This window comes from Rhamphochromis sp. 'chilingali' (assembly GCF_963969265.1).
Source record: "Rhamphochromis sp. 'chilingali' genome assembly, chromosome: 1".
Taxonomy (NCBI): Eukaryota; Metazoa; Chordata; class Actinopteri; order Cichliformes; family Cichlidae; genus Rhamphochromis; species Rhamphochromis sp. 'chilingali'.
The window spans coordinates 41,902,741-42,027,635 of NC_137929.1; the positions used below are offsets into that span (position 1 = coordinate 41,902,741).

At 42.4% G+C, this 124,895-nt stretch overlaps 6 protein-coding genes across 8 annotated transcripts; all 6 read right to left on the reverse strand.

Annotated features, from left to right (window-relative positions):
• Positions 1-1,667: 1,667 nt before the first annotated feature.
• Positions 1,668-6,378, reverse strand: nop10 (NOP10 ribonucleoprotein homolog (yeast)). Its single transcript, XM_080894460.1, has 2 exons — positions 6,168-6,378; positions 1,668-1,983 (listed from the first exon to the last, which is right to left on the reverse strand). The coding sequence occupies exons 1-2, from the start codon at positions 6,219-6,221 to the stop codon at positions 1,843-1,845; spliced, it is 195 nt and encodes a 64-aa protein (XP_080750586.1). The 5' UTR covers positions 6,222-6,378; the 3' UTR covers positions 1,668-1,842.
• A 3,946-nt stretch (positions 6,379-10,324) lies between these two features.
• On the reverse strand, positions 10,325-37,968 carry lpcat4 (lysophosphatidylcholine acyltransferase 4). The gene is made up of 26 exons (XM_080900415.1): positions 37,570-37,968; positions 36,338-36,701; positions 34,656-34,768; positions 33,771-33,831; positions 33,535-33,593; positions 32,856-32,890; positions 30,852-30,906; positions 30,460-30,542; positions 29,467-29,592; positions 29,211-29,367; positions 28,374-28,466; positions 27,948-28,083; positions 27,674-27,819; positions 20,080-20,175; positions 18,317-18,680; positions 17,842-17,954; positions 17,663-17,723; positions 17,272-17,330; positions 15,937-15,971; positions 15,399-15,453; positions 15,005-15,087; positions 14,110-14,235; positions 13,846-13,999; positions 13,582-13,674; positions 13,362-13,500; positions 10,325-11,844 (listed from the first exon to the last, which is right to left on the reverse strand). Exons 1-26 carry the CDS (start codon positions 37,660-37,662, stop codon positions 11,687-11,689), a joined length of 3,057 nt encoding a protein of 1,018 aa, XP_080756541.1. The 5' UTR covers positions 37,663-37,968; the 3' UTR covers positions 10,325-11,686.
• A 2,869-nt stretch (positions 37,969-40,837) lies between these two features.
• Positions 40,838-47,428, reverse strand: emc4 (ER membrane protein complex subunit 4). 2 transcript variants are annotated; one of them, XM_080870465.1, is made up of 6 exons: positions 47,296-47,428; positions 45,539-45,683; positions 44,693-44,807; positions 43,925-44,078; positions 43,688-43,848; positions 40,838-41,530 (listed from the first exon to the last, which is right to left on the reverse strand). In XM_080870465.1, the coding sequence occupies exons 2-6, from the start codon at positions 45,640-45,642 to the stop codon at positions 41,495-41,497; spliced, it is 570 nt and encodes a 189-aa protein (XP_080726591.1). In that variant the 5' UTR covers positions 45,643-45,683; positions 47,296-47,428; the 3' UTR covers positions 40,838-41,494. The 2 variants fall into 2 exon arrangements, with proteins under 2 accessions (XP_080726591.1, XP_080726592.1); XM_080870466.1 differs by having other exon boundaries at positions 47,301-47,419.
• Positions 47,429-48,160: 732 nt separating this feature from the next.
• Positions 48,161-62,665, reverse strand: cyld3 (cylindromatosis (turban tumor syndrome) 3). 2 transcript variants are annotated; one of them, XM_080894421.1, is made up of 17 exons: positions 62,575-62,665; positions 62,114-62,336; positions 61,511-61,628; positions 61,016-61,173; positions 57,796-58,296; positions 57,511-57,616; positions 55,776-56,236; positions 54,182-54,341; positions 53,887-54,028; positions 52,670-52,792; positions 52,164-52,255; positions 52,006-52,069; positions 50,462-50,660; positions 50,265-50,373; positions 50,061-50,179; positions 49,439-49,646; positions 48,161-49,355 (listed from the first exon to the last, which is right to left on the reverse strand). In XM_080894421.1, exons 2-17 carry the CDS (start codon positions 62,279-62,281, stop codon positions 49,171-49,173), a joined length of 2,913 nt encoding a protein of 970 aa, XP_080750547.1. In that variant the 5' UTR covers positions 62,282-62,336; positions 62,575-62,665; the 3' UTR covers positions 48,161-49,170. The 2 variants fall into 2 exon arrangements, with proteins under 2 accessions (XP_080750547.1, XP_080750546.1); XM_080894420.1 differs by having other exon boundaries at positions 54,182-54,347.
• A 199-nt stretch (positions 62,666-62,864) lies between these two features.
• Positions 62,865-93,963, reverse strand: LOC308404315 (adenylate cyclase type 2). The gene is made up of 26 exons (XM_080894335.1): positions 93,692-93,963; positions 90,901-92,151; positions 88,055-88,252; positions 87,694-87,855; positions 85,544-85,693; positions 84,667-84,821; positions 83,199-83,310; positions 82,954-83,081; positions 79,662-79,820; positions 79,421-79,580; positions 76,236-76,373; positions 76,062-76,087; positions 75,872-75,916; positions 74,982-75,045; positions 74,775-74,872; positions 74,590-74,674; positions 73,888-74,025; positions 72,785-72,862; positions 72,283-72,458; positions 70,252-70,336; positions 69,984-70,142; positions 68,592-68,738; positions 68,368-68,475; positions 66,516-66,630; positions 66,159-66,283; positions 62,865-64,247 (listed from the first exon to the last, which is right to left on the reverse strand). Exons 2-26 carry the CDS (start codon positions 91,795-91,797, stop codon positions 64,113-64,115), a joined length of 3,843 nt encoding a protein of 1,280 aa, XP_080750461.1. The 5' UTR covers positions 91,798-92,151; positions 93,692-93,963; the 3' UTR covers positions 62,865-64,112.
• Positions 93,964-103,034: 9,071 nt separating this feature from the next.
• On the reverse strand, positions 103,035-120,442 carry khnyn (KH and NYN domain containing). The gene is made up of 9 exons (XM_080897329.1): positions 119,855-120,442; positions 117,628-117,886; positions 114,375-114,509; positions 110,609-112,425; positions 108,906-109,036; positions 106,865-106,961; positions 106,619-106,726; positions 106,294-106,395; positions 103,035-106,207 (listed from the first exon to the last, which is right to left on the reverse strand). Exons 2-9 carry the CDS (start codon positions 117,847-117,849, stop codon positions 105,814-105,816), a joined length of 3,006 nt encoding a protein of 1,001 aa, XP_080753455.1. The 5' UTR covers positions 117,850-117,886; positions 119,855-120,442; the 3' UTR covers positions 103,035-105,813.
• Positions 120,443-124,895: the final 4,453 nt, after the last annotated feature.

Sequence of the window (124,895 nt, forward strand, 5' to 3'; positions counted from 1 at the left end):
AAGCTTGATCATTTCAGTGTAAAACGGTTCAACTTCAGGCATGTTAAGCTGTCTTTATAAGAGTCAGCCTGAAAATAGGTCAAAAATGTGCTGGGGTTAAATCCTCAGACCTTATGCTGATGCAGTAAACCCAGGGTTCATCTCATGTGGGAAAACATCAGGCCTCTTGTGATCAGAGTGTGCAGGCAGATTCTGGACGTGACTGTCCCTCACACACCCCAGACCGGAGCCCAGACCTTTCATCATGTCAGAAATGCTGTGCAGGAGCCCACAGATATCTTGATCTAGGACTGGGAGAAGATCCAGCAGGACACCATTCATCATCTCATCATGCAAGGTGATCCCTCAGGCTAACAGGAGTGACAACGGCAGTCAGGAGGGATAAGGAAAGAGCAATAGTCTGAGAAACCATTCCTCTTATTGGCTTTCTACAAATGATTTATGTTTCCAAACCGTACACTCTGATCTCCCTGAAGTTTAACTGACTTTGGGTTAATTTGTGATGACTGAGTGGTCCCTTAATTTAAATTAGATTTTTTTTAGCAGTATTCAATGAGCATAAGGAGGTGAATTTTAGTACTTTTCTCCTTTTGGTCTGAATAACTGCCGTTTGTTTCCCACAAAAATATGGGTGTCAGTCCAAATGCACTTTTTTGAATTACAACTTTTTTCCTTTCTAAACTTTGTCACATTTTAAGAAAGCCGACAAATTCTTAAAAAAAAAGGACAAAAACAAACAAACAAACAAACTATATTTACCAAGTTATAGTTCTCTAATCCATCTAAGTTAGAAAAAGGTAGCACATTATTCAGCTGACATAAAGGTGACTTCCCTCACAATGTCCATTCATTATTTAACAATTGGAGGTCAGCTTTGTACCAGTTCTTTGTATTGGCTTCTTTTAAATAAGCAGTAATCAACATTTAGCATAAATACTGTTTGAGTTTGTTTTTTTAATAATATCCTCTTGTTTACTCCAAGGTACAACACCATGACATCTACACTTCCTTTCTATTAGTTTGCATCATGTTGTGCACACATCTTGTGATGTTGGAGTCACTTGCAGTTCCACCTTTAACATGTTGTCAGCAGCAAAACACAAGTGAAGTGTTAACCTGCTGGAGACCTCTGATCACAGCCACTCAGTACCAGTCAGGACTTAAAGTGTCTTTAACAGCACTGAATTTCAAAATGGAGCCAATCAGAATGTGGGACAGGTGGACAAAAGATATATAAAAAAAACAAAACAACACAAAACAAACAAAAAAAAAAACCCTGTGCAGTCACACACAAAGAGTCACCTGGCTGTCGTATATCTACAAATCGATCCAGTGTTTGGCTGCAAAAGTAAAAGAATGATTTTTTAAAAAAGAAAGCTTTGAGAGGAAGTTATGGCTGTCTTGGGAAACAAATGGAGAAAATCTGCAGGCTCAGCTAAAGTGCTTCCTCAAATCTATCATCAGCTGTGTTTTCATAATGCCACAAATTACGTGATCGTGTTATTTTGGATATAGGGAAATCCTGTAGGACAACCTTCATACTACAGCGCCCCCTGGCTGGTAGGTTGGTGGCACATTAAAGACTATCTGCATTTAAATGCTTCATTTGTCCAACAAGCTGTCAGCCAGTCTGGATTTTAGACACACACAGGCAACACGTGAGGAGCTATGACGCAAAGATTTATTTAGCATGAACAAATTAAAAACCGCCACCCTTAAAAAAATATGAACAAATTCCATCATCGCATCAATAGAGGGTACGAGCAGTCCTTTAAATCCGGCTCAGGTGTTTTCTCGCTCTTCTCCTTGTAGCTCCATCCTGATATGTCTTTCTCCTCCTCCTCACATGACAGGCTTGGGCTGCTGGGTCAGCAGTATGTTGAAGCGTTTCTTCAATATCACCCGGTGCCGGGAAAACTTGTCATCTGGGGAGAATCGAGCCGGGTGGGCCGAGCTGGTGGGCTCCCCATCTGGAGTCACCTTCTGTGGAAAGAGAAAAGAGTGTGCTTGTGCTTTTTAAGGGTTTCAAATCATGAAAATAGATTTTCAGTATGTTTTCAGATTTCTCCATGACAGCTGGCGGCGTTGCAGAGCTAACACAGGGAGAGAGAGACAACCATTCAGACCCAGGACCAGTTTAGAACTGCAGCAGTCAGAAGTCATGGTCCTCATAGCCCAGTTTTGGACCCTGAGACACAGACAGCAAAAGCTGTAGATGACGCTGAGGAGAACCACATCCAGCACCTGGAAAAATCAGCTGTGGTGGCCTCAAGAGTTGTGTCCTCTCCCTCTACACAAACAACTGCATCACTAAAGACCTGTAGGTCAAAATCATGAAATGTGCAGATGACATGACTGATGACTCTCCATACAGATGTGGGGTTGAACAGCTGTCCCTGTGGTGTAATCAGAACAATCTTGAGCTGAATATGCTCAGAAATGTGGAGACTTCAGTTGGAGCTGTTCAGCACACCCCCACCCCTCCCCCTAAGGTGCCGGTACACCCTCCGCAACGGTTACAGACAATTCCACTTACACTCACTGTTGAGGCACTGCAGTATTCTCCTCAACAGTAGGAGTCGCCACTCAGAAAATACTGCCAATTACAGAGCTGATATCAGAGGAGAAGTCAAAACTAGATGCAAAGACATTGCTGAACTTTTCTGGGGGGGGGGTTTCCATAAAGTCTCATATTTTCAAACTGTTGAAACATATTCCTCTAGGTAACTGAATCTCTGAGCATCTGCAATGGAACATCATTAAAATGGCGTTAAAAACTTAAATGATCTTACACTCATGTCTTCAAGCCATCTGCACAATGTTTCAGGTTACAAAAATCTAGAGGTGCATGTCTGGTTCAAGTGACACGACGCGTCCCAGTGTTAAAGACGTAATGTTTGCCACAGGGGCAGGAATTACTTACTCAGCATCATTGTGTGTGCTGTGGAAACCTTCAGGTTTCTGGGATCCAGAACATCCCAGGATCCAGAACCTCCCAGGATCCAACACAGACAAAATCATCAAGAAGACACAGCAGAGGATGAACAGCCTGAGCTTTTGCAAGAAGTTCATTCTCTGCACTCTGAAAAACATTACTGTATGGTTTGGATTTAACAGGACGAGACCAGACTATAACAGACACTAGGGTCTGCAGGTAAAACAAACAAACGTTGGTGCCGACCCATCCTCCATGCAGGATTCGTACAAATCCAGAGTCAGGAAACAAGCAGGTGAAATTACTGCAGACCTATCACAACCTGAGAACCTTCACAGACATACCGCAAACAACCTGTTCCAACTCCTCCCCACTGGTAAATGCTACAGAGCACTTCATGCCAAAACAAGCAGACACCTGGATCGTCTCTTCCCACAGGCCGTCACCCTGTAACACCAACACTCTCATAGTGTTTGTACTTAAAACATCCATTATTACTGCTGCTGAACCAAATCGAGCTGTATACACCGTTTTGTTGTCTATATACCATTTACACAACACTGTCAAGTTCCCATTTATTTACTGTATGTATCGTAACCAGGTATCCCTTATTTATTCATTTAGTTCAACACCTTCACACTCATCTTGTTGCAATTGTCGGAGTCATGGTATTATTGTCTGAATTCACTGTTTGTCCAGTCTGAGCCCTATATTCCTCAATAAAGCTCCCAATTCAGACCAATTTGATCTTAAGTGGGCTGGAGGAATAAAACCATTCTCCAGTAACCTATATCTGAAAGAACAGCTCTAACAGTTCCCTTTTCTTTGAGTGTACAAACTATTTCCATGTTCACATTCAATCACTGAGATTTCCTGTGTCTGCAGACTGCTTCTGCCTCAGGCTGTGTGTTTACTGGCCCCAGGCAACTAGACCACCTCCCAACTTTACAAGCCAGCACAAGAGTTTCTTCACTTGTGACCTAACTAATAGGTAACCAACAGTTGTTGAGCTAAAACTTGCCCATAATTTCTCATTTCCTTTAAGGTGATTGGAAAGTCACAGGATGCAAGACGCCCTTGCTGTCGAAAGGGCTTTCCAACAGAGGCAGATTTAATAAACAACATGGTTAAAATGAAAAGCAACTCAAGATGTACATTTATTTATTAGGAAGAAAGATAAAACTACACGACAGCTACAGGGAAGTCACGCAAGAAAATGCTCACAGTGAATGTGACAAAAAAAGCATGAGGTACCTCAAAGTCGACTAAAAGCATTTAAGTAAAAACTGCCAAGTGTTGGACATGTCCTTACGGTGGACGAAACGCATCGAGGGCAACTCCAAACATTCGTTTCTGGTTATTCTGTAATCGCAGCTAATTTCAAAACACCCCGATGAATACCACCAAACACAGAAACTGCGTCTGTGCAGTCCTAACCCAGGATCTGTCTGCTTAAAAGTTAATGTGTGATAACCTCACACTCAAGAGATGGAGGAAGATGGAAGCAAGAGCGGACCGCAGGGGAAGCAGGAGTTACGCTCTAAGGTAAGGACCGCTTAGCTGTGTGGGAATTCCAAGCTGAACGCCAACATCACCTCAAATTTCTACAGGTGTGCAATCGAGAGCTTGCTGACGAGCTGCATTACAGTTTGGTACGGAAGCTGCTCTGCCAGCAGAGCACATCACTGGCATGAGGCTTCCTGCCATTCAGGACATTTATCTTCAGCGATGCCTCTGTAAAGCACACAGCATCATCAAGGACCACAGCCACCCAGCACATCAGCTCTTCTCCTTGTTACCATCTGGCAGACGTTACAGGAGCCTGTCTGCTCGGACTACAAGACTTAAAAACAGTTTCCACCATCAAGCCATACGACACCTCAACCACAACACTTAAACACACACACACTCTCCACAGGATGCACTCAGAAGCTACCCTGCAGCTTCACAAGTACTCTGTATAATCTGCACTGGTCACTCCCCTTTATTGGTATTTATATTTTTAAAAAGTGCAATACTGTAACAACTGCCACAAAAAACAAAAACTTTTGTACTGTTTAGTTTGTACTGCTGCTCATTCCTGTACAATATCCCATCTGCCCCCCACATTCCTATTTAAGATTTTCTTTATTTAATCACTAGTGTGTACATATATTTATATATACACACACATACACATATATATAGTCAGTTAACTGAAAATCTCCTTTTTCTTTTACTACATGTTATTAATATTTTGCTCTTACTATTTTTCTATTTATTTTTATTATATTTTATTTCTACTGTACCAGTCTGCTGAGTGACTGTCTTCTGCTCGTCAAATCCATTTCTTTGCGATGTTGACCCTGTGCTAACTTGCATATGACAAATAAAACTGAAAGCTTAACGTCCCAAATTATCTCATGATTCCTGAAAATCAGACACTGAATCTGTGCATGCGTTGCTCGCTGAGGTTACCTGGTTGGTTTGCATTACTGAGGCACACTCCAGAGCAGTGCTGGACTACGGTGAAGAGGTGCAGTCCTCGTTGTTGGATTAGATTAACGGTGGTCTCACATTTATACAAAATTTACAGGGGCGACAATTATAATGAGCTCTTCTAATACAGCTGCTTATAGAGCTGGCTCTGCTGTGACCAGTCAAGCTCTAGACGGGCTGTCAGCAGAGAGCAGCCTGTCCACTACAGATATTAAAGAAAACTGTTGTTCCAACTTTCTGCAAAGTCACACTGCCCCACCACACCTGAGCTACATGCCAAAGCCTACTTTAACTTCTGCCCAATAAACTCTGTTAACTGTCGTGTTTTACTACTTTCAGCCACCTACTTTTATGTTTCACTTGCTCAATTTGACATATTTCACTATATTACACTGACCTACTACCTAATAGATTTAATTAAACGCATACGTCTTGTATTTTGTCGTGTTTATTTTGATTTCAAAGCAGTTTTACCTCAAGCTATGACAATTATCGAGTGATACTCCACTCGGGTTTTTAAACGTATGCGACTGTACAAACTGTGCGTATGGTGGCTTCGTGACGATAAAATCCCCGAAACGTTTTGCTGTAATGTTTACTGTATACAAACATACATATAAAAAAAAACAGACCATATTTTAAAGTTGGGCATTTTCCCAGGTGTTTCAGCTCTTTACATCTACGTTAACGTTAGCAGCGGAGACGCGTTTACAAAGAATAAAGGGAAACATGTCGGAGATAAACACAACTTTACCTTCAGAGTGTAGACTCTGTCCCCGTTTTCATTCAGGTAATACTGCAGAAACATCCCGACCGAGCTGGTTTTTTTTTACACTTCAGGGGTTCAAAATATGTATACGAAGCTGTTTATATCGAAAACAACGCAAAAATTGCTGTAATGCGCTCTTTTCTCTTGGATTTCCACGTGCAGCGGACGTTGGTTCGCTATGGGACGGAAGAGCGGATATCCGGTTCAGCACTTAGAGCATTCTGGGAAACGAAGTCTCACTAGCTTTTTCTACCCTTTGCATTCCGTTTGAATCTCAAACGATACCCTGGAGACAAGATCCGAACTCTGTTGCCATTAACGCGATCGCTTATTATTGTCACGTGACCCAGTTTTAAAAAATAAAATAAGATAAGATAAGATAAGATAAAAAGATTAAACCTGAAGTTTCTTGCATAATTTGCTTTTTCCGTTAATGATTATGTTGTACTCCTTCATAAAACATTACAGCTCTTTGTATCTGCAATCAAAAAGAGACAAATAAATAAATAAACAAAACAATGAGCCCACATGTCATAAAAAGTTGCAATGGATAAAAGCTGTACTATAATTAAAGTAATTTGTGTGTGTATGTGTGTGTATGTGTGGGGTGAGGGAGGGGGGGGGCAGAATTCTTGTGCATCACGGTGGGTGAAATATGGAATGTTTACATACAAAAATTTGCCTTCATTTGGTTTCTTTTGAATTTTGGTCTGAGCAGAGTGTGCACCTACTACAGCATCTAAGAGAAGATTAGTTTATCTTCACTAACAAAGGTAAGGCAACCGAGAAATGCTATTAACTACAGTGTGCACTGTTTCTGTCGTGTGCATGTAACGCTGAAAGGCTGTCTTGTGTTTGCAAACACCACTGTGTGGATATCTTTCACTGAGCACTGATTGTTTTCATAAAGGTTGTCATAACTGCTCATGTTAAAATTAAACGGCATGTGTTGAAATTAGAGGTGACTCTGTACCACCAGTTCAGCTAACCCAGTCTTAAGCATCTAAACTCCCTCACCTAAACACTAAGTTAATAATAAAAACTTATCTGCATGCACTGAGCCCGGCTAAGTAATGTTGTTGTCTAACAGTCACACAGTTAGAGTATACTCTGCTAGAGCACACAGCCCACAGCATCACTGTTTTTATTCTTACTACGGTCTTTTCAAAGGCAGATCGCTCTTCTAAGCTTCTCAGGCTCGGCTTGTTTGTCGTTTCTGACATATGTCCACGTAGGTGACACGGTCACATCTCGTTGTGTTATTAATGACACATTTGTCTTTACACCACATTAAGCATTTACATGTTAGTTAATGTGGAGCTGTCCATACGTGGAGTTCCAAAGCACCTGTTTGCAAGAGTGAAAGCTGGCTTTAAGATAAGACACGAGCCTTTGGGCATCAGAAGAGGAAACGTTTTTATAATCTTCAGTTGTCTAATTTTGGGAATTGTGTATAAATTGGAGCCTCAGTTTCCTGTCCTTGGCTGCCAGCAGTGACACCAGATGTGGTCTTCTGCTTCTGTGCATTCAGATATGCTTTTCTGCTTACCTTGTGTGCACCTACAAGTGTTTATTTGAGTTACTGATGCCTTCTTATCAGCTCCAACCAGTCCGCCCATCATGCTTTCACCTCTGACATCTAAAAGAGTGTAACACAGAATGGTCTTTCTTGATCCTCATCGATCCTTTAACTGTTAAAATCACCAATATGAATCGCCCTATTATCTCTGACAGTAAAGAAGCAAACGCACAGAACCAGGATGGATCCAGCTCAGTTGTTTCCATTCTCCCTGCAACATCCCAACCCCCACCAACACCTTCAGCAGCAACACTGGCAGCACCTTCAGCAACAGCAGCTCTATCCTGTGAGCTCAGCTGCAAGGGTAATTCCATTTGTCCCCCAAACAAGAGCTGCAGAAAGGCAAAGAAATAGAGTAGACTGGCATCCAGGAAAGGAGCAGCATGCTGTGCAGCATCTCCCAGCCCAGGTGGACTCCTTCCAAATCCTCCTGCCAGCTGTCTACCCGCCTCCGCTCCACCTCCAGCCTTTATCGCCTGGCGAGCCCCTGTATAGGCCCTACTCTTCTCAACAGTCCTACTGGCTGCCCATGCCCAGCTACAGTTACAAGGCCCAGCCCTACATACAGCTGCCCTTCAGCTCCAGGCCCGGGCACCTCCCACCAATTCTGTGTCCGCAGATCGTGCTGCTCCCTCAGACTCACTGTGCAAACCAGTAAGGGCTCTATTACTGCACATGTTACAATAACTAATACTGGATATGTCTTGATTGTGTCTGACCCCACCATTTGTGCCACAGGGTCTACATAAGTTCGCCCGCAGAGGTGACAACAGCATCAAGACAGAGGACAGAGGTGGATGCAGGGTCAGGAGGTCAGGGGTCAAAGAGCTGTGCAAAAGGTACCTGAACAGCTAAGCTGACCACCAGCTGAAAAAAAATCAAATATGATTGAAATTTAATTAGACTTTTAGCAAAGTAGTGAGAAATAAAAGCTAATAGTTATTGTCCCGTTTTTACTATGTCTGTCTTCACTAACAGAGGACCAGAAGAACAATCCACACAAAGGCAACCCAGGCAATGAAGCCGAACCAGGCAATGAAAGCAAGACTCCCAAAGAAAACATCCCAGCCAGTCTTACAGAGGACTGTTGTTTTCCCGGACCTACAGCCTCTTTAGATGAGGAAGCAGTGAACAAACATTCCATTGACGAATGTTTTAGTCTCCTAGGGTCCTTCTTTGACCAGGTGAGCAGTTGTATTGAAACTGTAAACAGCCTTTTTCAACCAAGTCATCCACAAGTAGAAAAAATACATTTTGTAAGCTGTGTTTGTGTATAGATATTTTACCCTTCGTCTGTTCCAGCTGCTTCCCACTCAGGCTGAAGACCCCAGGGAGGAGGAGCATGGAGAGGCTGGGTACCTGAACATGGAAAACAGTTCCTTCCTGGAGTATATGGATGAGCTGTGCAGAGACGAGGAGTTTGTCAGTAAGGTAAACTGTCCATGTATAACCCTTTCATTATATTTAGAGCAGGAAGACAGCATCACACCAATAAATTATGTGAAGTGTTATATATTTGTTGCCGTTAGCAACTGTTAAGAAAAAGCTGATGGGGACCTGTGATTTGAATTACTTGTAATAGCCAGCAGGGGGCGATGCCTCTGTTTGTAAACATTAAATCTGAATGCAATAGTCTGGAAAACAACCTGCTCCTTACTTGATCGGCAGGCTCAATAACCACCGTCATGATGAGTTCATGGCTCAGTCAATAATTTGAGGATTTACTGCATAAAACACAAAGCTATGTTTTGTATGTTTTGGGGCCCATTGTAGAGAAAAAGAATGATTAAGCAGGTGAGGCTTTAGTGTGAGTGGACAGTTTCCCTCAGATTGTCCACCATCCTCCAGCTGTTCAGGAAAATGTGTAACCTCCCTGTGGTCGGTTAGTGGTTGCTGGAGGTAGCTGGGTGTAGCTAGGAGAATGTGGTCCTAAGAAGGGTCTGGCATGTCTGCAAATACTTGTGGACTAATTGCCGAGTCATAGTGAAGCTTGTAAAAGTGCAGCTGACGAGTGTTTGCAGGCAAGCTGGCGTCTTCCATAAAAAACTACTGACGGAGGAGGTTTGCAACTGGTTAGCTACCACTTGCCAACTAGTTGGTGAATACAGATTTTTACTTAGAGTCCAGTTTTTTTCCTGGATGACCCTGAAGGCCCTTTCACATTGGACGCAGCTTACGCTGCGCTCACTGCTAGCTAAAGCAAAGGACACAAAATTTGTGTCCCGCTGACCACTACGCTCTGCTGGTACTAGATGTGCATGATCCTCGTAATTTCAAAAAATTGTATTTCTCTAACTTTGTATCCCCTACAAGAGTTTGTTTTGTATTATGTTCACATGTTTAATAAAAACATGTTTCACTCATAAAAAAGCTTTGCAACTATACTTGCAGCACATTTTGCTCACAGCACTTCCTGAGTATTAGCCCTTTTTATGATGTTTTGTTGTTCAAACTGTTGCCTTTGCTCTTTGTGCCAGGTGGAGTCCACGGTGAATATTGAAGCCCTCATGCCTCTCCTCTCTGCCAGCCAGGACCTTTTTGAAGAAGAGCAAGAGGTAGCATCCTTTAAATACTGATACAGTACAGTAACAATAATTAAAAAACAAAAACATAAGCATTTATTGAAAATGAATGTTTAGGGGATATTTTGTTTGTTCTCTTGCTCTACAGATGATCTTGCAGGAGGAGCTGCCTCCATGTCCTGCAAACAGCGATCATTTCTACGGAGAAACACCTTCGGTATCTTCACAGTCACTCTCTTTGGACGCTCCAGGCTCCCTCTTTGCAAGTAGCCCCAATAGAAACGGACAAAATTCATCCCAGAATGAAGTTGGGATCAGCTGCTCCCCCCTCCTGCTTTCAAACCTTTTAGAAGAACCGCCTTCACCCAAAACTCTCGAACAGGAGGTTCAGGCGAGCGAGGAGAACCAGACCAAACCCAAGACCAACATTCTCGAAGCGCTTGCTGCGGTCCTTAAAAGAACACGTGGAACAGAGAAAGACAAGGAGAAGAAAAAACTGCAGAAAAAACAAGGAACCCAGTCATTTAAGAGAAAGCGGAGCCGGGAAACAAAACTAATGAGCACTGCAGAGCAGTTTCTGGAGCCGGCAAAGAAGAAACAGCTCAAGAGTCCCAACGTTGAAGGGATTTTTCGCGACACAATGCCCCAAGTTTAAAAATCACCCGCGTCAAACAACCAAGCCGGCGGGAAGAGGGGACGCTCGGGAGAAAACGCAGGGACGGCAATGGAGCAACTGGAGTAGAGTCCCACAAAAAAAGCAGGAAAGCCAAAAGAAGCTAGGAGCAACAGTTTGAAAGAAAAATAAATGAGTAAGAGAAAAATGATGTTTATTTGTGACAAACACCTCAGGACTCTTAACGTCCATTTCCTGCTGCAGTTTGATCTGTTACAGGCGCTTAAGGCGGGAAAACAAACAAGGTTTTGTAAATGAATTCACAGTTTATTGTTAAATGTAAACATGGTTCATTCACACAGAATAAATCTTCCAGAGTATACTTTGTTTTTGCACATGCAATTATCATCATTACTATCATCATCATCATCGTTATCCCTTTAACAACACAAAATTCACTAAAACACATATGAGTGGAAAGGTTATAAATACAAATGACAGTGACTGTACACGATGAGGATGAAAAAAAAACAGGAGCTGTCCTCACACCTCAGAGCACCACAGCAGCATCACTCAGACTAACTTTAAACCTCAGAGGTTCTTTTTTTGGCTTTTCTGTGTCGGTGCAGACTAATAGGATATGTAACACTTTTTGAAACATAACAGCTGGAAAAAAAGACTTAAAAGCTGAAAATACAATCTTTAGCTGTTTCTGTTCTGTTTCTATCTGGCCCCGCCATCGTGCACTCTGGGGAAACACAAAGAAGGTCCAATTACAGAGAGGAGATCATCATTCGGACTTCTTGTCCTCATTAACGGAGCTGTTCAGGAGGCTTCTATTGTTGTTCACAGACGTCCCGTTGGCGGATGGCAGTCTCTTGGACTGCAGGATCTCCTTTGTCACTTTCTGATATATCGGGTGGGTTGTCAACACGAGCAGCAAGCTCTCTATGGAAATGTGAAGACATTTTAGCTCCTCCCATCCCCCTCAGTTTAGTTTAACACAGCACAAGGCACCACAGCTCAGTGAAGACCAAGCTCAGGTTAAACACATGTATCCTCTAGGTTTGATAATTATTTTTTCTGATAGAAATTTGTAGTATAAAATATAAAGTTACTAATAAACTAGACAAAACTGGCTTTTCAGTCGGCTGATGCAGAGGCCCAGATCCCCAGGCTCGGGGAGCAAAGAGGTTATTTTAATCACTGTCAACAGTAAATAAGTACAAAAAACCTGAGCTGAGTAAAAGAGCTGTCACATTAAACTGAGGACTTCATCAAAGAAGCCCACAAACATGGTCCTGCAGGCTAGCTATGTGTTTATGCTCCTGTGTTAATGCAGCTAGTTTATTATTTACAGACGTAACTCTCTGCTGGTGGATGTGATGGCCCTCGTGGGTTCTTAATCCTTTGAGTTATCTTCCTTCCAGCCTTGTGTTTCATGTAGTGTTGCACATCAAATGTCGACATGCATTATTCCCATTGGAAACACGAAATTCAGTTGGAAATTCAGCCTCAATATTCCAGTTTGTGGTTTCAAAGTTTTTGTTATCCCGTGTTTTTCTGACACGATTAGTTGTTAGTGAGTCCAAACTCTTGTTTGGCTCCTAAGCTCAAACACTGCAGCATCACCTAGAGTTCAAAGCGTTCTTACTGAGGGATTTCTAATAAGCTAAAACGTGCAGCTCTGCTGTTACTTCACACATAAATGACAACAGGAAATAAACAGCAGCTATATTTGTGGGATTATTGAAGTTGGGCTAGCTGGGATATAACAGTGCACTGCCTGGTGGCTAGCTACAGGCTATGGTTAGGGTAATATAAACACATTAGCACAGTGAAGCTGGAGCATGAGCGTTTTCCCCTCAATAAAAATCAATGTGAAGGTCCCTGATGGGCAGAGACAAATGAAATCATATGGCAAACAGTCAGGAGAACAGCTGAGAGGATCGATCCACAACACAAGGTTAGTAATTAATATGCTGCTGTGTGGTTTGTATTACTGGCTATCAAAACGTCCTGATCCTCTGCTTCATGTAGCCACTGAAATCTTAGGCAGACTCAGAGTGATTCTTTTATGGGGCACTCACTTCTGTGTCTGGTGACCCGTGAACCTTGTAAGCCTTTAAACACTGAGCTTAAAGATGTGCTGCACATAAACGGTGCTAATAAACAGCCAGAGAAGCCCACAGTGACCACTGATTATTTTTAGGGGCTTGTTTAAATAAAATAAAACACAATACACTACAACACGTTAAAGCAGATATTAGCCTCAACCAAGCAAGGTCGATGCTTCATCACTTGACAAGCGGCTAAAACTTCCTGTGTCTGCACCTTTTTCGCTAATCCTCACACTCACCACGAGTTTGTAGTTTGTATGCAACAACGCTAACACGCAGCTCTATAATCTCCAGCGGCTGCACAGCGATGTGCCGTCAGCAGCTGCTTCGCCGTTTGACTCTCACCTTCAGTGAGCTGCTCCTGGTCCTCGGTGGCAGTGTCGTAGAGCTCCTCGGTGCTCTGCTGAGGAACACCCAGCAGTGCTCCCATGAGCTCGGTCAGCTCCTCTTTAGTCAGACTGCCTCTGCCCTCTCTGTCGAACGCCTGCAACACAAGACGGCTGTGTCATCACCGACAAAAACAAGAGGTCTGCTCGAAATATGAATCTAAGAGAGCAGAACTTACAGCGAAAGCAGAGTGAAACAGAGAGATCTCGTCCACATGTCCGATAAGGGCTGCCATATTGAAGTAGATGTGTCTGAGGTCCACAGTGTCATCCTGAAACAAAACAAGCACACAAAAACACGTTCTCTGTCACCTGAGCTTTTATTTTGGTGGCCTTTCTTCTGCTCTGCTTCCTTCAGCAAACTCATATGCTACTGAATAAACTGACAATCTGGAACATCTGTGGCTGAGGAAGAGCTTGGCTGGCTCTAACAATAAGAGTACCTTAGAGTAGAGGCTGCAGATGTGGATGGCTGTCTTTTTGTTAAGCCCGAGAATGGAGGCGAGCTCCTCTGCGTTGGCCTTTGTGCCCTCGGCTCCTGAGCGACACCTGTCAATCATCCTGTCCAACGCTGCCTCTACATCACGTGGGCCCAGACTGATAGGAGAGGAGGACAAAGACCACAGTGTGAGGAGAGGATGAGGAGGAGTTTCTCACGTGATAAATAAACCAGATTTAGTAAAAGGTAAATCCAAACGGGCTCTCACCCTTTTCTGTATAGAAGTGTCATTGCTTCTTTCCCAGGAGACTCAAGCGGGACAGAGAGGTCATTCAGCTTACTGACTGGAATCCGGCCTGCCATCACGTAGTCTGAGGCAGGGACTCCCAGAGCGCTAACATACAGAAGAAAAAAGCAAACAGATTACAACAACTGACACAAAGTCAAACAAAGATTTCCCTTTAATCTGCCTGAAGAGTCCTTTCAGGTCTGGAGTGATTCTATTTGAATTACTGGATGATTCTGTTATTATTCTAACATTTTCTTCTTTCTAAATGGAAACACTGGCTGTGAGCTCTGTTAGGATCAATGTGACTCCAAAGTGCAGTTTACACATACACCAACAAAAACAACTAATGTAGATATTTATTCTTCCTACTCCGAAGTCATTATACAAATATTTGGTCCCTGAGATACCAGAAAAACCAACAGCAGGTGCCTTTCAGCAAGCCTTTTTTATTTAAAACAGCTAAAGCTAGTTTGAGTTTCATTTCAGAATGATAATGAGACATCTTTAACGACAGTACACTTATAAAAACACAACATCCAAAACTCTTATGAGGCGATCAATGAGCCTTAACTGGCTGTAATCAGGTGGATTCATCTTATGTAAAGCACAATACTGCTAAAACAGCTGAGTGTGACATGTCAGGGTCTCAGATGAAGGCCCAGCTAAGCCGCACAGTCCTGCAGGACACTGGATGCAGAAAATAGGCAGTTTTTGTCATGTGTTCAGTGGTGTCTGTGATTCCTTTTAGTTTGGAGGGACACACGTTTTAGTTCGGCATGGCTGATAGCAGACGGCAGTTTCCAGAAGCAAGTACTGATACACTCAGGCGAACGAGTGAGTCATAATAAAAGCAGCTGTGTGACGTGGGTCTCACCTCGCCATGACTTTCTGAACGTTGCCTGCAAACAGTCTGGAGTCCTTCTTCTCCTCCTCGGACGGAGTGTAAACCGGCAGGAACTGCAGCACAATAAACAGGCAAACATTGATTTGTGTGTTTACAGCGTCTAGACAACAGTAACAGCTCAATAGAGAGGCAGGCACACGAATCAACACAAACGCACGCAGAGGATCTCGTCTGCAGACACGTGCGCTGTCAAAGCAGCTCTAAAAACTGAAGACGTAATCTCTGCCACACCTCCGCTCACACCCTCCACTGCTGATATCACCTGCGCCAAACGCACATTGTGTACACCTTTACATCATCAGATGTGCTGATAACGTCTAATGATTGATAACAAGCGTGGTGGTTAACCTCGGTGAGCTCTTACCTCAATAGTGATGTTGGTGTACGGCTGTGAAAGCGTGTGAAACAGCACCTGAAACCTAACGAGACAAAAACAGGAAGATATTGGTTATTTTTTCCAAAATACACACATCCATCTATTTTCTTCCACTTATACAACTTTCAGCCCTAAGAAGTAATTCATTGTAATATATGTGACTCATTATTACATATTTTTCTTAAATAAACTGATTGCTGATGCTAAAAAAGGGACCTGTGCTTACATTCAGTCTCAGATTTAACTGTCTGAACTGTCTGTTAAATTCATTCTTTTTTAAGTAGCCCTCTGTATAACTAACCATTCAGGATTTATAACACTGATGCAAAGCTAACAAGCTAATACTCACTTTCTGTGTATTAGTTAAAACTCATGAGCAGCATTTCTCAGGCCCATGAGCAAATTCAGAAAGTAAAAGAGTTAAAAAAAAAAAGGTCCAAAGTCCAGGAGGCTTCCAGCTGATTCCTTGTGCTGCCTCAAAATGTCAAACACACAGATTCTGAGCTGGAGAAGTGAGCAGACTCACCAGTTGCTTCCTTTGTATGTCCAGCGAATAGTATCCTGAGGGAGAGTCAGAGAAAAGCTTGCATTAAACTGTTTAGCATCAGTCTGAGTGACGCATTTTCTCACAGCATGTATGACTTTAACAGTATTTCATTTCCCCCGTTTGCACACGCTGACAGGACCCAGCGTGTGCAAACGCCACAGTGTGTTTAAATGGTGCCTGGCACCACAAACAGTTTCCTTTTAGAAGGCCTCACAAGTACTTGTCAGTCAGTGACTATATCAAAGGCTCCCACATGACATTAATAATGCTGATTTGGCTCTCTCAGTCTAAGATTAACTCTCCTTCAGTATTAAGATTATCACTACGATTGTCTTCATTCTGTTTTGTTGTTTTGTTTTATCATGTAACTTTACTGTCCTCCTCTGTGTAAGGACCTCTGGTCAGCCTGTACTCTGATGTGTCTGCAGAGCAGTTTAGTTTCATCGCTCTGACAAAGAAACTCTCTTGGATACTTGGAGGTCAGGAGGTAGAGCCAGAGAAAGCCCTGCTCTGTGACTCTTTCGCTGTGCTAGCTGAACAGCTGCAGATAGATGTAACCTTTTGACTGCAGCCATCTCGGCTAATATAGCTCACAAACCCTGCCTGGTACTGGGAGGAAAAATTACATTTCTGGTCTTCGCCTCCTGTCAAACTAGACTCGTATGTACGTCGCTGCAGAGGATGCTGTTATGGAACGAGATGCATGTAGTTGGCGGCGCTATCGCAGCGTGAATGTGATCAACTAACCTTCAGGCTTAAGTTACAACCTTTCATTTTGACTAATTTCTTAAAATGTTGTTATTACCATATAATCTGCCTTTCCATTAAACTGCTGCTCGTCACTCATCAGTGTCACGGCTGAGCAAACATCCTGATCTCTTACAGAACTATGCATCTCTTTAAGCAGAGACCAAGACCAGGAAATATTCACCGACAGATAAGCATTACTTAATGGAGTCCAGTATGATGTTATTAATATGCCAAATCATGACAGCCTAAGGTGCGAGGCTTAAGCAGCTGCAGATAAATGTCTTTATTTGCAGCAGGTTTAACTGCATTCATTCAGATTAACTACAGGCAGCAAAACAAGTGAAAGCTTGCCTGAAAAACCCACCCCCAAATCAACACATAACTCTACTGGCAGGAAACTAAATGTTGCCTCTGCATTGTTGTACAATTACAATTTATTACATTTCATGTCATGGAGGTTTTGTCCTCGTCGTAATTGACAAAAAAGTTTGGTTTCATTCACAAAAAGCTGCTGTGTTGCTGATAACTAGCAGATCAAGCTGCTGCTTTAATGATTTTACTCACCAGCTCGTTGGGGTAATGCAACACGACGGGCTGGACGGGGACGCCGGGAACGAAAGCACCTGATGTGACAGAGACGCAGAAATAAGACAGAACTCCTCACTCACTTCTCAATCTTTGATTCCTCCTATTACGTCGAGTGCTCAGCGCCTGAGACACGGAGTGAGAGGAGTCGAAGCTCAAAGCATGTAACACGATTAGATATGCTTTTAACCTCCATGTATTTGTTCTTTTACAACCCAAATCTGCTGCTTAAGATCTCAGAAACAGTGTTTTTAACTTTTTTTAATCATTATTATTATTAGGTTTCGTTTTTAATGAAACATGGCATCACGTGAGATTTTATTTATGTTTTAGGGGGTTTTCTTTGTCTCTGTGTGTAGATTTAACTCACCAGTCTTGAATCTGAGCAGACAGCGGCCATTAGTTGTGGTTCCTTCAGGAAACATCAGTATCTATGCAGGTATGAAGAAAGGGCAGTTTCAGTCTTTATACTTGAATATATTAATGATCCCTTTTAGCAGAAAGACGACATGACCCACAAGAGTATCGAGTGACACAAAAACATCTCACCTGAGGCCAGGATCCATCGGAGGTGACCCTCTTGTTTAGCTCTGAGACGGCTTCTTTCCTGGACTCAGGATCCCTCCTGCTCACAAGAACAGACTGATTGCACTCCAGCAGAGCTGAAACATTTAAAAAAAATCCCAGAAATCTAATCAGGAACTATTAGAGCAGATAGAGCAGATTAGAAGCTAGAGGAGTGAAGCTCCTGATCTTGTCACTGGATCATCTTCATTTTTTACTTTAGATATTACTACACAGTACGTGGGCATCCTGTCTATACTGCAAACGCAAGCTAGACCTCAATAAATGACTAAAGTGACAGCTCAGCCTGTAAAATGTGAACTGTGTCTCAGTCAGCAAAACAAAGAAACACCAACAGCTCCCATCAGGATACTTTAAAAAGAAACTCTTTAGCGATCCAACAGGTGCTTCCAGGTGTATAAACAATGGCAAAGTAAACAAATTCCATCTCTCTCTTCACCTCCTATGACCGGCAGGTTTATGTTTTCCGACCGCGACACAACTGACGGCACCCCGGCTGGAAACATGATCACCATGTCCAAGAAGCTGCTGTGGGGCGCCACTACCAGGATCGGCGCCTCCTTCACATCCGCCTTACGACCTTTCACCTTAACCCAATGGAAGCCCACGCAGAAGAACACTGCACGACCCAGCAGCCACAGGATCGGGTGGAACAACCAGCGGCGCCAGCCTGATAAGGGTTTGGAGCGTTCCTCCTGAGACAGGCCAGCCAATCTCGGCACAGCGACGATCCAAGCAGCGATTAACAAGATCCACGCCAGGAAGACCCGTATGGGGAGCAGGGTGCAGCCCACGATTATGCCCTGCAGGATCAGAGGGCTAAAATTAGAGTTGTTTAAACATAATGCAGGGGTCCCATCAAGTGAAACACATCATCATGGCTTTCATTCATTTTTAAGAAAAATAATTCTTAAAAAACACACAATTGATGAAAAAAACGCTTTAGTTCTCGTTTGTATGCGTAATAGTATGTTAGCATCATTAGAAGACCAAAATATAGATGATCTGGGTACAAGCAACTACAGTGAACTCCTCCGTGTCAAGGTTCAAACGAACTTTTCAAAGAAGATCCAAACAAACATCTGGTTTACAGATGTGTAATATTTATATACTCTGTACAGAAACACTATGATTTGGATTTATAATCTCTATAGCAAAACAGAGATGCCTCATTACGGAAGAACTGAGTTTTAAAAAAGTAGATGTGAGTTTGTATGTTAGCAGGTTAATGTGACTCGGTGTATAACCCATTATAAAAGGTCTATAAGGCTCGATAAGTGGCATGGGTAGATCTGACCATGAAAAACCTGACAAAAGATTTAACGTCTGACCTTCACTACATCATTTGCCTTAAGAAAAGTCACCAACATACAGTCTGAGAACAGACCTAAAAGTTAAATAGTTTCACCCCATCCCTGAATCAAAGCATTTACCTCTAATATAACCTTTAAATTCACTGCTGCTCCTAGAGACACACTTCTCTAAAATCACTAATGGAGCATTTTCCTCAGCCTTATTTAATCTGTTCAGTTTGTTTGGTTTTTAATCTATTTACAGCAAAAATATGTAAAAATTGGTTGATGATTTAGGTTATATCAAGTTATACATTCAGAGAAAAAGGTCAGAATAGAAGTTTTTAGATATTTTTCCCAATTTTAGGTAATTACTATTGGGTCCTTATACTTATTAAGTAATTAACTAATTTTATTTGCTAAATTTGATTACTAATTACAGTAAAAGCGTGGGAAAATCAGGTTACATTAATTGAGAAATTCATACCAAAATTTACAGAGGAAATAACAAAAAAGGACCAGAAAAGGAGATTTTTACATACTTTTTCTAATAATAGTAGATAATTTTCCTCAATAAATAAATATCCATCTAACATTCCCGTTTCATTTACTCACTTTGATTATTTAATTGGATTTTGATTATTTTAATTCTGATTATGTTTTAAGTTAATTTTAAGCAGAAATATGTGGGAAACTGAGCTTTTAAAACAAAATAAAACAGGCGATCACATCTGGTAGCATAAATTAGCATTTTGCGGATTACCTTTATAACCTCCAAAAACCGGAGACAAACCCAGAGTTAGCAAGGGTCCCTGGTTAAGCAGAAGATTAACTGTTTAAAGCAGGGCAGTAGGTCTGCCTGACATCCTGCCCTACTTCCAAGCATAAAATCAATACATGTAATGAGTACCTTGATCCACTGCGCCTTGGTCAGCTTCAGCTCATGAATGAAAGGGTTGGGGTACTCCTGTGTAGCAGCCCTGCTGCTCTTCCTCTCCATGGCGAACTAGCAAAAAAAAAACAAGTTTTACTAACTATAAAAAGTTCAAAATGTGATTCAGGCTCCTTTGCTGCTGAAAGTTTATCTAAAAATGCCAGAGGAAAGAAAAAAAGAAAGGGAAAAACTGGTCAGGGTGCGCTCATTGCTCAGCACCTCTCTTTTTTCGGAAAAGTGTCCTTGGCAGTTTGGAGTTTGAAAACCTGAGTGTTAGCTGATGCTAGCTCGGACACCCTTAGAAACAAAGATAAGCTAGCAGAAACCACGAATTTTTCAGTTTCTACTGTCCTCATGGCCAAACCGCACACATACTAAAGAATTTATACCCTCTGTTTGTTACTTCATCACCTGTCCCGCCCCTTTACAAGTCGCTCAGCCCACGCCACTGAGCCCTGAAGTCAAAGTGCTGGGTGAGAGGTAAACTTTACCTAGGTGAAGGTACAGAAGCTCACTTACACCAGGGAACAGTTACAAATTACACTTTAAAATGTCATTTTAATTTCATAGAAGTCCCAAATACCCATTATATGCATCTCAGCCTGTCAAATATCATATTAGCTCTGTATATAACATACGGACCATACAGGTTTTGGCTGCAATTTAGTTTGGAGCCACCAGGAGGTGCTAGAGAGATAGTTACTTACTCTGAATGAGGTGGCTGAGTTAAATTAAAATATAATTTAATTTATAATTAAACTGAAATATTCATTCAAATGAGTTTCTATATTTAAAAAATAGAACACATTTTATTTTAGTTTTAACACAGCATTGACAGTGTGTTCAAATGCTTGAGTTAAACTTTTATGCTGACTGGTTTTATAAACCCACCTTCCATTGGCTATATGTTATTAAGGCACAGTTTTCTCCATTTCTATTTGGGATTGTACTTTTTCAAGTTTTACTACCGTCAGGCTAGTAGTTAGTGGGTAAAAAAATTAAAAACTGGTAATCTAACAGCAACCAAAGCTATACTCTTATTTGCAACCAATCAGCAACCTCCACTAACCACTTTTATCCAGTTTTTCCATATACATTTTTCCCTAGAAACTGGTGGTTGTATCATACCCAATATGAAAGACAACTCTCAAATATGATGTGACGCATTAACAAAAGATTTTTGTAGCCACAATAAGGCATCCACTGGTCTTGGACTCAGTTTGACGCCTCAGTGTTAGCATGTTAGCTGCCGTACTGTCGATTTTTGCAGCCAGAAGTTACTATATTTGAGTGTCATCAGTCATCAACACTAACAAACTACATTCATAAATGTGCTCAGAAGGGAAACCAGATGTCACCAAACTAAATGTGAGGCAAACACTGTGTATGTGGTGCAATTCTGAGAGTTAGCCTGAATATTATTTCAGTTATTTTGGCTGCACCTCTGCTCTTCTTTGGGTTTCAGTTTGGAAGCGTAGATAAATTGGCAAACCTTTTTTGAGCCATATCAGAAAATTTTTAGTAATTTTATGCAGTTTTGGGACACACATATAAGGCTAGCACGTATCTGTAACCGGAAGGTCGCCGGTTCGATCCCCCCGGGCTCTCTGTCGTTGTGTCCTTGGGCAAGACACTTTACCCTACCGCCTACTGGTGTTGGCCAGAGGGGCCGATGGCGCGATATGGCAGCCTCGCTCCTGTCAGTCTGCCCCAGGGCAGCTGTGGCTACAACTGTAGCTTGCCTCCACCAGTGTGTGAATGAATAGTGGAATTGTAAAGCGCTTTGAGGGTCTCGAAAAGCGCTATATAAATGCAATCCATTATTATCATTAATTTTAGTCCAGTCCTTGTACTTGACCATTGACAAAAGGTAGATTTTTTTGTTTGTTAAGCCACTTGGTACTCTCCTATGACCATTCAAGCATAAAAAGTCACCTAACTGGGCTCTTTGTTTCTAGCAGTTTGTCACAAAAACAAAACATAATCAGCTCAGATTTCTTTACTCGAATCTGTGAAAAATGTCAAAGATAACGCAGCTTGACATGAATAATTTAATAAGCTTTAAAAATGTGTTATTTGCAGAATTCCAACTTTTCTGCTACTACAAGTCAAACAAATATCCAACAATTGCATTTTACAATTAATACAATGTCATATGAGCCGAACTTCGCCAAAGCTTTGGAAGCTAACTGAAAATTAGCACCTGCCCTCATTTTCCCTCCAAATTGATGTTGTCTAAAAGAACCTCAGTCATTATGGGCATCACATCAGAAAACATATCATGAAAACGAGACAATCAGTTTCAGGACCCAAAATTAATGGAGGTGTTGGGGCGATCGTGGCTCAAGAGTTGGGAGTTTGCCTTGTAATCGGAAGGTTGCCGGTTCGAGCCCCGGCTCGGACAGTCTCGGTCGTTGTGTCCTTGGGCAAGACACTTCAACCGTTGCCTACTGGTGGTGGTCAGAGGGCCCGGTGGCGCCAGTGTCCGGCAGCCTCGTGTAGCCCAGATGAAAAATATCATACTTATTCTCTTTATATTAACTGTCCACATCAACAAGCGTCGTATTTCCTATGACCATTGAATGCACCTCTCAGTTCACCCCACGTGAGGGCACCTAGCTCAGCAACCAATCAGAGCCTACCCAGGCCGCATTGACCCTGTCAGCCAGGAAGTGAGGTGGAGGTGCATGGTGTCCCGGGTTTTTCTTATCTCAGCAAGAGGAGTGGAGGCATCTGCTACTCAAACCGAGAAATCCACGGACAAAAGAGAGGAAAACTCAGGATTGAGAGGAAGGAAAGCCAGCCTACTTACCTGCTGGAAGTCCGGAGTCGAGTGGCTGGATGAAGGAGAGAGGCAACGTCGGCTAACCACTCACCTTTCATCCGGAGAGCTGCTGCAATTCCAACGCCAGTGTGTGTTGGGCTTTTGTGAAACAGAGCAACGGTCAGGTTTTTTGGAGAGGACGGAAAAGTCCAAGGACCAGGACGATATTCTGGTTGTGATAGATGGCGAGCCAACCACTTTGAGGACGATCTACCCCAAAGAAGATACACACCACACACTCATACATTCCAGTTACATTCACAAGGACCTTTGAAGTTGGCTATCGCCAGCTTAACTCTAAATTCTTAAAGGGCCCCAACGAGTACTTTTATTTTGTTGAGTGTGCACACTATTTATTTTATTTTATACTTTATCTGTACAAATTGGACAAATACCTGTTATACTTTGTAACAATACAAGAGTGGCTACTCAAAAGTTAACATTGTGTCCAGGTCATTATTGCTGCTCAATACTTTGGCTCCATACGAATTTGGTGTCTTCTGATTCTGGCCAGGGTCTTATTACGAGCCCAAGTAATTATTGCGCTGTAATTCACCTTTATACCTTTAAGTTGGTTACACTCGCCTCTGTCAGTGCGCCCCAGGGTGGCTTCGGCTACAATGTAGCTGCCATCACCAGTGTGTGAATGTGTGTGTGAATGGGTGGATGACTGGATATGTAAAGCGCTTTGGGGTCCTTAGGGACTAGTAAAGCGCTATATAAATACAGGCCATTTACCATTTACTAGTATCAGAGACAGCTACAGTAGTTCCAGTGTCTGGTTGATGGTATACCTGCTCACTTACAGTTATATATACAAACTCTCTCTTCTATTTTAATTCAGTTGCCAAAAACAGACAAAAAATACAGCTTAGCGCTATTTTTTATTCAGTTTTTATCTTCTGTACCAGACATCCAATCATATAATTAAATGATTTTAATCATGTGAAGAAAATCTGATATGGTGACAGCCCTAAATAACTCAGTGGTTTACTGTAAGTGGTCGGGGATGAAGTTAAAGTCCACCTCTGACTAAAGAAAACACATTTTCAAATCATAAAAACTGCAAATCCACCAAACTGATTTAAAACGAAACTAAAACCTAAACTAGTTATCACAGTTACAGCTAACACCAAGGTGTTTTCCAACCTTCCCACCTTCTACAACCTTTTCTCACTTCAGTCCGTATTTCTTCTGGCTCCTAACTCTACTTCTTTTGTCCTACTTTTCTATTTGCATAAACCCACTGGGGGTTATTTATTAATAGCATGCTGAGGTTTCTCCCCTGTCTCTCTCTGGATTACTGTCCCTGCGTTAAAGGCCCTCCTTTCACCCTCATTTCATGAATCTACGACTCGTTTGCTTCTGCCTCATCACTCAACAAAATATTCTCCTAAACTCTTGGAGATCATCAGGATGTTATTTGGTAACTATGAGACAAGCATTTGTGTTCTTCTTGGTCAGCAGTGGGTTTCCTCCTTGGACTCTCCCATTTCTTTCCAGTCTCTTTTTTATTAATCAATCGTGAACTCTGACCTTAACTCAGGTTTTTACATGTTGTTCTGGGGTCTTTTGTGACGTCCCGAATAAGTCGTCGACGTGATCTTGGAGAAGTTTTAGTAGCTCGGTCACTTCTTAGTGTTCTCCATTTGTGGATGACTGTGAAGTCCCAAAACCTTCGAAGTGGCTTTATAACCTTTTCCAGACTGACAGATGTCAGTGACTTTGTTTGTTAGCTGTTTAGGATCTTTTAGCCAGCCTTACTTTGTCACACAGCTCCTAATAATGGCTGGGCGTGCCTACTGGGCAGCTTTAAAAACAACTTTTTACTTGGTTTATCTTTGTCTAATATTAAAATCTGTCTGAAATTTGTCTAAAAATTTGTGAAAAATGTAGGTGTGACAAATGTGCAAAAAAAAACCCCCAAACCCTCAGAAATTAGAAAGTGGGCAAATAAGTTTTCACAGCTCTGTCTTTTGTTGCACACGTACACTCTTTATAGAGGCAATTTGCTATCAGCTGTTGATAGCAATGAGTTGATAAATCTGCACTCGACTGTGTCATCCAGATAAGGTGACTTCTGGCTCCAAAACCACCAAATGGCAGATGCCAAGACACCAAAGTTGAGGCTTCAAAATGAAGAGATTAGATCCAAAAATCAAGTCACAGCAGCTATGTCCATGTTTTATGCCCTCTGTGGAATACAGAGGGCACTGGATCACGGTAACAGCTAATTTAGAGCTCTGCAGTGAGTCTTGGTAGATCCTACAAACCAACTTATGTATTGATCCAGCTTGTGTTAATTACCGCATGGTTGTGTCCCAATGTGTTACACGTGGTACCCGACAGTAGAAACAAATACAATGCTGCAACTTTCTTGTTGATGTGCATCTCTATGGAGATATAACTGCACAGAGAACACAATCACATGGTAAATAACACAAAACGCAGCACACACGACCATAAATGTGGCCAATAAAGCGTTTTCAGAGGGGTTGCATTGCAGCCCCGACACTGACTGGGATAAACAAACACAACTCCTGATCATCACTGCCTGATCAGTGCTGCAAAGCAGACATAGATCATAAAAAATGTGACATGTTCCTGATTCTCTTCCTGAAACGAGACCCGGTGTGCTCCCCAAAGCCTTCCCTAGAACAGATACTAGTTTGGTTTTTCACAGAAACAGGATCAAAGACTGTCCCGATTCTCTCCCTGTTCCACTGAGTCATTGATTTTAGAACGAGCTTTAATGTTTTTTTCGTCTCACTCTGTCCTGTTTCCCTTTGTTCCTTTACAGCCTCACGCCACCATTCCTCTCCTCGTGTCTCACAGTCAAACTCTTTAGACACTTTCCTCATGTCCTACTTTCCAGCTTTTTGAACTTTGCCTTTTGCGTGCCCTCTGCACTAATTGTTCACTACGCTGGCTGATCATTTGTCTGAGGCCTTTAGCCTTCGGCGCAGAGACGTATTTATACAAGATTTGCCAGTTACGACTTGTAGGTTAAAAGTCGGTTAACGTTTAGCTTTCTCACTTTTCACCTTCAACCTTTGAACATGAATAATTAGGCGCTAAGAACCAGAGAGAGCAAGATCAAAGTATGCTCCAAATTAACCTGCGGATATATAAAATTGAAGAAATTGAAGTATAAAACAGGTCAAATGTTCTAAAACATTGATTCTGTTCATACAGTTGTTTAATGTTTTCTATTTTTTTTTTCATGATGTACAATTTTGGAAACTTTTGTCAACTTTTTCCCAACAAGCCGGATATTTCAAAGGGTGAGAGGACTCTTTGTATAGAGCTGAATTACTGCTGAACTTATCCAAACGCAAGGCTGGAACAAAGCGTGTAACATACTGTGTTTGTGGGCGACAGTCCATCTCCTCTTTAGGGATGAGGTTTCTCTGATTTCGAGTTTTTCGACCTGTCTCAGAGTTTAGAGCGCTGCAGCATGGTTCTGGATCTTCTTTATTATCTATATGTTTTTTTTCTTTCCTTGCATGATGGAGTTTTAACTCGCCCTTATAAACACAGCGATGCTGGTTTTGTTTGCGTTTGAGACGGCGTGCCCTCGAGGGGTAAAAGGTCACATACATTCACCCAGATCCAGTGCGTGTTTCAGAGATAAATTTTAACCCAGACTCTTTGCGGCTTTATTTTTTTCTTTAAATGTTCAGCTACTTTGCTCATGCTCTCTGGGAATCCTCGGTTTACAGCAGGCAGTGTTACTGATTAACGTGAGCAGTTGTGAGATATTCCACCAGATGTTTTAAGAGGTTTTGCACTACTTTTGCAGCCTTTTATCTATTTCATTGTGCTCTTCAGTTTTTAAATATCATTATCTTGCCCATTATTACTCAGCTTCTTTCACAACCCTGTGGAGCAACAGCGTGAGCACAAAGAAGTTAACCAGCTCACCTCCTGCAACCACTATATGCGCTTCTTTTGCAGTTTGGACTCCTGACATTTCTTTGGAGGTGGAGGAACACCAAAGTAATTGCTTAAAGGAGCTTACTTCTTCGACATCTTTAAGAGTTCTGAACAAATGTCTGTCCTCTTATGAAAATCTTATGTACGCAAACACGCGTTGCAACTTCTTATCTGGTCTTTTATTTTGACAGCACATGCGCACCTGTGTACCACTTATGTGCACCCCGGTTATAGTCAACTTTTTTAAAACTTATATTAGCTTTGTCATGTCTTTTATTGAGCTACACATTCAGATGGCACGTTATTGGGCATACGTGTACAACTGTTTTTGAGTGAGTGCATATACTTCTCAAAACGATTAAAGGAACACTTCAAGATTTGACTATGTGAATGAAAGAGAATCGAGTCAGAATTCAGGAATGATGGAGGACATGACAGCAGCTCATTTACTTGACACTTTATTTGTCACGTGTAAACAAAAATACACAAATTCATGTAGAAAAATAAACCTTTGGACTCCTATAAAAACCCCACCTCAGCAAACATTCAAAGAAACTTTATAAATAACACGTTCAAGACCTTTGGACTTTAACAGCATCTGAAGCAAAGATTTATTCAGAGTAACACACACACACACACACACACACACACACGCACACACACACACGCACGCACACGCACGCACACCTGAGAGAGGAACTGTATAAATACTTCAATGAACACATCACGCCTCACATGTCTACAATCTTCTGTCCAGTATTCCGGTTCAATCTGCCCCCCCTAAAATAATCCACTGCGAGGTCCTCATTCAGACTTCTTGCTGTTGTTGTAAACTGATCCGTTATTGTTCACAGACCTCCCGTTGGATACAGTACCTGCAGCCTCCTCGGGCCTCAGGTACTCTTTCGTCACTTTCTGAAAGGTTGGGTGGGCAGTCAGCACCCGCAGCAGACTCTCTGTGGAAACAAAGCCACAGCAGGGATGGTTTTTACTACTGTCTAGTAACAGGCATTCACTGACCCCCTGGTTCTTGAGGGAAATTTGTTCTTTTGCAGCTCATCTACACTGTTCAGCTGATTCTCACCTTCAGTGAGCCGGTTCTGATCGGAGGCGGCGGCGTAGAGCTCGGCAATTCTGTGCTGAGGGATGCCCACCAGCGCCTCCATCAGGTCCGACAGCTCCCTTTCACTCAAGCTGCCTCCGCCCTCTCTGTTAAACAACTGAAAAACAAACAGTGAACAATCAAGAAAACAGCAGGAGGTACAAAAAGGCTCCTTATGGAGGTGAAGACTGTTTTTGTGCAAGCCGATCGAGCCTAAGTTCCACAGTTTGAACTCAGGGAAAAGTCACAAATCCCACTGGGGGAGTCAGTCTTAAAAACTAAAACATGCAGGGCTCTTTAATTCTGTAATTTCTTACTGCGGAGTTAAAATTATATCTGACTATGTGTCATATTTCTAAAGGCACACAGGGGAAAGTGGAGAAAGGTGAGGCGATCAGCAGGACTTACAGTGAAAGCAGAGTGAAGCAGTGTCTTCAGGTCAACACATCCAGTCAGGGGTGCGACACTAAAATAGATGTGCCTCAGGTCCACAGAGTCATCCTAAAACACACAGATTACATCAGCACCTTCTCCCTCTCAGCTTTTTAAATGTTGCATAATCTGAAAAAGCACAGATGAGTTATTATAACGCCTCATTTATAAATCAAAACACCAAAATCACAATGCACTCGTCTTTATGATATGCCCCAAGATCTGTTTGCTCTCGGTAAACACAGCAGGGCTTTTTAAATCCAGGATCCTGTGGTTAGAAGAAGCAGCTGCGAGTTTGTGACTTATCGGTTAACATTCATCAGGGTTTAGTTTGTCCTTGCTCCTCTGAATAGATCTGCTCTTTCTGTGGATTGTGAGAATCATCTGTACCGTTCTCACTCGAGCGTCGCACAAACTCTTTAACAAGAAGCTGGCCGACGAGCTTTTAAAATGCTCTGCTCAACCTGCTGCCAGTAAGTACGAGTTACAGATGGATGGAAGGGTTTGTGTTTCACCTCGTCACTAATTGCTACACAAACATCTGCAGTTTCTAACGGCAACAGAGAAACGCGCTGAACCTTTGTCGTGCCCTCCCTCCTTGAAGAATCAGTTCATCGAAAGCGGCTGAAGCATTTCATTTTGAATCTTGTCGGCTTATCGACTTCTCAGATCTGAGTATAGTTGACTCAGCTGTCGCGAGTTCTTGTGAAAAACAAATATTTGGTGCACACAGTGTGCACTCAGGTGCAGTTTATAGCCATAAAACCTAAGAGGACGGTCTGACTCGGCTGCAGCGCGTACACCCGACCGTACCTTGGAGTAGAGGCCGCAGATGTGGACAGCTGTCTGCTGGTGGCTCAGCCCGAGCATGGAGGCGAGCTCCTCTGCGCTGACCTTTGCACCCTGAGCTCCTGAGCGACACCTGTCAATCATCCTGTCCAGAGCAGTCTGTACTTCATGTGCTCCCAGACTGACGGAGAGGAGGATAAAGGAGGTGAAGTAAGCTGATGTGTGATGGAGATGAAAGGTTTTAAAGTTTAGTAAAACATGAGCAGGAGTAATCTCTCACCCGTTTTTGTGCAGCAGCGTCAGCGTTTCTCTGGCTGGAGACTCCAGCGGGAGGGACAGACCACCGACTTTGCTGACGGGAACCCCACCCTCCATCACGTGGTCTGTAGCGGGGACTCCAAGGGCCCTAACACACAGGAGAAACAGCTACGTCACAACAACCAGCAGACACAAATCCCTCACCAAGAGAAAGCTTTTACTTTTCTCCTCTATCTGCCTCGTACATAAGATCCAACCTAAAACTACATGAAATATAATTTCCCGTGACTGCTCACACGTAACTACACATCATAAAAATGTGCATTGCAGAGATAACACATAAAATCACCAAACAGAGCCAGAAAGTATTTAAAAACTCAGAAATTCAAGGACCAGAAGGCATGTTTAAACCTGCAGTTTCTCTGCATGCCACCAGGTGGTGACAACTGTTGGTAAAAGATACGTTCTGGTGCTTTTGAGGTAAACTGCTAACCACTTGTTGGCCCTCTGGGATGTGTGATAGGTAGGATCAAGTGAATAAGGTTCCAGTCACACAGGCCTAGAGACTGGTCTGCAACCATCTGGCAACCGCCTGTTGCTATTGACATATGTGCTGCTGGGGCCTTGTGAGACCTTTCTATTGGCTTATCTGAATAAAATTAAGCTAAACGTGTGCAGTAAGTCTGTGCTTCGGTTTTATTGGTAACAATACTTAGTTGATGTGGTCAGTGGAAGTACTGCAATTTTTGAATCTCCACTGTTGGTTTTGCTTACATTCTTTTGGTGCTTGGACACAGGAATTACAGGAATGTACCTCCATTGTAATGCATGTCTACTGTAACATGAGCAACAAACCAGTTCCCCATAACAGGGAGAACCAGTAAGTGGGATTATTAAAAAAAAGAAAAAGAAAAAAGGAGGCATTCAACAATCCACTTTAACTTTAATTAATCAGCGGCTGCAGCCAAACTGTTAGGCTGACGTGTCATAAAATGAGGGAAAATGTGCGCCTCACCTGGCCATGAGTTTCTGAACGTTGTCTGCGTACAGGTTGGGGTCCTTCTTCTCCTCCTCTGAAGGTTTGTAAACTGGCAGGAACTGCAGCACAATAAAGAGATAAACACTGTTTGTGTAGTCACAGTAACAGTTCAACAGAGAGGCAAAAGTCAACACACACACACACACACACTTTTTTTTTTTTTAAACCACGCCAACTCTGTCACACCTCTGCCCACACCCAGTCATGGCTGTAACCTGTCACTACAATTAACAATAATGTCAGATTGTGCTAAACACACACGTGGGCGTACACACCCACATCACTGAGGTGTGGGTGTGTAAAAGGACATTTCCACAAGTTGTAGATATATACGCTTTTGTTTGATAAGCTGAATGACCAGTTCTCACCTCAACAGTCACGTTGGTGTACGGCTGGGACACCGTGTGCCACAGAGCCTCGGTCCTAACACACAGAGCAGAAGATTAGATTCATCATGAAAAATTAGCATTTTGTTTTGACTAAATCACAGTTCAGGCAGGATCCTGTGTGCAGGGGTGCTACTGTGGAGAAATATGTTAAAGGGATCTTGGTGTATAGCGCTCGATAATACTGTTTAAGAACACCTGTTTTGGTCCCGTCTGGTCCAGAGTCATTTTTGGAGGGGTATTATATTCACCTGAATAACAATGGCGCCATATTTGGCTGCTATGATGGGACAAGATCACATCTGTCCCACCAAAGACGAGCTGTGAGAGAAGGCAGGATCATTGGAGTGGAAAATCAGCATCCCCCCTTCCCTGTGTACACTAGCTAACTTCGATTAACATTTTCCCCACCTACGTTTGTCCTTTGTTTTCTGTTCTTGTGTTTTGGTATACAAAAAGAGTAATTCTGAGTTTTGATGTTGTATATTTTGTGTCAAATCTCTAAAAACGCAATAACGACATAGCAGCAGACACAACAGCAGTGAGAGTTGTCAGGTGCGGTCAGTATTACGCTGGAAAAAACGAGCACATTTCCTTAGAGTGCAAAGTCCGGAACGCTCCAGCCTCGTTTAGCTTCACAAGGGCTTCGAAAGGTCATAAACAAAAACGCTCTCTAAGAGGAAGGCTTCCTCCACTACCATGCTCTGACAATATCACACTTCTTTCTTCACTAACTTACATTTACACACTTATTACATTAAAATTTTGACCCTTATGCAGAGCTTTTTTAAAATAAACAAAAAAAACCCAAAACAAAACACTGGTTTCTGCTTTTTAAATTTTGCTCCATTCTTCTATATTGTCTACATCATAAAATTTATACAAATGACTTGATTATTTGCAACAATATTGCCAATATCCTTGCATTTTTCCCCCCAGTGTAATTGAATTATTGATATGTTGTATGTGTTAAAAACAGAAGCTAAACCTGTTGGTGTGGTGGGCGGTTCACCATGGCAACGTACGCTAGTCTGGAGCAAGTTATGTTGGAGATTAGCGACAGACAGGTATGAAAACGATGGCTGCTGACTAATCTGAAGAATTGCATCGACATTCCTGGATGATCTCTCAGCTCTGTGTACAGAGAGTAGGACAAACTTGAGTTTTTAAAGTCTTTTTCTCTCCCTGATGAGCATCAGTAAGAAATACAGATTCTTAAAAGCAACTTCGAAGGTTTACAGAAGTGGGGTGATTCTGTTTATATTCTCTTCTTGCTCTCAGACTGTTAAACACCAACAGAGCTGCAGCTGGAAGGAAAAAAACAAACCATCTCCCAAACAAAACTTTGATGGGACCCTTAACTGTAAGCACATGTCTCTTAATATTCGAGCCGTGGCACCGAGAAGTCTTTTGAACTTGTGCAGTCAGACTTTTTGCCCACTTTCCATCCCAGCTTCAAACAGGCCAAACTTTATTGATACAAGAAATCTTTTCTAGTCTGACAAAAGCACTTGAAGCTCACACACATTGTGTGTTTGTTCTCTTCATATCTCTCTGACGTAGCGGTTTTATCTTTGTAAAAATATACACCCGTGCCCGTGATTGGTCAGACTGGCGACGCCACCTTTTTCCACACGAACGCGCTCATCTCAAGCGACGTTCGTGCGATTGCTTATCCTGATTGCAGATGGTAGCATAAGTGAAACCAGATAAAGCCAGACGTCTTGGTTGTGTTGGACTTGTTTCATAGCACAGGCCCTGCTGATCTGTTACAGCTGACAATGATAAGCACTGCATTGAGCTTCTAGAAAAAGCATAAGTATTGCTGAAAAGCTGCTCTTGTATAATTATTTTAAGCACCAAGTTCTTACTTGGAGCTTACCTTAAGTAGATTTTTATTTTCATTTGTTTCTGGGGTTTGCTAAACTAAACCCTGACATTAAACATGTGTGACAGATGTGCAGGTGAAGCAATGAAGGAACTCACCAGGCTGTGCCTTTGTATGTCCAGCGAACAGTATCCTGAAGAAGAGACAACAAATTTAAATAAAAATTTAAAGTTTTCTTATCTTTCCTCTGAGTTGCTTTCCCAGAGTGGGAGGGGTTATTATTCTTTTATTTTATAGCATATATAATACCAGTCAGTCCCGGCACACCTCGGTAGTACCCAGTGTGCAAACACAGTGCCTGAGTAAACATCACAGTGTGTTCACAAATGCAACCTCAGCTGATCCTCAAGACACGTTACGAACCCTGAATGAACACCAAGGCCATCCTTAAAGACATGATTCATTAAAGCCATTCAATCATATCATGTATGGGGTGCATGGGAAACATTTGGATAATGCTTGAGGCCCGTTTACCCAAACAGCACCTCCCTGGTACAGATCTCTCTGTGGATGAACAGCTGCAGTTTCAGGCAAACCAGCCCAGTGTGGCATAAACCTGAGCTGTGATCACAGACCTCTTTAAAAACAAAGACCCAGGAACATTTGAGAATATCTGTCACAGACCGAGGACACGGTCCAGGTACGATAAACGGAATCAGAGCCGACAAAAATGGCAGTCCTGTGTAAAATATGGAAGGGCTCAAATGATTAATATAACCTAAAAGAGCCAAAGAAGGCGTCTGCTGTCACCAGCAGCACGCCCATGGTGTTACTCACCAGCTTGTTGGGGTAATGCAGCAGCACAGGTTGGACAGGAACTCCAGCGAGAAAGGCACCTTTCATGACACAGATGGAGACAGGAGGAAGAGAGGAGCAGTTAATCACACAGCAGCAGCACAATGTGCAGCTTCGCCCTTCCCGCTCACACAGGTCATTCCTGCATCATTTGTTCAAACGGCTGGAAAACCAGCATGATGTCACCTACGTGAGTCGCACGCGTAGGTCCCACTCACCGGGCTTGAATTTGATGAGAGCACTGCCGTTAGTCGTTGTCCCCTCGGGAAACATCAGCATCTGGACAGAAATGAAAAGAAGCGGTGAGCTGAGAGAGCGATTTCCAGGCTTGTGATGTCATGGCAGTGTTGCCACCTCGCACGGGACTTTCAGACTGCTTATGGCTCCTTTCACTTTAAGCTCTTTGGGAAACATCAACATCCCTTATCTTCTCATCCACAATTTCACATAGTTATTTTACTTTTCTCTTCATAAACACTGAGTCTTTTAATCTGTGTCCCCTCTTTTTCTACCAGCAGTAACAGCTGCCCTGAGGTGACTTTTTCAGTGTGTAAACCAGGGGTCCCCAATCTCAGTCCACGAGGGCCGGTGTCCCTGCAGGTTTTAGATCTCACCCTGGGTCAACACACCTGAATCACATGATTAGGTCATTACCAGGCCTCTGGAGAACTTCAAGACATGTTGATTGTAATTTATCCATTTAAATCAGCTGTGATGGATCAAGGATACATCTAAAACCTGCAGGGACACCGGCCCTCGTGGACTGGGATTGGGGACCCCTGGTGTACACTGTCGTTAAGGACACAAATGTAAACAAATGTGTTCCCGTGAGGCAGAAAAGTGGATCATTTCCCTCTTCTTCCATCAAGAGGACCTAATCTAATCGTGATCAACTGCTCACTTGTGACAAACTACAGATTTTTTCTAAACCACAAGCAGTAAACAACAGAAGGACCATTCCCATTAAAAGATTATCTTTAATCTGCTTTGCATTCCTCAAACTGCTGCCAAGTCTGACGGGATAATTTGGTAGAAATTTCACTTCTGTAAACAAGAACCCAGCCGAGGGAGGAGTGACATTCTGTCAGCCGCCAAAGTCTCACCTGAGGCCAGTAGCCGTCGGAGGTCAACCTCTCATTGAGTTGAGCGACAGCTTTTTTTCTCGACTCTGGATCCTTCCTGCTCACCAGCACAGACTGGTTGAACTCCAGCAGAGCTGAAACACAATTAAGAAAAGAACAAGAATCAGAACCAGAAAGCAAGACACCCTGTAAGACGCAGCAGATCAGGAGCGAGCGGTGTGGGCCGCTTCTTTATCTTTGGATCTCCTCGCATGCTTTCAGAACACAGGGGCGCTGAACTCCAGGCCTCAAGGACCGGTGTCCTGCAGGTTTTAGATCTCACCCTGGGTCAACACACCTGAATCAAATTATTAGTTCATTACCAGGCCTCTGGAGAACTTCAAGACATGTTGAGGAGGTAATTTAGCCATTTAAATAATCTGTTTTGGATCAATGACACATCTAAAACCTGCAGGACACCGGCCCTTGAGGTCTGGAGTTCCCCCACCCCCTACTCTAACTGTTCGATGGCCAAATATCGCTCTGGATTGTTTGTGTGAAAAAGGTGGAGCGCGAATGCCTGCTGTTATCAGCACACTGCACTGTGAATACCTCCACAGCACAGGAAAATATGATGTCACCCAGGCACTTGTCATTACAAAAATGCAACCAAGTGACTAAAAGCAGATTTACAATCCAGAGGAGAAAAAAGCTTTCTTAAAAACTTATTTGGGGGCAAAGTTGGGAAACTTTTCAGGTGTTTATTATCAGTTGTGTGGTTCTATATGTGCAGTTTAACCTGTGAAATTAAGTTAAATTTGATAATGCTGCAAAATAACAGCTCAACTAGAAGTGCTGAGGGGTTTCAGGATGGATTCCCAGCAGTGAGTTTGTTTTACACTGTGGTGGAGCTTTCTGACTGTCAGTCAGAGAATTCAGCTAATTCAGATGTAAAGACAAGAGGATGAAAAAAGAGAGAAACAAGAAAAGATATAACTATATCTATAACTGCAAATACTGCGCATTACATTTGGACTTCTATGAAATTCAACCTAGATAAACAAGTAACTGGATAAACAAGTAACAAGTTCCTTGTAAACAAGGAAGTCTGCACTTGAAGCCTCGACCTTCATGTTGTCATCGGAGGCTGAGTCAGCAGAATAGCCGAGGGGTTCCCGTAAAAGATAAAACACGCGATCAAAGGCAGATTTCTCTCCTACAGCAGACATGGAGACATCTGAAAGGAATCAGCATGTACGCCCTATGTAAGACCATAGCTCAGCAGCACCTTACATCAGCATGCAATAAGCTGTGTGGGCAAGTTTGCAAGGCTACAGTGAAGGCTTCAACGCAAACAGGTTTACGGATCATCTGCCTCCATCTCAGTCTATTTGTCTCATTTCTACTCTTGTCCATTCTGATCATTCCCAGGGAAAATCTAAGCATCTCCATCTTTCTGTCAGTGCCATTGTCTCCAAACCACACATTACATCACATCACAGCAGGCCTCACTACCATCTTGTAAAGCTTCCCTTTCACTCTTGCTGCTATGCTTCTGTCATGTCATAGTTCTCTGACACCTATCCCTGTACAATGTATGTAATTTCTAACTGTTTTACTTGAAAATTGCCATTATTGTCGACCCACAATAAAAAAAAATGCGCGTGAAGGAAATGTATACATTGATAAATCTTAAGAACTAGCTAAGAGCTACTCTTGTTTACCTCCTATGACCGGCAGGCTGGTGTTCTCTGACCTCGACACCACCGTCGCAAGCTGGGCCGGGCAAAAAACCAGCATGTCCAGAAAGCTGCTGTGGGGCGCCACCACCAGCACCGGAGCCTCCTTCAGGTTTGCCCTGCGACCTTTGACCTTAATCCAGTAGAAACCCAGAGAGAAGAACACAGCTCTGCTCAGCAGCCAGATGATTGGGTGGTAAAACCAGCGGCGCCAGCCTTCTACGGGTTTGGAGCGCTCCTCCTCGGACAGGCCGGCCAATCGCAGCCGGGCGATGGGCCACATTATAAGCAAGAAAAGGACCGCCAAGGTGACGCGTATGGGGAAGAGGATGCTGCCGAGGATGATACCCTGTGAGATCAGAAGAAATACATTAAATGCGCAGTCACACATACGACCCAATAAATCTCATACCGCTCAGAAACTGGACTTTGCATGATTTGAAATTAGCAGCGCTGCGATAAATACATTTGTTTAAACCTAGTTTCATCAGAATGAATCACAGTGGACATTTTTGCTTAGCAAATATTTACAAATGAGGCACAGATTTCTGTCAAATAATGTAACAGACGGACTCCTTTATTGGTTAGTTAGTTTATTCAGTCACCAAAGTCCCATTTTGTGACAGGAAAACCCTGATTTGTGGCTATTAAATAGCCTTTTATTTGATGGTTTTACAACTTTAGTCTGAAACTACTGAATAAAATTAAGATTAGAGCTTTGCACCTGTGAAGTTCGTCCTGCGTATAAGGGGAACACACTCAGATGCCCATAGAGGTGCAGTTTTACACCCAGCCACACTGATTAAGTTTTCCAAAGTTGTGGAACCCTCTGGTATGTTGTTCTCATCATCAAGCCCGCTTATCCGTGCTGGGAAACATTTATGACTTGGCTCATTTGCTTGTGATCTCAGAGAAACAGGGAGCTGTGGAAGCCTAAACTGAAGATTGTATCGATATGAGAAAAAAAAATTGGCAAACATAGAAGAAAATGGGAAACCGGAAGAGTCCCAAGAGAAAACGCTTGATAGTAAATACTTCGTAAATAACTTTTTAGTGACTGGCTCCTCTTTCCGTGTTGGTAAAAATCATCATATGGTTGGTTTCAGGTGTTAACACTCAATGTTTGAATGACTGATGGTCACTAAAATTAAACACGTCATTATATGAGTTTTTCTATTTTATTTTCTATATTAAATCGATATATATTTGAGCGTTACCCGGATCCTTTGCGCCCTGGTCAGCTTCATTTTGTGAATGAACGGATGTGGATACTCCTGCGTTGCCGAGTAACCGTCGTCGATCCTCTCCATGGCGCGAGGTAAACTGGAAAAGTTTATTAATTTTCTTAAAGGAATTTTAACACTTAAAAAAGTAATTTACACTCCCTGAGGGGTTGATTAAAAAGTTACATAAAGCTGTCACTTCCCCTGTTTGCTTTTATTTTAAATTAAAAAGTTAATTAAAGTGCCTCGCGCACTCTATTAAAAAGAGCAGTTAGCTAGTAGAAGCCAAACGCTCGCGTGCAATCCTTTGAAGCAGCAAAAACATAAGACGACAACCATCTAAAAACCAACTTCTCCGGTCCTTCTCCTCCACATGGCCAAATAAACGCCACAGCAACGCCACCCAGCCTCATTTAAAGCTTCGCCTCACCCCGTCCGTCCCCTACGTAAGCTCACAGCCCGGCCCACCAGCAGGACAGCCAAGTCGGACCAGACAAACCGGTCGGAAAGCATGTATGGAATTGTTATTAAAAAAGAAATAAAAATCTGTGTGTGTGTGTGTGTGTGTGTGTGTGTGACAAATTGAGTGTTACCATACGACTGTCAAAAAAAGTGACAAGTGATGTCATACAAAAAACCAAAACAAATTTCAGTAATTTTAACACATCTAGATTAACTTTAATAAATATAACCATAAAGTGCATGCGCAGAACCACCGCTCGAATCAGGATTGTCTCTCCCTCGTGGATCTCATCATTTGGATATTTCCATTTACCAGATTTTTACCAGTCCTAGCTTTTTCATTTGCTACTTGTGACTCTTATACCAGTATGCTAGCTGGCTAAAGCGGGATTTATACTACTCTCAGGTTGGGGTGTACAGATGTTTGACAAGGGATTTAGACACATTTAGACAGGGTGCGAGACTGGGTGAATGAAGCTGGTATTACAAAACGCTCCGACAGCTCAGTTAGAGGAGGAAGGTGCTGCGTAAGCACCAGTCCGTCAATCTCTCAGAAGGATGAAGTCTGCTCAGTCCTGAAGATGTGCAGTGGAGGAGAGAGTGTCCAGATGTGTAACTTTGTGTCACTGTGTGGGATGGCAGCTGCTCCCTGACAGAGAAGAAGGCTCTTTAAACATAATCTCTGTACCAGTAATGCAGACGATGCTACCCTCTCTGTGTGTCCTCTGTGCTGTTTGTAAATTTAATGCACACTGTGTGGCAGTACTGTGATAAGATGAAGATACCTGTGAAGAAGACTATATTTAATATGTTTTGGGACATTTCTGAATCTCAGATGTTACATTAAGAGCCAAGCTTTCATGTTTATTCACTGATGACTACCAAAACGCTGTGAAAGCCTCATGGCCTCTGGGGTTTCTGCCATACCTGATCGTTCTGTTCTGGGTGCTGATAAATCCACACCCACAAGAAGAAGCAAAAGGAATGGAGGAATGGAAAAGTTTGGAATGAGGCAAAGACGGGAGTTGAAATTCACTGCTGGCTGAGCTGAACATTTATTTTGATACTTACTTCCTGTAATTGGCTAAATGTTGATACAAGTGCGTTGTAAAGGCCTGCTTTCAAAACAGGCTCATAAATGTTATTCACCAAGACGGCTCTGTGTGAAGCCTGAAGCATCCATTCTAAAATTATTTACTGGTATCATTTATGTTATATATATGTATTTCTTATTTTCCCTTTAAACATATATGATTTAACAAAACACACATTTTTAATCTTCTCATCAGGGACCTATAAGTATATGTCCTGATAGCCAGCAGACACACACCCAGGCATCCTGCTCACTACAGCAGGTGGTGAGCCCACGTCTCCTCTTCAGGCTGGGCCCGGTTGGGTCTCATGGGGTAAGACCCTGGCACCAGGCACTCTCCCTTGAGCTCCCTCCCAGGCCTGGCTCCAGGGCGGGGCTTCAGTGGTTTTCTGAATCCCTCCACCAAGGTGTGGGGAAAGAAGCCAGTTGAGTGTGTACATACATATATAAGAGGTAGAAGGTGAAGCCCAAGGTGGTCCAGGTGGTAAAAGAAGGATTAGGAGCTAATGTGATGTTCTTTGGTTTTACTCTGTTAGTGTTTTTGTTAGTTCCTGCAGCACAGTCAGGTATATCAAGAGTATAGAGGAGTTCTCCTGAGACAGGCTGCCACACGAGGAGAGCTGGATGGGGCTGTAGAGCGACTTTAACCCAGCAGGAGCCTCTGCTCCAACCAGTACCTTCATTTACACCAAAACAGCTGAAATGGATTCAAAGTGGTTTCTGCTTCTGAACCGGAGACTAATCTCACTGAAGGATCTTTTAAAACCAGTTACATTAAAGGAATATCTTTGCTACCTCTGTGAATTCATGACTGTGGTTCAGGTTATTTATTTCCAGGATTTCTGAAAACATTCAGGACAGTGGGACTTAACTGAGAGTGATTAACATTTGAAGCCAACCCCAGTATAAATCCAGAAATCCTTTAGTGTTCTTTATGACTATGATAGACAAACATTTGAAAAAACCAAAAAGAGACTTGGGAGGCTTTGTGACATCTCAGAAAATCCAACAAACTAAATCAGATTCAGACCTTTTGAACTGGGTTTGTGGACAGGGTGCGGTAAATATCCAACTAAAAACAATCTTATCGGCCGTGCCTTCAGGTGTGCATTTTTCTCTTGCAACCAGTCATATTGTGTAATATCATATCACTCTGACATATTAAACAACTCTCGTGCTTATGGCTGAAAAATATCATAACTGAGCAAATAAACTGAAGTTTTTCCCTCCAGATTTAAACATGTTGGACAAGAAGATCCAAAGTCTGACATGGTCCCCAGTAGTTCACACCTAAATCACCAAAAACATGAATGGTAAATGGCCTGCATTTGTATAGCGCTTTACTTAGAACCTAAGGACCCCAAAGCGCTTTAGTCATTCACCCATTCACACACTGGTGATGGCAAGCTACACTGTAGCCACAACTGCCCTGGGGCACGAGGCTGCCGCCACCGGGCCCTCTGACCACCACCAGTAGGCAAACACGGGGTTAGTATCTTGCCCAAGGATATTTGGCATGCAGCCAGGAGGCAGCCTGGGATCGAACCCCCGACCTTCAGATTAGTGGCTGACCTGCTCTGCCACCCCTACAGCCTTCATTAGAAGTTTTATAGTTTAGTTTCTGTGTAATTCCACTGAACATTAAGTATCTTCATGAAACAACTTACCAAAAAAACCACTGCAAAAATAATCAAACATCCAAACTCATTTGAATTCAACCAATAAGGATTTATTTCCTAGAATATTTTCATAGGGAAAAAACAAATCTGCATAAATTAAACAAACCTATAAATTAAACAGGTGAGTAAATGCTGTGGGCTAGCTTGGTGAGTTCATGTTAACATAATGAAGCGTTCACAACAAACTGAACGACTGATGGAAGAAAAACAAAAAAGAAAACTACTGTACTATTCATGAGAAATGACCTCCTCCCAGGGACTCCCTCGGGAGTTACAGGTAACACTCTGCCATTAGTGATGTTTACCCTCCAAAAATAACCTTGTCGATAATCTCGTATTTTTAGCATGTGAAGTATGTGTCAAGTGAAATTACAGTAGTTGAACAGAAGTAAATATGATGATCAGCTGGCTTTAAGAAAAGAAGAACGTCAGAGGTGACGGCAAACGTAAGCAGAGCAGCTGGCGGAAGTAACGTTTCTCTGATAAAAGGCAAATAGTGTATGTGTGTGTGAGATGAAACCCTGGCGGTGCCATTTTAGCTGCTGCGCTCGAGCCTGGATCTGCTGAGGACGTGAAAAAAAAAAAGCCAGCTGGATTTTCCTCCATGTCAGCTTTACAGAGTATTTACAGTATCTAACCTCTGAAGGTCAACATATCAATCCTTTGCATGCACACGTGGTCCTCTTCACAACACCATCCCTCCTCCCATGATCTCCATCCTCTGTGGAGAAGACAAATGTGGGTACAGTGAGAGGCAGTAACCAGTGTGACAAAACACCGCAGGGACCTGTGTGACAACTGAAACACTCAAACTGGGAAACACTACTCGGTTAAACTAATTACCCATACTTAATTAATTGGCAGTTAGCTGCTGGTTTCAAGCTCTTATAGTCAGGAACACGTGGCTGTCACTGTGACAGGAAAATAAAGAAGCCTGAAACACTGCGAGCTGGAAAATGAGTGGACACTAGAAGGAGTTTTTTCACTAATAGTGTAAAATACAGACAATGTTTAACCTCGTTTAGCTCTTTTCCCCATACAGCCGACATCTGAAGACCTCCCCTCTGACACCTCAGCATATATCAATAAAAAGGTGCTTTGACCACCGTTAGAATATTTTCTGGGTTTTTTCTGGGTAGCTCCACAGGCAGACACCACCCTCACTAACTTCTGATGCAAACAGTCATTCATATCTCCCGTAAACAGGCCTTAAATATGACATAAACCACTCAGTGATGAAAAGAGCTTCAGATGTTACTCCAAGTCTGCTTTCAAGGGGTAAAGAGGTAAATGATGCCCAAGTTGGACTGTTTTCTAATTCACACAGGCCTACACACCAGTTAGCAACCATCAGGCAACCTTTCCCAACTGGTTGGGAAGTGGTTGCAGGAGGTTGCTGGGTAATACCAAGTGAAACTGGTAAAAAAGTTACTTCCGGCTGTGCACTTATACAAGCGGTTGCCATAGCAACTAGCTCCGTATGTTTGATTCAGGGACATTGCATACTCTTCCTGAGGGAAATCCAGAAGGATGTGCATCTCCTCCCCAGAGCACATCAGGGAACTTTTGCTTACTGCACCTAAAACCAACTTGCAATCATTTTACTTGCAAGCAGACCTGCAAATGATTCAGTCACACTGTGAAGGAAGGAAGGAAGGAAACAGACTCTCAGCATTAACTGTTTGATGTTTATGTGCAGTCACCCCTCAAAGGCCCACTCTGAGGTATTTTAACATTAAAAAGGTAAGATTTTATTTTCTTCCTGCATGTTACAAAGATGTTTCTGACGACCAAATAAATACATCATTGATAACGCAAGGTGTCTTCCATGACCTCAGGAGAATTTGAAACTAAGCCAATTCTGCCCCCTACTGAGCTAGAAACAGTAGTTCAGCAGGTTGAGGATCGTGACACGTCTGTTTTATAAGAACTTAATGAAGAAGCCAAAAAGCCTGAAAACATGAAAAAATTACTTTACAGACCAAACCTACTGGGCCATTTTTCAGGTATTGTGTTTCTGGCAGACAGCGCAGTGGTTCACACATTCACAGAACAAGTGAAGGGTCACCACTCCCACACACATCCCTTCAAAGGCTGCATTAGAAAGAATCTGCCAAATCAAACATGTAGCGCTGCTCACAGCAGCTTTTATCAACAAACAGTCCGATGAAGCCAAAAGCTGAGCTAATGGAAAGCTTGTGTCAGACTCTGTACCTCATTTTATTGGCTGTGTTTTTAACTAGAATTACTCAAAATGTGAACAAAGTGTGAAAATCTGCTCAGTGGCAGATTGTACTGCTCCGTCATGACAAACAATGAGGTGTTTTTATTTTCCCCTGTAAACAAACCACTTACAGCTTTCCCTTTTTATTTGTAAGCAGGGGGTCCACAGAAATTTGGGGTAATGAGCTGCAGAAACCTTTATCTAATTTAATAAAGTTTAAGCCCAAACATCGGCTGTGCTGGTGGATTTCTTTGTGGACAAACTGAGACAAGTTTTATAAATATGAATGTACTTAAACTTTACACTTAAACAGAAGGGACAATTCTAAAGGTTAACATCATCATTTATTATCATTTTTTACTATTACTACCATTATACCCATTCTTATTACTACTATCATTATTATTAATATTACTACTAAAAACACTGGGTACCAGCAGTGCTACCTGTCAGCCTCCTAGTACACACATCTATGGTATCAATTATAGAATCTGCATCTCAGCCCTTGTTCAAGTCATTGCATATACAAGATGTACAGAAAACTTGACCTCTGGCCTTCAGGTCAAGGTCAAACTCATCTTAGATTTTTAGTAGATACAGTTAGGGTATCAATTTGAAGAACTATTTATCCCTGCTGCACGTTTACGACCTTACCTGCGGCGGATCTATGAACGCCAGCCAATCGGACGAGTGTGTCGGGAGCAGTCCCATCGACTGACACTTGTAGATGGCCAGCGCCGAGCCCAGGAGGTTTCCGATCAGGTAGACGAGGCCTTGGAGCCACTGCTGGCTGGAGCTCTCCAGCAGCTTGAAGGCTGAGGCAGAGAGAATGAAAGGAGCAGTTAGCATCCGGTCAGGAACATAAACGGTGTCCGAGCGCTGGATACTCACTGGCAGACATGGACATGAGAGCCTGGATGGGCCTCCAGGCCATCATGCACACCATCATGATGGGGAAGATGGAGATAGTGTTGCCCGACATGTACATGATGAACAGGTTCATGGGGATCTGCTTCAGGGGCCCAAGGGCCACGTCCCAGCACCTCTGCACCACAGCAAGACGAGAGAGTGGGCGGGGTCAGACCAAGTACCACATGTTTGATTTAAATCCCTGCTAAAGACCCTCTTACGTCCACCCAAAACTAAGCCTCGCTTTCTTTACTGAGCTCTTTTCTTTTCATTCTAAGCAGATCACCTTCATTCTAACACTCTTGTGAGGAAACATTTTGACTGTAGTCCTATCGTTTTAAATGTCCTATCAAAATAAAAGCGACTGTCTTTAAGGCACCTATTCCAAAGTACGGGCTGACCGCTCATTGTGAGAAGGCACATAGACTCTCCTCTGTGCCAGTTCCAAAATCCACATCCAGTTTCTGCCCAAAGTACTGATTCCACATGTTTGACAGAATAACTATGTACACCATGGTTATTATAGTCATTATAAAGCTAGTACAAAAACTATAAAACTACAGTAAAAACAAAATCTGGATGGTCACTGTAAAAAGATTTGTTATTGTGTTTATTTCTCACAAAGTAAAGCATAACTAATTCAGCAATGGTAGCTTCACCTATGAAGTTAAATAGACATTAAATCCACAGACTGGTGGTTGGGACCATTCGAACAGGAGGGAAAATGTGTGTATCTGGAGCTTTTCTCACCTTCTCCACCAGGTTCTTGTCAGTCTCCTGGATGCTGGTGTCGGGGACCGGTTTCTCAGAGTAGCCGATGGGGTAAACCACATCTCCCTGACCGCCCTGCCGGTCACCGCGGCTCCTGCAGCGGGAATAAAAATGACCAGATTTAACCTTTATTCACCGTCTCATAAGCTCTGCCGTTTCATTTAGTATCAGCATTTAAACCACTCAAGACAAGAGTGTAAAGCCCACATGCACACACTGTGAGGACGCCCAGGTAAACAAAGAGAAACTGGATTAGCTGATTTCTAAAAAGTTTGGAGGCAGAAATAATCTGTAGTTTAGGCGGGACATAAGTAAAAGGTTGCTAGTTTAAGTCTAGCAGGAGACACAAATGCCCTTTGGCGTTGAATCAAGATGAGCATTCGATGTACAACTTCTAAGTTTAGACAGGACACACTCCCAAACTGTTCACTGGGAATGGGACAATTACCTGCCAGGAAAGATTTTGAGCCATACTGAATGTAACACAATTACTTAAATTCTCAGTTTATGAAACTTTAAATAAAAGCAGCGACCTGTACTGAACTGAATGGACTTTTTTCAACTTTAATTACACCTGGAACACAGCAGTCTGGTAATGCAGGGAGGCAGAAATATTGAAAGGGACGTGCTGAAAAGTGAAACCATTACAGGATAACAGACTTGTTGTTTAATAATTCATTAAAGCCAGAATCATATCTTACATGTAAATTCGATCACCTGGACAGAGCTGTTACCTGCACTACTCTCACCTCTACGCCAGAGCTTTAGTCCACACCTCCTGGTGGTGTGGACAAATGTTCAGGGTACGTGTCAGTTTCCATTTACCTGGTGTTGCCCAGGCTCAGCTCCAGAGCCCACTTCATCCTCCTGGCACCGCTTCCTCCTCTTGTTGACAGAGCTCCTCCTCCTTGTCCTCCTGGAGACGCCATGGCAACCAACTACACTGCTGGACCTCGGAGACAGAAAGCACCTGCACAGATAGGATGCATAAATAACTGCAGACGTAAAAGGCTTGTGCAGCTTTCTGTTAAGCCAAAGACAAAATATGAGAATAAAACACCAGTTGATAAATGGAAGTCATTGATTTCAGACATCGAACAGGTTTCATCCTTTTAATCTTCCCCAAAAAGGAAAACATTTTAACCACTTATTATAAAGTAATGTTACATTTAATCAGGAAAATAGAACCCACAAATCCATCAACACAGGCAACACTGCCTTAACCACACACAGCCACCTTTACTACTGCAGAAGCAGCAGCTATACAGTTGCTGTCACTTCAGACCTGTTTTAAATCTTCACAGAATAGATTAAAAGATGCTCAGTTGGTACCAAGAAGATGTTATGGACACCACTACACCACCAGCACCTGAACTGCAGATAAAGGCAGAATGGATCCATGCTTTCATGCTGTTTACTGGTAACTCTGACCCTACCATCTGAACGTCGCAGCAGAAATGGAGGCTTATCAGACCTGGCAACATTTTTTGTTGTCTAGTTTTTAAGTGCAGCACGGCATTTTCACTCAAAGAACTTGGCTCGCTACATATTTTCCATGCAAACTCTAGAGATGGTTGTGTGCCAGCAGATCAGCATTTTCTGAAATACTCAGACTAGCATGTCTTGCAGCAGCAAGCATGCCACGTTTAAAATCACTTAAATCAACTTACTTTCTTATCTGATGCTCAAGTTTGAACTTCAGCAGGACGTCTTGACATTCCTACTTGTCTAATGTATTGAGGGCAATGGAGAAAGAAAGGTGTACCTAATAAAGTGACCAGTGACCTGTCACCTTGTGTGTGTGTTTTAATGCTGTCAAATATCAAATCAAATCAAATCACTTTTATTGTCACATCACATGTGCAGGTACATTGGTACAGCACATGTGAGTGAAATTCTTGTGTGCCAGCTTCACAAGCAACAGAGTTGTGCAGAATACAATAATGTAAACAAGCAAAATACAAGAATGGCTACATCTGAAACTAATAAATATATGTACAATATATAATAGTATATGCATTTCTGGATGTGTATACTAATATTTTTCTACGTGTGTGTGTGTGTGTGTGTACACATATTTTACAAATTAAATAGAGTAAACAATAAATAAAATATATAAAAAATAATAAGAGAAACAGAGAAGACCTTACTCTGCAACTAGCAGTGTGTGAACACACTGTGATCTCTACATGCTCTAACAGAGGAATGGCCCCTAAACAACATAAATTATTACTATCAGAGTTCCCAGTTTGTCTCCAACCTGTTCTTTCTGTAACAGATCGATCCTGGGATAACAGCCAGTTCTCTGTTTTTTTCTGCAGATAAAATGTCGGAACAGCTTCGGTGTCTCTGCACCTGCTAACAGCGGCCACCTCTGTTGTTATAGACCTAAAACACTAAGCACAGTTTCCCGGAGAGCTAACATTAACGGTTCAAGTGTGTACTCAACACACTGCCAGCTATAAATACAAGCGAGCCGACCAGAAGCTAAGCAGGAGGTCACCGCGCCTCACAACGCTGTCACTAAGCAGCACGTTATAGGTGAACGAGGCAGCGGAGCGTTATTTCAAAAACTATTGTACCTTACAGAAACATCCAACACTCTCAGGAGCTTCTTTAATCGGTGTCGTTTTAACGGAAAGAGTCAAAGCTTCCGACGTACGCTCAGGTTTACATAACCCCCTCGTCGCTCTCTCGACGTTTCCGGGGCTCTAAATGATGACGCAGTTTGCTGATACGGATATTACGTCATATGTCCGCTAAAATAAAATAAAATATTTCCTCAAGGGGAAAATATAATAATTAATTTTACTTTTTTAAGTTATAGAAAATAATTTGCGGGTTAAAAAAAATTTACCATGTACGGAAAAGACTTAAAGTGAATATTCATTTAAATAACATGGATGGTTAATTGTGGCAAGACTATTTAATTTGAGGAAAATTGAACGGCAGTTTTTTCCCCCCAGGCGGTGTAGACAATATAATATATAATGTAGACTTCACATGCTTGTGATACCAGTGTTCTGTTTGTGGTCGATAGAGAAAATCCACAGAACAGTGTTAAAGGTATGATGGGTCAGTGATTTTTTGTTTTATTTTGATATATTGATAATGTTTCTTGTCGTTTCCCGTTTAAATATTATATATTATAGTTTATTTAGCGAAAGCTTCACTGGAAGAACGTATAGAAAATATACAGAACCCATGTTTTTAAGGAGCAGATTTGGGAAAATTATGATTATTTCTCACTCAGCCGTTTAAGAGTTGGGAAGCACAGCGGTGTGGATTTTTTGCTTCACAGCAAAAAGGTCCTGGTTTAAATCCACCATAACCAGAAGAAGATAGATGGACATGTCCCACATGTTTTAGATTTCTTGACAAATTTGAACAATAAAAAAAAAAAGAAAAAAAAGAAAAAAAAAAAAAAAAGGCAAAAACACTAAGACATAGGAACAATATCAAATCTTTATTCTCATTGCGTGTAGCTGGATTGCATTAAAGAACCTGTAAGCAATCTAACAGTTTAAACATCAATGTGCAATCTGTGCTGTCAGTTACAGGGAATGCTATTATATACAGATGAACTGACGTGTAAATAAAGCAGTGCAAACTGAACTGTGCAGAGTACAAGTGTTACATGTTACAGGCACAGTGGTTTCATACAGTGTGAGAGCATCATTAAGGCACAGGTAAACTCACCAGCAGGTTGGCAAGTGTACACAGCTCTTTACCTAAACATAAGGCTCTTTGTTCAACAGGCACAGTAGAAGTGTGGAAGTATGGCTGACTGCTTTCTGGATGGACGGTGGTTTATTCTCAGACCCTCACCACTTGTCGTCCTTTACTGGGCAACACTTCACGAAAGAGTTTAAAGTGCATCTTGTTTGTAGACAAACTGCAACTCCTGATATACAGAAGATGTGAACATTAAGGCCGTGCCATAAATCTGCAGCAGTTTGGCACTTAAGCAGTTTTAAACATGGATGACCCAAAAAATTAGCCCCAATAACAAACGTCAACCAGCTTAACCTTTGCTGTTTTACACCATCTTCTTAAAAACCTTTGGACTCTTGCTGCTACATCTGCTATTTTTACATCTCTGAGTGTGTGAAGCTGCGGGCAGCCAATTCTGGAGAGTGTTCCGGGTGATGAGCAAAGTTTCTGTTACAAAAAACCTCCTGGGTCTGTACATGAAGGCCAGTTTGTGTGTCTAACATTACCCACAAAGAAAAGAAGCTGCACTTCAACATTCCCGTCTCACTGGGAACTTCAGTCTCTAACCCCACTTCACAGGAGGGAGTAATAAAAAAAAATGCTGGTCATGGTGAGAATAAGGCAGATTTCATGTTACACCTGATATTCTGAAGTGCAACGTTTTATTCAGACAGCTGTGCGAAGGGAAGAACCTGAGGACAACACGTCCACTTCAGTCTGCACGTCTGTGCTGAGTGTCCGTGTCACTTGTACAGGCTGAGCTCGGGGCTGTGGTACAGGCACATGTAAGAGTCGCAGAGCAGGCGACGCGCAGCCTCCCTCAAGGAGCTGGGGTCCACTCTGCTCAGCTCCTCCTCTGACAAGCTCAGGTAGCGGCCCACCTCGGGACAAGCCTTCACTTGGGGGATGTTGAAGCCGTTCTCTCCACCTGTGTGAGAGCACATGGAGAAACGTGAGCGCGTGCTCCTCGCTGGCTGAATGTAAGATTCGGTTATCGTGTTTGAGTTTCACCTTCCCGATCCGCCATGCTGTCGAAAAACAGCCAGTCGGTGTCGAGGGGCCCGTTCTTGACGAAGCTCACGTAATGGCTGGTCTCGATGCACGTCACAGCGAAGAGAGACATTCGCTGTCGCATGCAGTGCAGGGGGCCTGTCCACTGTTCCCCGGGGACGCCAATCTTCACCGGGCTGTGGGACGCTCGTTTCCTGTGACTGTGGACCTGGTGATCAAAGTCAATGAGTAAAAAACACAGACTGTATATAAAAGGCGGCAGCAGCTACCATGAAGCCAACCACTGAATCACAAGTGCCCATACTTGGATGACAGAGTGGAGTGCTGAGATTATGTGAGGAGCAAGCAGCAGCATCTAGCAGTTACAGTTATAAACATATCTGATATTTAGTGCAGAGTAAGACACAAAATAAGAGTGCTTATTTGGCAGCCAACTTTCAGCACAGGGTACAATCTTAATCTGGTATCATGTACAGAGTACCGAGCGAGTCTACAGAGTATCAGCGATCCAGAAAACCACAACACTGGGCTGAATTAAGCTGGACTGCTGCAGACGATTCCATCTTTAAAGCAGAGGCTCTTTGGTGCATGTCTCTATAAACCTGAAGGAGTGAAGGGCTACCTGAACGTTGCAGGTCTTGCAGTACTGTTTCAGATGTCCAGGAGTGATGTCTACATCATCGTAACACTGCAGACACTCCCACTCGGCTACAGCCTGACAGATAGTACACTGCCTCAGAGCTGCAAGAGAAAGGAGAACATAAAACTTAAGCTACTTCAAATCTTCAATGAGCAGGAACAAATCGCTCCCTGTGATCGTCCTTACTGTCATCCAGCAGGTCTGTGATGTCCAGGCTGAGGGTCGGCAAGATGGCGTCAAACATTTTGAAGTCTTTCCCGAACCTCGGCATGAGCAGCAAGAGGCAAGAGGGAGCCTGGTGGGCACATCAAGCCACACATAAGAAAATATAGTAACTCCTTTTTACTCATATTGATGTGAAATCTCTGGCTTATTTCTATCACCTCAACAAACTTGAGGCCGGAGTGGAGAAAGGAGGACTCCAGCAGGGTCTGGACGCTGGCGACCCTCATGGATGACGCTGAGGAGAGGGGGATCGGGGAGTTGACTGGGGAGAGAGCCTCGGGCGAGGAAGGAGAGGGGGTAAGGGCAGGAGGGAAGAGCTGATAGAGGTGACACTCCTGTGGCTGCTGAGACATCGATCTGAGGAGAGGAAGAAGGCAGGGAATTAAATATGTAGAATGAGCTCAAGATTTAGGTGATGATCAGGCCTCAGCTCCTCTAACTCGAGCTACTGAATTTGACCTTTAACTGCTAAACCTTTAACGTTCGATACATTGTTGTGGAATTCATAAACAAATATTACCTCCTGAAGCATGTGGTTTTCTGTGTGGTGCAGCCCATCCAACATGTCTATGCTTCAGGTTTTATCAATGAAACACCAGCGTGTGTGTGTACGGTTTTTAAATGCAGTCTGCAAGCCAAGCTTGTGAGATCTAGCTGTCTAATTATGCTGCCCTCTGGCTGCACTGTGGATCATGTCTCGTTCAGTGTTGCTTTGTTATTGTTTCCCTCGAGACCTTGTTTAACACCAGAACAAAGCCACCGGGTGCAATCCTAAAACACTGACAGAGCAGGCATTACAACAATGACCACCTTTGATGCTTGGCTGTGTAAGCATATAGTTATCCATAAATATTTGGATAATAACAATTTTCCTTGTAGTTTGTCTCTGCACGCCTTCACAGTAGACTTTAAATCAAACAAGATGTGAGCCAATTTCCAGCTTTAATTCAAGGGGTTCAATGAGAGTATTGCATTAACTCTTTAGGACCTGCAGTCATTTTTACCCTTCAGCTATAAAAGACTGATGGGGTATTGTCATTACCCTGCCAACGATAGACAGGCGGGCGGGCCGCGTGGTCACGATAACTCAAGATCAGTGCAACACAGGACTTTCAAATTCATAAAACAGGTGCATCTATTAAAAAACACTGGCAAGTTTGAATAACAGTGACCTTGAAGTCAAGGTCAGAGGTCAAGTTTGAGATCCGTTGAGTCACTGAAGTACATAAAAGGGAGGTGAAACACTTCATGGAGCTCTAAGCAAATAACAACATGGACAAGCATGAAAACACTGAACGCAGTCTTCACAGGGACACTATAGACACAAGAGGCAAGTCAAATAGTTTTAGGAAGAGCCACAGTCTGTTTGACCTCCAGGCTGGAAGTCCCTTTTCCTTTAGTTAGATTTAGACAGTGTGAACTTCAACAACAACAAACAACAACCAGGCAAATATTTCCATCACCTTTGAACAAAAGTGAACTGGTGGCAGGTTGTGTTCTCACAGAGGAATGCATGAAATGTAGAAGAGCGACAGTGTTGGAAAAACGTCATCCAAATTCAACTTCCAACCGCGTCGATGCAACAGCTAACCTGTGTGTGTGATAATGACTGTGTGCAGGTAATCTGGGAACAACAGTCCAGTGAGAAACTGTCCATGCAGACAAAAAGAAAAGAAAAAACAGCAAGTGTCGGCAACATTACCTGATCTTGAGAAGCGGCTCGACTCGGAGAAGCTGGAAAAGCTTGTTGAGAAATTCTTCAGGATCTGACAGAAAGAACAAGAGAGGTATGACAGCATTCCTCGAAGTCTTTAACTATGTTTGCAGCACAGTCCCTGGTGGAGGAGAACACTTGCATACCTTTCTCCTGGTTGGTGAAGCCCATATCACTGTTCGCAGCTTCCAGCAGTCGCCTCAACGCCATTGTCTTACTGGCACACACATAGCCGTACCTTTAAAAACACGGCAGAATGTGAGCACAAACTAAAGTTATGAGCGCTTCAGCCTAGCGACACGTGAACATGTGGTGTTTAATGACTGCAACCTTTTGGGCCTCCTATTAGAATGACATTTGTGTTTAACGACCACAAACAGAACACTGGATTAAACTCCACATGCTTGTGATACCAAAGGTCACTATTCTGGATAAGTAGCAGTAGTGTTAGTACTGTTATCAGATAACCATGGCCACTGACTCGTGTTTTAAAGCCAGTCTCAAGTGGTCACTAGAGAAACTTCAGTTTTTGTTGTAGAGATGGTGACAACAGAAACTGATAGTAAGGAGACAGGAAATGGGGACAACAGTCCCTCCATCATACCTCCCGGTTCATTTTAACCAAACAATGACCAGTGACAACAGCACAGACCTCCGCAGTGGGTTGACAATGTCGCAGCGTAGAAGGTCCTGAGCCTGACTGGAGCTCTGGTCGGTTTTAGGGTCGGTGGGCCAGAATAACACACAGTCAGCTGAACTGCAGCAGGAAAACAGACTGTGGAGACAAAAGCACACAGGTGGGGTTTAAAACAAGCAGCTGGGTGGAATCTTGGTGCACCCCCTCATTTAATGCCAGGCTCCTTCATTTCTACCTGTAGGTAGATTAGTTCAGCAGTGGTGAATCATCCATCCTCACGTGCACACTCTCAATGCAACAAATATACATCATGCAAAAAATATTAAAAGTGAGAATTATTAATAATTCATTTGGGGCATCATGTAGCCCACAAAACCGGCAAAGCTATAATTTGTTTATCTGCGTGACGGCTGCATAAACAAAGCTTTTTTTTAAACCAGATATCTTTGTCCAGAAGGAGGAAACTAAAACTCTGTGCAAAAAGAAATCGAACCAGTGAACCGCTGCAACTGTCTGGTGTGCAGGGATGCTTGGGTTCAGCTGTGCTTCACCGATCAGCCTGTTAGACCACTTCACCATTTGACTGAGCGATATTCTGTTCTTTACATGTAAATATCCAAACCAGGACACCAAGAAGAAAAAGATAAGAACGATTCAGTAAAAGCGCAATAAAATAAAATCATCATTGTTTTTATCAACGTGGAAGAAAAGAAGCCTTCTCAAACATTCTTGCACACAGCTTCACAATAACTGCTCCAAGATATTTATAACACTGAACATATTCCACAGTCGGACATGTGACATCATATGCGAGTGCACTTTCATGTCTTTGCTTTTGATATGTTCAACTGAAGGTAGCAGTTTTAGACTGCTGACCTTCCTCTAAGTCCCTGGTTTCCACGTGGGCGGAGTTGTGAGATGACGGTCTTAGTCATATCTACTCTCTTCCTCATCCAGCAGCAGAAATAAGCCTGTCACATGCATCACTTCTAATGGTCACATTTAATATGTATTGTATTGTATGTACAGTATTGTAACAGTATACACAGCAGAGGCACAGCATGTCTGCTGTAGATCACAGTGACAAAAAACATTCATTATCAGCCTTTTTGTGAACAATCTGAAAGATCTGGTATAAATCTGAAAAACCAGCTTTTGTCAAAACAACATATTTACACCAACAGTCTTCTTTCTATGAGATGTAGGACAGTAACTAATGTCTCAGATGTTACCTGAACAGCGTGGCATCCAGGTAGCAGGAGTTGAGGTGACCCTGGATGCCTTTCTTCCAGCCCTGGTAGAGCTCCCGGGCCTCATCCCCCTCCACAGGAGGAGTGTGCTCCTCCACGCGCTCACTGCCCCACTCTGCAAAGGCTGGCAGCCACAGACACAGAAGATGGTATTAGATATCAGAGCGTCATAAATGCTGCTTTAACAGCGATCATCAGCACGTATGCAAAAATGAGACAGAGAGCTTTGACGGCGAGGTGCTGGCGTGGCCTTGTGTCAGATTACAGCCTACTTTACCTATAGAGTTGCATCGCTCCACTTGATTGACAGGCATCTCGGGGGCGGGGAATCTGGAGTCCCGTCTACAGTTGCGAAGCTTTACGAAAAGCCCCTTGTTGGCCGGGCAACGAAAGTGACGCTCCCCGAGGTAACTGCCATCCGTTCCAGCAGACAGCTCCTGTTCCTGACACACACACACACACACACACACACACACACACAGGGAATTTATTAGCCTATTGCAAACCAGCATGATAGGAGGTCATTAAACTAATGGAGTGAAACCTGTGACCTGCTCCAGGCAGGCAGCCTGAGCCCTACGTACTGACCTGCCTTGCAAATCAAAGACATCCTCCCTCTGGGGCTCATATCACCCCCCTGTGTGATATGCGGCATATTTGTGCCTAGAGCCCACACATCAAACTCCAAGTTTCCTCTGCTGCTGTAACAAAGTATTTGATTCAGCTGTTGATGGTAAAAATGAATCCATTGGAACAATATACTGGAAGAAATCAGTTTCTGTACTGATGCTTGATGCGCCATTACAACTGCTATAGATTAAAAAACAAACAAACAATTAATGTAGCTGAAGCTGTAACCTCTGTAACAAAAAGGTGAAACCACAGCACAAGTGCCAAAAACTGCAGTACCTCTAATGTCCACTTGAGGCTGTCTCTCAGGATGAGTCAGTCCCCACAGACTCCTACATAGCAGATCTATCTCTATAACCTTAAGCTAATCTATACTTGGAGTGATTCATAGTCACATGGCCACCAGATACCACAGACAGTGAGCAGCATACTGCAACTTCAAGTGCAGGGGGCTAAGTAGTTGATGAGTTCCTGATGCCTTCATCTCTTCTTTTCAGTGCATGTGTAGGTCAAACATTTGTATATCCTCTTTTGAATCTGCGAGTTCAGCAACTCAAACCCTGCTTTGTTTGACCTATTTCACTCTTAATGGGACGATAATTTACAAAATGGACATCATGTTGTAGTAATTCAAACTCCTTACTAAAGACTGGGCCCATGAACCCGCCAGGTAAAAAATTGCTGAGGTCATGGATCAAGTGACAAGAAAAATATATACAGAGTATTTATGTAATAGGAGCTGTCCTCCAAAAACGCAGCATTAAAGCACTTCTGCAGAGGCTTCTCAGACCACCTGCAGCCAGCAGAACACAGAACAGGATCAAGAACAGGCAAGACTTTATCAGGAATCAATCCACAAGAACTGCCAACAGTTTCTTTGAAAAGAGAACATGCAGAAACATGGATGCTTGGTATGAAAGGTATCCTTTAACAAAGAGCGAATGATCTTCTTAAGTGTAAACAAACTGCGGCTTCCTTTTCCGTTGCCCTCATAAAAGTTAACAGGAAGTTTGTGTAATAATGAAAAAGGATATGTGGTGACAAATGTGGTGATGGAAATAACCCGTTTTTGTTTAAATAATAATGCTAACACGACTTTACCGGCATAAGAAAACAATGATTCAGTTATAAGTAGCAACTGCTTTCAATCCGTCTGGGAAGTAAAAAACTGATGTAGAAAACTCTGTATGAGTGTACAACCTCAATAAGGGAATAAAAACTGAGGCACAAACTGTCCTTACCAGTTCGATTCCTGCCACTGGCTCTGAAATCCCGTTTATCCATCCAATCCAGCGGATAACTCCAAACAGCGGCGGATCATTCACTTCAACCATCGACCCGACCTCCAGATTGCTGCCCGATCCTGCCTCTCCATTCTCTGCTGCGTCGTCACCGTTACCCGGAGCCCTCAGCGGTGAGGCGGGTCCGTGAGTACCATTGGTGTGCTGCTGCTGGCCGGCTGTCAGGCCTTGCGGTTTGGGAGGGGGTAGAGGAGGAGGGGGAGGAAGCCCGGGTTTCTGGGCGGGTTTTGGCAGAGGCAGAGGGGGAGATTTAAGTGCTGGTTTGATTGGGGGCATCAGGGCTATCTTTGGTGCAGAGGCAGGCGGCGATACAGGGACTGATTTAGTAACTGGGGGGAGTGCCACCTTCAGGACGGTTCTGGAAGATTTCTGAGTGGGGTTGGTTCGATGGGACTTTGGTTCTGAGGACGCAGAAGTGAAGATGTTAGATGTTAGATGTTTATTTTTACTGTTATGCTCCTGCAACGCTTCGTCTCTACAAAGCTCAGGTGTAAACACAGTTGTGTCCACATAGCCCTCATTCACGTCCACTCGGCCCTTATGACAAAACATAATTCCTTGTTTTGACTGCGTTTTCATTTGGTTCAGTTACACATCTCTGTATTGCTTTTACTTAGTGATTGTTGGTGTTAATTGTTTCTTTTCTGCAAGATGTTTATAAAAAGGTGAGGTAAAAAAAAAATGTGGCAAGTGACCCATTACAAGCAAAAACACTTCACAATTTGATGTAAACTTGGTAAGTGCCTCCTTCAAAGTTGTCATTTGCTGCTTTCTAGCTCTTCTAGCATAAAGAAAAAAGACAGCGACTTATCGAGCTTCGTTTCATTTTAGGAAGTGTATTGATTCACAGTTCATTTTAATTCCATATTTATTCATATAGTGCCAAATCACAAAAACAATATTGCAAGTGAAAGAGCCTACAATAATACAGAGAAAACCCCAACAATCATATAACCCCTCTGAGCAAGAGCTTTGGCAAAAGTGGGAAAGAGAAACTCCCTTTTAACAGGAAGAAACCAGAACTGCTGTCAGGTCGATCTGTGCACGTTAGGTGGACAGAAAAGAGGCACTTGTCTTTTCCCTCTTGGTGACTTCAGTTTATGAGGGAAAAGCAAAATTATTTCATCACCTCATGTAAACAGTTTAAACGCATCTTAGTAAACCAATGAAAAGAATCCCCCTTAAGACACTGTGTGGTTATGTAGGCCCAAGGTTTATATGGTTGACGTGATGCAGGTAACACAAAAGTAATACAAGTATTGTAATGACTTACTTTCTGTAATGAAAGAAAAAAGCTAGATTTGCGTAGTTTGTAAAAGTTAACAAAGTCAGGTGTAATACAGGGTTTTTTGTTTGTGTTTCTGACTCAACCACAGAATCTAAAAATGGAAGCAGTGCTGAAAAAGGCACAAGGAAATTACCTTGATGTGGACAGCTGCCAAATTTAGGCAGGTTAGCCTTATTGTTTCTATGTTTCTCGGTCTATTCTCATTTGACCGTATTAATTGTGGAAAAATACTGGAACTAAATCTGCCATTTTTTAATTAAATTTTTCTATATAGAAGTCAATTTATGTTAAGAAGAGTGATTAAAATCTAAAGTTTAAAATCTAAATTTGTTGAGTTACCTGAAATAACTGAGGCCTGAACTTTCTGAGTGTAAACAGCTGCTTTACCTAAGGAAACCTTGTTGACTGACACCAGCGCTCCATAAAGGACTGAAGGAATGTGGCAGAGCTTCTCTCCCTTGTAAGTCCCGTCCCAGCTACCATCAGGAGTGTCCTAATGTACAACACAGAGTCAAACATTAAATGCAAATAGAACGGCTTCACCATTACACTGTATAAGACCGTCAAAGCGAGGGAAAATATTTTTTGCTAACAGTTAAAACATGTCCTATTTTCAACAAAAAAACAAAACAAACAAACAAACATCTTCTCTCTCTCATGGGTCATACTGACCAGAATGGCTCCCACGTACATTCCTGATGAGGCCCGGCCTGGCAGGGGCCCACAGAACACCACTTCCCCTGCACAGACTTTGTCATCCAGGGGGAAACACACACGCTGACCAGGGCGAAACAGCGGGGGTGACGCAGGGCCTCGGACATGGTTTTGAGCTGTGATGGGTGCTGAGTCTGCAGTTCGTGGAAGGATGCTAAAGGGGGACACCTGAGAAGAGCTGTTGGGTGGATGCTGGTGGAAACTAATGTGACGACTGTGCTGATGCTGCTGCTGCTGGGGCGGCAGCTGAAAATGGTTTGGGCGGCCATTGCTGCTATGGTGACCGTTGCTGCTGCGGTGTTCTCGCTCACGGGGTCGCTGGTGTCCCTCGGAGCTGCTGGACCACTGGCGGGGCCTGATGTGACTGGCCGGGACGAAGAGGGCGCAAGCTTCGGGGCAGGTGAATAACCTCTGGCCTTTGTAAGTGCCGTTGCTTTTTCCCCTACCCACCGCTGAGCCCTGGAGGACAATCACACACACAGTTAACATAGTTACACTGCAAGTGACACAGCAACTCAGCTCCTACATCTGTGGTTTGTATATAAACCTATGATTTGATTCCCCGGATATTTTGGTGCAGTTTTATGCTCGCAAACTTTGGAGTTTTATGTATGCAGTAATTGTGATGATTGTGCCAGCCACTGATTATTGTTGGCAATGGCACTCCCTGATGGCAGCAGCCTCCCCATCAGGACAGCAAACTGTAGGAAAAGTGTGAATTAATGAGTTACATTATTTATTTTTATGAACTTCCAAATGTTTCTTTTCAGATAAATGTAGCTTTGGTTAGTCTCCACCCTGTTCATTTTAGCTTTTATTTATTTATTTTGTTTTTTAGAAATGTTCAATAGAACACATTTAAGAAACTAATAACAAGTACTACAACATAAACACTTGAGTTAAAGTCACACCAAAGCCTCCTCACACAGGTTGACATAATTATCTGAAGAGCGTTCATGTGTACTATTGTTTTATTTTAGTGAGTACACATCTAGTTTTTATTTGTATTTCTGATACCTGTATCTTTTTGTCATATTTCATTTTAGTTAGCTACAAGTCAAAGTCAGAGTCAACTTTACTGCAGCAGACATGAGGACTGCACAGTGGACTCAACAGCTTTACAAATATGAAAACACAGCACAACAGCAATGAAGGTTAGTCATCATATGTGAATGTCTGTACTGATGAATATTAAACTAAAGTTATGCAAACAAAACTATTGCACAAGCCAGCAACAGTTAAAAAGGAAGCATTGTGGAGGATGACTGTGTGTTTTCATGTATACAAACAATTATAGGATTGTGTGTCTGTAGTGCATGATTATGTGTATTTAAAATGAGTACACAATCCTGACTGCCTGTGGGAAGAAGCTCTTGCAGAACCTGGCAACCTGGTGCTTCAGGCTGTGACAGCATTTGTCAGATGAACAAGGTCCAAACTGGCCAGATCGCAGCCTGATCAAGCATTGCTTGAACGAACCTCATCCATGGAGGCCTCACCCAACAACAACAACCTTTAGGACACAAAGAATCAGCTGCCAACACCACACTGCCGAAGGTATAGGACACTCCCAGAGGTTCACATCCCAAAGGTCTGCAGATAGTTTGGCAGCACAGGGGCAACCTGAACAACATTAGGAAGGATTTTTATAAATATCTGTGGGTCACTTGATTTCACACACAGGGGTGAGGATCCAGTGGTTATTTTATGTAATCTGATGTGAGGAAAATACAGTCAATGGACGACATGTATAACCAGCATTTAAAGTGGATATTTTCCAAATAGGTTTAAAAAAATTAATTTCTAATTTAATTTCTTCCTGTACTTAAGTACAAGGATTTCAGATGTGTCACCATTTTGCCAATGTCTGGAAGAAGATGGGAAAAACAAAAACAAAACAAGAAACCTCTGATGGAAGGAAACTGGTTGGGATGTTTAGGAGCCACCAAGGCTCAAGCCTGACATGGAGTGGAAACTGCTGCATGACCAGTGCTTCTGTCCACAGTGAAGACAGCGTGACCTAACAATGCACTCAGAGGGTGCTGACCAAGAAAGAAGCCCCTGCTCCATAACTGACACCTTCAAGCGCGATTGAAATGGGGAACTTTTTTTTATAGTCAGACATGCAAACCAAAGAACACTGTAACAACTGTAAAGCATGGTGGTGATAGCATCATGCTCTTAGGCTGTTTTACTGCCAGTGATACTGATACATTGTCCTAAGTGGATGGAATAATGAAGGAGGGCTCCCTCCAAATTTTTCAACTTCCCCTCAAAACAGCTGGACAGTTGAAAGTTTACATAGTTGGGTGTCATCAGGACAATGTTCCCAAACACACATTAAAACTGGAATGGATGAATGAAGCTCACACTGAGCTTCTTGAATGGTATTCCCAAATCTCTCACCTCAACCCTAATAAAAATCTATGAACTACACTTAAAAGCTGGGCCTTGGCCAGGAAACCAACAAGTTTAAATAAACTCTACCAATTCTGCCAGAACAGTGGCCAAACATTCAACCAGAATAATGCCAGAAGCTTGCTGATGGCTACCAATAGAGTCTGGTCATGGTGCAACTTGCAAAGCGATCCTTAAATATATATTAGTGGGGTGTATGTATATATTTGAGCCTGTATTTATACTTTTGACAATGTGCATATTAGAGAAAATCCAAACATTTTTTAAAACTTGTGCACCCAATTCTTGTTTTTTTTTAAGTCATTAAAGATGTATGCTGTACAATTATCCCACCCTGGAAAAAGAACAACTGAAAGATATAATTATGAGTCCAAAATTACCCTGACATTCAGTGGATGTAAACTTCTGACCACAACTGTAAATATTCTGCTGTGGAGGGTGGTTTTAACAGTGTAGCTGACTGGTGTACAGCTAGCACCCACAGAGCAATATCAGCACTGATCCTGTGAAGCTTCTGGGTAATGAGTCAAAAAAAGATCCCAGGAAGTCTCTTCTTTTAGCGATTTTATACTCTGGCTCTTTAGCTGCCATCTTTTTTTTTTGCCCAGGTTTGGTAACGAACAGCTATTGTAGGTAGTGAGAAACCGCAAAGCAGGTTCAACAGTATCAGCTATACCATGCAACGCATAAGTAGTTCAAACTGCTGATTAAAGCAACTTAAAATATTTGAAAATTCAATCAATCCAATGATTAAGCCAACCTTGAGTTGGACCCCAAAATACACAGCGCTGCTTCCTCTGGTTAAGGGCCCGATGTACTTCAGCTCTGCCTCTGCCAGCTCATCCTGCTGACCTATTTGGACCCACAGCGGGGAGTCAGACGGCAGAGAAGCCAACTGCTGCAGCTTCCCAGGCTGGTCTGAAAAACACAGAACAATACAACAAACAAACAAATAATTAGCAGATTACAAACTTCTAATTACATTTGATTAACATCCTCTGGGACAGTTTTTGGTCACATTTCAGGCCATAAATGTACTTATAATAGAGAAAAGCTTCAGTGTGCTCTACAATTACTGCGATAAACAGCCATTACAGTGTGCACAGTGTGCAGTAAAAACAGGGCAGCTTATGAGTAACTGGCAGCACTTAAGAGACACAAATCTGAACTCTCTCTCCTTAGAAAGTGAGTTAAATCAAGCTTCGAGCACATTTTAAGTAAGCAGCTGTAAAATCTGCAGTATTTTGCTTCTTACTTAGAAGTTTTATTCGAGCCTCTGGATCTCTAACAGCCTCCAGCAAGCCAGTGAGGTCAGTTGGGACATCAATTAAGACTCTCCTTTCTATTTTTCCCATGAAGTCATTGTCCAACACCTGCAGGAAAAGAGGAAAAACACATGTGGGAGAAAGAAACAGGGAGAGGAGGGATGGTGGTGTGGAGTATGAAAGAAAAATTAAGAACAAAACAACAGGAAATTTAACTCTGACGATTTTAAAAGCAGGAACTCAGCAGCGGCTGGTGGATGCTCGAATCTGAAGTGGAACATAGTGAATGTGTTAGGAGCAACATAAGACATGGGCCACCCAAGTGATGCATAATGTATATAATTAACTGAGATTGCACAAAAACACCACTTTAAAAGTCTTTTCGAAATATTATCGCAAAATACTCAAGATTACTCCACCAATGTTAATTAATTTTAATCATTCTAAGTAAGAGAAATAAAAACAGCTTGTATTAGTAAAGTTGACGCTGACAAATGGTAGCACCTTTCAGACTCTCCTCCTAGCACTACACAACAAGTTCCTCCATGTGTCAAATCTTGTGTAAATCTGTGAATGCAAATATATGTTAATACCTTAACCCAGGGGCTGTCCCCTTTTTTATCCAAATCTTGCTCCTGGCAGATGAACCCCCGCTGTAGCGAAATGGTACCTTCCAGCTGGTCGCGCACCTTTATGTCGGTCGAGATCAAGAACGTTTTGGGGGGGCGGCGCTTCCTGATCTGCTCATGGGCCCCTGACATCTTACGTGTGTGTGAAGTGTGGCTGGTTCACAGTCGAATTAACCCCTTCATTTTTCTAAAAATTTGAGAAAAATAGTTAATTAAAAGATACGTAAAGAGGGTTTAAAAAGAAACAACCTGTCTGTCGGACCAAGTGGCAGCAGCGGCAGGTAACGTTTAAATTTTCCTCACTGGCGTTCAAACTCAAGGTTTGTCAAAAGAAATGGCAAAAGGCTAACTTTCCGTCATTTCCTCAACAGACAAAGACACACGGTTAGTTTTGTAAGTTTTGTAGGCGTCTATCAGAAACTCACCAACTTCATGGGCTCCGACCGTCAACATTTCCCCTCACATTTAAAGGAGCTTCGCTGCAATAACAAACCATACTGTGAAGCAGGAAGCGGGCTGACTGACACCGGCGGGGGCCAATAGCAAGTTAGAAGCCATAACCGAGGGAGGAGCGTAGACCAATCAGAGCACTTGTGGGCGTTACCATGTTAGGCAAAGGGGGAAATTCCACAGTTCTTGTTAAAGTGCTCACTGATGCACGTAGGAAGCTTCCACACACACACACAAACACCACATGTGGTTTTTTTTTTAATTTTTTATTAGCTTATAAATAGAGTGAATTCTTCAACTTACACAGAAATACACATCCAAAAAAAGAAGACGAAGAAATATTCTGAGCACAATCAGAATAGGATCCTTTAAAACATAAAATAAGTCTTTTTAAAGTGCAAAATTTCCAAATGTGCATCATGTGACTCTTTTTTAATGGCGTAATTATACTGATATTCTGATGTTTTACAGCATAATTAATGACAGCTATGGGGCCACACTCGATAAATAAATCATATTTCAGAGCTATATGGTTTTATTAAATCTCTCTGGCTCCAGCAGTGAGGACATATGACCAGCCAGTCCTTTTTTTTTCAGAATTTCACAATAAAAGCACAGGTTAGAGAATAATAACAATAACTAAAAAAAATCGCAAAAATAAATATATTTTACACAAATATTTTTCTTTCCTATCCCATGGAACAGCTTGTGATTCCCTCAGGTTAAAGCAAAAATATTACCAAACCTGTTTCCAGCTGCACATATAAACCCTTTTCACAGGCGTAGCTAAAGTTATGAGCAGTGCCAGTGTTTTTCCTTCAATGACGAGTCATTATATCAGAAAACAGCAAATGCAGCAATACAGTAAAAAAGAAAAGAAAAAAAAAGTGAAAAATGTAAAGATATCTGAGCTAAAACCTAAATGTCTGTAGTGAAAAACATAAATAATCTAAAATAAAATCCTCTAAATGTAAATCCTATATGATCCTTCATATAACAGCAGTGATCTTTGGTACCTTCTAACTTCATACACGAGTACTGTGTGATTCAGCCACGACCAATGTACCAAAAAAAGCATATTTCATTTAATGTTTTGATAATAATACAATGAAAAGTGTCTGCAGCAGTTTCACATGAAACACAGATACAGTACAGAAACAGTAGGCAGCATGCGTGGAAAGCTCCCTGCTTTCGGCTGCTTGCTCGCAGTTGTGCGCCTTCCTTTGACCAGTCTGAGGTGGCTTCTCTTCGGTGAATGTGAATGATTGCCGGGTGTTGACCTTTGCCGTCACATCACACAGAGGCCGTGCAGGTGTCTATAATGACTGCCGGCCTGGCTGAACATACAGTGGTGTTTTATTTTAAGTCCTTCACACTGATTGTGTTTCTCCGTGTGGAAAAAGAAAAAAAGAAAACCCCAGAATGAGTCATGCAAGTGTGAGCTTGGCTGCTACAGACAAACAACAAGCACCTGCAGCTTGTGTCTGGGCCGTGGCCTGCAGTGAAGGCTTGATCAGAAATCAGGAGACGTGTGATCCGTGTTAACAAAGTAGGTGGTGAGCTCCCCCTTCCCCTTCACATTCACTTTTCCTCTGAGAGTGACGCCGTATCCCACAGTCTGAACCATCTGGGACGTCTCCTCGGTCACCTGCGAGCCAGAAAATGACAATAAAAAGAGTTAGGTTATATGTCTCTCCAGGCATCTTTAAGCTGCTGTGCCAAAAAAAAAACCACACCTGAGGCAACAGAAAAGCACAAGAGGCAACGAGCTGCCAAGGCAGAGCTCACAGCTCAGTATGAAAGAAAAGATGGTGTTGTGCTGGAGTCACATTAAGAAAAGTCCTGACCCCAGTTAATTCGATTATATGAATCCGACCACGTCCTGTCACTCAGCACGTCCAACCAATGACGAGGGGAGTAGACATCAAGACCTTATTGTAACGAGAACCCGATGGTGCTATCTATCTATCTATACATGGTACAGTATGATGTTAAAGCCTTAGATTTGCTTCCAAAGAGTCAGTTTTCTTGTCATTCTTAAAATGCTCTTGGACAGTAGTTCTCCAGGTTTTATGAAGGTATTTCAAAGTTTTCTTTGGACATTGGCTGCTTTTTCACTCGTTTTCAGTTCATTCTTTTTGCCTTTTAAGAGTAATGTTTGTTGTTTTTATGCTTGAATCCTTCAAGCATAAAAAAGGCTCCCAAACAAAAAGCAAGGGACCAAATTTAGCCACTTTGTTACTAACAACCTGTTGTAAAAACACTTAATTTGTTTTTAATTTCTTTAGTTGAATCTATTGAAAAAAAGCCAAAGATAGCATAGCTTGTGTCATGGTTCTGGGTCAATTTGACCCTACATTTTGAGTCTCTTGTGTTTTGGTAATATTTTGTATTATGGTTTATGTTCTGGTTCACTAGTAGTCTCTGTTTAGTTCCTTGATTATTAGATTCCCTCTTGTGTCTTGTTTTTCTTGCGTTCCACTCTACGTTTCCCCCAGCCCGTCATGTCCCCCCTTTGTCTGCCGTTCCTCCGCTCTGTCAAACTCCTGTGTCAGTCTTGCATTCCTTCATTTCCTGTTTTATTGTGAAGGTCTTATGTTCCATGTTCAGTGTGCTTACTTTAGCTTCCCTGGTCTCGTCATGTCTAATTTGTCTCAGCTGTGTTCCCATGTGTTTTCTGTTCCCTCGTCGTTGTACTGTGTATCTAAGCCTCTGTCTCCCTCTGTCCAGTGTTGCGTCTCCTTCATTCCCTGCTGTGTGTTCTGCCCGCCTGCCTGCCTGCTTAGTTACTTGTACATTCCAGTTTTAGTTAGTTTTGCATTGTCTGATATTCTGCAATAAATTATAATTAACTTAAAAAATTTATTATTTGCCTCCATGAGTCTGCGCTTGAGTCCTCTCTTGCCTGCTTCACACAACCAGCACATGGCAGCTTGACATACATGAAATAGTGTTTTTGGACCAACAAGGTGATTCACAGGCAGCTATTGGCTGAAAACTTGGCATATCTCAGCCTGATGAGCGGGATGTCCTTAAAATACTGAGGAAACCGGACAAAGGAAGAAGTTGCAGGCCTAGAAAACCATTACATTTATTGTAGTGTTGTTGTGTGGCATTCTTACCAGAAAACTAAAAATACCCCTAAAAAACACACAACAAAAATAGTCTCCATTAAAATTTTATTAGATTTTTTTTCTATCTAATAGAACTTTACCTTGAAATATTTGTTTTGTCGTATTGTGTCCTTATGTCATTTTATTGAGCCATATATTTTGTTCTTCTTCTATAAGCTATTTTAGGTCGTGTTTGAGTTGTAGCCGCGGTAACAAACCACTTTCCTAACCTTTGAGAGTCAGTAAATAAAGTTTATCTTATCTTACTGAACAATATTGAAACTTTCATCAGACTGGCGTCCTTTAATAATACATTAATGCCTTTACAAACATCAATAAACCACCATACAATATTTTATTATCATATTATAGGCTTGTTACACCAAATCCATCAAACACTGGTGAGAGAAACAGACTCAGGATATATTCCAAAAAACAAAACTGACCTGGATCTTGTCCAGTACTCCTGTACTGTCCATCCTGCTGGCCACGTTAACAGAGTTCCCCCAAATATCATACTGAGGTTTATGGGCTCCGATAACTCCTGCAATCACTGGGCCGTGGTTGATCCCTGAAGGTGAACAGCAGACAGAAGTTATTTCAGGGTTATCAAGACTGTCTGAGGAGGTGAGATCAGCACCATCCATGCACCCGTGTTGTCTTTCTTTAAATCATTTAGCTGTTTATAAAAATGAAAAATAAACAGACATCATGCAACTTCTGATTCGACTCTGAAAATAACAATAAATAACCAGACTATAAATAATCTGTAACATCTGCATTATTCTTCTGCAGAGACTCACCAATCCTCAATTTAAAGCTGTTAAAAGAGTGTGTGTTGATGTTTTCTAGCTTGGCCATCAAAGCGATGGCGAACTCCACCATGGAGCGCACGTGGCTGTAGGACATGTCACATTTCTGTAGGGGGAGCCAGAGATCACAGTATTCAGTCAGAGGGAGCGTGTGCAGTTTGTTTACACTTTAAAAGTGGACCAGGGGCCCGTTCTTCGTACGTCGCTCACTACATCCAAGATCAAATGACACATCCAAGATCAAACCATCGCGCTAACCGTGAGCTCGCTAATCCGGTTCTCCGAACACACCTTCCGTTGACGATTAGTACAGCTGGACGCAGTAATGTGAGATCACTGGGTGTCGTAAAAGGGGCTACGCATCGATAGTAGAAACATTGATCGGCAACCCTCTGATTGGTCGGCGAAAATGTCGAAGGAGTGCGCTCGGCTCGGTATTTTTCGGCAGCAGAGCAAGAACTCCTGAGTGAGGGATTTCAGGAGTTTCAGAGTTTAATCAGAACGCAAGGGAACACTGCAAAGGCTGCAAAAGCAAGGAGCGAGGGCTGGCAGGAAGTTGCTGACAAATTAAACTCGTAAGTAATTTAATAATAACAATAATAATGGAGTGGATTGATATAGCGCTTTTCAAGGCACCCAAAGCGCTTTACAATGCCACTATTCATTCACTCTCACATTCACACACTGGTGGAGGCAGCTACGGTTGTAGCCACAGCTGCCCTGGGGCAGACTGACAGAAGCCAGGCTGCCATATCGCGCCATCGGCCCCTCTGGCCAACACCAGTAGGCGGTAGGGTAGATTTATTATATTACACTATATTATCCAATATTATATTACATTATATTATATTGTTATATTATATCCTCTTTCACATTAGAGCCACAACAGGACCCACTAGAACATGGGAACAAGTAAAAGTGAAATATAAGAATATTCTACAGAATGGTAATATTTATCACTTATATTGCTTTTCGTCTCTTGGAAAGAGAGCCTGAAATAATCTGTTTGTTTGTTTATAACAGCAACCAAGAAAAGGGCAGAGCAAAAAAAGACAGGTGGTGGTCCTGCACCCCCTCGTCAACAAGTTGGTTAAGTAAATAATATCCTCACGGGAAAATCGATATCTCTCAATGAGCACACTGTCGCGCTGAGCTAAAGGATCCTGTCTGTCCCGCAATATATGCTGAATTCTGAGGACTCTCCTTATCAATCTTGCACCTTCCGCAATGGGTTGCTCGCGTAAACGGACAGGACATGGCTGCGACAGGCTTCCCAAATCCACCTTGGCTTTTATAGCCGTGGTCTCTCATCTTGATTACACGAAGTAATTTACAATTACTACTCTGAAATATGAATTACATCTGTAATAATCACATACATGTAATAGAATGTTAATAGTACATTTCCCTTTTTTAGGAAATGACCTGTATGTATCTGTGTGACATCAATAAAAGGATCAAGTGCTGCATTATCTTCAGTTACATTGATGTTATTTATTTATCGCTGTTGCTTTCGTATAAATGAAGCGGACATACCTGCGTGGCCGCGATCTAATCCTGTTTACATAAAGTAAACCTGCTCCCGAGCAGGTTTACGCTTACGGCTCTGTTGCTATGACAGCAAGTCCCGGATGAGCTTCGGGGAACCGAACGATCCAAGATCACGCGAAATCGTCAACAATCTAATCCAGCTAACTTACTTAGCGAGGTACGAAGAACAGGCCCCAGAAGACGGCTTTGCAAGCCTGGATTTGCAAATCCAAATTCCTTTCCTGAGTATGTCAGTCATCCTGTGTGCAACCTGCAGGTAATAACCTAAAGCTGTGACTTCAGGGTCACAAACCTTTCTTTCATCCCCCGGAGCCAACTGTGTCAGCCCTGCAGCGGCCATGTAGGTGCTGCCGATGGTCTTAATCTTCTCCACCGAGGAGAACTTGGGCTTTGAAAGAAGCTGCGTGAAAGAGACACAAAGAGGAAGAGAGAGTGAGAAAGAGGCAGAAAAGACAAAACGTTCCAGCAGGCTGGTGCTGACAGCAGCAGGACTTCACACCGTCAGCTTCCTCATACCTCATCGAAGTCTGATATGATTTCGTTGAGGAATCGCAAACACTCCAGGCCGTCTTTGTTTTCGCTCGTCTCGTTGTAAAACTCCTTGAACTGAGGCACCGATGCAAACATCACGCACACGCAGTCATATGACTGACTGTACAGGTCCTGAAAGGATGTAAAATAAAATTATGATTAAAAAAATAATTCCAGCATAAGCCTATTTTCATCCAATTTGCATGCAGGAGCCAAGTCAAACCTGTTCTGCTGCTTTTTGCACATGAAACTCCAAAAAGGTTTCATAACTGGAAACTAGCGTGTTGGTGCCAACACTCAACTCACTCAACATCCAAAAATCATTGATTTTTTTTCCCTCCACAGTGTTTTCAGACTAACTACTCTCAAATATGGCTGACTGAATGATTGAGGTGGTACAAATAGTAAGAAAAATATATGAAGCAGAAACTTTTTTCCCTTTATTTCCTGTCAAATATGTGCTGTTAACCAATAATTCACACGAGGTCAGAGTATGTACAAGTAAAGGCCATGAGAATTAAAACCACTCTAAGCACTGTTTTTGAGATTGTCGTCTACTCTTTCACTGTATGATGTCAAACAGAGTGGACATCCGTAATATGGCCATCTCAGCCAAGAATGCCCATCGTTCACAAACCTTCTGTTTGCAGGGGACAGCCAATCAGAAGAAAACTGGCTTAAAGGCAGAGATAAAGCAGCTTGTCTTTGATAGAGGATGAACTGAGGAGCTGCACCAAAGCCAAAAGACAAATATAGGGGTGTGCAACCGACTAGATTTAAACCTAAATTCTCTTTTTTGGCTTTCAAATAAAGTTTTTTTTCCCCATCAATCCATCCGTCTTCTGTCATTTATCCAATTCAGGGCTGCAGGTGGGTGGCCGAAGCCTATCCAAGCTGCCACAGGGTGAGAGGAAGGGTACATCCTGGACAAGTCACCAATCTGTCACAGAGCTAACACAGAGGGAAGAACATGCAAGCTCCACACATAGAAAGACCAGATGGTGGATTTAAACCCAGGACCTTCTTGCTGTGTGGCTAAATCGCTAACCACTGTACCACCGTGCCGGTTTGTTAAAAATATTCCTTAAATCTATGTTCAATTGTGCCAAATAATCAAACGGGATAACTGATTTTTGCCTCAATCGAGCAGTTCTTGATAAATAAGAATTATTTTGAACTGTGAATCATGCAAAGCTCCAAGGACAAAAATGTGGTGCTGCAAATCCTCCTTACACACCCACTTTCATATTTCCTCATTAAATTCCTCGGAATGTCACACAGTGGAAGATAAATATGAATATCAGGCTTGTTTCCAACTGGATCTGTATTGAACAGATAAAGGACAGAAGCTGTGCACCTTGGGAATGTCTTACTTACCTGGTTATTGATGTTTTTGCCCACAAAGAAAGAGGCGACGTGGAGTGGCAAGACGTTCTGCAGGAGGAGCTTGTTGACGTTCTCCATGGTCTCCATCTCATCTCTCTCTGTCTTGAAGCAGCGCTCCAGCAGGAAATCTACACGGCAGCTCAGCTCATCCTGAGAGAGAAGCGAAGAAGCATTGGTTTAAACCCGGATGTGACATGCACGGCATTTCCTTTGTTAAAGAACTTCTTGCACACGGACACACACAAACACACACACTCACCTGTCTGGCCAGTATGATGCATACAATGTAAAAGATGGACAGCCAAATCCCAGACATGATTTGAGGGTCCTTCAGGACTCCGGGCCTGTGGAAAATCCCATGCATGTTATTATTTGTAGAACCGTGCAGGCTTCTAACATGTTTCCATTACATATGTTCAAAGACCAGTGTCTTGTATCACACACAGCCGATGCGGCCGGCGCCCCCAGGCGGGCCTCAGTCGACGTGGAGTGAAAGCCGATGAATAAGTAATGCTGATGTGAAACTCCAGACCAGGATTCACAATCTGGACTCTCAGAGGTAGACAAAGAGTAGGAAATCCAACACTTTGGCTTGGCAAAGCACACTATGGCCCAGTTCCACCTCATCTCCTACACCCTCTCCCTGCACACTTTTACTTCCTGTGGAGGCTCGTCCACATTCAGTGCTGTTCTAAAACAAATAGCTTAAAGCTGAAGTGGATAATTAAGACCCCCCCTATTAAAGATTAGCAGCACACTTCTAAAGTGGAGTGGCTGATTTGTGTCCGATCATTTATAAACCAAAATCCTGGTGATGTGTTTACCTTTTTTTTTTTTCAAAAAGGTCATGCTTCTCAACTGGAAAAGGGTGGAGGACTTAGGCTACGTCCACACTAATGGGTTTTCATTTGAAAACGCATCGTTTTCTCTCAGTTTTGGCCTCCCGTCCACATTGACATCGAGCATTTCGAAAACGCTCACGAAAACACATACATTTGAAAACGGAGCTGTCCCGTCGCAGTGCGGACACTCGAAAATGGAAACTTTCTAAAACGATGACGCATTTTAGTCATGTGATGCCGTCATGTGACCAATTAAACAAAGATAGCGGAGGGCATTATACAGCAGTTGTTTTGATTGCTCTCAATTTTGACAGCCCTAAAAAAGATTAACATCAGTTTGTACATGCTCCGGATAGCTTTTCAAACTCTTTAATTCTCACTCGCTTTTGCGCATGCGCTGTACTGGAACGTAAGCGTTTTAGCTGTTTCAATGTGGACGCACAACTCTGTGAAAATGACTGAAAACGCTAGTGTGGATTTTCAAATCTATCCGGGCGAGTGTGGACGTAGCCCCAGAGTTAGGAGCTCAGGGGCTCAGAGTAGACCCAATACTCCACATAAAAGGAGGCAGTTGAGGTGGTTCAGGTATTTGACTGGGATGCTTCCTACATGAAGTGTTTTGTTTGTAGATTACATCTGTCAGCCAGCTTGAGAACACCAGGGTGTCACACTAGATAAACTGAGACTAGAGGAGGCAGCCTGGGGGTTGAGGGAGGTCTGGGCTTGTCTGCTTAGACTATTCTTATTGTGGAGGGGAGGGTGGTGGTGGTGGTGGGGCTGGGGGGTGTTAGTAAAATACTGTTACACTTTTCTTTCATTTTTGGCTTTTTAAAAAGACACATGAAAACACATGTAGATGTTAGTTGCAGCTTTATTTATCATGAAAAGTTTAACATAAGAGGAAAAGTTCTGTCTTTAAAATCACATTTACAGCTTAAATGTGGTTGCCAACATTTAAAAATACTAACCACCACCCCTCATGTCCTGTTATTTGAAAATCGTTCCTTCCCAGTCATCGTGTTCACAGCATTTTCTGAAAACCTGAGATTGACCTTGAGGTTAAGATTCAAACTCATTCAAGATTTATTTATTTTATAATTAAATTTTATCATTTTATTTTATTTATTTGTTTATTTATTTATTTGCATTTCATTATTATTACTATTATTATTATTATTATTGATCGTTTTTACAATTCTTTATTTTTTAAACATATTTATTTTTATTATTTTTTTCATTTTCATTTAGACACTATGGTATCAACTGATGCAATAGTGCCTTTTGAAATCTATTTATTAAAATCTGCTACAAACATGAGATATTGGAGGACTTGAACCTTGCAAAGTTATTGTAACCATTGCTCTGGGAAATGTGGAGAATGAGGCGAGTGCTTTGCTTGTTTATCAGCGTTGGCTTTTTCCATATGTGGAGAAGTGAAATGTACTCACTTGGAACCATTATAAAACAGTTCGATGAGGCAGGTTGATCTTGACTCGAAAACATAGAGGAAGAGGGCGAGGTAAACCACGACAGCCAGCGTGAGCAGCAGTGTTTTCACAGACATGCACGTCCTGGTGAACACAATCACTCCCAGCATGGCCAGCAGGCAGCAGTACAGGTAATACTGCATGTTTGGACAGAGGGAGGTAGCAGGAGAAATATGTGAGTACAACAGGTTAGGCGTGACTTGGAATACTTCGAGTGAAATGTTCCAATAAGTTCAAGCAGCTATGTAACTCTCTTGGCCAAATATCTTTCAGAAATGTAGGAGCTAAATGTCAAGTATTTTAGCAACGTTCAAGTCTGTGCAGAGACAAAAAACAAGTCACATAGATCTATAGATAACAATGTTATGAAGAAATCTAACAAACTATCATACTGCCCCAAAGAAATGATAAAGTACATTATTTAACATGTAATAAAGGTGCAGTGAAGCATTTATTTACTCACAGGCAGCGTGTGGAGTTTCAAACTTTCCCACACTGTGGTGTTGGCTATGCTGGTGCAGTTATTTCCAGGAAGGAAGTGCTGCAAGAAATTTAAAGTTAAAACAGTAAATGAGATATAACAGAGTAAAGAGGCCCATTTAGTTAATCTACAAAAGATCAATAATTATTTAGCCATAAACTGTTTTGTTTTGAATGAATTTATAGCTAAACGCTATTCTGTGCCAAAGTCTTGAGTCACCCCTAATTTCTTTTTATTTTGTTAGGAATATAGGAAATAATTGCAGTGATTTACTGAAACAGATGCAAACGTGCTTTGAAATACATTATATAGGGCATATGTTGAGATCTGGGAGAGTTCTGGGGAGGCTGATACTGTTTCTACACTGAACAAAAATATAAACACAACACTTTTGTTTTTGCTCCCATTTTTCATGAGCTGAACTTAAAGATCTGAAACCTTTTCTACAGACACAAAGGACCCATTACTATCAAATACTGTTCACAAATCTGTCTAAATCTGTGTTAGTGAGAACTTCTCGTTTGCCGAGATAATCCGTCCCACCTCACAGGTGTCAAGGTGCTGATTAGACAGCACGAATACTGCACAGGTGTGCCTTAGACTGCCCACAACAACAGGCCACTCTGAAATATGCAGAGAAAAGTAGATTGGTGGATTTTTTCTCTAAGGATCATCTGCTGGTGTCCAGTGTGTCCTTAAAAAAGGTAACACTCATTATAATGAGATATAGCAGGTTTTCAGCTCTTTGGCAATAACCTTGTTGATACAAAAACACAATTTTTATGTCTGTCAGACTGAGTTATCTTTCACATTTTTAATAGATTCAACTAAAGAAATGGGAACAAATGTGTTTATTACGACCAGCTGCTAGTAGAAAACAGAAAATTTCCTCTAAAAGTAAAACGACTGGACTGAAAATGAATGAAAAAGCACCCGATGTCCAACTTTGAAAGAACTTCAGGAAGCCTGGAGAACTGTTGGTCAAGAGCACTTTAAAAAAATAAAAATAAATAAAAATGAAACAAAAAGAGAGTTGTTTTTTACTCTGAGACGTTACTGGCAGAACGACCGATGAAGGAACTTACAAGGTTGAGCATGGCCATCAGCAGAGTGATGAGCACACAGATAATGATCACAAACAACCGCAGCACAGCCCTGGTGGCGACGCCGCGGGATAGCCCAGATATCCACTGGACACCCACCGGCATCTTGGAACGCCATTTCTGTGAAACAATAAAAAAAAATGCTATCTTAATAAAGCTATTTGCAGCGATTTTAGTTGCTTTAACTGTGCATAAACAAGTGTCTGCATATTGAGACGTTTGCACTTTTCATCCAAACTGTGAAGCACTATTTAATTAAATTAAACTGAATTTAAATCGCTGCTCTTTTCAGAGTTAAAGTGAGATGATAACGTTGATAACACTCGGTAAAAGTGAAGGGGTACTCTTGTGCAGAAACGGACTGAGGAGATGGACAGAGGCGTGTTAAATGTGTCTCAGCGAGAGTTGGTATAAGATTGGGGGTGTGCATGGTTTGGTTTTCATTGTTTTCTTTGCTTTTGTCTTGTATTAAAAATAAAAAATGCAGGACTAAATGTGCAAAAGCTCCTGTGTGTTCCTCTGGAGCCGTCGGTCAACCCTGAACCTGGACCGTTCATACCGCAGGTGCACGTACGCGTGTTTTCTCTTCATTTGAAGAACCACTGACACTGAAACCTGGACTGTCGATAAAAGGCGGATCACCTGTTGATATGTATTAAACACAGCCCGCCTGGGTTTGTTTACCTCCAAGTATCCAGTGAAAGCAATGAACAAGAACACCACCATCACTGCAAAGGTCACACCGTAGGACACCGCCATCACGAAGTTCCTGTGGAAGAGTGAAAATTCATAGTTCACACCACTTTCTCCCCAAATAATAAAAGACGTGTGCGCTTGTGAGACGGCAAGCAGGAAACAGTATTACTCACGTCTTAGAGACCAGCATCTGGACGGTGAAAAGAGCGACGAAAATTAAACCTAAGCAGCTCATTGAGTGGTGCAAACCTTCCACTTCTGAAAAGCGGAACTGAAAACAAACAAACAAAAAAATAGTGTAAATGGCTTAAAAATGCTCAATAGAACCTTAAAGGCGCTTAAAAGTCCAGTAATCTCATCTTTGACCTGAATGAATCTACCTGTTTCTCTAAGTTGATATCGTTGAACAGCAGAGTCAAACAGTTGAGCTTCTTTGCTCTCTTCCTGAGTGAAAGATTGGAAAACAATCAGAGGACGAATCACAGAAGCCAGAAATATTCAACAAATCAAGTTTCTTAAATTAATTTTAATGAAAAGCTACATACACCCCCACGGCGTCCACAGGAGTTAAGAGGGTACGGTTGGAGTCAGGCACTGTTAATGTCAAATGTCCTTAATTAACTGAACATCAGCAGGTGTCAGAGCACCTAATTTGCTGCTCTGGAGCAGTCAGGTGTTTGTTAACACAATGACATGATCTGACAGCAAATTCACCCCCGAGGTCAGACTGTGCTATGTTCAGAGAAACTGCACAAAGCTCAGACTCTACAGGCCTCAGTTGGCATGTTAAATGTTAAAGTTCATGACAGCACAGTTAGAAAAAGATTGAACATGTATGGAAGGCCTCTTCTCTCAAAAATGAACAGGTTAGGTTTACAAAGCGCAGCCAAACACAGACTATCAGCTGTGAAGCACGGTGGTGGAGGGGTCATGATTTGGGCTTGTTTTACAACCACAGGGCAACTTGTGCTCGCTGAGTCAACCGTGAACTCCTCTGTTTGCCAAAGTGTTCTAGAGTCAAATTTGAGGCCATCTATCAGTCACCTAAAGCCTGGCTGAAACTGGTTGATGCAACACAACACTGGTCCCAAGCAAAGTCCAGACCTCAACCTGAAACAAATGCTTGACTGTGCATAAATAAATCCTCACTGCCAAGAACAGTGGACCAAAAAAGTTCTACGAGCGACTGAATCGTGGGGTGTGCTGAGTTTTTCAGAGGACTGTTAAAACCGTTTTAACTCTACAGGAGCACAAAAACAATAAATCTTACCTTTTAATGTCCAGCGATCCCCTAACACTGTTATCAATGACCAAACTGGGAAAGAAAGAGGAACATGTTAGACACATCCAGGGATTAAAGGATGGATGTTATTGTTCTATTTATTTCTATTAAACTTGAATAAACAACTAATGCTTTTTTGCATGACTTCTCTAGTGATCTTTGGTGATCTTTTACTAACCAGTCATCTTGTGAAACCGGGCGTTCCTGAATCAATCACACAAACAAACAAAGATAAACACAATGGAGTTAATAATGAAACGCTGATTAGAGGCCAAGCAAAGGAGGTGATGTGACACGCTGCATTTCTGAGGGAGAAACTAAGCAGCAACAGCACAAATGCACAGATACGTACGGTGGTTGACTTCTTGGGCCGTCTGGCCTCGGGGTTGCTTAGGCCTTCGAAGGGGTTGACGCTCTTCCAGGACTGGAGGTACTGAGACATCCGCAGTGACGCTCGCTGCCTGTTCTCCCCTGGTGTAAGATGGCTGGGCTGAAATTGGGGCAAATATTACAGCTTAACATGATTTGAACTGTGATTCATTTTCCTAACAGCTACAATACACGCAACAGAGGGTTTCCAGAGGGGACACCACTATCATCTTCCTTTTTTTTTTTTTTTTTTTTTTTGGCCTGTCCCGTTTGGCTCTTTTGCCATCAGAATTGTTGTCTAAAGGCAAAGAAAGTTGCCCAACGGATTTACTTTACCAAACTGACCATCCCAGCCTTGCCGTAATGGTCCATTTGATTCACCTTTTATTGTTTATTTTATTTTCACTTACTGAATACGGGACAGACTTGACTGGGGGAAAGAAGGGGAGAAAGAAAGAGGGAAAGAGAAACAGCTGAGAAGAGGGACGGGGGAGAAGGGCAAAAGACAAAAACCAACAGAACGGGCAGAAAAAAAATGCATATATCAATCACCTGGATCACCTGCTGAGAAAGAAAAAAGAAAGCAAGCAGAAGAGAACAAGAGTAATAGAATAAACAACATCACAATGATATATGGGAATATGACAGTAAATACTAAATGTTAAACATTATTGTGCAGCACATAAGATCAACAGAACACAGTGTGCTTTGAGGTAGGAGCCAAAAAGGGTGTAGTTTGTGGGTGTGATCACCCGTGTGTACACCTGTGAGCATGGACGCGCTTGGTTTTTTGTTTTTTTAAAAGGTTCCTTCATGTAATAATCTGCTAGAGGGTGTGGGGGGGCCACAGCCCCGTCCTCCAGGGCGTGAAGCAGGTGTGGAGGAGATCAAAACTCCAGACATCCAGAGGCCCCCAGAACACAAGAGACCATGGAAGACCAACAGAGGGGCAGCTGCGCCACTGTCCCGGAAAGAGCTGAGGAGAGTCCCAGATGAGGGCTCACTCAGCAGCCGCGGAGCAGAAGCCAGGGGGAGTTGCAGTGACGCGCCCGTGAGCTCCGCCGGCAGCCAGCTGCGCCTGAGTGACCGAGCCCCAGGCCGAGAGGCCGGGGGCACCCCACCTCCGAAGTGGCCCGAGCGAGCCCCAGGCTCCAGGCCCCGATAAGCGGCCGCCAAGGAGTGAGCCGGTGTGTACCTGGACGCCCACCCCCGGACACAAAGAACCACCAACGCACCGATGTCTGAGGGGGTCCGCCACTGGCAGGGGAAGTGGTGGTAGGGGGAGATAGGCCTCCAAACCTTGGAGGGCCTGAGATGTCCCCAGAGAGGTGGCGCCTTACACCCAACCTGACATATAGACACAGACATACAGGCACACACAGATACAAACATCCATTCCCCCCCTCATGCTCTCATATGCACTTACTCCACACTCAACCAACGTGGAGACAGACATAAAGAGACGTTGTACACACAATCACACTCCCCAAGCGTACTCTACAAACCGGGTCTAGGTGCCCCCGCCCCTGGAGGGGGGAACTGCACCCAGACCCAGGTGGTGTTTCCCTTTTCCCTGCGGTGGGGGGAGGCAGACCGCCCCGACTCCGCAGCAGCAGGAAGGCTCCACACTCCAGACCGCAGTCGGACGGCCAACTCCTCCTCCTAGTCCTAGCCCCCCTGCTCCAGCAGGTCGCAGAGAATGGGGGTGAGAGAAGACTCCGAACCTCCCTCCACCCGCTCATTGTAGTGTTGATGCATGTGTGTTCTAAGGTGCATTTAAAACCCAGGAGGGCTTGGAGCTACCTGCCAGAGAGCAGCAGGTAAGCGCATGGTCCCTCCTGCTAGCCCTCAATGTCTACGTGTATTTAACATTGAGAGGTGGGCAACGATGCCAGGGGTGGGGTGTACACCCTGATGGTACTTTGGACTCCGTGTATCGTGCCCACCCCCAAGATCCTATATGTATGTGTAATGAGAGTGTGAGTAATGTGAATGTCTAAGTTGTGGGATAAAATTGAGGCAGAGGCAGCCAGAAGGGGACAGAGGGGGGGGGGGGGGGGTAGCCTCCTCTGCACCCTGGTGACATACCCCTACTCCAAGGCCCTGCATGTGTGGGTGGTTGTGGTGGAGCGGGAAGAGGGAGGCAGCTGGAGATGGGGAGGGAAGGAAGGGAGGGGCAAGTGACCCCTCCCTGGGGCCAGCTCCCCCGCTGACCCCAGTAGGCACCCCCATACTCCGCGACCCGCCAGGGAAAGGGGGCCCAGGCCCATCCAGACCGGGCCCAGTGCAGCAGCGCCGCCCGGCCCCACAGAGCCCGGGACAGTCCACCCAACCCCACCACAGAGAAAACTGCACCCACCCCACCATCCACTCATCTTCCAGACTACATAAGACAATAAACACCCAGGCTGAGATCTTCCTCCACCTCTCCTGTATCTCCCCCTCCTGCAGAGGGAGCTCCTGAGGAGAGGAAAGCTCTATCATCTTCCTAACAGCTTTTAATCTAACAGCTTCCCTTTTTACACGTAACGGTTTACATTGTGGTTGCTGTTGTGAAATTACATATTACAGCAACGTGTTGATTCCTTAAGCTGGGCACAAACACGGCTGAAATTCCTAACATGGAATGAGGCACAACATGTTTGATCTTCTGGCGCGGCACTAGAGCGAGAAAACACTCGAAAGATTCAATCTGGCACCTTCTGCCTTTTAAAGACAACGTGTCACAAGTTTGTTTAGTCGCGGGTCAAGTGAGCGGGAACAGTGATGGTATTTTCACGAGTCCTTTTGAGATGATTTCCCCGCAGTTGTAAAGAAATTCACAAGAAGACAAACACGTGTTTTATTTGAAGTCAGAGGTTGGGATTTCCAAGGTTCGAGGAAATGAAAGGTGTTTCAGCTTGATTGGCTGCAGTATTTTTAACAGGAAAATTTAATGTGGGTATTAATAAGGTTACCAGGGATCAAAAATACTACAAAAATTTGACTGATAAAATAAAAACATAACACACTGTAAACTGAAAACCAAAGTATAAGAAAAAACCAAACAGCTTCTGTGAATATCTGTATTTACCACATAGTTTATAAACTTGGAAAGGAGTAGGATGAAGTTCACATTTGTTTGATATAAATACCTGACCCGTGCCTCATAGATGGGCAGACACCTACCAGTCCGTGCCTCCTGGGAGGACGGTGTGGCTTCTTGGGGTCGATCACCAGGTATGTTTTTCTGCCCTTCAGAAGATGGTCCCGACTCCCCCCGTCCCCATCCTCAACTTCGTACGCTCCGTCCAAATGTTGGAGCGTCTCCTCTGTGATGTGGACCCGCCTATAGATGAACAGTAGAAATAATAAAATACACACAGCTCAGAGTTTCATTATGTTTAAACTGACTTTAAGCGTCTCTCACCCAGGGAGACCTCCGGACTCCATGTGATTGGCTAAGGTGACGTCATCTGACCACACGTCGTACTGCCACTTCTGCAAGCCAATTACGCCGCAGAGCACGTTGCCCGTGTGAACGCCTACTCGCATGTTGATCTGCACCCCGGTTGCCTCTCGCAGGTTACTACAGGGAGACAAAGGCATGAATCAAATCAGTAAAGTTCAGCCCTGATCATTTCTGGCCTTGTTTCGTCCACAGTGCTAAGAAGATAAAAAAAAGTACCAAAAGACAAATAAAACAATATATATAAGTGTATACAGTGGGGCAAAAAAGTATTTAGTCAGCCACCGATTGTGCAAGTTCCCCACTTAAAATGATGACAGAGGTCAGTAATTTGCACCAGAGGTACACTTCAACTGTGAGAGACAGAATGTGAAAAAAAAATCCATGAATTCACATGGTAGGATTTGTAAAGAATTTATTCGTAAATTAGGGTGGAAAATAAGTATTTGGTCACCTCAAACAAGGAAAATCTCTGGCTCTCACAGACCTGTAACGTCTTCTGTAAGACGCTTTTCTGTCCCCCACTCGTTACCTGTATGAATGGCACCTGTTTGAACTCATCATCTGTATAAAAGACACCTGTCCACAGCCTCAAACAGTCAGACTCCAAACTCCGCCATGGCCAAGACCAAAGAGCTTTCGAAGGACACCAGGAAAAGTATTGTAGACCTGCACCAGACTGGGAAGAGTGAATCTACAATAGGCAAGCAGCCTGGTGTGAAAAAAATCAACTGTGGGAGCAATCATCAGAAAATGGAAGACATACAAGACCACTGATAATCTCCCTCGATCTGGGGCTCCACGCAAGATCTCATCCCGTGGGGTCAAAATGATCATGAGAACGGTGAGCAAAGATCCCAGAACCACACGGGGGGACCTGGTGAATGACCTGCAGAGAGCTGGGACCAAAGTAACAAAGGTCACCATCAGTAACACACTACAACGGCAGGGAATCAAATCCCGCAGTGCCAGACGTGTTCCGCTGCTGAAGCCAGTGCATGTCCAGGCCCGTCTGAAGTTTGCCAGAGAGCACATGGATGATACAGCAGAGGATTGGGAGAATGTCATGTGGTCAGGTGAAACCAAAGTAGAACTTTTTGGTATAAACTCAACTCGTCGTGTTTGGAGGAAGAAGAATACTGAGTTGCATCCCAAGAACACCATACCTACTGTGAAGCATGGGGGTGGAAACATCATGCTATGGGGCTGTTTTTCTGCCAAGGGGACAGGACGACTGATCCGTGTTAAGGACAGAATGAATGGGGCCATGTATCGTGAGATTTTGAGCCAAAACCTCCTTCCATCAGTGAGAACTTTGAAGATGAAACGAGGCTGGGTCTTCCAACATGACAATGATCCAAAACACACCGCCCGGGCAACAAAGGAGTGGCTCCGTAAGAAGCATTTGAAAGTCCTGGAGTGGCCTAGCCAGTCTCCAGACCTCAACCCCATAGAAAATCTGTGGCGGGAGTTGAAAGTCCGTGTTGCTCGGCGACAGCCCCAAAACATCACTGCTCTCGAGAAGATCTGCATGGAGGAATGGGCCAAAATACCAGCTACTGTGTGTGCAAACCTGGTAAAGACCTATAGTAAACGTTTGACCTCTGTTATTGCCAACAAAGGTTATGTTACAAAGTATTGAGTTGTATTTTTGTTATTGACCAAATACTTATTTTCCACCCTGATTTACGAATAAATTCTTTACAAATCCTACCATGTGGATTCATGGATTTTTTTTTCCACATTCTGTCTCTCACAGTTGAAGTGTACCTCTGGTGCAAATTACTGACCTCTGTCATCATTTTAGGTGGGGGAACTTGCACAATCGGTGGCTGACTAAATACTTTTTTGCCCCACTGTATATATATTATATACATTGCTTCAAAGACCCTTCAATAATACGGAGAAAACGCCAACAATCAGACAGCCCGTATTTGAAAGCACTTGGTGACAGTGGGAAGGAAAAACTCCGGACCTGCTCCAGACTAGGTTTTGTGTTCAGCATCAGTTACCATGGTGATTTAGCTAGGTCAGAAACGAGCAATTTTCCTGACATGGAAAACTCTGACGTCAAGCTCAACACAGCTCGCTGAGCCGTTAATCTCATAGTGCACCACTGTGGACCTCAACAAAGGGCAGAGACGGAAAGACAAGTCAACAGGTGACAACAATGAGTGAGGGGGAAACGGGAGAGGAAGGAATAGAAAGTAAAACCAGATCAGGTCACATGCAAAAGCAAACCTTCAAAGTAAAACAAGGAGCCAGTGAGACAGACAAACCCAGAAACAAAAGAAAGGAAAATAAGAAGAAATCAAAAATCAAAAACATCCAGCACTTCCGTTCCTTTGTGTTTTATCTTTAAAACATCCATTGTGTGTGTTTTATCTTTTTCCTTTTTTTTTTCTTCCGTTGCGTTTAAAAAAAAAGAAACTTCTGTTCTGTTATTCTCTACTTCCATTTCTATTTTTTTTACACTGTATTTTATTAAACTTCTGTTCTTGGGAACTGCTAATGATGAAAGCAACAAAAATAAGAAACAAAGGGCTGCAAATACTTTGCAGAAGTGGCAATCCCCTGTTTGTGCAGTGAAACACAAGAAAAGATGGTGATGCAGCGGAAGAACATTATAATCTCATGTTAACGTTTCGTTAGTTTAAACAATAACCCACACTGACCGCCCTGTAGAAGCTGCTTCTGTACAAAATGTTGTTTTTAATTTATGCCTTAGAGGGGAAATCAAAAATGAAAGACTATTAAAATAACCCCCAATCATTAATGTCAATCACTAATCTTCCCATCAGACTGACACATGACACTGTAATGTAAATTTATACACCTATTTTTATCCAAATGTGAGCAAAACCGTGCAAACAAAGCCAGATATTTTGACATTTCATGAACATTGTGGGACAAAATCACACAAGACCTCACTGAAATAAACAGCACCAGTGTATTATGGACTCTTTATAGTTGCCACTGTATGCTCCCAGCAGCAGGATAAAGTCTGCTTTCAGTCGTACATTTGAATATGAGCGCAACAAGCACAAAGAGGAACTTAAACAGGGTACATCACATGCAAATTCACAAAACCGACGTGCTTCACTCAGATGGAAAATTATTTTTGGCACGTCAGACGTTTTAAACAAACGTAAAGCACATTTCTTTTTCTTACAGTCGTCTGTATGTGTGGAGAAAAACAAAATCGCCTGAAATACATATGAGTAAAACTTGAAATAACTTGAGATAAACTGACCTGATGGCAGTGCACATGTCCAACCCCATCTTAACACAGTTCTTGGCGTGGGTGGGAATGGGGTCAGGCAGACCAGACACACAATAGTAGCAATCCCCCAGGATCTTAATGCGAAGACACCCATTCCTCTACATATGGAAAGAAAGGGACGAGAAAGTGAGTCCGGGAGGTCAGAGCTGACACAAAGCAAGTCTTTGTGGGGAAATGAAAGGGTTATTTCAGGGTGGGTGAGCTGGTATTTGCACCTTGGCGATCTCGTCGAATCTGCCGAAGAGCTTGTTGAGCACAGCGACCAGCTCTTCGGGTGTGCAGGTGCTCGCCAGCTTTGTGAAGCCCACGATGTCGGCGTACAGGATGCTACATGAACCCACACAGACAAACACACCACTTTACTTTAAGCCTTATTAACTGACACTCATCCATTCATTAAAGGATCTGTTCTATGCCTTAAAGTCTTTCTAATCATCATAATCATTGCACGCCACCCTCACACCTTCCCATTTCTGGCGACTAACGAATAAACTGCCTTCATCGTCACCTCTGAGGTTTCCACAAGTGCACTGCAAGACTGTGTTAGCCTGCTACCAAGCTAAAATCAGGATGTTTTATAAGCATTTAGATAAAACTGCTAAGATACCTTATCAGCTAACTCAAACTCTTTTTACACACATAAGAACAGGTGTGTAAATGTTAAAGGTGTAGCCCTATTGTACAATCTAAATATAGACCTTTCTATGTTTAGATTGTACATTTGGTCATAATTTGGTAAGTCTGAACTAACAGCACCCTGCGGTAATGTTAAAGAACAACGTAAATATCACATATATGACGCCATATCAAAGTTGGTGCCATGTGGTTACAGATGATTATGTTTCTCTAGATCAAAGTGGTTCACAAACACAGCGCTGTGTTTGTGTTGTCTTCAGGAAGGGGCCCGGGCCTTGTTCTCACGTCAGCATTATGTCATTTGATCAGACATCAGACACAAACAGATGACGCTACTACTACATTTGTTTGTGGAGGGGGGGGTGGTATAAACAGCAGAACCGTGTGCTGGAAACTTTCACTGTGACCTCACCCGTCCACACCTGAATTTGAGACAATTTAATACAGGCGTGCCAAACATAAGGGCCGTGTGCCGGAATTGGGCCGGTAAAGACGCCAATCGAATCTGACCCACTTTTAACTGTATTTTCACGAGTTTTACAGCTTTTCTGTCAGCTAACAAAAACCTTCTGTTTTATAATTACGGGTCAGTCTCATTAATGACCACCCAGAGCTTTTTCTGATATTTGACACATTTACTCCTATTAGATTTCTTACAGCAGCATTGCTTTGTCATGTAAACCTTCTCTTTCTTATATTAAGGTATGTCAGCGATTCAAAGAGTAGTTAAACGTCTTCTTAGGAGAGTTTCTGACCCCCTTAAGATCAGTGCTTGCGTCCCACGATGCAAAGTCAGCTTGACATTCCTGATTTCCTACTTTTGAAGTCTTTTCTTGGTACACGTGTGTACAGCCGGCGAGTCCGCCCCACTAACCTGCTTGAAAATGTCTGCTATCTCTTATTCTGATGTCATTCACTGCATATTTTTACATTTTCAGGACTTTGTGTACTTCTTGAGATAGTTAATCCCACCAAACATGAATAATAGAACGATATCACAGTCGACATCACGAAAGGACAATCAGCACTTTCTCCGGCGATGCTCACCTGACGTCTCTGTGCTGCCGTACATACAGGCTGTGAAAGTTGTTTGAAGTTGATTTATTCTCGTCGTCGCTCTTGGGATTCGACAGCCTGCTTATTACCTCCGTCTTCAGCTCCACGGCGATGTACCGTGGCAACACGGACAGCAGGAGCTGCTCCTGTTGCCGGGGAAACAGACAGGACGGGGGTTACGTGTGTGTGTGTGTGTGTAGAGAAGGTGGGTGAGGAGTTCACAATGGCTGTAAAAGAAAGAGATGGCCATCAAAAGCCTCCTTGAAGCGCTGCCATGTTTACTCGGTGGATCAAGTTTCATCTATTTGTTTACTTGCTGTAAATGGTTCCCATTCAGGCTCGCCTATTATATACGCTGCTCGACTTCAGACAAGTGAATGATTAATCTATTGGAGTAATAGCAAGAAAAGCATACAGTGTCACATAAAGAGGACTTTAATGAGAGCGATTACACATACGAGTCAATTAAATGAGCTGCCCCCAAGAGGAATGGAGGAGAGATTAATTTATCAAATTATCTCATTTGTTTATTTTACTACTTTAGCTGTAGGATGGATTAAAGCACACTCTTGTATCTTTATTTCGGAAATTTGAAGCAGGAGCGAAGAAAATTAACTTTCTGGCTCGTCACGCTGGCAGCGAAAGAGACATCGAAACAAAATTATATTTCATTAAAGCCAAGCCAAAATCAGTAAAGGGCGGGGTCAGATACTTTAGTTTTGTGTCATTCATGTAAGCAAATAACTGCAATGTGCTAAACAAAGGTAAGCAGAGCGGACGAATGCTCTGCCCAAATGAAACGACAATGAAACGGGTCTGAAAGGAATTCGTGGGCCTGATGTGAGTCACGTCTGTTTGAGAAGCTGACCTGCTGATATTTCTTTATTTCCTTCTGGGAGCGTATGGCGCTGAACTCCTCTCGCTTCTGATTGGATATCCGGAGGTCTTTCTCAGTCCTGTACAGGTGAAAAACTCCCACGGCGTTCACGCATGCAAACAGCACAGCGTTCGCCACCAGCTGAGAGAAGAAACAGTCAGAGGAGAGGGGGTGTTTATACTTAAAGCCGTCCTCTCATATGCGCTGTTATATGAAAATTAGAGACACAGATCACGAGATATGTTTCACTAACTGAGAACTGCAAACTGCACAGCTGCTTACAAACACATTTAATTTGATTTGATCCATGGATCATGAGCTTGAATGAATGCCGTGGCAATTTTTGGACTTTTAATGATTTCTTTGAGCTGTTCTTTGTCCAGGGTGGACAAGGTTGAACATATACTGCTTAAAAGTATACATAGAGGCTCAAATATATACATGCACTCACTTAAACATTTAATATGTTCTACAGTGTCTTCTCACTAACTTCTCGTAAGTGGTCATGACTGACTCCAACTGGTAGTTTCTCTTTGCAGCATAAAAATGATTTGTTTGATAGAACTCATCGAGAAGATCTGAGAAGGAAAGATTGTAGACTTACAAAAGCTCATCAGTTTAAATGATTTTATGTAAGTACAAGTTATCCGATGTGTCACCACTAAGACCTGAGAGAAGACCCACGGATGTTCAGGAATAACCCACGAACCACCAAGGCTCAAGACTAACATGAAGTGGAAACTGCTGGAACACCAGCATCACTGTCCACAGTTTGAAGCCAATATTACATCATGGATTGAGAGGGCGTTGACCAAGGGAGAAGCCTCTGCTTCAATCTCGACAGGAATTTGCAGCTCTCCACATGGACGAGCCAAATGCCATCCAGAGAAAAGTTTTCTTGTCAGATGAGGCTGTTATGAATTGCAAAGCACGTACCCAAATACAGACTCAAAAGCTGAGCTGAATAAACAGACACTGACCTTTGTTTACAGAAGCAGAAAAATCCCAGACCCCCAAAACAAAGTCCTCAAATCCAAATGCGGAAACATGCAGGCAATGTACAGGAAACAGAGGAGGAAAAACAGTAAAACAAACACAGGCAAACAAAGGCTTTAAATAGACACGAGAGTTATCGGGAAAAACCAAACAGCAGGGCAATTACGAACCAGATGAACCTAAACCAGGACAGGAAAGGAAGGAAAACTAAACACAATGTACATGAGGCAAAAGACTAGCAAACAAAACAGAAGGGCCGCTAAGCCACTTACAAACAACTTGACATGAAGTAACCCTAGATACTGAGATTTCCAAACATACATAAAAACTGGTTTTGGATCCGATAGAGTAGGCTAACATTAAACTTCTGGAAAGACCTTCAAAAGTCCCCTCGACCACCTTATTGAGGCCAGGGGCTACTTATCTTCGCTAGCAGGCCTACCACTTATATTACTGCAGAGGTCCATGACCTTCGTAACACACAGTTATTACTGCTTTCTAGGGGATGCCTTCTTTGGGGATCTGCCAGGCCCGGGAGCCGCTGCCAGTCCCCATCCTCACTATGCTTAAAAGCCGGGTCTGTGCCAGGAAACCAACTTATTTAAATGAATTCTAGTGATTCTGCCAAGATAAGTAGTCACACATCTAGCCAGAATTATGCCAGAAGCTTGTTGATGGATATCAAAAGACCCAACATGTCAAGAGACAGTAACCCAATTATTAGTGGGGGGTGTGTCTATATCTGACCCTTGAAAATCCAAAAGAAATCATTAAAAGTCACGCACATGATGAGTGAATATGAACATCTGACCACAACTAAATGTGTTTATGACTTCACTAATAATAACAACAGGTGATTTACATTTTTCCAAAGTAACTGAGCCCTGTTGATACCGCTGTATCACTCTATTTGAATTTGAGGTTTGTTTTTTTTCTTTTCTGGCTCATGCAAAAGGAAGCATCTCTCCAAAATTTACATATGAACTTCCAAAGCACACACACCAATTATAATTTCAGCACGACCAAACCCTTTTCATTAATAAGAAATAGGGAAAAACAATTAACGTCACAAGAGGAAGGTTAACATGACCCTCGTGCCGTTAGAAACTAGTTTAAATATATTCAAATATGATATGTGTGTGAACCTGCACAGCCAGATCTGGTGTCTCTGGTCTGGTGACAGGAACGTAGACGCTGATGATGATGACGTGCGAAACACTGGTCCCTATCCCGACCATGAGGGCCCAGGCCAGCGAGAGAGGCAGCACCGTGTACACGCTGAGAGAGAGGAAGAGGAAGAACGCAACCTAAGAAGAAAGAAACATGCAGCAGTTTAGAGCTTATCCCAGCTGTCCTGGGCGTCTTTTCACTTTTAACTTCTCCTTTGTTTCCCAAGGAGTTGCCACCACGGATAGATGTGTACGTTTATTTGGCGCAGATTTTACACCGGAGCCCATCCTGATGTAACCCTCCCATTTATCTGTGCTCAGGACCATTGGGACTCACCTGTTCCCACGCTGTCACTTGTCCGCCCGTGAAGACGAAGACCATCGCAGTGATGTATAGTATCCCCCAGACGAAGAGGGCCAGCGCTCCTCGACAGCGCCTCACCGTGGCCAGCCAGGGCAGGCAGACGAGCAGCATCGTGCTCAGGCAAAGAACAATGCTAACAATGGACAGAGCGCCCACATGTTCGCTTATTGTCTGTGAAGCGACAGAAAAAGTGAAATAGTGCTTTAATGTCACCAACGTCTTAGCTGTTTGAAAGTTTTAAAAAATGCTCTAAAAGAAAACTAAATTGTCTGCTCCTGCACAAACTCCTGCACAGCATTAACAGTGGCAGGGAAAGGAGCACTTCCTATTAATATTAATGCATTTGGAAGAGCTTACTTTGCTGTTTACTATATCCAAAAAACACCTGCCTGCTTAGCACAAAGGAGCAAAATTAAAATGCTTGTATTCATCAGACGTGAAAGCCGGGCTCAGCTTCAAACAGGTGGTGCCATGTTTTTAATCTGCTTCAGCCACAGGAAGTAAAGGTATTTTAATTTTCACAATGACAGGGAGGATTGGTTATTTTTAAAATGGAAATATTAGTTTTGACTAAGGGTTATGGTCATCTATCCACTTTAAAAGTTGGTATTTATAAATTAAACAGGAGGGAGATTAGCATGCTAGCTTGGTGATGCACATGCAGTGTGCGGCTAGCGTTAGCACTAAATACTGCTGTGCAAACACAAGACTGGACAGTATTATGACTCAAATGTAGGTTTATGTGTTTCAGAGAACATAAAGTGAATTGAAATTCACGAGCACAATGAAAAGAAGTGCTTTCTCCTTTGTCATTATATAGCTTAGCTGGGCTATAAATGAGAAGCAAAATGTGATTATATCTTATTTAACTTCTTAGATGTCTTTTAGACCTCAAAACAGAAAACTTGTTGAGCAGGTAAAGGTGAATAGTGAATGTTTGGGATAAGCTCGAGTGAAAGCCTCTGTTCAAGCCTAAAAAGGCGATTAATCAACTTTCTCCCCCCCACCCAAAATTTAGACATAAAGGGAAGCCTTTGTAAATACCATTAGCGAAAATGTTACCTTGCATATATGTACATTTTATCTTGTATAATATTATTGTTCTTTGGTTATACTGGATCTATTTATTCTTGCTCTGTCCAATCTACTGCTGTAATGATATGAATGTACCTATCTACCTATCATTTATGGGACTAATAAATAGGGGTGGGGGAAAAAATCGATACTGTGTAGTATCGTGATATTTTGTTTGCTAATAATGTATCAATACAGGGACAGCAGAAATCGATATTTTGTTACAAAAAAAGTTTTTGTGGACTGGAACATGCTCTGACTTCAGAGCATGTTGATCCTTTTTCTGAGCAAGAATCCTGACATTCCTTCACTGTCCAAATGTGTTTAACTTTTTTTATGGCAGCAATAAACATGACAGTTTACTTATTTTAATTTAAGACATGTTTTATTTGAATTAAGTTTAAAACTTTTTTATTTAATGTAAAATTATATTTTGTTTTAATTTACTTTCAAATTCTTCAGTTGCTGAAGGGGCTGCATAGTTTTCATAAATTGCATAGTTCAGAATAGCTATAATTGTACCAGATGGTTGCATTGAGTTAAGTTGGAGTGTGAGACTTTGATATTAGATAAAATGAATATTGATAAAGTTTACCTTTATGTACAGAATCTGAATATCGCAAAATATTTTAAAAAATTGCAATAATATCATATCGTGCGTTAAGTATTGTGATAATATCGTATCGAGGAATGTATGGTGATTCCCACCTCTACTAATAAAGGATATCTTAACTTATATGATCTTATCTGAAAATGATAATTTTTTTTTAGCTTTTTAGATAATTTGATGTTTTACTTTTATTGTATCGTCTGATACGATAGCAACCGGTTCTTACAGATCACCCTTTTTTAGAGACAGAAAACAGTACTTAAAACAGACTTTTCAAAGGCAGGTAATACTTGTATGTACGGCTTTCATGTACAACAGTGACTTGCAATTGTAAGAAGTCATGTGGTCTAAGTGAAGTGCAACAGGAATGCTGTTGCGTTTTGGTGAAACAGGTTTAATCCTCCATTTTCTTGGTGCCGCTGGCTGTAAGATTTCTCCTTTGCTTACGCTCATGTTGATAATCTCAAAAGTGGCAGTTCTGATCTTTTCTTTTAATTCTTTGGCATCTACGTGACTTGCACTTATCTGACTCTATATGCTGGCTATGTTTTGCTGCTTTAGGTCTCAGTCACAGGCCACCTACTGGCAACCATCTGCGCAACAGAAGTCAGATTCACACACACACACAGTTATAGAGCTCTTTACTGTTTACTGAACTCTAAGAACTTTTAATCTCTCAGCCTATCACACCTCGATGGATGCATTTTGGGGTGAAGTATCTTGCCCAGGGAAACTTGGACTAAAATAGCCATCAATGAGGCTACTCTGCGTTAAGATAAGATAAGATAAGATAAGATAACCTTTATTAGTCCCACACGTGGGAAATTTGTTCTGTTACAGCAGAAAGTGGACAGTGCAAAGTTACATAGCAAAAACTAGAAAAAACTCTGAATACGGTAAGAATAAGATACTGATTATGTTGTCTGATCTACAATTTCAATCAAATTTTGAACTCAAGAAACTACAGATCCACGTTCTTTTATTTTGGAAACAGCAACTGTGTGTGATGTGGACATCTACTTCCCTCTTGCATCAAAATCAGACATAAAGGGACCAGGAAATGGACCTCTGGTGCTCAGTGGGGTGCATTTCCCAAACTGAAGCATGGCTGGTTAGTGTTCACTTTAATTCTCACCCTTGTGGCGGCGAGGACGATGATAATGACCAAACTGAAGACCAATGTCAGCACCAGTCCAGACACCATTAACGGAGTCTCCTCCACGCACTGCAGACAAGCCCTGTGGGTGGCCTGATAGCAGCAGCACACGCCCTCTATCACAGTCTGCCTGGACAGGTTGCTTCGTCGGTCGTCATCTTCGTTGGCCCACCTGATGTCGATGCTGTCCCCGGATTGGCTGGCCCTGGGGGAAACACTGGGTAATTCTGGTGAGCTTCCACTCAGTGAATTTTTCGTTTTTGCTTTAGTAGTTATGTCAGTTTTAGAATCAATGCTATAGTTGTCATGACTGTTTTTAGGGGTTTGCTCAAGCTGAGAGGTGTTCAAGCTGGATTCAGACAGATTGATGGGAGAGATCCGGCTAGCCTTTTCGAATACATTTCCATCGAGCTCAGACAGCTCTTCATCACAGGAATCAGCGCTTAAACTTGCGCCACCGTAACCGGGAAGGGATTTTGAGCTGCCGTAATCCGAATCACTGCAGCTGTTCTTTTGCATCGAATCCCTGCTGTCACTTTGTAGCTTATCACGATCTGCACCTGCTCCCCTCACCAAAGAGTTGGCTTTGTTTGGTTCGGGGGCCTGTCCAGTCTTGGCCACTCCCACCTCTACGGAAACCTGGGATGCACTGAGTCCTGACTCGCCTCCGATGACAAGGCTGCCTGTGCTACCATTTCTGCTTTTAGCAGAGCGCTTTAAGTTGTCTGTGAAGTCCTCCAGCTCAATGATGTTGCGCCCGTTGACTTTGCCCTCCCCGTCGTTGGAGACGACAACAATATTTGGCACCAAGGACAGCTGCGAAGCTTCTGCTCCAGGCTTCCCCTCGTCCTGGATGCCTCGGGACTCGTCTGGCATGGTGACCCAGTGTGAGTGCGAGGGCTTTCACAGTCTGCCAACCTGTCACTTTGCTTTTCCCCTTGTGCCCGTCAGCTCCTCTGCATGACAAAAACACACTAGAACAGTGTTTGTTTGTCTTTACTTTCCCTTGTCGGATGCTGTTAACGTCTGAGCATCAAGGAGAAGAGTCAGAGAGTATTTCAGAGAGAGTCCAGCTCCTCTGTTTTCAGCACTCTGCAAGTCAGGCGATGAGGCTAAAGACGCTCCCTCTGGATGTGTTACGGACCCAAAGATTGTCGATAAGGAATCTTAAACTGCAAGATAACCTCTTTAGATGAGCTCTGATCCATACTGGGGGGAAGAAGGGTCTCCCTGTCAACAAGAAAAAGACAGAAAGACCACACATTCAGCAAAGGTTAAACCAAGCCAAGCCTTCACCTTCAGCTTCCAAAGCCTGATAACACGCGCACTCAGTTTGTACCTGCCCTCGGTTTTAATGCTATTTTAATGACTGACTTCTTCTAGTCCTTTCCCCATTATGCAAAAAAAACTTGTTAGTCTGGCTGCAGGCACTTCCCCAGTAACACACTGTTACCCTGTTCAGGTGTGTACTGGAATGACACGCAGCTGACGCACTCACTGAGCATTGGAAACATTTTTTCAAGCCACCACCTAGATGCAGTGGTTTGCTCTGATCTGCCTCTTCCCCTTTCCTCACTCTATCTGATTAGTGTGCAAAACATCATGACTGCCACTTCCAAGTCCCCATCAATTCACAGATTAAAATATTCTTTTGATCTGTCCAGTCTGCTGCAAAAAAAACATCAGATATCAGATTTAATAGCAGAGTCATGGAGGGATTACCCAGTAATTCATCTGATTCAAACCGCTCACCTTGACCAACCTGCACCCGGCGCAGGAGGTCAGCTTTAAGCCGCACACTTTGAGATTGAATGACAACAGCGTGGTTTCTTTCATTCACTCTCTAACACAGGAGCACTGTGTCTGCTCATGTGGCAGAGACAGCGCAGTTATTGTTCTTACTTTGTGGTCCTTTTCCCATGCCTGCTGGTTTCACTACTCTATTCTGTGTCTGTGAAGCACTTTACAGAAAGAAGAAGGGGCTTTCCAAGATAATCAATGCAGATACCTGGTCCAGGTTCTCAAAACTGTGTAAAAGACTATTTCATAGTTAAGATTGACAGTTTAATAAAGTGTACAAAACAGGATCTCTTTTTTAACACTTACAGGACACTTAAAGCCATTTTAAACCACCTTTTTTAGGTTATATAACAAAGAAAGGCAATTTGAAAGCATACAAAAAAAATCTCGTTATAAAATTATTTTAAACTTAATTCTGTGTGCTGAATGCCACAAACTCGACCCACTGTCTTGACTTTGGCGACTAAAAATCATTGGTCAAGCCAAAGAAAGTCCCACAATTTAAGGATTTCTCGCACAAGTTCAAGGGCAGCTGGTGAAGTTTAGAAAGAGCCTCTCACAGAGAGATTTTACCTGCACGGAAAACCTGGAAATCAGAGTTTGTAGAGAGCTTTAAAAGCAAATTCAGACAAAAAAGATAAAAGGGGGAAGGTAACAAAGCCACCTCTGTCTCTGTTTCTGATGGATGATGGAAGCATCTGTCAGAGTTTAATAAACTAGCTAAAACGAGAGGGATAAAATATTAAGGAGTGAGAACAGTTTAAAATAGGTCTATCCGTTTGACGTGCGGCTCTTGCTTTTGTTGGGTGGTTATTGTCGCTTTAAAACCGATTTAACTGTAATAAATTAAAGCGGCGACGTGAACTGTGCGTCAAGGCGGAAAAAAGGCGCTTTTGCGCATTAACATCTGCGCTACAGTTACTCGATTTAAACGGCGTCAGTGTGTTAGAAAGACAGGTGAGATTCTTACCTCATTTTTTAATGATGTTAACGTCTCACTCACTGTCACTTACAGCCTTAGATCCCCCCCACACAGTAAACCTCATTTCCCTCTTTACGCGTAACTTCCTCCGTCATCCACGGAGCGCTCACACGCAGGCTTCACTTTCACAGAAGTTCACAAAAATTAATAATAAAATAAAAAAAGGTGAAAAATATCCTGTGAATTTAGTCCTTTCTTTTCGAGAACAGACGTCAGAAACTTGCTGTATGTCTGTGCGCACCGAGCGACCGCTGGATTGGTTCTGGCGCGAGGCAGGCAGGTGAGCGGGGGCGGGGGCGTGTGTGAGCACGCGAGGACGAGCGCTCCGGTCAGGCAGCAGCAGCTATGCAAATATGATGAAGGTAAACAGAGAGGCAGAGACTGTCGAGGAGGACGGGTCAAAGGTCAGGCTGCAGGTGTGTCGTGTTTTCCTCAGCGATCCTGCGTGGAAGCTGAAGATCTGACGCTGTTTCGGGGTTTTAGAGGTGATATTAGCTAATGAGAGAGCTGCAGTGAACCTGGACTGTTTTCAGCAAAGCAAACCTCAGCTCTGGAATTTTGGATTCTTGTTTAAAATAACTGAATTCTGACTCCTGTGTGGATTTCACAGATGCCCCCCCAGTTGCTGATTCTAATCTTTAGCTTTTGTGATCTTCCCGATTTCTAAATCTCAAATTACAAACACACAGCAGTGTGCTAATTGTGTACTGACAGGGACTAGAAAGAGAGAGCAGATTTCTCCTGTATTGGCTTCCTGTTAAATCCAGAATTGAATTCAAAATCCTGCTCCTCACATACAAGGTCTTGGATATTCAGTCCCCATCTTATCTTAATAACCTTGTAGTACCATATCACCCTATTAGAGCGCTTCGCTCTCGCTCTGCAGGCCTACTTGTTGTTCCTAGAGTATTTAAAAGTAGAATGGGAGGCAGAGCCTTTAGTTTTCAGGCCCCTCTTCTGTGGAACCAGCTTCCAGTTTGAATTTGGGAGACAGACACTATCTCTACTTTCAAGATTAGGCTTAAAACTTTCCTTTTTGCTAAAGCATATAGTTAGGGCTGGACCAGGTGACCCTGAATCCTCCCTTAGTTATGCTGCAGTAGGCCTAGACTGGTGGCGACTTCCCATGATGCACTGAATGTATCTTCCTCAGTCATCTTTCTCACTCACTATATGTTAATACACCTCTCTGCATCGAATCATTACTTGTTATTAATCTCTGGTGGCAAACCTGACCTGGTTCTGCTGGAGGTTTCTTCCTCTTAAAAGGGATTTTTTTCCTTTCCACTTTCACCAAAGTGCTTCCTCTTAGGGGGGTTTTCTCTGTTTTCTTTCTATTATTGTAGGGTCTTTACCTTACAGTATAAAACTGAACTGACTTGATCTGAATTCTAAGAAACAGAGAAGAAGTTTACTTGATGTGTTTGATTTATTTCAGTGAAACTTTGTTTTTTTTGCTGAGCCAGTTTAACGTTTCCATAAAAGCAGTCAGTTTCTCAGGAGTTGCTTAACGCAGTTGGGTGGAACCACATTACACAACTTCTTAAAATAAAACTAAAGATGATTCTTTAAACCAGCAACAGTGAGATTTCATGTTTTTTGAGTGTATGCAATCTACAGTCCATGTCAGCACATTTGAAGCTCTATTATGAAACCTCATGTATAAATTTGTTTGCAGGCTCAACACTTTTGAGAATGGGATCATCATGGCCCTGATGGATATCAGGTTAATGTTGTCGGTTTTTATTATGGAGACACTGGTGTGGATGTCTCGTCATGGTGATTACGCTGTCTTTTTTATTTTTATTTAACTTGTTTTTTGTGTTTTGTGACTTATTTTTGGCTTCTGGAATAAATAAAGAATGATTATTTTTCTTTTAAACTTTTTATGTGCTAAAGGTGGCACTGTGGTGCAGCTGTTCTGGCTTTTACATGAGTTTCCTCCATCCAAAGATGTAGCTGAAGCTTAGATTCGGTGTATCCTATGTAGGCTGGACGGATGGCACTTCTGATCAGCTCTATGTAAACACCAATCAGTCTCAAGACGACTCAGAGTCAGAAGTGTTTTGGGGTGAAAATGCTGAATTGACAATGAGGCGATCTGTCACTTGACACAACTGTTAAAGCAGAATCAAGGTCCTACGCTTAAAAAAGCACTTTTAAAAAAATGTTTTGTACCTCTCAGAAGGAGTTTTTAAAAGCAGAATGGGAGGCACAGCCTTCAGCTTTGTGGCAACACCTCCCAGTTTCGATTTTGGGAATTTGCACTGTCTCTACTTTTGAAATTATGCTTGAAACTTTCCTTTTTGATAATGCTTATAGTTGGGGCTGGATCAGGGGATCCTGAATCAACTTTTTAGTCACGTTGCTGTAGGTTCAGATTACAGCTTGATCTTGCATGATGCACTCCCAGCACTACTGCTGGCGACAGATGGCCGTTCCTACCCGAGCCTGGTTTTGCTGAAGGTTTCTTTCTGTTAAAAGAGAGTTTTTCCTCCCCACTGTCACCAAGTGCTTACACATGTAGATTTGTTTTATTCTTTGGCTTTATCTAAATCGGTGTAAGAGGACTGCTGTTGTGATCTGGCGCTATGTAAATAAGATGAACTCAGAGCCAGCCCAAGGTTTCATGGAGCCCCGAGGTGAACTTGATTTGCAGCCCCTGTCTCTAGCGAAACCTATTACCATCCACCATTGTCCATACCTGATCATTTGTGTATTATACAGCTAAATACAGCCATTATCGTGGCTTGCTAGTGTGCTAGAAAGAAATAAAATAAACAGAGTGCATTTTTAAAACAAATGAAGTGTTTTTGAAATGTCCCAAAGGGCAGAACAGTCGCAAAGAATTTAACATAGACCTGAATTTATGATTTAAATAAATGTAAATAAATGAAACAGACACTACGTAACTGACTAGAGAGCTAACAACATCATCAGCATCACCTAAGCGCACCACACCTTGAATGACGTGAATGTGCGTCTGGTGCTTCTGTTGAACCCTTTAAAACCTGAACCAAGTTAAATATCAACTTGACGAGTTTTAATTTGTATCGTATTTACTACATTTTCATTTTTGGTGCATTTTATTGCTGAAACATGTATTGTGAAACTTTAAATTTAGGTTTTTGTAAAGGGGAAAAAACGAAACACTGACGCCAAAATAAAACAGGAAGCATGAACACTGAGACAGAGACCAAAGCACAAACTTTGCAGAGATGAAACGTAAACATGGGGAAGAAACAAAGGAAACAAGAAGGGAAATAACTAAATGGAAACGTAACATATACACGAATCGACTAAATGCAAGGGAACTGACACAGGAGGAAGGGGACATAGAGAAATTTAACTAAACACAATGCACACAAGACAAGGAAGTGACAAAGTAAGACAGGAAGTACAGACTACAGAGACAAACTGACACACAGACAGAAAGGGAAACAAACACGGAGACAAGACTGACTGCATACGGGGGACGCAAGGGAGGACACACGGAGACGAGACTAAGACAGACTGGACATGAAAGGGAACAAAATTAAACATCTAGAAACACGAATAACTAAACTAGGAGAATACAGACGAGACAATAATCACAGTAACTCCAAACTGGATGAAGAACACAGGAAAAAAACCTGAGAACCATGACATGCATCACATGTGATACACATGGAGTTACAGGGTTAACTAATGTCACTGATCTTAGTGAATATTAATGATAAATAGCTATATGTAGTAATTCATGGAGCCACTCTACTTTAAACCCCACTTACTATTGTCCACAAGGACGTCATTACTTTATTGTCTTACTTAGATATGATTTCAAACCATCTGCGTGTCCACCATCATGTGACAGGTGTCCAAAAAGGCAGCGAGTGCTGAAAAGTTCCCCCATAGAGGCTAATTCCCCCCTAACCAATGCCTGTCTTTTGTGCCTGGATACAGCCCAACATACAACATAATGGCAGCCGGTCATGGAGAGAGAGCAGGATTTCAGAACAGGCCAACAGGAAACAAGCTGCTTTCAGGAGACCTTTGCGACGTGTGATTCACTAACCAGCGTCACTCCATCAGTGCTGCTGATTCAAGCAAATGAAAGTTCACACTTATTTTAGTGGAACTGACACAATCTGATGAAATGAAACTGCGCAAGTTAAATCAGGAAACACAGAGGTGGAAAGTTACAGCCGATGATGCTGCTGTATCTCTTTTTTGGGTACCAGGCCTTAGAACAGCAGTGAACCGCTTGACTTTTTATGCATTATGAGTAAAGTTTATCGCAATATTGACAGTTTTTTCTCACGCTGTCTGTACCTGTCAGTCACTGGGATGCAGGGAAATGGGTTAAACTCGTTTTGCAAAGGCTGAGCAGACCTACAGTCTCCACCTTAAGCTCCTGCAGGGGTGACTAAGACGCTGCTGAATAATTTATGACAGGCAAGTTAATTAAGTGACCTTTAGTTTCTCTCTTTATGCCCGAGGGCCTGTGTGAGAACGCTCCCCACGTTGCTCAGTATGATCCTAAAATAGATGTGAGTGTATTTTCTCTATTGTTCCAAACTCAACCAACCAGTTTAAAAAGCATCTATTCTCAGCAACAGGTGGATGACACGTCCAAAAAAAGTAGCAAGTCATAATCTCTACCTCTTGTTGTATACAAACAAAGAGAGCATATGCATTGTTGAGTCTTTTAGTTTTCTTATCTGCAAGAGAGCAACTAAACAAACTAACAATAGCAGAAAAGGAAGCAACAGAAGGGAAAGAAACCAAAAAAGCAATACAATAAACAGGCCAGGATTCTTTGGAAAAACAAAACAAAACAAAAACCAAGATCTTTATCCTTTTGAACTATCCCGGAGAAAACATGTCTGAACTTCATCCCAAAATCGAGCTGCTTCGGGGTAGAAAGTTTGTGAAACCTCGTCCTGTAACTCTGCAGCTCCACGTAGAGCAGAGCAGGTTCTAATGTAGGCTAATTACACTGATAAAAACACAACATCTGTTTAAAGTCACTGCAGAGAGGTATGAACCTGAAACTGCAGCAAGGATCAAAGCCTGGTGTGCACAGACATGATAGCGGCTGAATCAGGTCTCAAAACGTGACAGAGAGTGACCTCTGGTGGAAACTTTTGCAAACTGCTAGTTTATTTCAAATAGAGATTAATGAAGTGATTCACCAGCTTAAAGTAAACCTGAATCTTATGTTTTATGTTTTTAACAGGCGACTGTTGTTGTGATTTGGTGCTATATAAATAAAATTGAATTGAATTTTTATTTTTATCGAAAGGCATGAAAGTTTTTACGTTTAAAGAAGCCCTGACGAGGTGGATGATAACAGAATCAAGTTGGAGTAAACTGAAAGCGACGTGCAGTACTGTGCGAAAATCCCATCACCTCAATATTTCTTTATATTTTGCTGTAAAAATAGCAAAATAAAAATAAATAGGTTTATTGAAAAATGTGCAAACATACTTGGGAATACCGTATATAATAGGGCAAACACAGAGTTTGTACAGTTCTATCAAGTTTGAAAGTCTTCTTCATTCGTCAGTTAAAGAACAAATGATCTGTTTTGTGACAGGCTGCTAGTAACAAAGTAAAGACACAATTTAAACTATTATGTGTAGATTTAGGTAAGCAGTAGGTGTGGACTTGTGTAGCTGCCGTGAAGCAGAGACGCATACAGGAAATGCAGTGGGGAAACAAACTTAAAAAAGTTTGTTTCCCCACTGCATTTCCTGTATACAGCCCCATGTTCTTCTCATGTCCAAACTGATGCTGACTGAAAAGACACCACATATGCAAATGAGTTATAATGCCCCTTTAAATTTACTCTCACATGCCTTTTAATGTTTCTCTGTCTGGTGCCAAGGCTCCAAAATGATGATTAGGGGAAAATATAATGCAAATCTAAACCTTAATGAATGGTTGGTTTGTTCAAACAGGACTGGAACTAATATTATCCATGGCTGTGTTCCTCTCATTTCTGAAACAGAGCCGTCGTTATCAAAATTAATAATTCCCCTCTGGGTTATTCCTGTTGTTTATGGCTGCTGATATAAAAGTCTATAAATCTGATTCATTTGGGAAAGATAAAAAAAATACAGCTTTTCCTTATTTGGGTTTTACAACATGTGTTTGTGTACTCAAAAAATATGAACAAATCCAACATGAGACCTATCTTTTACTCTAGATTACAAAAAATACGAAGCATAATGCTTTATTAAAAACAAACTACATTTTGAACTGCTTTAATTCTTCATGGCATAGATTCAACGAGGTGCTGGAAACATTCGTCAGAGACTTTGTTCGACACTGACATGACAGCATCACACAGTTGGACTGAGATCTGGTGACTGTGGAGGTCTTTTGAGGACAGTGAAGCAATTTTCATGCTCAAAAATATGTTTGAGATTATCTAAACTTTGTGACACGGTGCGTTATTTTACAGGAAGCAGTCATCAGAGGAGAGTACACTGTGGTCATACAGGGATGGACGTGATCAGCAATAACACTCAATTAGGTTGTGTTTTTAAAAAATGATTCCCATACAATTTATTCCTGGGCCTTGGTATGGATATGCTCTCTGTTCCTTTAAGACAGCCTTCTTCTCATTGGCTGGTCCTCACAAATAGGAGGTGTCAGTAGCACATCATGATAGTTATGTGCATATACCTACAAGTTCAATAGCCTTCGGAAGCCTGAGCTCCTTGTTTACAGAGATTACATCCACACTACATGTTCCCTGTTTCACTTAAACTTTTAGCCATGTTCCAAAATTGTAAGTGTAAAAATGATAGAAGGTAAGAAAAAGAAGAGAGTGCTTGTTTTAGGATTTTTCTATTACAATATGATGACATCAGCTTTTATGGCACCAATGGGACATTATAGGGCAAGATATTGAAAAAATAAATCTTCTCTTTCATATGATATATTACTCAATATGGTTTCTTCATATTGGCTTTTTCTACTGGTCGATCTACAGTGGCTTGCAAAAGTATTCGGCCCCCTTGAACTTTCCCACATTTTGTCACATTACAGCCACAAACATGAATCAATTTCATTGGAATTCCACGTGAAAGACCAATACAAAGTGGTGTACACGTGAGAAGTGGAACGAAAATCATACATGATTCTAAACAGTTTTTACAAATAAATAACTGCAAAGTGGGGTGTGCGTAATTATTCAGCCCCCTTTGGTCTGAGTGCAGTCAGTTGCCCATAGACATTGCCTGATGAGTGCTAATGACTAAATAGAGTGCACCTGTGTGTAATCTAATATCAGTACAAATACAGCTGCTCTGTGACGGCCTCAGAGGTTGTCTAGGAGAATATTTGGAGCAACAACACCATGAAGTCCAAAGAAAACACCAGACAGGTCAGGGATAAAGTTATTGACAAATTTAAAGCAGGCTTAGGCTACAAAAAGATTTCCCAAGCCTTGAACATCCCACGGAGCACTGTTCAAGCGATCATTCAGAAATGGAAGGAGTATGGCACAACTGTAAACCTACCAAGACAAGGCCGTCCACCTAAACTCACAGGCCGAACAAGGAGAGCGCTGATCAGAAATGCAGCCAAGAGGCCCATGGTGACTCTGGACGAGCTGCAGAGATCTACAGCTCAGGTGGGGGAATCTGTCCATAGGACAACTACTAGTCGTGCACTGCATAAAGTTGGCCTTTATGGAAGAGTGGCAAGAAGAAAGCCATTGTTAACAGAAAACCATGAGAAGTCCCGTTTGCAGTTTGCCACAGGCCATGTGGGGGACACAGCAAACATGTGGAAGAAGGTGCTCTGGTCAGATGAGACCAAAATGGAACTTTTTGGCCAAAATGCAAAACGCTATGTGTGGCAGAAAACTAACACTGCACATCACTCTGAACACACCATCCCCTCTGTCAAATATGGTGGTGGCAGCATCATGCTCTGGGGGTGCTTCTCTTCAGCAGGGACAGGGAGGCTGGTCAGAGTTGATGGGAAGATGGATGGAGCCAAATACAGGGCAATCTTGGAAGAAAACCTCTTGGAGTCTGCAAAAGACTTGAGACTGGGCGGAGGTTCACCTTCCAGCAGGACAACGACCCCAAACATAAAGCCAGGGCAACAATGGAATGGTTTAAAACAAAACATATCCATGTGTTAGAACGGCCCAGTCAAAGTCCAGATCTAAATCCAATCGAGAACCTGTGGCAAGATCTAAAACTGCAGTTCACAAACACTGTCCATCTAATCTGACTGAGCTGGAGCTGTTTTGCAAAGAAGAATGGGCAAGAATTTCAGTCTCTAGATGTGCAAAGCTGGTAGAGACAGACCCTAAAAGACTTGCAGCAAAAGGTGGTTCTACAAAGTATTGACTCAGGGGGTTGAATAATTACGCACACCCCACTTTTCAGTTATTTATTTGTAAAAAAAATGTTTGGAATCATGTATGATTTTCGTTCCACTTCTCACGTGTACACCACTTTGTATTGGTCTTTAACGAGGAATTCCAATAAAATTGATTCATGTTTGTGGCTGTAATGTGACAAAATGTGGAAAAGTTCAAGGGGGCCGAATACTTTTGCAAGCCATGTCCCTACCCTCACCTATGGTCACGAGCTGTGGGTAGTGACGGTGGAAATGAGCTTCCTCCGAAGGGTGGCTGGCCTCTCCCTTAGAAATAGGGTGAGAAGCTTGTCCATCCGAAAGGGGCTCAGAGTAGAGCTGCTGTTCTTCGCATTGGAAGGAGCCAGCTGAGGTGGTTCGGGCAACTGACAAATATACCCCCTGGGCGCCTCCTGGGTGAGGTGTTCCGGGCAAGTCCCACCAGGAGGAAGCCCCTGGTCAGACCCAGGAAATGCTGGAGAAATTATATCTCTTGGCTTGCCTACGAATGCCTGGGTGTTCCCCGGACAAGCTGGAGGAGGTGGCTGGGGAGAGGGAGGTCTGGGCCTCTCTGTTTAGGCCACTGCCCCCGCGACCCGGCCCTGGATAAAGAGCACAAAGATGGATGGACGGTTTCTTCATATATTTCTTGAAGGTGAGCTTTGATCTTGGGGACGAACAATGAAGGTTAAGATCAAATGCTTAGCCCTCCTAGGCCTTACATCTCCCAAGGCCTGGATTATTGTTGTGAGGCTTGAAGATGATCGAGTAAGCTGTGGGTAATATACAGCTGTTTTTAGCAATCTACCATCACACAAAATTTCAAAAATGATATCTCAAAAACCAGACTGCTAAGAAACAGACGGACAGACAAACAAACGCAATTGATTACATACTCCCTCGCTTTAGCTGGAGAACAATACATCCTGATGGACACAGGACAGAAATTGACAGAGGACAATAGAAACACCATTTAAAAAATATTTTAATTAAGAACAAGAATAAAATATATAAATATTAACAATACAAATAAGATTACGGCTATTTACTCACACGGAAGTAGCCCACATTAACAATGACATTTGGATGAAGAATGAATTTTCCATGTTTTGGTTTGCTCTTAATTTCTTCATCCAGACATACCTTAAAGATATAATTATAGACTCATAACCAAAGTTATGCGAAACAAAAGACCTAATTAAAATAAGTTAAAATATATAATTGTGCAGATTTTTGCAAAGTTGGGTTTTTACTTTCTCAGCATGACACACTCTTACACCAGTTACTGTATATCCAAAAATCTATTCTCAGTGCCAACTATGTACCTCTGAGAAATCTTTCAACCTATTTTCTAAGTAAACCGGTGGCTGTAAAATTAAAGGAAAAACAACAGAAAAATACACAAAATATGTAATTTTATATTACCCAAAGCAGACTAACTGTTTATAAAATGGCTCTGTTATGATACCATATGGGATTCACAATCGTTTTCCCAGAGTTAAAACTACCCGGAGAAAGATAGTTAATAGGTGTCATTACGCAATGACTATATTAGTCTTATAAAAATACAAAAAAATAAAAATAAGACTCTGTTGCTGAGCTAGTGTCTCTAAGGCTGGTTTTATGGTCACAAATGTGTCCATCTGCGTACAGCTTTTGGTCAAACAGGGGGGTTTTCCCCCACCCAAGACGCTCTCCCATGCAGTCCTTTGAGATCTAGGCTGCAGGTTGCTGTAAGTGGATGATATTTGCAACTGCAGAATGCTGACTGGTTGACAAGTGGGCTGGAATAGAGAAGGGAGCAATAGAAGAGTTCACCAGGAATCGGAGAACCTCGAAAAATGACTAAAAAAATAAAGCACGAATAGCACAGACAGTGGCTGCAGTAATATTTTCATAGTTTTTAACACTCGGTTTCACTTCAGCTCTCTGTATGTAAAAAATTCGCTCACAGACAAACAAAAGTAGCCTGCACAATGGCGGTAACATACCTTGTACACTGCCTCCATCTGACAACAGCGCTCACTGCAGGTGGACGGGCAGTCCCTGCTACTTCTGCTCAACCATAAAACCAACTTAAACCTAGGAAGCTGTACTAAAGCTAAATGTCAATATTAGCATGCTAACCAATATGTTTATATATATTTACATTAATTTGGTGTGTCAGAACCAAAATGTTAATTTGGTGTTTTTGCATGCTAAAACGCTAACTATGTATGTTAACATTCTAGCTAATATATTCATGCTAATGTGTTAGTTTGGTAATTAGCAAGCTAACTAAGGCGTTAACCATATGTTTGTGTGTCAATTAGGTGATTTAGCATCCTAACTTATGTCTTGACCAAATTTTTGGATGTCAATTTAATGCGTCAGAATGCTAACTAATGTATTAACCATATATTCACATTAGTTTGGTGTGTTAGCATGCCAGTATTTGGCATTAAAGCTACACTGGAATGTCTTCAGTTTTACTGGTGCTTTGACAGAAATCAGACTAACATAAAATACACAATAAACACTGACAGCAATGCATAAATGTAGGAGAATAATACATCTGTATAGTTCTGAAAGAAAAATCAAAACAACAAACACAAATAATGAACTGACAATCACTGAGGGATTTTTCTGGTTCAGTTGACAGAGCAGGTCTAGTTTTAGCTTTATCTATCTATCTATCTATCTATCTATCTATCTATCTATCTATCTATCTATCTATCTATCTATCTATCTATCTATCTATCTATGTAGTTGCTGTTGTGCTATATCCATACAGACTGTATATGGGAGATGGATGTAACCTCCGAATTTGAAATGTGAAGCCAAAACCAGTGTTGCCAACTCCTCAGTAAGGAAAATCGCTGTCCTAAAAGTTGCTAAATAATGTCATTACCTAATTTGCACAATTGGTCATGCTTATGTAATTGTAACCTATGTTGTAGGAGAGAGAAATATCGTGGAAGAGACATAAAGTGAGTAAAAAACACAATAAATTAATTTAGAATATATTTAGAACTACAAATTAAATTTCTTTTAGCAATTATTGTTTTTTTATGTCACAATTCTAACCCACCTCCTGTGTCTGGGCTGGGTACTGGCAAAAGTGACCTGAAATAGGCACTCTGGCAGAATTACTTTGTGTGTGTGTAGCTTTAAACTTTGTGATTTGCAAAAAGTTGGAGTAAAAGAAGAACTGACTGTGTTACAGTCAGTCACTCATGCGCCATTCATTTGCAGTTTTGGAGGCGTAGGGGGTCAACATCTCCTGCTCTGACAGCAGCTGGGTTGCGACTGCTGCGTGACAACAATCCGTCACCTGTGAGCGCTTTGGCACAGGCGAGGTGCCCATGGCGACATCCGCTGCTTGTTGAGAGAAAGAGTGATACGTGCTTTCACGTCAAAAAGTGGTTCTAAGTCTTCCTAATAACACCACCAAAAGTCGCCAGATTTGTCGCTAGTCGCTTTTTAGAAAAAAAGATGCTGAGGAGGCCTGAAAACTCACTATATATAGTGACAAAGTCGCTAAGTTGGCAACACTGGCCAAAACTGAGTGTACAATATTCTAATTTTCTCAGCTAAATCCACTTCACCTTCATTGGTTCTGATTAAAAAACAAACAAACCACAAACCAATGGATGATGTCACAGTTGCTAAAATCCATCTTTTACATAGAGTCTATAGTCACACGAGAAAATGAATAACAACTCTGTGAGAAAACTCTATGGTGAAACACTAAAACTGAGAGATTTCTAGTTTGTTGATTGCTGCTCCAAAATCAGATCAGACAGCACGTTGATGTCCGTCTCTGCCGAGTGGCACTGCAGCACCAGCGTCACCATGTTGTCCTGATTAGGGAAAACCTGACAGAGCTGCTCTCTCAGGCTGGCTGTTTCTTCAGGACTCCTCTCGGTCCGGACCCCCTGGCCATGACCTGTAGCACCATACTGCTTCTGCTTCTGTCCCATGTCCCATCCCTTTCCTTGTCCCCTTCCTCTACCCCTGCCGGCTGCTCCCAAAGCGTCCAGTGCGCCCCCTAGTGTTCGGTCACGGAAGTTGATGACCTCTGTTTGGGAGCGTGGCTGTTTGGAGGAACTGAAAGATGAGGCCGAGCCAGCAAAAGAGTGATTTCCTGGATTTGGACTCCTGAAAGATGTTGAGAAGGAAAATGAAGCATCATGTGAAATTATTCTCAAAGGATTGGATAAGATCGGATATCTTGGGTCTGTTACCTATGCTCTGAACGCAGGAAGTCATCCAGGTGAGGCCCTCCTCTTCCAAGAGGGTCATCAGGGACCATGAAGTGATCCCCGACAAAAGTGTACTGAAGAAGACTGGACGAGCAGCAACAGATCACAGAGGAAAAATGTATTTAGTGAAAAACATTGTGTAGGGTATTGACAGTATTTTCTGTCAACCCAACTTTTTGGATCTTTTAGATAAAAATGGACAAAAACGTCCAGAGACTGATTTTTTATTACATTTGGTAAATGTGAGTGAAACCATTTCAGTGCAAATCAAAATTTCAGTCCCCCTGACTGCGCAGCACTGCCCTACCTCTTTTTAATGATGTCCCTCCATACGGGGGACTCGTCCAAGAGGTCCCTCAGGTTGTCGTTGGTCACGATCACTCCGCCTGTCTTCTGTGCGTGCTGCAGTATCATTCTGCATAAACACAAAGACATGGGTATCAATTTTTGGCTTATCTGAACTGTATCCAGATAGACTGGAGTGTGTACAGCAACAAAACCACATGAAATGTGATGGGTTGTGTAAACAAAACAATATCTCAGTGTCTTGTACCTGTCATCATACGAGCTGATCCTCTTGCCTTGGACCTCTCTGGATGGTGTGTAGGAGAGCAGGCCCAGCTGCTGCAGCTCTGTCAGATAGTGCTTCTCTGAGAGACAGACACAAACAACTCTTTGTTTACGAAGCAGTCTGCTATGAGGGGAAACACCCACACGCATGCTGAAAGCTCACATGAAGTCTGCATTCACCAAGCATGACTTGTTTTCTCGTTTGAAGTCTTTTGCAGAATCCAGAGTTAGCAGGAGCAAGGAGCAAACACGCACAACAATGGGGTCACAGCCTGACCCCAATGAGATGCTAGCTACACACTCATAGAGCGGAAGTTATAGCCATGAAGTAGAATTTTTGGAATTAAACCTTTTAGTGAAATATTTTCTAAAGCTGCAGTTTCAATCACTCATTTAAATTGAGCTTCATCAACAGTAAAGCTTTGTTTTTATTAACTGAGTTTAACACATTTGCTTAGCAAGCAAAAGTTGCTGGTTCGATTGTGATCGGAGACACGGTGTCTTATGCAACACATTTGTTACCTCTGACAGACTAAACTAAGTTTCTTACTTCAACAAAAAAATTATCAAGAAATGAATCATAAATCAAGATTTTTCTTAGCTGGGGCCCTAAAGTCTACACACGTCACTCTTCCAGTGCTTTATATTTATCTGACTTTAACCTGTCAGCTCCTTTGTGGCAACTATGTGAGAACAGAAGGAAGTATTGGCCAGTAAACTCTGGCAGTAAAAGCAGGAAGGTGTCATGTAAGCTGAGAGCTGCATGCTCTCGGCTTACACAGCTCTCCTACCTACACCAGTGCTCTGAAAAATTAAATACACCCTTCATGCTTCCATAGTCTAGCAGGTTTTTCCCAGCACACAAACACTTGGACACAGTGCTTGGCTTTGCCTGTGTTCTTTATTTTCTTGTTGACTACCACTTTTCAAAATTGTCTTCTCAAATAATGCCCAGTTTTCGCTCAGTCCTTCTGACTTCTCCAGCTGCCACCCGTGAGGTTCTCTCCCAGCCCGAGGATGCTACTGTGTTAAATGGGACACCGAAAACGCATACTAGTCTCTCCTGGCACTGCCCCCTGAAACCTCTGCTCTACAGCTGAGCCAGATTAGCCAGGCATTCACTTATGATGACAAAAATGTAATGACTTGAATAATAATAATTTATCCACAGAAACTGTAAAAAAAAAAAACCACACAAAAAAAAACAACAACCAATGGCTACATCTCAGACTCTACAGGGCTCAGTTAGCAAGTTCGTGACAGCACAGTTAGAAAAAGACTAAATAAGTATGGTTTGTTTTCTAAGGGTGGCCAGAAGAAAGACTCATCTCTCTAAAAAGAACATGACAGCACAGCTTAGATTTAAAAGGCTACATCTGAAAAAACAACAAGATTTCTGGTGTAGATGCTAATATAATACCATAATGCACAGCATGGGGTTGGCTGTAGCCCAGGAGGTAGAGCAGCTCATCTGCTAATATCCTTGGGCATGTTGCCCAAGCTTCTATCTATGGATGCTAACATCCATAGATAGATGCATCCATCAGGGAATGAATGCATGTGAATGTTAGATAGAAAGCACTTGCAGCAAATCTACAACAAAATAGCTGAAAAAGAAAAAAATCAAGGTGCTGTGAAAAAACTCCAGACTTTAACCCGACTGAAATGTTGTGAATAGACCTTAACAGAGCTGCGCACCAACTCATGCCTGAAAACCTCAACGAACTGAAGCAATTTTGTAACGTGGGCCAAAATTCCTCCACAATGATATGAGAGACTGATAAAGTCAACAATTCATTGGGTGTACCTAATTATTCACACAGTCATGTGAAAGACTTTCTTTTTCACATGTCTGTAAGTCAAAACTTAAACCAAGTATATTCCAGTAATAAAAAAACTGCTCACATTTTCTGCTGTGTGCTACGTGTGAGAGAAGAGAACATCATTATGTGATAACGTTATGACACTCTCCTGACACTGACAAGAGTTCAATTTCAGCAATACATTAAGTTTTAAAGCGTTACCTTTGACCCTGGGGTCGCTCTTTTGCCTCCACTGTGGAATTAGGGCGCTGATTTGACGATGGCCTCGGTCCCAGAAGTGCTGTACAGCCAGAGCGATTCCCCGACAGGAGAAGAAATGACCCAGTCCGTGACTGTGGAAAAATGAAGATTGCCATTAAAGTGTTACAAATAATGCTTCATATGATCACAGTTCACTGGACTTTCTTTCTCTTTTATCACTATGTGCGTCTCCAACAAACATTAACATTGAAGTTGAAGTGCAGTGAAGAATAATATGCTGACTTCCAGTTCTTGGAACCTCTGACTTTTGACGATTGTGCTGTCCAATCAAAAGCAACAGATAAAAATACATCTAAGAGGAACTAGGCTACATGTCACTATGCTAATCATGAAACAGTTCCTAATCCCCTGCAGTATCGGACCTTGTGACCTTATCACCCCTTTGTTTGACATCTGTATCTCTGATGATATGTTGCACTTATATTTTCCACCAGAATAACCCTTCAAGTTGGAATTTCCACTCGAAAAGTCAGAGAAGGCCCACCAAACCAGACTTCCCAATCCAGGATAGCAAAACAGTAGTGAAACTGCAAAACTAGCACTCGCTATTACCACTATTGCGTATTTGTGGTTCACCAAATAAGCCATACGAAGAGCATCAGGCTTTACCCATCCAGTTCGAAGAAACCAAAATGTGTTGCTACGTCCCTCTGCAGCCCTAATCTCTTCAGTGTGTTCAGCTGATGGTAATTGGCCACACCTAGTCAGGTGTTGATAAAAGCATATCTGAGGCAGGCTTTCAAAAAGCCTCACCAGCCGTGCCTTGGTGGTACCAGCCATGTTAGCCAACCTGCTATGCATTTTAGGATTAAAACCTCTTCTCACCTACAATCTGGTATTCGTCTCCTCTCTTTTTTGTTGCGGCTTTTGAGCCGGGTCGTAACTGTGTAACACGGTCAAATCGGGACCAATGCAACTCCCAGCTCTGAGGTAAAAATGACTGCAGCATATGCATTTGTTGATGGTGCCTACTCTTACCCATCAAACCCTTTAAAAAACTGTTTAGCACCTACATGCATAGATCTCTGTTCCTTCCCTTCGCTTTGTGTTTCTGTGTAAACGTCATGCTTCGCCAATAGTTCTGGGTCAGTTTATCTTCCTGCTCCCACTCGCTGGGTAGGTAAGCCCATCGCAGACTACAATTATTAATGAACACACTGCCATCACAACTTTATAAATCTTTAAACAGAGTCTACACATCAGCCACAGGTGTTCCTTTACCATCTATTACATGAGAAAATACAATCACCATTCCTGGAAAGTTTACAGAGGCCCACTGCAGCATGGGTATCTTATTAATGCACAATTCCATTGTTATAACATGTTTAAATGTGTAAACATGCACTCAACTAATCATGCACATTCATAAACTGTGGCATAATGTACTACTAAGATGGAATAATAACTATATCTTTCATTTTAAGCTTTTACTTTTAGAGCAAAAGGACACAAAGAGTAGATCCTCATTTCTAAATATGTTTTCAAATTCTCAAGAAGTCCTTCACATTTGGCCTAACAGGACTATCTATATTTCCTGTTCTCATATTCCCTTCTCATAAACACCCCACCAAAATAAATCTTCTACTCTATTGTATACCTTACCGCATTTTCCCAGTACGACCTTTATTTGCTGTAATTCTTACCTCATAGCCACGTTACTCCCATCAATTATGATCGTCCTCAGTGTTGGGTCTCCGGGCTGGTCTGTCAGCTTGAGTTCAAAGGGGATCTGCAGGCTCTCCAAGAATCGCTGCTCTCCTGTCACCACCACTGAAGGAGTAGACACGAAACCCCGTTTGTCCATCGCTCTGGTGGGAGACGAGTCCTTCGTGCCAGGGAATAAAGGCTGAGGAGCTTGAAGGGCTTGCTTAAAGGAGTGCTTTGAGCCATTGTTCTGAGCATGATGATTCTGTTTTGTGGGAGATGGATTAGGCAAGTAGTTGGTGTTGCCTTGTTGCTTATGAGATTGGAAATTGGTGAGCTGAGGATCCATGGATGAGGCATAAGTAGGCATTGGTGGCCCTTTGACCCCAGGTAGGATGATGTGGTGAGGAGTTTGTGACTTTGAAGGCTGGTGTTGCTTTTGCTGTGAGGTGTACAAGGTCACCGGTGACTGCTGGGGTTTATTATTCCAAATATCTCGTCCCTCAATAGGGACACTACTATCAATCCTTGACACCCTTATCTTTTCTCGACCATCGAATTCTCTCTCTTCTGGAGGTGTATAAGGCTGAAGTTCTGGTATTATTTGAAGTTTTGACCCGCCAGTGTCCAAGACCACATCATCCATCTCTCTCGGTCCTTCTCTGAAGGCTCCTGCCTCTTTGACTCCCTCTTTCTGCAGCTGCAGGAGCAGCTGGTGAGTCGATCCATCAGGCAACAAGTTGTACAGTTTGGTTACGTTCTGTTCGGGGTACCCACAGCTGGCTGCCGCTTTCTTCAACACCCCCAGCACAAAGTCTTCCTCTTGCTCTTTATTCATTACGTCTGCACTGACTTTTCCCTGATTGTGTCTTGCATCCCCTGTTGCGTCTTCCCCCTCTCGTCCTTCTTCTGTTTCTCCATCGCTACGTATGGCTCCACCGCCTCCTGCTATTTCTCCCCCATCTTCTCTGTGTTCTGTCTCACAGGGTCGGTTTTTCTCTGTCTGATTCAGGTCGACAGCGTCTTCCCTCTTTGGGTTTGGGAGAACCCGATTCCTCTGCTCTTGGTCACTGCGGTCCTGCTCCTGTTGAACTAAGTCCAGAATCTGCGATGCCTCTTTAGGTCCTGTTCTGGCAAGCACTCGTTTCACAACCTCCTCTGTGTATCCCATGGCGGTAAAGAATTTCAAAAGAAGCCAAAACTCCTTGTTTCCCATCGACAGCTGCAACTCCTGCTCTTTTTCCTTCCCGGATGCTGTTGCTTGGCCCAAGTGCTCTTCTCCTACCTCCTGTGGTGAATGCGCGGGTCTTTCTTCAGCACCCTCTGCCCTCCCTCGGGTGCCTGCAGACATGTAAAAACCCTGGAAGGAGTCTTTATTTGCAAAGTCATTTCCTGTGCCTGCAGCCATCCCTTCAGCCCATCGCTCAGTAGTGGTAGAAGGATCAGGGACTGTTTGCTTTAGGGCACTGGGTATTTTAGACCTATCCTCTGAATCCCCATGTGGCCTTGCCTCTGTATTTACATCAGTCAGTGATGAACTAGGGCTTGATCCAAGTCCCGTTTCTTTCACCAAGTCCAACAGGATTTCCTTTACTGATCCTGGCAGCACAAGAAGATCCAGGATGTGCCTGTCTTCCCACTTCTCCACCAGAGTTTTAAAGGCCCGTCGTGAATCCAGGGACTCACCTGAGCCTCCGTCCCCCATGCGCTTGGACTGTGTGCCCTCATACCTCTCTACCAGGTCTGTAATAAGAGAGTAGGCTCGCACCACCGGCTCCACCAGGCCAGATATGAGCAGGAATCCTGGAGAGACGACCTGATTTGGTAGGAGAAAGACAGAAAGGCATTAATCTGAGTTCTACCAATGACTGAAAAATAATAATATAACAGATCATTTAAACCAAAAAAGACCAAAACAAAAGAATAAAAGAATTCTACTTAAACAGATCAATGTTTAATTTATTTATTTTGCCTTTGCTGTTTCCTTTAATGGATTGTGGACCAACTGTTAATTTTCAGGTCTTGTATCCACTGACCATTATATCATACAATGAATGAAAATTCAATAAAAACTTAATAGAAAGACAAATCATTGTCTGACAGTATCCAATGAGTATTTCAGTATTTGCATTTCAACATAAACCATCACTACTTGAAAGACTGGATGATTCACCTGCGTGCAACCAAAACTATAAGCAGACTCCAAACAGAGTAAATACCATTCTTGCCTACAAATTCTTCATATTCAAATACAGAATCTATTTAAGAAAGACTGAGAAAATAAAAAAAGGAAGCAGGATGGTGACGGCTGTAATGGTAAAGTTAAGTCATGGAATTATGAACCCATGGGAGAGGCCAATGGTAGGTGTCAGGGTGGCAATGTTTTCATTACAGTCTATGGCTTCTCCAGGTGTGGAAATCTGCCAGTACAGTTACATACACTTACAGGGCACTTTGTTAGGTACACTTGTTCAACTGTTCATTAAAGCAGATGTCTAATCAGCCAGTCACATGGCAACAACCCGTTCAAGTTCAAACCAAGCATCAACCAAGCAAGTGATTTTGAATGTGCATGGTGCCAGTGGTTTGAAAAGCCAGATGTCAGAGGAGAATGGCCAGACGACCTCAAGCTCATAGTAAAGCAAAAGTGCACCATATGGACAAAACTACTGGGCCACATCTCCTCCGGTCCTGCATGGACATGGACTTAGCTCAGGTAGTCACCCATAAAACTCACTCCTTAAGCCTTAATTTAAACATTTACACACATTAAAATGGGGACCTCAAAATATTCTTACTGGAGTTTCCTCTTCCTCTTAAGTAAGATTATTAAAATACGTTCCAAGAAATTTACGGGCAACAAATCATACTGAAAAAGAAAGTTGTCAGAATGCAGAGTTGCATTTTTATGTTCTATAAGTCGTCTTAAGAATAGACCAGAAGTTCCCAAAAACTGTTTCACGGTCTTGGTTTTGAAGGCAGTTTTTAACTTGTGGAAGGCGTGTGACACATTTCCATCTGATGGCGTAAAACTGATATTGACTAATAATGTGATTTCTTATTGGAATAACAGGACTGTAATCTCTTGATATCACACTATTAGTCACTTTGTTGCATCATCAGTGAATAATGGCACACTAAGCTTGTTAATGTATTACACCCTCTAAACCTTTTTACTTTCATTTAACGTGTTTTTTTCATTTTAAGTCTCTGAGACCCAGAAATGAACTTCTGTACACTCCCAATGGGTTCTAGATATCATGACTAGAGACAATCCATAACAAATTGAAACTGGTGAACACAATTCTTGTTTTTAAGTTATTAAAGATTATATATGCTGTGCTTATCCCACCCTGGGAAAAGAACACTTCAAAGAAATCATTAAATGCCCCAAATGACCATGACATTAATACCCATAATTATATGCACATCAGTTGTGTCACATTGGTTGCTATCCGTTAAAAATTGGGCAATGACAAACTGAAAGGCTTTAAAACAGATCAGGTATTGTTTATAAGGAGGATTTCTTTGCTTATTTGGGGCAAAAGTGGAAATAAATACAAAAAAAGAAAAAAAAACTGTTGTTATTCTAATATCAATATCAGCTCAGATTTCTACAATTTGTGCATCTTTAATAAAAATCTATTCAGTAATAATGAAGTTATTAAAAGGTTAGAGAACCAATGTAGTAGACAAACAAAGGTGTAACAAATGCCTCTCTATAGTAACTATTACTGTGAAACCGGCCTGTTGTTGAGCTCTTACCACTATATGTGCTGAGGTGCTTTTGATCAGGCTGTCCATGAACAGGCCTTTGGCTCCGCAGAAGACACAGTGAAGCACCCCAGGATACTTAATCTCCTGCTGTTCCTCCTGGTTCACAACTCCTTTCACAAATAACTGAAAAAAATAAACAAAAAAACAAAATAGTGTTGTTAAACTTTAGTAATTATGAAAAAGAAGCTCCATGGGAAGAGCCAGAGTTGAATGCTCTGTCCATGCATCGTGCTGGGAATATTTAAGGTTTTGATTATTTTCTACACTTAGAGAGAAAGGTGGAAGTTCAGAGACACCAAAGGACTGACTGCACGAGAACGGTCAGTCCACTTACTAGCCGGATGTGTCTAGGTATTGTGTACTACCTAGTGGATAACGTGGATAAATTTGTGTTTATCTGGGAAACACTTTACATTTCGTAAAGCATATCTAGCTACGCGAAGGCGTTTAGCTCAAACATGCAGTCAGATTGAGGTCAGATGACGTTCTCACCATAAACACGCTTCGTAGTCTGTTTGGGACCGAGCCAAGACCACCTCCTCTAAATGGTCTCGGTGCAGTTGTTTTGCTGTGATCACCGTGTTCACATCTGCACAAACGAATCGCACCGAGGGGGAAAACAAACCAGAGTTCGATTTAATCGTCTCACAACAAAACCACAAGCAGCGCTCCAGTGTCGTTTTGGCTGATGATGAACCTCTAGATTTTTGTAACCTCGTACCATTTGCTGTTGCTGCAAAAGCTGTGGCGAGCATAAATGGCTCTGGCTGTGTGATGATGTCACCGTTGGCGCACAAAGAGACCGATGCGGTGGGTACGAATGACTGAACCCTGACCCCACTGAAGTCCATCCACAGGAGATCCACCTTCCCCTATTTGTGCTAAAGTTTCAAAGTCTGCAACGTCCACGCTCTAATCTAGCTGCGGACGTTAAAGAAAGCAGGAAAGGTAATAAGCAGTTTATTATAGTTTATGTTTATAAAATCATCTCGCTGACAGCAGCTGCAGCAGATCCACTGACTGACTCTATCTCCACCTCCGTTGGTCATTTTTACACCTACTATTCTCGTTTGAACCTCCACAGCTGCGGTCTGCACATGAAGGAGAATGTTTTTAGACACAGCTAACACAGGACAGTAAAACAATATAAAAATAAATAAAACACAATACACTGACATATCACTCAGTCAAGCTGATATTTGCGTCTCCCAAAATGGCCTTTAGCAAAGAGGAAGTCCACCTACGTATGGTTTGCATGTCTTCTCAAACTGCCTATATGCCCGACAATGGTGTGATTACAGCTACTACTGTAACACTACAGCGACTGACTTTGCAGTGCATCAGTCTGCTAGTCTTTGTATGAGTGAACGAATCTTTCTGACTGCATGTGTCAACAGGCGCTTGCATATGTGGAATGAAACCTAACGGGTGAAACAACACTTAAAAAACTTTGATGAGTCATTACCTGGGAATGGTCCCTTAACACTCAGTAGACTGTAGACACAAAAAACCCAAATAAATTTACAGCTGGATTAATGACAAAAGTGGGTTAGCCCTGCACGAGGATGCAGAGATATGGTGCACAATGGAGAAAGCGGGGCGGTCGACGATACTGAAAAAATAGTAAAATCTGAATGATTGCACAGGAAACTTGTTTACTTGAGTGTTAAGGAAAATATTCTAAAACACTTCTTCAGTAAAGACTCAGAGAAGAGAAACACACAGAGTTCTTGCTAGCAAGGGCAGCTCCCTACTGAGAGACTCCGGTGAGGAACTGCCCTGGTCTTTATTTTATACTCCATTGAACGTATGTGTGTGTGTGTGTGTTACTGCTGATCAAAGGGTCAAACATCCTTGGTCAGGAAGAGGGTAGCCTCCCCCTCACCCTAGATGGTTCACCCTAGATAACACAGTGAGGAAGTCCTGCAGTTCATCTAAACAAAAGAGCACTTAACTAAAACAAACGTAGCTACGTTAATCCTACCATAAAACAATAAGAGAAAGTACGATCTTTCTCGTGCTCCCAGGATGTGGGTGTGCATCCTAGTGTGGAATACACACCAAGCCTTTGCAGCCTGTTAAAGATCACACACAATTAATTATATGCCTCTAAGTATACATGGTTGAATATTTCCTAATACAAATAACTACATGCAGTATTCTACCATATGCAAACTTATATCACTAAAAGATTATACTGACTACTAAATACAATTTTCCATTAACATTGAGTGATTAGGTTAAAAAAAAAGCCAAAAACTGGCTTAGGCAGCCCCGGAGATAAAGGCTGTGATTCGGATAAAGAAGAAAAGATTTCCTGTGAAAGTTGATGCAAGAAAGATTAAATACTAAAAGAGAAAGAAAAGGCCTCCTGATCTGACAGATCGTGATGAGAAGCTCAAAGTAACGAACGGGCAAATAATCCTTAAAAGGGATATTGCCGAGAAATGAGAGTAGGGGTGATGAAAGCGCTTCAGTTTCACAGCTCTTAAGTAATTTCCAGCTACCGAACGCAAATATTTGACTACTCAGACGCACACTTTATCTCGTACCTCCCTCCTGCTTGATTAGCAGCAGCGAGGTGTGCTTTTTGAACATTTTGATGTCTCTCTGGCTCTCTTTGCAGTACTTCTAAGTAAGTCACAGCACATACATTAATTCAGTTCAGTTTTATTAATATGGAGCCAAATCACAACAACAGTGGCCTCAAGACTCTTTATATTGTAATGTAAAGATGATACAATAATAGAAAGAAACACGTAACTAAGGTCACCTGATCCAGCTCTAAATAGAAGGTGTATAATTCATCACAATGAGTTTGTTGTGGTTATAAAGCAAATATGGGTCATTGTCTCGCCCCTCCCACCGTCACGCCCCTCCCACTCTGGTAACAGAGTGGCGTTTGAGCTATCAGCTGATGATTACTACTTAACTGCTAAAGCTCCCCATAAATGGTATTCTGGCTTGTTTTCTTTCACTGCTGTGGCAACTTTTTAAACTAAAGCTTAAAATCAATGGAGTAACACTGGATAAGGAAAAATTAGCACCACTAATGTGAACTCAAGTCCAGTTTCAGTTACCAGTTAGAATTACTGATAAGTGAAACTGGACTTGGCCAGAGGTTACTGCAGAGAGCAACCTCTGGCAAAGTCAACTTCCATCGTGTTTATGAGCCACACTGCCTAATAACTTATCTCTGTTCTGGACTGATAGGGCATTATAAACAAGAGCAGGGCCTCACCTTGGCGGCTTTCACACTGGCGCTCGGCCCTCGCAGTTTCAGCCATATTTGGCCGTTGCTGCCGTGAGGCAAATCGTCCGCCCCGATGCTGAACGCCACACTGAATATCCGCTCCACCGTGCTGTGCAGGGAGGTCAGAGACCCCCGCAGCATCCCGGCGCACGCAAACTCATCCTCCAACTCCGCCTCTCCTCCGCCTGCGTCGCTTCTCTCGTCATCCATCCTTTCTTCTTAAATTGGTGACAGACGGTCGAACATACTGCGAAAAACACATTTCAGTATCCGTCGGGTTAAAAAAGGTTAAAGGAAGAAAACATATAAACTAAGACTGCTGCCAGTCAATATCTTAGTTATTAGAGTGTCTGGTGTTTTGGATAACTACAGCTGGCTTTTTTCTAACATGGGTAAAAAGATGTTTACAGTTTTAGAAAGGTGAACTCACATAGTCCAAAAAAAGCATGAGAGATAACCAGGTCTCACAGTAGATTTTAACTATCTTTAAGCAGCTCCTGCTGAAAACCAGTTATGAATTTTCCCATCTGAGGGAAGCTTGTCATTTCCTCTATTTCATTCTGCTGGGAATCTTTCCTGACATCAGCGAAAGACAGGAGTTTCAAGTCAGTGCAGCTTTTGGACACCTCAGTCACATGCTGACCTTTTCTCTCTTCCGACCGTAAATGATGTAAAGAAATATCTAAAAATAGTTCAATAGTCCAAAATCTAAACATAATCAGTTTACCATCAAAATAGTTACTGGTTAGTAAATGTTGTCAGCCTATTCCAAGCCTGAAACTGCACATGGAACCTGAGGGTCTTGGCTCACCCAGTTCAGAGTATAGCTTGTGGTTTCAACTGTTAGGCTTCTGAGGTCTAGATCAGCTGGATAACTCTTCTTCTTCCTACTTCAGATGCTCTCTTTAGAGGTTGCCTCCCTCTTTCTGCCTGTTCTCCATCACTATTATCCAAAACGTCCTCTGCGGTCTTCCTCTTTTCCTCCTCTGCTCGTGTCCAAACCATCTCAGCCTTGCCTCCAAACCTGTCAAGCTGAGCTGCCCATGTTTATACTCATTCCTCATTTATCCATAAAAAGAGGACCTATGAAAACCTAACCCTACCTCAACCTGATGCAGGTCACTAGCAACCCGGTCTATCTTCAACCTAAACATAGAGCCCTGCGTCGGGCCTGCATAGAACCTACAAAATAACTGACACAAGCAGGTACCAGCATGTATACCTGTGCGGTTGCAATCACTTAATTTCTAGGGTTTGCCGTTATGACTTGCTTATTGGGTGTAGATTTCAAGCAGACTCAAAAACACAATTCATAAACATGATGCAATAATTCTGAATAAAATGCAAGTGAAATATATAAAATCAACAGTTCATTTATTTTACATGATAAGAAATCAAGGAAAATATCCTCACTATTCAAGTACATGTCATTTGGCCAGATTACAATAAATGTAACAACTACAGTGTACTCAAAATGACATTTACGTGTATATTTTCTGCTCAAGCCTTCTGTTTGCCAGATGTAGCCAATGAGAAGAAAGCTATCCTAAACTGAGGGAAGCTCCAATGGCCTGTTATCAATAAACACGGGTATAACTGATGCAAACACGCTCTAGAAGAGTCTAACAACTAAAATATGAAGCTGGAAACAATGGGAGCCCTGTGATACCGAGGCAGTGTTTGAATGCAGCAGGTCTTGGCTGGAGGGGAACCGTTTCCCCTTTTTTTGTGGAAATACTCATATAGTAACTCACAGTCATCTGCAACAAGTCAAACGGCTAGGGGAACACCCGCTGTAATGCAGGCTTACCCACATTTCAAAGCAGGGGGCACAGAATGACAGCATTACAAATACGTCTCCGCCACCTTTGTACCTGAAATCATCGGAGTTCATGTAAACAAGACTCATATAGTATTACCAGCTCCATACAAAACATCCGCTTTAACGGCCCATCCGCCACTCCAGCTCCCACCCAGCCAAAGATCTAATTTATAGAAATAAACTGTAATCTAGCAGCAGCAGCCTGTAAACAATGGCCCGATGATTCGGCTCTATTAGGACCTGCCTGAGTGTTTGGGAAACGCTTTTCTATTAGATCTGAATTCCAGGAAACGATCTCGCTTCTCTTAGCGGAACACACAAAAAATGTTTTCTAAACATATAAAAGCATCAAATAATAACGATAACAGTAACGCGTCGGTGTCGTTTTCTTACGTGAGCTCGATCCGCGCCGTTAAAGTTTCGTTTCCAGGAGAAACAGCGGCGGCAGCTCCCCTTCAGTCTTCCGCAACCGTAAAACAAAAACAACTACGCAAGCGGTCCAAAGTTTACCACATGCTCCTCGACGCTCACTGCTCGGAAGCACAGCTCACAGTCACGTCCCTGCAGCGGCGGCGGCAGCAGGGGACGGGCGGATGAGGAAGCCAGTGAGCGCCGGGCAGGGACATCATACCAACCGGTGAAAACCCCCGAGCACAAAACCGAAACTAAACCAGCGAGCGAGGCCCGGGTGGTTACCTCTTACTGGGTCACCTGTAGTAATACCCTGATGATAATAACCCTGCCGAGGCCGTGCGCGGCTGCAAGGGAGAATTACCGGACACAGAAAGAATTGACGGTATGCTCCTTTATTGATTCAAATAAAGGAGGGCTCATAGGTTTTGTCTTTTGTTTATGTGAAGCTGGACAAAAATATACGACTGTGTGATTAAACCACGCATCGGAACATGTGTTTTAAAATACATTTAGGTGTTGACTTTTGTCAGTCACAATGGAGATAGAGGGGATTTCCACTGACGTCAGAACGGGTTTTTCTGTCGCTCCTTTTCTAGTTTTTCTAAAAAATTTTCACTTTGCTCACTGACAGGCTTTGTAAAGTGGAAAGCTGGGCTGTTTGGTAACGCATTTCTCTGTCAGTAGCTCAAATTTAAAAAAAAAAGATATTTGTTTTTAAATTTGCAGGTTTTTAATAAAAGTCTCCGTCCACGGTTCGAGGTGGAAAAAAGGGGGGTAGTTTGTCTGTCTCGAAGACAGGAAGAGAGCTGCTACCTCCTACACTACATCCGGTGTCAACAAATCCAAAATGAATGACAATGAGCTCATCCCCTCTAAAGCTTTTCTGTGTGGGTAAAGTCTGATTTAGGTCATATCGCTGAGCTGAGGAGCTTCCCTAAAACCAAAGTATACATTTATTATCCTAAAGTCTGGGAAAACTGTGTTTATAAAGGAAGTAAGATCTGCTGAATAGCAGAAAATATGATGAGGTGACAGCTTTACTCATTTTTCTACCATGACATTTATTTAAAAACAAAAACAAGCAAAGAACTTCAACAGCTGTTGTTCATAGACCCTTTTTAACCACTCACATGCCATGTCATTAGGTACGCTTGTTCAACCGCTTGTTACCACAGATGTCTGATCGGCCAATCACTCAGCAGCAGCTAGGTGCAGATAATATTGAGACAAATGGCTGAAGTTCAAACTGAGCATCAGAATGAGGAATGAGGAAGAAAGGGGATTTAGGGTGACAGTGAACATGGCATGGTTGTTGGTGCCAGGCTTGTCTGAGTATTTCACACACTGCTGATCTACTGTATATTTGCACACAACCATCTCTAGTGTTTACAGAGAACTGCCTAAAAAGGGAAAATATCCAGCGAGTGGCAGTTCTGTGTGCAAAAATGCCTTGTTGATGCCGACAGTAACCCAAATAACATCTCGTTACAACCAAGTTTGCAGAAAAGCATCTTTGGATGCACAGCAGTCTGGTAGCAGACTACAGCAGCAGAAGACCGCAACGGGTGTCGTTCTTGTCAGCTAAAAGCAGGAAACTGAGGCTACAGTTCAAAACTGGAGGAGAGAAGATTGAAAAACATTACCTGCACTGATTAGTCTCAAATTCTCATAGGTTTATGTTTTCCCTTTATTCTGTCACCCCTCTGTTATTTGCTGAGTGACAGCTAACAGCTTACTGTACAGCCTCATACATTTCTCTTGCTCTCATGATTTACCTCACAGAATCACTGTTTCACACGTCTTTGAGTTACCACCAACCATAACCTCCATTGTGTGACATAATGAGCTCTGTATACACTAGAACCCCCATATGATGTGTGTTAAGCAGTTTCTGTGGAAGATACTTGTGCATCAACAATCAACTGCCCTTCCAAGTCATTTTTTCTTCTTTACATCTTGATAAAGAATCAGAAACAACTGAGCATGCTCACTAGATGCTTCCACCCCACAGATGCAACTACATGACTGTATGAAAATCAATGCCTTCCTGCAACACGAAGTGCATGTACACGTGTTGTGTTTATCTCTAGTTTATCTCCTGCATGACACGTCACTGAGGAAGACAAACACTTGTTATCAGTGGTTATATCGTGTCTGTTCAGAGAATAGTGGTTTATGTTGGTAAGCATCATTTTTGTTTTAGATGTGCTGCAACATTTACCACGTGTTGTGTCATTCTTATGTAGGTTTGATAGCCAGCCAAACACAGCACAGCAGTGCAAATCCTCCTTGTCAGGCCTGCAGACCTGATTAAAATGTTTCCAAAATCTTGAGTTGTAATCTGAAAATTCTGACTCACGAACTTAAACGTCTGAGAAAAAGCTCAATATTAAGAAAATAACTTGAAGTTTAAAGATTATAACCCATTGGTTTTGCAGAAAATTCTAGATTTTTATTTCTGTCCACCTATGACACCTCATGTTGCCCTCCTCAGGTGAGACATCCCCCTTCATGTCCCCAATAAATCAAATCAAATCAAAATCAAATCACTTTTATTGTCACATCACATGTGCAGGTACACTGGCACAGCACATGTGAGTGAAATTCTTGTGTGCGAGCTTCACAAGCAACAGAGTTGTGCAAAATACAATAATGTAAACAAGCAAAATACAAGAATGGCTACATCTGAAACTAATAAATATATGTACAATATATAATAGTATATGCATTTCTGGATGTGTATACTAAATATTTTTCTACGTGTGTGTGTGTGTGTGTGTGTGTGTGTGTGTGTGTGTGTGTGTGTATACACATATTTTACAAATTAAATAGAGTAAACAATAAATAAAATATATAAAAATATACAGAGTTGAGACGTGCAAAACAGTGGCGTTACTGTACAGTATGGAGTGCATAATGTTGAAGTTCCAGTAGTGAAGCTGAGGTGTCTATGAAGTGTTCAGCAGTCTGATGGCCTGGTGGAAGAAGCTGTCTCTCAGTCTGCTGGTACGGGACCGGATGCTGCAGAACCTCCTTCCTGATGGAAGCAGTCTGAACAGTTTATGGCTGGGGTGACTGGAGTCCTTGATGATCCTCCCCGCTTTCCTCAGGCACCGCTTCCTGTAGATGTCTTGGAGGGAGGGAAGCTCACCTCCAATTATCCGTTCAGAGCACCGCACTACTCGCTGGAGAACTTTGCAGTTGTAGGCGGTGCTGTTGCCATACCAGGTGGTGATGCATCCAGTGAGGATGCTCTCAATGGCACAGTGATAGAAGGTCCTGAGGATGCGGGGGCTCATGCCGAATCTTTTCAGTCTCCTGAGAAAGAAGAGGCGCTGCTGCGCCTTCTTCACTGTTTTGTTTATGTGTACTGACCACGTAAGATCCTCAGCCAGGTGTACGCCAAGGAACCGGAAGCTGCTCACTCTCTCCACAGCAGCGCCGCTGATGGTGATGGGGGTGTGTACTTCTCTGCCCCTCCGGAAGTCCACTATCAACTCCTTTGTCTTTGCGACGTTGAGGGTGAGATGGTTGTCTTGACACCAGTGGGTCAGGGTGCTGACCTCCTCCCTGTAAGCCGTCTCATCACCATTGGTGATAAGACCCAATAAACATTTGCAGCTGTGCAAACAGAGAGGTGCTCTTTCTGCACACCTGCATGCTCAGTACCTGGCTAACACAAAAAGCCTTGAAAAAATGAAAGGTGACAAACAAGGTGATGGTTTTTGATAGTGAGGAACATTCAGTGGATTCTTTTTCACTGAGGCAGTCTTTGTTTTTCAAGAGCAAAGCCTGTTTGAACACTTTTATGTGCAGCTAGTTTCTTGAAGGGCTGGCTGTACCCAGCGTGATCGTACACTTTATGAAGGTCAGTTTGAAAAAGCAACCCAAAGATGATCACAGTAGCTGAACTAACAGTTAGAACTTTAACCTGAATAGTCTGCTTGTTTTTTTCTGCTAGATCAGGTTTGTCAGACATAACCCCCGTGGGCCAGAACTGGCTGGACGAAGACTCCAATCCTCCAATCCAGTCATGCTACACCAAAGCAATTAGCTAATAGATAAACAATTAAAGGACAGAAAAAGGCACTGTTTTTTTTTACAATCTGCTATAGAAATTTCAGTCTTTTTTGGCAATGGGTCTAAACATAAATCATGTCACTATAGATTAATTTTGCTTTATGTCCCTGTATGTCATTGTGATTCAGCATGGCCTTCATTCAACCTGAGTTTGACGTTCCTGCTCTACAGGACAAGAATGCTCAGCACACACGCCCTGATTCTTCTACAGGACAAGAATGCTCAGCACACACGCCCTGATTCTTTAGCATATGATTGCAGAGCAAATTATCAGTCTTGCTTTCAGGCTTGCATCGAATGACAACATGTCAGGTGTGTGTTCAGACACACCTGTAATAAAAAAGCAAGACACAGGAATGTCTGAACTGGGGCGGTGTTGTCATTATTTTAATCATCTGGAAACAAAGCCTGTTGATGCGAACCTATAAACTGTTGTCATTACATAATGACGTGTTTGGCTTTTAATGCCAGTGTTTTTAATTGATCATGTTACAAAGTTAGGGCTAGTTAACCTGCATCTATAATGTTTAACCAACCTTTAATGAAATTACCCTAAGAAAAAAAAAAAAAAGATCAACACAGGACGCTATCTTTTCTTACCTGTTTTATTTTTAAATGTATTTTATCTGTATTTATTGGTGGGTATTTATTCATTTTAATTTCAGGATTATCTTTACTTCCTGGTCTTTATTTGTCTCATTTGTGTTTTAGCCCTGATTCATCCACATAAAGAAGCTCAGGCCAAGACAAAAGCGTGTGATGCCTGTTTTGTCAGTCCTCCATACTTGCGGTGTTGTGATTTTGTAAAACCCTCCCATTTACTATAACTCAGCTGACATTACTGACACACTGAGTTGAGCACCATCTGCTGGCCAAATTAAAAAAAAAATCTTACAGAATGATTATTACTCTCACAGCAACAAAAAAGTCTTTTGTAACT

Excerpts from the sequence above, each read along its gene's own strand:
- nop10 (XM_080894460.1), bottom strand. The coding sequence starts at position 6,221 with ATGTTTCTGCAGTATTACCTGAATGAAAACGGGGACAGAGTCTACACT. Across the intron at positions 1,984-6,167 it reads ACAGAGTCTACACTCTGAAG|AAGGTGACTCCAGATGGGGA; the intron begins GTAAAGTTGTGT and ends CTCTTTCCACAG.
- lpcat4 (XM_080900415.1), bottom strand. The coding sequence starts at position 37,662 with ATGGAGAGGATCGACGACGGTTACTCGGCAACGCAGGAGTATCCACAT. Across the intron at positions 30,907-32,855 it reads ACATACAAAGGCACAGCCTG|GACCGAGGCTCTGTGGCACA; the intron begins GTGAGTTCCTTC and ends TCTGTGTGTTAG. Across the intron at positions 14,000-14,109 it reads ACACTTCTATACAGAAAAGG|TCTGGGCCCACGTGATGTAG; the intron begins GTGAGAGCCCGT and ends CTCTCCTATCAG.
- emc4 (XM_080870465.1), bottom strand. The coding sequence starts at position 45,642 with ATGGCGTCTCCAGGAGGACAAGGAGGAGGAGCTCTGTCAACAAGAGGA. Across the intron at positions 44,808-45,538 it reads CTGAGCCTGGGCAACACCAG|GAGCCGCGGTGACCGGCAGG; the intron begins GTAAATGGAAAC and ends TTCCCGCTGCAG. Across the intron at positions 43,849-43,924 it reads TCTCATGTCCATGTCTGCCA|CCTTCAAGCTGCTGGAGAGC; the intron begins GTGAGTATCCAG and ends TCTCTGCCTCAG.
- cyld3 (XM_080894420.1), bottom strand. The coding sequence starts at position 62,281 with ATGTCAGGGGCCCATGAGCAGATCAGGAAGCGCCGCCCCCCCAAAACG. Across the intron at positions 61,174-61,510 it reads GGCTCGAATAAAACTTCTAA|ACCAGCCTGGGAAGCTGCAG; the intron begins GTAAGAAGCAAA and ends TGTGTTTTTCAG. Across the intron at positions 50,661-52,005 it reads GAGCCGCTTCTCAAGATCAG|ATCGATGTCTCAGCAGCCAC; the intron begins GTAATGTTGCCG and ends TCCTCTCCTCAG.
- LOC308404315 (XM_080894335.1), bottom strand. The coding sequence starts at position 91,797 with ATGCCAGACGAGTCCCGAGGCATCCAGGACGAGGGGAAGCCTGGAGCA. Across the intron at positions 74,675-74,774 it reads CAGATGCTGGTCTCTAAGAC|GAACTTCGTGATGGCGGTGT; the intron begins GTGAGTAATACT and ends ACTCTTCCACAG. Across the intron at positions 66,284-66,515 it reads CAGCTTTAAATTGAGGATTG|GGATCAACCACGGCCCAGTG; the intron begins GTGAGTCTCTGC and ends GTTCACCTTCAG.
- khnyn (XM_080897329.1), bottom strand. The coding sequence starts at position 117,849 with ATGGATGACGAGAGAAGCGACGCAGGCGGAGGAGAGGCGGAGTTGGAG. Across the intron at positions 106,727-106,864 it reads ATCAGCTCGTATGATGACAG|AATGATACTGCAGCACGCAC; the intron begins GTACAAGACACT and ends GTGTTTATGCAG. Across the intron at positions 106,396-106,618 it reads AGGGACATCATTAAAAAGAG|TCTTCTTCAGTACACTTTTG; the intron begins GTAGGGCAGTGC and ends CTGCTCGTCCAG.